At 39.7% G+C, this 144,179-nt stretch overlaps 3 protein-coding genes and 1 non-coding gene across 10 annotated transcripts; 2 read left to right on the top strand and 2 right to left on the bottom strand.

Annotated features, from left to right (window-relative positions):
- Positions 1 to 34,483: 34,483 nt before the first annotated feature.
- On the top strand, positions 34,484 to 34,556 carry trnag-ccc. Its single transcript has one exon. It is a non-coding gene; the product is annotated as a tRNA-Gly (tRNA).
- A 5,242-nt stretch (positions 34,557 to 39,798) lies between these two features.
- slc28a1 (solute carrier family 28 member 1) lies at positions 39,799 to 52,845 on the bottom strand. Of its 2 annotated transcripts, XM_046865259.1 has the most exons (18): positions 52,799 to 52,845; positions 52,549 to 52,628; positions 52,380 to 52,447; positions 52,129 to 52,220; positions 51,844 to 52,033; positions 51,483 to 51,624; positions 51,000 to 51,113; positions 50,710 to 50,787; positions 50,555 to 50,635; positions 50,398 to 50,478; positions 49,897 to 50,022; positions 47,212 to 47,342; positions 46,948 to 47,116; positions 46,659 to 46,844; positions 46,207 to 46,288; positions 43,245 to 43,343; positions 40,546 to 40,651; positions 39,799 to 40,442 (listed from the first exon to the last, which is right to left on the bottom strand). In XM_046865259.1, the coding sequence occupies exons 1-18, from the start codon at positions 52,800 to 52,802 to the stop codon at positions 40,328 to 40,330; spliced, it is 1,944 nt and encodes a 647-aa protein (XP_046721215.1). In that variant the 5' UTR covers positions 52,803 to 52,845; the 3' UTR covers positions 39,799 to 40,327. The 2 variants fall into 2 exon arrangements, with proteins under 2 accessions (XP_046721215.1, XP_046721216.1); XM_046865260.1 differs by lacking the exon at positions 49,897 to 50,022.
- A 12,451-nt stretch (positions 52,846 to 65,296) lies between these two features.
- LOC124395472 (FERM domain-containing protein 5) lies at positions 65,297 to 70,687 on the top strand. Its single transcript, XM_046863971.1, has 2 exons — positions 65,297 to 65,528; positions 69,336 to 70,687. Exons 1-2 carry the CDS (start codon positions 65,297 to 65,299, stop codon positions 69,899 to 69,901), a joined length of 798 nt encoding a protein of 265 aa, XP_046719927.1. The 3' UTR covers positions 69,902 to 70,687.
- Positions 70,688 to 77,717: 7,030 nt separating this feature from the next.
- On the bottom strand, positions 77,718 to 116,696 carry blm (BLM RecQ like helicase). 6 transcript variants are annotated; one of them, XM_046864493.1, is made up of 22 exons: positions 116,284 to 116,696; positions 104,154 to 104,241; positions 103,997 to 104,050; positions 103,783 to 103,900; positions 103,548 to 103,688; positions 93,532 to 93,652; positions 92,805 to 93,424; positions 92,492 to 92,698; positions 92,150 to 92,268; positions 91,924 to 92,037; positions 91,633 to 91,731; positions 91,302 to 91,450; positions 90,655 to 90,761; positions 90,397 to 90,557; positions 88,726 to 88,921; positions 82,851 to 83,041; positions 82,451 to 82,595; positions 82,177 to 82,376; positions 81,740 to 81,935; positions 80,261 to 80,383; positions 78,366 to 78,528; positions 77,720 to 78,061 (listed from the first exon to the last, which is right to left on the bottom strand). In XM_046864493.1, exons 1-22 carry the CDS (start codon positions 116,448 to 116,450, stop codon positions 77,908 to 77,910), a joined length of 3,633 nt encoding a protein of 1,210 aa, XP_046720449.1. In that variant the 5' UTR covers positions 116,451 to 116,696; the 3' UTR covers positions 77,720 to 77,907. The 6 variants fall into 6 exon arrangements, with proteins under 6 accessions (XP_046720447.1, XP_046720449.1, XP_046720450.1 ...); XM_046864494.1 differs by having other exon boundaries at positions 104,178 to 104,241; XM_046864491.1 differs by having other exon boundaries at positions 77,718 to 78,061; positions 92,492 to 92,695; positions 103,783 to 104,050.
- Between the last annotated feature and the right edge of the window lie 27,483 nt (positions 116,697 to 144,179).

Below are 144,179 nucleotides of genomic sequence, written 5' to 3'. Positions count from 1 at the left end.
AGAAATAACTGATCTCCCCTTCAGCTACTGCTTGCAACCTTGGGGTAACAATGGGGAATCGACTGTTTTTTTTTTTCCTTAAATGTTGCTAATGTGACTAATTTTTTTCAGTTTCATCTCTACAACATAAGAACACTTGCCCCTTTCTCCTGCCTCACCTGCTCAGTCCAGCTCCCTTTTTTCCCCCTGCCCCAAGAACATGCTGCTCTGCCTTTCTTCCTCCGAGGAGAAGAAAGGGGAGTTCCTTGTGAACCCAGAAGCAAGGAGCTCCTAGAGTTTGTGACACATACCGTTCAGAAGCTGGATATAGCTTGGCCGGTCAGTGAGCATAAAGCCCCTCCCTCGGGCAAGGTCGATAAACGTTTTTTTGCTCCCGGTGTCACTGCCTGGGCTTGCCATTTTTCCTGACCAGCACACAGAGTAACATACCGAATAACATACTCCATGTGCATAAGCAGAATCAATATAGATGTTGGCTAGTTTTCCCTTTGCCAACTGACATGCTGTAGCAAGAGCTTTTAGCTAATTTTAGTTAGTATGATGAACAAGGTGGAGGACAATGTTGTGAAACAATAGTGTCAAACTGATCACCATCTTTTCTTACAAATGAATAGCCTGCATGCAAATCGAAATTATCTCTGATTGCTGCGTTTTGTCTTTCCATTCTCTTTTTTTATAGCCTTTGTCTACAACAAATTACACACAAATAACTTGTGTTTTTGAATGTGATTTACTGTGGCTTTACTATGTTTGAATTAGGGGCGTAGATTACACGGGGGACACTTTTTATAAAAAGTAAATTCGTCCCCCTCACTTTTTTAGTGGAGAGTTGTGTTCACGACATGTTGAGGTTTTAATGGAGCATTGTATATAAATGCAGAGTGATTTAAAATTCAAAGAGCCCTAGTACTGTAGCTCGAGTCGCATCCGACATTCGGTTGCGATGACCCTAAAGCGACAAAAACTGATTCACTTCTTTTTTACAAAAAAGTCAAGCAGTGTAAGTTGGCATATGGTATCTGAATTGTGTTGCACAATGTTTAGTAACTCTGCCTGTTGCTCTTGTTAAATAATTAGCAAGTTTTAAAGGTTTTAAAGGATTATAAGGAAAAATAGCTGCTTGGACAAACGTTCACTTTTTTCTGTGTATTTTCCTTAAACTCTTTTATAACGTCTTTTGTTTTAACAAGTGTGTTATCAAAACCCTTCAAATAAGAATAAAGATAATGTTGAACTGAGATTTTACAGCATGTTTAACTCTGTGTGTCACGGTATGTACACGGAGAGACGAGGACGACGAATAGTACCATTAAAGATGTCATTTTAATAATAAGGAGCAGGTAAATCACACATACATACAATGTAGTAAAGACGATAACCGACAATGAGTGAAGACAGTGGTGATGAGTATAAATAGAGTCCGGGTGAACAGACAGGTGAAGACGGGAAACAAACATGGTGGATGACGGGGTGCAAAGGATGATGGGTAATGTAGTCCGGTGAATAAGGGTAGATGATAGGGGAAACATTACAGTATGCTGATTTTTTATGTGTCGTCAAGGATGAGCAAGAAACAGACAGCCTAGGTTTGTCAGGGCAGATTCAGTATGTTACACAAGTACCTTTACAGGTGAGAACAGATGTGGCTTTTAACACCTGGCTGCTATTGCATTTTTTTTGTTTTTATAATGTATAATCTATTTATAACCCAGCCATTAGGGAGGCACAAGCCAGTGCATTCTTAGTGCCGGTCCCAAGCCCGGGTAAATGGGGAGGGTTGCGTTAGGAAGGGCATCCAGCGTAAAACATGTGCCAAATCAAAGATGCGGATCACAAATGAGAATTCCATACCGGATCGGTCGAGGCCCGGGTTAACAACGACCGCCACAGGTATCGTTAGCCGACAGGGTACCGGTGGAAATTGGGCTACTGTTGGCCGAAGGAGGAGAAGGAGAGGAGGAAGACGTCTACAGAGACGGCAGGGAAAGGAGCAGTGTAGGAGAGTGGAGGTTAGGGTTGGTACTTTAAATGTTGGTACTATGACGGGAAAGGGAGAGAGATAGCTGATATGATGGAGAGGAGAAAGGTAGATATGCTGTGTGTTCAGGAGACCAAGTGGAAAGGGAGTAAGGCCAGGAACATTGGAGGTGGATTTAAACTGTTTTATCATGGTGTGGATGGAAGAGAAATGGTGTAGGGGTGATTCTGAAGGAAGAGTACAGTAAGAGTGTAGTGGAGGTGAAGAGAGTTTCTGATAGGGTGATGATCGTGAAGGTGGAAGTTGAAGGGATGATGATAAATGTCATCAGTGCCTATGCTCCACAAGTTGGCTGTGAGATGGAGGAGAAGGAAAGATTCTGGAGTGAATTAGATGAAGTGGTAGATGGTGTACCTAGGAAAGAACGGTTGGTGATTGGGGCAGATTTTAATGGGCATGTAGGTGAAGGGAACAGAGGTGATGAGGAGGTGATGGGTAGGTATGGTTTTAAGGAGAGGAATGTGGAAGGGCAGATGGTGGTAGATTTTGCTAAAAGGATGGAAATGGCAGTGGTGAACACTTATTTTAAGAAGAAGGAGGATCATAGGGTGGCGTATAAAAGTGGAGGAAGGTGCACACAGGTGGACTATGTGCTATGCAGGAGATGCAACCTGAAGGAGATTGGAGACTGTAAGGTGTTGGCAGGGGACAGTGTAGCTAGACAGCATCGGATGGTGGTCTGTAGGATGGTTTTGGAGGCGAAGAAGAGGAGGAGAGTGAGGACTGAAAGAAGAATAAGATGGTGGAAACTGAAGGAGGAAGAGTGTAGTGTGAGGTTCAGGGAAGAGGTCAGAGAGGCTCAGTGGTGTTAAGGAGGTGTTGGATGATTGGGCAACTACTGCAGGAGTGATGAGGGAGGCAGCTAGAAAAGTACTTGGTGTGACATCTGGAAATAGAAAGGAAGACAAGGAGACGTGGTGGTGGAATGAGGAAGTGCAGGAGAGCATAAGGAGAAAGAGGTTGGCAAAACAGAAGTGGGATAGACAGAGTGATGAGAAAAGTAGGCAGGAGTACAAGGAGATGCGGCAGCAGGTTAAGAGGATGTGGCGAAAGCCAAGGAAAAGGCATATGAGGAGCTGTATGAGAGGTTGGACACTAAGGAAGGAGAAAAGGATTTATACAGATTGGCCAGGCAGAGGGACCGAGCTGGAAAGGATGTACTGCAAGTTAGAGCAGTAAAGGATGGAGAGGAAATGTGTTGACTAGTGAGGAGAGTGTGTTGAGAAGGTGGAGGGAGTATTTTGAGCAGCTGATGAATGAGGAAAATCAGAGAGAGAGAAGGTTGGATGATGTGGAGTTGGTGAAGCAGGATGTAGATAGGATTAGTAAGGAGGAAGTGAGAGCAGCGATTAAGAGGATGAAGAGTGGAAAGTCGGTTGGACCAGATGACATACCGGTAGAAGCGTGGAGATGTTTAGGAGAGATGGCAGTGGAGTTTTTGACCAGATTGTTTAACAGGATTTTGGAAGGTGAGAAGATGCCTGAGGAATGGAGAAGAGTGTGCTGGTACCGATCTTTAAGCATAAAGGAGATGTGCAGACCTGCAGTAACTACAGGGGAATTAAGTTGATCAGTCACACCATGAAGTTATGGGAAAGAGTAGTGGAAGCCAGGTTGAGAGAAGAGGTGACCATCTGTGAGCAACAGTATGGTTTCATGCCGAGGAAGAGCACCACAGATGCCTTATTTGCTTTGAGAATGTTGATGGAGAAGTATAGAGAAGGACAGAAGGAATTGCATTGTGTATTTGTGGATTTAGAGAAAGCCTACGACAGAGTGCCAAGAGAGGAGTTGTGGTATTGTATGAGGAAGTCAGGTGTGTCAGAGAAGTATGTGAGGGTGGTGCAGGACATGTATGAGGACAGTGTGACAGCAGTGAAGTGTGCAGTAGGTACGACAGACTGGTTTAGGGTGAAGGTTGGACTGCATCAAGGATCGGCCCTGAGCCCTTTTCTGTTTGCAGTGGTGATGGACAGGTTGACGGACGAGGTCAGACAGGAGTCTCCTGGACTATGATGTTTGCGGATGATATTGTGATTTGTTGTGAGAGTAGGGAGCAGGTTGAGAAGAGCCTGGAGAGGTGGAGATATGCGCTGGAGAGAAGGGGAATGAAACTCAGTAGGAGTAAGACAGAATACATGTGTGTGAATGAGAGGGAGGGCAGTGGAGTGGTGCGGTTGCAGGGAGAAGAGCTTCAGAAGGTGGAGGAATTCAGGTACCTGGGGTCAACAGTGCAAAGTAATGGAGAGTGTGTTAGAGAAGTGAAGAAAAGAGTGCAGGCAGGGTGGAGTGGGTGGAGAAGAGTGACAGTTCATGGATGTGGTGAGGGAAGACATGCAGGTAGTTGGTGTAAAAGAGGCAGATGTAGAGGACAGGGTGGTATGGAGACGGATGATCCGCTGTGGCGACCCCTAATGGGAGCAGCCGAAAGAAGAAGAAGAAGAAGAAGAATGTATAATCTATTTATACACAAGTGTTTGTAGGATATAATTGACCAATCATAAAAAATGTAATTAGTAAAATATAGAAAGAAATATGTAACACATTAGTATGATAAACAACTGCACATTGGCTCTTTATTAGTAGGCTACTTAGAAAGCACATATTAATTCCTTATTCTTCCGCATCCCATAATCCTACCTAATACCTAAACTTAACTACAGCGACTACCTTAAAAGCTAATAAGCAGTAAATTAAGAGTTTGAGGCGAATGTCAAAGTTAATAGTGAATACGTGTTCCCCATACTTAAGTGTTAAACAATTTAGGATACAAATTATTGGTTAATGTCCAGCAGTGTACTTAATTTGTTATTTTCTTCTGTATGTCACTATTGACACAGTCCTGTCTAAACAGTGTTGCTGTGTGTCACATCCACAGTGACAAAATGGACAATATAAATAGGGAAATGATTGCTCAGCTGTTAGATGGGAAGGAAAGTCGCAGAAACACTTTTGGCAGTTTTAAGTAGCTTTATATATTGAGATATATGTTAGCTTTAACAATAAATATGCAATTATCATTAAAAACATTTAAATAAATACAATATTAATGTTTATTTAAACAAATTGCTTTTTTTACAGAAAGAAACAACCAAGCATCAGTGAATTTGTTCAAGGTCAAAATCCCCCAAGCACTCCTCAACAAGCAGCTGCTATAAGCTTTAGAAAAAAGTCAAAGTTAAAGATAGTTAAAATCAAAATGTACCATTAAATTTTTCTTTAAGTAGTGTTAGTGTTAAGATGGGCCTCACAATAGTTCTCTAAACACATACCTATGTTGTCAGTTCAGTGTCTATAGTATCTTTACGATGTGAGTATGTAAGGTATACAGAATGTCTTCGTCTGGGCTCACACATCTCTGGTTATTATGTCTTCTTACCTAAACAAGAACAGTTTTAGCTCAGGTTTTTTTCCAGTGTGTGTATATATACTTGTCTGTTATCTGCAATAAACTGAAAAACAACATTTGCCCCATTCTGTGTACTGTGTGATTCTTCCCTGATCAGAAAAGGCACCACAGGCATTGTAGATCACATGGGGAAACCTCTTCAAGAGTTTTGTTTGGGCATGATAAAAATCGAACAGTTTGGTGTCAGAAGTGAGATTTTCCAGCAGTATCAGAAGGGAAATCACGCATCAAGGTAAGTTTTAGGATACTTCCTTGCTTGCGGGGATTGTCCCTTTTGCCAGCCAAAAGGGGCTGCATGTGTGTTTGTGTCTTGGTTATGCATTTATTGTTCAATTAATGATAACAATTTTCTTTAGTGGGATGAATTCGTCACGACAAAGTTTTCCACACCTCATATGTAAGATTAGAAGACGTCTCTCTAATATAGGCAAAATTGTTTGAAGTATCCAAAAGAATCCACGATAATTTTTATATGCCTGAAGAAAAGATAAATAAATATATAAATAAATTAGAAAAAAAGGAAAATATTGGGAAGACTACAATTTTGTTTTGGCTTTATATTTTTTTTTTTCTCCTAACTTACAAAATTTGTGATCCAATTGGAGAGACTGAATTACTTTTTTTTTTGTTTGAAGACTACAATCCCCCTGGTGTCTAGTGCAGCTGTATTGTATGAGTGTTAAGTGGTGTGTATCTGTGTGAAGAAGATGGGTCATGACAACTCTTGCCTATTGCCGGAGGAAAATCCCAAAGATTGGATGTATAGGAATAGTGCCGGTTATTAGACTAATCCTTATTTTAATCATTTGGCATGATGGAGTGAAACTGTCAGATCTAGATGCTTTTTCCTAGAGATTTAGATGCTGCTAGAGGTTTCTACTCTGCTCCAGGTTTGGTTAAACCTTTATGTTCTTCACTGCAACAGGAAGCGGTGCATTCCAGCCTCAGCACAAAACTTAAGGAGGAGGTCCCAAATTATGGGGAAGTTAATTTATTAGGGAATAGATAGAGTTCCAATTTCATGTCCTGTAACTCACCCTTTGCCTATTGTGACACCTACTTGGTACAAATTTTTATCATAGCTTTACAATACAGTCAAACCCACTTATCTCAACCTCGGTTAACTCGCCAACCCTATTAAGTCGACGTTTTTGAAGTGGAACCGCCAAATGCTCGCTTTGTCTTAGCATTTTTTAATCGGTTATGTCGATTTTGTTATGTCGCCGAAACCTTATATCTCAAGCACAGGGGGGGGCAAATTTGCCACTTAACGTCGGTTATGTCAGGAATCCCCCTGCCACGCCTCCTTCGGTGGCGGCATTCCCCTAAGCACCCTGCTTCTTCTCCCGTGCGCTCCTTGCAGTCCTGCTGATCACACACACCTGACTCTTATTCACTCAATCATCCCATCTCCTATTTAAGCCCCTCACCTCCACACACTCGCGGTCCGTTATTGTTTGTGCATGATCATATGTGTTGGTTCATGGCGGTCTGTGTAATCACGTATACGTATCCCGCTGCGTACCCTTCTTCTAGGACTCCGCATTCTCTCAACGGCACCCTGGATTACCCCGATCCTGCTGTTTTCCATGTTCACGCTGTCTGCACCACGTTTATCCGTTGCTGCCCAGCGCTGCGCTTTCCATAGCACGGATCCGTGGATTCTCTACACGAACTGTCTCTGCTTTCACAGAACTTTGTGGACCGCGCTCCCGGAGCGCACCACTGGATATTACTGCTTCCCTACCAGTATTGGTGGATTATCTCCTGAGTATTCTCAATAAACTTTGTTTGCGTTTACTTCGGCTTCCGCCTCCTTATCCGCATTACAAACAAATCGCGGCAACGCTGTTGTGTAAAAAAACCTCCAAAAACACGTGCATGCACATTCTCATTTAATAATGCACATCATGTACATAAAGAAATTTCAAGCATGTAATATATTGCCACCATATTGGTTTTCGTTTGTCTTGACCATCGGTTATCTCAACGCTTTTTGGCGTCCCCCTATGCCGGCGACATAACCGGGTTCCACTGTAATTCTAAACTCACCTTTACCCCTTTTAGGAAGAGATATGACGCATAAAATGGGAATGAAGTTTCTGTTTTTTTCAACCAATGTTTCACTGTCTTTTCCTTCTGTCCTCATGCTCTCAACTAAGCCATAGCCACATCCGGAAGATTCCTTCTATTATAGTACAGAGGTCCTGCCTAATGAACTAAATTTACGTAAAGTTAACCCTAAATTAACCCTAAAACAAAGTTTTTGTTAAACAATATCCATTGTCAAAAGAGAATAATGTTGGCATTGCTCCAGTTATTGACAATTTATTGTCACAAGGTGTTTTGATCGAGACACATTCACCTTATATAACACCAATTAATCAAGTCTTGAAGGCAGATAAAACAACGACCGCCACAGGTATCGTTAACCAACAGGGTACCGGTGGAAATTGGGCTACTGTTGGCCGAAGGAGGAAAAGGAGAGGAGGAAGACGTCTACAGAGACAGCAGGAAAAGGAGAAGTGTAGGAAAGTGGAGGTTCGGGTTGGTACTTTAAATGTTGGTACTACTAACGGTCTTAAATCCCCAGAATTTACATTAGCACGTGGTACAAGACAAGGATGTCCAATGTCACCACTGCTGTTTGCGCTGGCTATTGAACCGCTAGCTGCGGCGATTAGAGATGACCCATCCATCGAAGGGCTTAGATTGGATAAGAGAACGTATAAAATCTCACTTTATGCTGATGACATTTTAATTTACCTCAACTCTCCACAACAATCAATTCCACATCTAATTGATACAATTTCCAATTTTGGCTCTTTCTCAGGGTATAAAATAAATCTTTTAAAATCAGAAGCAATGCCATTAAGTAAATTGCACTCCCACGACCCCACAATTTCTCACCCATTTAAATGGTCTCCAACGGGCTTTGTTTACTTGGGTATAAAGATTACACCAAATTTGGAAAATCTATATAAAACCAATTTTGCTCCTATTTTTAAGAAAATTAGATCAGACCTAGATAGATGGTGTAATCTTCCCGTATCCCTATTAGGCCGTGTCCACCTTGTTAAAATGAATATTCTACCTCGCCTTCTATACCCATTTCAGATGCTACCAGTTATTATTCCTAACAAAGCGCTAAAACAGCTACGTGGCTTCATTATTTCCTTTATCTGGCGAAAGAAAAGACCTAGACTAAGATATAGCCTTCTAACACTATCGAGCAGATGTGGAGGCCTAGCAGCCCCAGACATTAAACTATATCAGCTTTCTGCCCATCTTCGTTTTATACTGGAATGGCACTTAAATGATCCAGACTCAACTTGGATTAGCGCAGAAGCCATATCTCTCGGGCCAGGAACTTACTATATCTTTCTCCCAAAAAAATGAGAATTCTAACTAAAGATAATTTTATTCTTAAGAATATGACTAAAATATGGAGATTGGTCCGCAAAATAGAAGGGCTTGACTCCTACTTTTCACTTCTCACACCCTTGCATAATAACCCAGATTTCCCCCCGGGGATGAATGATGGCTTAATACATTTGAGAGACAAAGGAATACATGTTATAGGTCAGGGGTGGCCAACCCGCGGCTCGCGAGCCACATGCGGCTCTTTGGCTGGTTACATGCGGCTCTTACGTTCATATCGAAGTTTGTGTTTGTTTGTTCTTTAATGTGCGTGTTCGCTTCGCGTGAGGCCAATCATAAATTACAGGGATGCACCGAAAATTTTCGGCCGAAATACCTAAATTACCGAAACAACACGGCAGAAACACAATTGTAATAACGCAATAAAAAAGCGCAGCCAGCACACGGTTATCTGGAAAAGAGCCAACATGTCTGCGGTGTGCGCATAGCGATTTGCAAAACATGCAATGCTAAAATTTTAGGAGGGGGTGTATCTGCAAAGAGTTTCTCCAAGTCGGGTTTAATTTATAACCTGAAATCCAAACATCCAGACTGCCATTCTAAATATGAGAAGAACGCGGCGCAGAAAATTAAAGTCAATCCGAGCATGCGCACTCCGTCTGTAGCGGACGTTTTTGAAAAGGCAGGAAAGTTTTCCAGTGATGGTGCCGAGTCAAAAGGCATAACACAAAAAATTATGGATTTCATTGCCATTTGAATTTAATTTTCATTTCGGTGCATCCCTAAAATATTATCGTTGGTGTGGCCCTCTGACACAATTCAGGTTTCTCATGTGGCCCCTTGTAAAAAATTTATTGCCCACCCCTGCGGTATATTCATCTCATGCACATGCGCATTTGACGAAAATACAGTATTGAACTCAAGCGAAGGGAACACACACATTAAAAAAAAACACACACAAAGTCTGTGTTTTCTACCCTGAAACACGTGAAATTGACGCATCTGTTCTGACTGACACCCATGTGAAAGATTTGCTTTGAGTGGCAACAACGGAATAAGAGGCAGATTTGAAGGGGATTGTTCAAGGCAAGGATGCCAAAAGTCCCACTAAGTAACATGCATAGTAAAAGAAAAACGCTATTGTAAATTATTATATTTTTGTTTGTGGACTTGGTTAAACTAAGAGTTTGTGTGTGTTTATTGTTGAAAATGACTGTCCTGTGGTCTTAGAACTGTAGGAGTCAATTTCTGTCATTATGTTGGTGTGTGACATTGACTATAAATCTGGCTGAGCAGAGGTGTGTGCGTGCGCGTGTGTGTGCGCGCGTGTGTGTAAAAGGGAGGGATGGGTGATGTTTATGTGTGCCCATGTGTATGATGTGGCTCTTTGCGGTAACACAGTAAAAAAATGTGGCTCTAGGTCTCTGACTGGTTGGCCACCCCTGTTATAGGTGATCTGATAGAGAATAAGCAGTTAATGACCTTTGATCAATTCACTGCAAAATTTGAACTCAATAAGAAGTTCTTCTTGATATACCATCAGATCCGCAGCTTTATAACAAAGAATCTTAGAGCTTGTTCAAGTGGATTCTGCGTTTCCCCAATAGAGGAACAGTTGAATAAAATTACTTCACCTCGATCTGTGGCCAAAATCTTTTATAATATATTGATAAGGGCCAATATAGATAGCTCAGATAAACCTAGGGTGTTATGGGAAAAGGATTTTGGAGAAGAAATTCGGATGACTGATTGGGAAAACATATGTGAGATGCCTTCCTATCTTACCAGCAACTCTGCCTGGGAAATGCAGTATAAAATCGTTCATCGTCTGCATGTTACTCCTGTCCAAAGACATAAAGTGAATCAAAAACTCTCCAACCTCTGCAATAAATGTAAAATTCTAAAAGGAACTCTTATCCACTGTTTTTGGAGCTGCTCGAAAATACAACAATTCTGGATGGGCGTCGTAAAAGAACTTGAGAAAATTTTTCACTGCTCATTAGAAATAGGACCGAAAACTTGTTTGCTTGGCATGAACCAGGAACACTCTTCCAGATTTCAAGGGACCCATCTTCTTCAAATTTTACTCCACTGTGCCCGCAAATGCATACTTGTATGCTGGATAACAGACCAAGTCCCGTCAGTAGCACAATGGATTAACACAATCAAAGGTCTTATTCCATATGAAGCCTTTTCAACAGCATTAAAAGACAAACCTTTTAAATTCTATAAAGTATGGGACCCCTTTTTTATTTATCTTGGAGCTGGGGAGAGACATCTATTAGCACTGGGAATACGGAACTTGGCATGGAAAGAATGAATAGTAATGTAACGGTGATACAATTTTATTCATTCTTATTTTAAATTATTATTTTTTTTTTTTTTTTTTTTATTATTTACTTATTTATGTATTTTTTATTTTTCTGTAATAATGCATATTTCGTAACATTTTAAATGTGTATTTTGAAGAGAATTCAGATGAATGGCAACCTGCTTAAACTGTAAAAGCTCAGATGTGTTTATTATGTTTAAACCCTGTAAATGTCAAAAGTTTCAATAAAAAAAATTTTGGTACTATGACTGGTAAAGGGAGAGAGATAGCTGATATGATGGAGAGGAGAAAGATAGATGTGGTAGATATGTTGTGTGTTCAGGAGACCAAGTGGAAAGGGAGTAAGGCCAGGAACATTGGAGGTGGGTTTAAACTGTTCTATCATGGTGTGGATGGAAAGAGAAATTGTGTAGGGGTGATTCTGAAGGAAGAGTACAGTAAGAGTGTAGTGGAGGTGAAGAAAGTTTCTGATGGGTTATGAACGTGAAGCTGGAAGTTGAAGGGATGATGATAAATGTCATCGGTGCCTATGCTCCACAAGTCAGCTGTGAGATGGAGGAGAAGGAAAGATTCTGGAGTGAATTAGATGAAGTGGTAGATGGTGTACCTAGGAAATAACGATTGTTGAAGACGGCAGACTTTAATGGCCATGTAGGTGAAGGGAACAGAGGTGATGAGGAGGTGATGGTTTTAAGGAGAGGAATGTAGAAGGGCAGATGGTGGTAGATTTTGCTAAAGGGATGGAAATGACAGTGGTGAATATGTATTTTAGGAAGAAGGATGACCATAGGGTGACCTACAGTGCCTTGCGAAAGTATTCGGCCCCCTTGAACTTTGCGACCTTTTGCCACATTTCAGTGCCGTGCAAAATTATTCAGCCCCTTTACTTTCAGTGCAGCAAACTCTCTCCAGAAGTTCAGTGAGGATCTCTGAACGATCCAATGTTGACCTAAATGACTAATGATGATAAATAGAATCCACCTGTGTGTAATCAAGTCTCCGTAAAAATGCACCTGCACTGTGATAGTCTCAGAGGTCCGTTTAAAGCGCAGAGAGCATCATGAAGAACAAGAAACACACCAGGTAGGTCCGAGATACTGTTGTGGAGAAGTTTAAAGCCGGATTTGGATACAAAAAGATTTCCCAAGCTTTAAACATCCCAAGGAGCACTGTGCAAGCGATAATATTGAAATGTAAGGAGTATCAGACCACTGCAAATCTACCAAGACCTGGCCGTCCCTCTAAACTTTCAGCTCATACAAGGAGAAGACTGATCAGAGATGCAGCCAAGATGCCCATGATCACTCTGGATGAACTGCAGAGATCTACAGCTGAGGTGGGAGACTCTGTCCACAGGACAACAATCAGTCGTATACTGCACAAATCTGGCCTTTATGGAAGAGTGGCAAGAAGAAAGCCATTTCTTAAAGATATCCATAAAAAGTGTCGTTTAAAGTTTGCCACAAGCCACCTGGGAGACACACCAAACATGTGGAAGAAGGTGCTTTGGTCAGATGAAACCAAAATCGAACTTTTTGGCAACAATGCAAAACGTTATGTTTGGCATAAAAGCAACACAGCTCATCACCCTGAACAGACCATCCCCACTGTCAAACATGGTGGTGGCAGCATCATGGTTTGGGCCTGCTTTTCTTCAGCAGAGACAGGGAAGATGGTTAAAATTGATGGGAAGATGGATGGAGCCAAATACAGGACCATTCTGGAAGAAAACCTGATGGAGTCTGCAAAAGACCTGAGACTGGGACGGAGATTTGTCTTCCAACAAGACAATGATCCAAAACATAAAGCAAAATCTACAATGGAATGGTTCACAAATAAACATATCCAGGTGTTAGAATGGCCAAGTCAAAGACCTGAATCCAATCGAGAATCTGTGGAAAGAACTGAAAACTGCTGTTCACAAATGCTCTCCATCCAACCTCACTGAGCTCGAGCTGTTTTGCAAGGAGAAATGGGCAAAAATTTCAGTCTCTCGATGTGCAAAACTGATAGAGACATACCCCAAGCGACTTACAGCTGTAATCGCAGCAAAAGGTGGCGCTACAAAGTATTAACTTAAGGGGGCTGAATAATTTTGCACGCCCAATTTTTCAGTTTTTTATTTGTTGAAAAAGTTTGAAATATTCAATAAATTTCGTTTAACTTCATGATTGTGTCCCACTTGTTGTTGATTCTTCACAAAAAATTACAGTTTCATATCTTTATGTTTGAAGCCTGAAATGTGGCAAAAGGTCACAAAGTTCAAAGGGGCCGAATACTTTCGGAAGGCACTGTATAAGAGTCGAGGAAGGTGCACACAGGTGGACTATGTTCTATGCAGGAGATGCAACCTGAAGGAGATTGGAGACTGTAAGGTGTTGGCAGGGGACAGTGTAGCTAGACAGCATCGGATGGTGGTCTGTAGGATGGTTTTGGAGATGAAGAAGAAGAGTAGAGTGAGGACTGAAAGAAGAATAAGATGGTGAAAACTGAAGGAGGAAGATTGTAGTGTGATGTTTAGGGAAGAGGTCAGACAGGGGCTCGTGGTGGTGAAGAGGTGTTGGATGATTGGGTAACTACTGCAGGAGTGATGAGGGAGGCAGCTAGAAAAGTACCTCGTGTGACATCTGGAAATAGAAAGGAAGTATTTCAATGTAATTTCAGTAATTCAACTCAAATTGTGAAACTCGTGTATTACATAAATTCAATGCACACATACTGAAGTAGTTTAAGTCTTTGGTTCTTTTAATTATGATGATTTTGGCTCGCATTTAACAAAAAACACCAATTCACTATATAAAAAAAATTTGAATATGGTGACATGCCAATTGTCGGAACTCAGAGCCCGTCTCTGAGGCGACACATCGAGGGTGGATTTCTTTGCTCAGAGGATTCCCAATAATGCCCAGCCAATTCTAGAAAAAACACAAATATAATAGACACAAACCGCCAATGAAGGATCCTCAGTCTCGGATGAGTAAAAGCAAAACTTCTTTATTCCATGCAAGTTCCAATGAGCTCAATAGAAGTTGGGTACTTCACATCAAAATGAACAGCACATCAAAAATGATAGAGCACGCCAAAGTGAGGAAGTACACTGACTGTTGTTTCACGCTCATATTTATACCCCGTAGCCACCGTATCTTTTTATAATTTTTTTTTTATTCCTTGACCTTGAGTAATTCCCCTTATTTTCCATTTTCTGCCTTCTCTTCCATTTCTGTCTTCTTTTCCCCTTATCTTCCATTTTCTGCCTTCTCTTCCTTTCTGTCTTCTTTTCCCCTTATCTTCAATTTTCTGCCTTCTCTTCCTTTCTGTCTTCTTTTCCCCTTATCTTCCATCTTCTGCCTTCTCTTCCTTTCTGTCTTCTTTTCCTAGTTCCCCTTATCTTTGGCCTTGGCTTCTATTCTCCCAACCAACACCATATTTGGGGTTCCTGTCTTTTTCCCGTTTCCCCTTATTTACGGCCCATAACCTTATGTTAAAAAAAAAATATGAGTGAGTATAAAGCCCTTATTTTTCTCTGAATTCAACCATACATTCTTCAGTCTCTCAAGTGTGAACAACCTTTTTGCGGCCTATTTTGTCTTCCTGCATTTGCAATGGGTAAGTGTTATGCTTTATTCTTTTATAATGCTGTTTGCTATTCTACTTTCACTTATTTGAGTTATGTCATCGTCTTTGATTGCTTGTATACTGTGCTTGATTATATAATGCTTTTATTTAATACTTGCAAGCGCCTAGACTACATTTTTTAATTGTGTATTCTGAACTGATTGTTACATAGTGTATATGATTTTCTTGAGTGTTATCCTTTACTTGTGCTCAACCGTCACTATGATATTCCCTATTTTAACATCTTATCTCTGTTGGTCTCATTTGGTCTCTTTTTGCTCAGCTCCACCACGCCGATCAGCTCAACCATCCCTGCCTCCTAGAGCATCGGCTTTGGCTGTTCTTTGCAGACAGTACCACCAATTTCAGCTCTCCTCAATTGCTGCTGAGTTTACTCATTTTCTAGAACAGCTCTCCTGCCCAAGTGTCCCAGCTGATGCCTTCGTGCCTCCTCGCATTGCGCGAGGCTTTACAACGCGTGATGGGAGTACACAGACTTCCCCTGATCTCAACCGTCGTCACGAATGTTCCTGTTTTCCTGACACGACACCACAGTTTTCTCCCTATCCTTCACACTGGTCTCCCACTGATTATACCCCTACTTCTCCCGTTCCGCCAAACCAGCGTGCTCCTGTGTCTTCACCCATCCCTGGACCAAGCTACTCCTTTATGTCTCCTGCCCATGCTTCTGTGTCTTCACCTGGGCCTAGATTCAGCTACTCCTTCATGTCCCCTGCTGCTGCAGAACCCCACACACCCTGCTATTTCAATAAAGATGCTTAATCTCCCTCAAGTTTGTTTCCTGTCCTTCTTTGCCTATTCCATACACTCATATCAGTCAGATTCTATCCTACTCACACACGTAAATACCTTATTAATATTATTATTAATACTTGATGTAAATAAAGGTTTGATTAGCCTATAGTTAAAATAGGTTTTGTCAGACTACTTCTATTGTATTTAATAAGTTCTATATTTAGTTAGGTTAGTTTAGTTTGATTAATATTAGTTTGATTATAACACACGCTAGATATGGTTGATTAAAATATTTTTCTCGACATTACTCCCCCCTCTGAGACTTTATAGTCTCACATTCCGCTTATAACCACTTATAACCGTTTCTCAATCATACATGTCATGTAATACAGCAATAGAACAAGGTAAAAGTCTTTGACTTCTTTGGCATATGTAGTTTTCTTCTGACCCAGATACTTTGCGTATCGCAGGGGGTCTTGTTGGAGCCCTGGAAGAGGTTACTAGCACTTTACCAGGCACTCGTGTGTTGATAGCCACGTGAATATGTTGGTCCAAGGAAAAGGTCCATTAAGGCTGAATATCCACGGTGATCAAAATGCCAAATTGAAAATGAAAAAAATGCGAAATTAAAAGAAACAAAAGCAAAATCATACTAACATACAAAATCATACTAACATACATACTAAAGATCGACATTACTCCCACCCTCATTACTGCCAAACCACAACATCGATGAACTAGGAGTGGGCGAAAAACCCTGTAGACAATCATGCCAGGGAAAATTCCCACTCTGCCCGCCAGTGGCGCGACAGTGGAATCACCACCAAGGTCATCCTTAGTCGTGGGTGTACATGCAGTTAAATATGAGACACATGAACAAAAGGAAAATTGAAATTAAACAATGTAGTCCGCAGAAATGTGGTAGAGCTATGAAACAGGCGACAACCGCTTAATCCAATGAGGTAAGGGAGCGGATATATGGCGACCAGTCCGTAGTGCGAACCACACAGCATTGTACCATTTTAGATGGGAACGTCTACCATGCAATGAAATTACCTCTGAGTCTCTGGCACGCTTGTGATATCTGTGAAGCAGGATAGGGCGACAGTGCCAATCCCAATGTTTTGCTGGTTCCGTTGTCCATAGAACATAGCCTCCTAAGGTAATGGTGTAGTATGTTACAGTAGTGCGTTGCATAACAAAGGTGGTAAGCAGGAAACTATGGGTGTTCCGGGCTCTTGTTGAGAAGGAAAGAACCCCAAATGACTCAGCCAGGGAGATTGCGCGACGTATTGTGAAGACTCGGGTGACCATCTGGAGTCCACCAGGAAGATTATAGACAGAGTTTAGAATGGAGTCTAACCACGTTCCTTCCGGAGAAAACATGTTAGCATGGCGCAAAATGGCGGTCACTGGTCTACGCTGGTCCTCATCTGTTTCCCAAGCAAACTCATCCCTCTGCGGAGGAAAACCGAACCACTCATGGGGTCCATCATGGCACCGGTCACCCAAAGGACAGTCGTCACCGTCTTGACACCACAAGCAATGTGTCTGATGGTCATAGGTTAGGGCTGCACACGCCTCACAAGGACCCCTGAATGTGTCGAAGGCGAAGCGATATCCCTCATAACATATTTCTGCGAACGCACATACACCAGGAAACAGTCGCAGATTCGGCTGTAGCCACCTGGGTTCACCCGCGGCCATGTTCCTGCACACAACATGAAAAACTCACAACAACAACATGGTTCATACAACATAATGCGGACAAGCAACGACCTAAAGCATTCGCCATGAAAGTGGGAAATATAGAAGTAAACCTCCACGGGTATGTTATTAGCATCAAGATCAATAATCAAGCACAGATAGATAGATTGTTAGACAGATATATATCTATATACATATTAAAGGATATGTTTGGTGTACGTTATTCTTGTCCTTTGTTTAAACCCAAAAAATCTGCTTTCATGTCCACGTAGACGTTATGGTCCATAGCAGCATAGATGTGTTCTGTAGTAGATTCCTGCTCCATAACAGCCGTCAATGGGAGCTGTACATATTGTCCGAACAGTGAGTGCACAGTCTTGCTGATAAGAGCACGGAGACAGGGTATTCCGCAGCAAACAAAAAATGCCACGGCTGCAAGAATAATGGCAAGCGTAGTTCCAATACGTATTAGTCCCGCCAACCAGTTTGAAGAAAAAACCAACCTAGCCAACTGGTAAGTGCGGATTCCTTCGCATTATTGGAGACCATTTCATCACGAGCTTTCGCCATGCGGTCTAGTAGAGCGTGTAGCGGACCCGCAGAGCCAGTGTGAAGAGGAATAACCGTGCAACAGTCCTCCCCGATAAGATGGCATACACCTTGGTCTGGTCCAAGCATTTTGTCAATAGCGAATCTATTCTGCACAGCCATTAATGTAGTGGCGTGAAGTTGTTCTGATATCAGTTTCAAGGCTTCAATTGTGTGATTGATAAAACGTTGTTGGTTGTACCAAATATAATTTATCCAGGCCATATTACGATCTACTTGGATCCAAGGGAGAAACATTGTCAATGCCTTGGAGGCGCCTTTATCCAGGGCAGCAAATTCAACCGGAACACCTACTGGTGTGCCCTTCCAACTTATATAGATCTCAGGATCCGAGCCCCATGAGGGTAACTTAGATTTATTAGTGATTGTGAGATACTTGTCCTTATAATTGTTCATGATACTAGATAACAGAGTTTTTTCAATGTCATCCTGAAGAGTGCTTCGACGTCGTCTTGACCTCACCAGGTCATTTAAACAGGTCTCATTTACCGCCATGACAATGAGACGTCCTTCTAGAACTACCGGTGCACAGCGACCATGCCATAGGCTCGGTAGAACCTGCAGCACGTCATTTCCACCACAGAACCAAAATATGTCTGCCAAGGGTAGCGTGCCCCTTCTCAGGCTTGGGACATGAAATTGACTACGTGAGTCACACCTTTGTGTGGAGGAATTACAAGACTGTTTTAAGTTAAGTATGTGGAACGCTGCATCAATCTGTTGGCTACATGCCGCCTCCGGCAGTGATCCTACAGTAACTACTCCTCTTGCGCGAAGGCACAACGGGAAAGTTTGTCCCGGATGCACAACCACCCGCAAATCATCATTACTAAGCGTAGCCAGGGACTGATAATCGCACGCAGCACTACGTGAGCGCATCCAGTTGGCACCATAATCAACAGCAGCTGAACCTAATAAACATATAGCTGGGCAAAGATGAGTGGTGTTATAAGGTGCTTTGTCACATGCCTCTAGCCCTACTGTAGGCATAACACGAGGCGGACGTCGAGATCTTCTGTCACATACAATGCATGTAGAGTGGGGCACTGCTGCACGCCCTGAATCTACCAACCATTGTCTGTAAAGGTTAAGGTTTGGCTGGATGTTTGTAGTTTCAGCATATTGCTGTACTGATGTCACATTGATCCTTTCCGCACATCTGAAACAGGTCGGGGCTTTTGGATTAGAGGGATAGTTGGGGTTCTTGTATCTGAAACTAAATTGTATTCTAGGTAAGTTCATCCCTTCCTGCCAGTTAGGGACATATAATAGAATTTTTTTACAAAACATCCCCATACGCTAGAGATTCTACTGAGGTTCTTTCAAACGTGCCATGCGGGATCCCAACTTGGGGAAAACCGAAATACCATAGAAGCGTAATATCAACACAACTGCGGGTGCCTAATATGCGAGGTATAACTCTGTGGGGTACTCCTGTGACCACTATAATGTCTGTTTCTTTATCCGTGTCGATCATTCGAGCCTCAAGTCTCATCTCGTATTCAGGAGTATTATTTATCTCTGTAGAGTTGCAGGGATGAAAAAGGGATATAGTATATGTTATAAACATATGATGTGCAGTTACTGGAAAGGATGGCAGGACCTTAGTGTTATTTAAAACGCCCAATGCACACCGGAACTGTTCTGCAAGCACGTTTCTGGCCATATGTACCGAAACCTTTGCAGCCTGTTCTGAAGTGAGACTAGTTTTAGCAAGGTGACCTAGAGACCCTAGTGGTTTAGACCTTTGTATCTATTTGTGGACATTGTGCGACTTTCTGGACCTGCTGCGGGTTGGGAATAGTCATTTAGAGAAATGTTGGACAAAGGGACTGATATATCTGCTGGATGATGTAAATAACGGTTAATGAAAATGTAAGGGCAAATGAACCATACTGCTAAAGCCATAACGAGTACTGCCCAGTGTCTTTTGGTGAGAGTCTGTTTGGACTTTAGGGAATTTTTCATCATGGTTCCACAGGTAGATCGATATCTAAGTCTACTAGATCTTGTAGATTAAGAGTGCCAAACTGTTCAGGTGGAGTGACAGTGTTTTCTTCACTGCCTAGTAGTCTCTGCACAGTCTCTTCTAGTTTGTCAGAGTCTAGTGTGTCATGTGGTGGTCGTGAATCAACCTGATACGAACAACCTGGCCTCGGTTCTCCTTCAACTGGCCGTGGTTGTGTGGTTTTGGCACGTGTCCTGTATGCTGGTCCTCTGTCCTGTGCTGGGCCTGCGCCGTCGTCGTCGTCTTCAGCGTGCCAACTCAGCCCGAGATTTCCTCCACTCTGGTCCTTTCACCGCAGCTCTGCAACAATGGTTAAGATGATACCAGTATTCCTTACCTTCAACCTTGACTGCGGTAGGAGTTGCTAGTACCACCTTGAATGGGCCTTCACGGCGTGGCTCACTCCAGTGTTTCCTTTTGAACACTTTGATATACACGTAGTCACCTGGTTGCACCTGCTGTAGTGGCTCGTCAACCTGTGCTCCGTGTGTGGCTTCACGAACCTGTGAATATAAAGTTCTGTGTATTTGCGTCAGATGTTTGCAATAACTAGACATGTCTGCTTCAAGTTGTTCAAGTGAGGAGCTTGTGTAAGGTCCTTGTGTAAAAGCAACTGGCATGGGTCGTCCTGTCAGCAACTCATGTGGTGTCAGGTGTGTGTTGCGATTTGTTTGAGAGCGCATTTTCATCAATGCCAGTGGGAGAGCCTGTACCCAATTCAGATTTGTGCTAGCACATATTTTTGCTATTTTCTCCTTCAACACTCCATTTGCTCTCTCAACCATTCCTTGTGACTGTGGATGGTAAACACACCCCATTCTTTGCTTGATACACAAAGCTTCTGCAAATGCTTTGATCACATTATTTACAAAATGTGGTCCATTGTCAGAGCTCAGTTTGTCAGGTATCCCAAACCTTGGAATCACTTCCCTGATTAAAAACTTAGCTACAGTCTTTGCGTCATTCTTGGCAGTAGCTGTTGCCTCAACCCATCTGCTAAAACGATCTATTACTACCAAGATGTATCTTTTCCCTTCCTTTCTATCTGCCATGTCCACAAAGTCCATCATCAAATGTCGAAATGGTCCCCTTGGTTCAGGAATGTGACTGATTGGTGCTGTGAAATGTTTCCTGACATTTCGTGCTGCACATAGTTCACAGGACCTCAGGAATTTGTCCACCATACTGGCCAGATATGGCGACCACCAATTCCTTCGGATTGTGTCTATGGTCTCCCTACGATTACAGTGATCTACCCCATGTGCTTCAGCAATGAGCTTCGGTAAAAGAGCTAATGGTGCTACCCACACTCCATCAATACTTCTCCATAACCCTGTGTTGGGGTCTTGTACTGCCCTCGTTTCTTCCATCTCTTTCTCCTCTCCACTTGCTACATCCTGATATTCCCCAAGATCTTCCTCTGTTACCTGCCCTCGCACTTCCTCATGTTCTTCATCTTGTACCATCATCACTTTCACACAGTCTTTTTCTACTGCTGCACTTTTAGCTGCCTCATCTGCTGCCGCATTACCTCTACTGACCGTATCTCCATCAGATTTGTGGGCTTTACACTTCACAATGGCTAATGCCTTTGGAAGCATCATGGCTTTGAGCAAATCAGAAATTGCAGGACCATGTAAAATGGATGATCCATCAGCTCTCTGGAAACCCCTTTGTTCCCAGATGGGTCCAAATGTGTGACATACCCCATGTGCATATGCTGAATCAGTGTAAATAGTACACCTTCTCCCTGCTCCCAACCTACATGCTGCTGTTAACGCTTTTATTTCTGCCAATTGGGCAGAACAAGGTTGTGGTACGCTTACACTAGTTAGTACTCGAAACGAGTCATCTTCCTCATCGTGCATGACTACAGCATATCCTGCTTTATTGCCATCGTTAGCACGATAGCAAGAACCGTCCACAAACAAGACAATTTGGGCATCTTGTAGAGGTTGGCTCTCTAGGTCATCTCTAGCCTTTAGAAATTTCTCTGCTTCTGTAGTGCACTCATGGGGAATTCCCTCATCTGATAAGACCACTCGATCAGCTGGATTGATTGTGAGGCACCTCTCAATTGTTAGTTCTGGTGCAGACAGGATGACATCATACCCTGTCTTTCGTGCATTCGTGATCACAAACTTTTGACTTGTCAGCAGAGCATGTAATGCATGAGAAGTGTACAGGGTCACTGGATGACCCATCGTGATTGTTGATGCTTTTTGATAGGCAAATGCTGCCGCTGCCAATCCTCTGTAACAAGGTGGCATGCCTTTTTCCACATTGTCAAGAGCTGTACTATAGTATGCAATTGGCTTCTTTCCCATGCTCTGTTGCTGTTGTGCTAAAATGGCTGATGCAAAACCTCGTCTTTCTGACACATAGAGGTGAAATGGTTTTGTGTAGTCTGGACAGGCTAGTGCAGGAGCAGATTTTAGATCACTTTTGATAGTTTCAAAAGCCTTTTTTCCTTCCTCTGTCCAGATTAAACGTGCGTTAGATTTTGTCTGATCAGCTGCTTTCATCATGTCTCTGAGAGGTTGTTTTTAATGCAAAATCACAAATCCATGGTCTGCTAAAACCTGCTAAACCCAGGAATGACAACATATGTTGCACTGTTTGAGGTTGTGGTGTCTTCTGAATTGCCTCTACATGAGAGGGCGAGATCTTTCGTGTAGTGCCTTCGAGCACTCTACCCAAATATTCTACCTTTTGTCGGCAGAATTGTCCTTACTGACCTTGTGTCCATTATGAGCTAGGGTTTCCAGGACCTTTAACGAGTCCTTCATGCACTGTTCTTTGGTTTGACTACAAATCAGTAGGTCGTCCACATATTGAAGCAAACTGCTTTGAATGTCTAGGTCTGCCAGATCTCGTGCTAACACCTGGTTAAAAATTGACGGGCTTTCACAATACCCTTGTGGCAAACGTGTGTAGGTGTATTGTTTTCCCCCGTATGTAAATGCAAACAGAAACTGAGACTCAGAATGCAGAGGTACACTAAAAAATGCTGAGCACAAATCAATTACAGTGTACCATTTAGTCCCTTCAGGGATGTTTGTTAACAGTGTGTGTGGATCAGGTACTACAGGATTTTCTGCTACCACCACACGATTTATTGGTCTTAGATCATGGACCAATCTCCACTTGTCTGAATTTGGTTTTCTGACCGGAAAAATGGGGGTGTTGCAAGGGCTGTTTGTTGGGATTAACACTCCTGCTTCAACTAGTCCCTCAATGGTGGGTCTTATCCCCTCTATCGCCTGTTGCGACAATTGGTATTGTTTCTGGTACGGTAATTGCACATTGGGTTTTAATTGAATTTTCGCCAACCCTGATGACTTAACCAACCCTACATCTGTCTGATGTTTAGTCCATAGCTTTTCCGGAATTTGTTTCAGCACCTGTTCTTCTTCTAGTTCAGCTTGTTCTTCCTTCTGTTGCCATTGTCCTACCTGCCCTACTTGTGTTCTCACTTGCATCTGTCTGTTGATCAAAATAGTGTGAGCTACCGCACTGTCTTCAGCTGTTAGTTTTATTCTGAGATATTTCCTGTCTGATGTCATGCTCATATCTTTGTCCACCGGTATCCATTCAGTTATCTGACTTGCTTCTCTGACCATTGGCCCTAAGTCTTTTGATTTAAGATTTTGCCCGATCATTAGGGAGACATGTGGAACAGAGTCTTTGACTGAATACCACTGTGCAATGTGGTCTGGTAGTTGTACTGTTGCAGCTATCCCTTGGGGACCAATGATCACGTTTTCTGCTTTGAGGCTGTACTGGTTTCCTTCTACATGTTCTCCCCACAAAGTCTCATATTCTTCATCTTGTCCCCCCTCATCATACCTTATTGTGCAGTGCCATGGTTTCCTGGTTTCCTTACAGTCTGGACGCATGTTTGTAAACCATGTTTTCAAGTGGTCATACAGCTTGTGAATTTCTGAAGATGTCACGTCGAGTTCCAGCCAATAGACTTTATCCAGTGTCTGTTGTTCTATTTTTCTTTCTACCATCACACACTGTTGAGCTAGGATTTCTGGAAGTTCGACCCACACTCCTGTAGGTCCACAGAAGATTTTTGCTCCTAGCTTACACAGTACATCTCTGCCTAATAGATTTGCTGGGGTATCGGGGGAATACAACAATGGTGCTTGTATTGTGATTCCTTCTACTGTTATGTCTTGTGGCTCTGTGAAATGCAAAGTTTGAGTTTTACCCGAGAAGCCTACTGTCTTTACTGCTTTGCGTGAGAGAGGGAGCTTAGAGCCTTCTTTTCCAATGCTTATAAATGTTGCTCCTGTGTCAATCAAAACGATGTCTGGAGCTGGTTACTCACATCCACCATTATGGTTGGTTCTTGTGCAGGGTACAGTGAGGTGGGGCACTGTACCAGCTCCCCCTCTGGCTTCTCTGGGCATCTTCACATGTTACCTTGAGGTGGTCCCGGAGGGCCACCTCTAAAGTTTGCCTGAGTTTGTTGATTCTGCTGATTCTGGCCCATCCATGGTCCCGCCCAATTTCCGGGGTCTTGCCAGCTTTGATTTTGTTGCTGGTTTCCTTGCTGTTGTCTTATTGGATAGGGCAGTTTCTCATCATGTGATTGGGATCTTGACAGTTCCAGCATCTTCCTCCTCTCGATGGTTGATAATTTCTTGGTTGAAACATTCCTCCTCTTCCTCTGCCTCTTCCTTGCCCCCACCCTCTGTTTTGTGGTGGATATTGTTGATACGGTGGATAGGTCATTATTGGTTGTCCCACAGGCATTAGTTGCTGATTTCCTTGATCTGGTATGGTTTGACTAGCTGGATCCTGCTGTGCATTTGTTGGTATCATCATGACTGCTGCTTGTTTAGCTGAACTTCTCTCTTCTTTGCGTTTTCTTGACTTTCTTGTTTGCTCGTGCTATCTCTCCGAGCTGTGCTTTGTGCAGCAATGTTATTAAATCTTCTGCTGCTTGTTTGCTTGCTTCTTTCTTTTTCCTGTGCATTTCCACAGCATGTGTGACATTTGCCTGGAAAGCTGCCCAGGGCAGTGCATTAAGTCCCACGACTGATTCAAGCTGTTCTTGTACTTCACTTGGAAGCGCTCTCTTCAACATTATTTTGAACAATGTGATGTTAGCCGTTGTCTCATCCCATGCTGACCCCATCTCTTCAGCCCATGCTTTCTGTAATTTAAGGATGAAAGCCGCAGCTCCTTCTTTTTCGTCCATTTTCAGGTTTTCCACCTTGGTTAGATCAGATTGAGTGGGGTATGCAGATCGAAGTGCATTCCATACGTCGTTTCTTTTCACTCCAAACGTCCAGCGATCATACTTTTGATCCTTTCCCACGTCTCCTAGATGTGCCTGATCCAATATTTCTATCATTTTAGCTTTTCCCAATGACTGTGTCAGGATCGCCTTGATATCTCCCATAGCCAGCATCTGGCCCATGGTTTGTTCTTCAAAGCGTGTTATCCATCTTTGTGCTCCCTCACATATGTTAGGCAGTCGGCTTATTAGTCCCGTAAGATCCATAAATGACCATGGTGTGTATACTGGTTCTGTGCCTTTTATAATGACAGGCATCTGTAGAGATCTTTGGTAATTGGGACTTATCCATTCTCCTTCTTCTATGTCTTCTTCTTCATCATTGCGATCTCTTCTATGCCCTTGTGACCTAGTCATCCTTCGTTCATGTGGAAGATCCATTATGGCTTCTCTTGTTTTTTTCTGCTTTTCCTTTCTTCCAGCCTTTACATTGGGTTTTGGCTGATTCATGGATAGTTGAGATTCTAGCTCATCAATATACTGTCGGCACTGTTCCATTCTTTCTGCGCTTTTCTGTTCTGCCCTCTGTATCTCTGCATCAAGCTGGGCATGTTCATGTTGATATAGCTTCACCTGTAATTGACGATTTTCACCTGTCACTTTCGTTATGATCTCTCTTGTCTGGTCCATTTCTCTTCGAGTGTCTTTTAGAATTTCCTCCATTTTCTCCATCCTCTTTTGGGTTTCTGCCAGTTCTTGTCTGTTTGTTGCGTTTTCTTCTTCCTGAAGTGTCATTTCTTCTTTCAGAGCTTTCATCTCTGTTCGCAGTGGATCACTTTTCGGTGGCATTTTTGGTGTCATTTCCAATATTCCATGGACATGCACCTTTTCCCCTCTTTCTGGGTTCAGGACGACAAAATCTTCTTCATCCTTACATTCCTCTGAGTTTGAATCTTCCTTCCTTTCCTCCTTGTTTCTAACATCTGGGAGAGATGTGGCTTTGCTTAATCTTTTTTGTACCTTAGGGGTGCTTTCACACCTTCCTTGCCTTTGTTTTTGCTTTTTCTGGCGATGTCTTTGATTCTGGTCATGCTCAGGTGGTTCTAGTTCCTCTCGCTCTCTCTCCCAGTCTTCAGGTGGGATATCTAAATCATAATCATGTTCATAATCATATCTCCCTTCGCTGCCGCTTTCTTCATCATCTCCCTCTTCTGCTTCAAGATTCTGAAATAACACTCTGTTTGTTTGTCTTGCACTTCCTTTGTTTATCTTGTTGTCTGAAGCTGGGAGTTCCATTCTCCCTTTAATGCGTCCTCCCGTTATGTCTAGTTGTATGTCATGATATTCTTTCTTTTCCTCTATTACTGGGTAGAAACTAATTACCTTATGCTTTTTTACTTCAGCATATGGTGGTGGTTTCTTCTGTTCCTCATACTCCTCTAATGGTGGGGCTGAAGCCTTTTCTGACCCTTTTCCCTCCTTACTTCCTGTTACCTTTTCTGTCTTTTCTTTGTGTGCTTTCAGCATTTCTCCCTCATGTTCAAACCACTCAATGATGTCTAATTTCCGTTTTGTCTTTTCCTTCTTTTCTTTTTTTATTTCTCCCCAATGTTTTCATTACATCACACTTTTCTTTGTTAAATGTTCCCTCTTCTGGCCATTGCAAATCCCCAGCTGTCAGGTCTTTCCATTTTTTCATGTATTTTTTAATCTCCTTTTCAGCCCCTTTATGCCTTATAATTATCACATCCACAGGTGTGATTGGGGATTCCTCCGCACTCATGATGCACCCCTGTCTCGCCCTGTGTGCTTTTCTACGGTGGCCCGGGTTTCTATTTTGAGCAGACCACTTTAAATAGACGTTTATCCGTCTCACTGTCTTACAAGGTCGTGTTGGATTTTTCCGGCTTTGTCCACTTAATACGTTGATTTTATCGATTAGAATCGAGGTGGCTGCCCCTCTTTCCCACACCACCTCTTTAGGTTCCACTACAACAGTTGCTGTCAGTCCCGAGCAATAATTAGATTGTTCAGGTACTTCTGCATTTAATTCTATCAATGGTTCCTCGTCTTCGTTGTGTGGGTCTGCTATGAAGTCAAACAGATGTATCACGGCTTTACCAGGTGTAGGGGCTTCCACCAGTACTGGGCTTAACAATTGAGGTTTCCAGATGCTTTTTATTTTTTCATACCAGTCTTCCTCTGGGAATATCTGGTGTAACACCTCTATGCCATGTAATCGTGTAATAGCCCACAATTTGTCTTGTATCTGCTTTTCTGTCTGCCTCCTCTCTATACCGTTTCTATCTTTGTATGTCCTTTCGTCCCAGAAATGAGTTCTAAGTCCGTTCGTTTCTATCTCTATGTCTATCAAATCCATACATTTATCTTGCTATATTTTCTCTATTTTATTTACTCGTTTATTTGCACTGTGTGTGTCCGAGTGTATGCATGTATGTGTGTGTGTGTCAGCGAGCGAACACTATGTGTGTGTGCTATACTCCGTACGCCTATGCGCATGCGCACCCCCCTTCGTGCACTCCGTGTCTATACGCGCGTGCCCGCGCCCCCTCCTTTTCTGCTCCGTCTCTCGTCCACGCACAGCTCTCCTGTGCTTCTAATGTGTGCGCGTATATACCATGCTATTTTATCAATAGTACAGATATGCAAATAATATGAGTATACTCACAAACTCAGCATCATCCCAAGCAGCGTAAGCAAACAGCAAGCAACAATACAAACACAGGCATACATATAAATTCATAGACAAAACATCAACATACAGAAAACACAACTATAAATCCGGTTTTTACAAAAACACGCTTTTCACGAACAATATGACAACAACACTTACACAACTGCAGTTACAACGTTTCTCTTTTTACCGTACATGTACACATGGCCATCACTTCATCTCAATATCCTCGGGTCCCACCCCGTACTCGTAACGGTGACTCTCCGAGCCTGACAACTCACGACCTTTTAAATGTACCCTTTCCACCCCAGGTTACGAACCTGGATCCCCTAGTAAAGACCTATGGTATCTTTCCTGTTTTAGACTATATGAGAAGTGTTACCTTCTCACATCGGGACTTGCACCCGAATCACCAAGATCTCACTTTTGGGTTTACACGTTCTCGGTCTGCTTAGTCTGCAACCTAATTAGACCATATGGAAAGTCCGACAGACTAAGGTACAAACAATTAGCCGTAGTTTCACGTGGGTCCCACCCTGCGTCTCTGTACGCAGTGACTCTCCACCTCACAACTTTATTCACGTGGGTCCCACCCTGCATCTCTATACGCAGTGACTCTCCACCTCACAACTTTATTCACGTGGGTCCCACCCTGCGTCTCTATACGCAGTGACTCTCCACTCACAACTTATGTCTTTACTTTTGCTTATACTCATCCAACACTAATTTTCCACCCGATAGTTCTTTGGCCCTAGGCCAGCAGTCTATACCCTCCCCGGGGCCGACAACCTCATAGGCATACAGTTACTAATCACAGACTTTGAGTATAACAGGTGTCTGCTTACCTTTTTCTCTGAATTTTTGTTTCCAGCGGCTGTAGCCCACAGGATGCTCGGTCCCCTGTTCAGGTTTTCGACCTTAGTGCTGACCTTCAGGGCCCCACGTTGGGCGCCAATAAATATGTCGGAACTCAGAGCCCGTCTCTGAGGCGACACATCGAGTGGATTTCTTTGCTCAGAGGATTCCCAATAATGCCCAGCCAATTCTAGAAAAAACACAAATATAATAGACACAAACCGCCAATGAAGGATCCTCAGTCCCGGATGAGTAAAAGCAAAACTTCTTTATTCCATGCAAGTTCCAATGAGCTCAATAGAAGTTGGGTACTTCACATCAAAATGAACAGCACATCAAAAATGATAGAGCACGCCAAAGTGAGGAAGTACACTGACTGTTGTTTCACGCTCATATTTATACCCCGTAGCCACCGTATCTTTTTATTATTTTTTTATTCCTTGACCTTGAGTAATTCCCCTTATTTTCCATTTTCTGCCTTCTCTTCCATTTCTGTCTTCTTTTCCCCCTTATCTTCCATTTTCTGCCTTCTCTTCCCTTTCTGTCTTCTTTTCCCCCTTATCTTCCATCTTCTGCCTTCTCTTCCCTTTCTGTCTTCTTTTCCTAGTTCCCCTTATCTTTGGCCTTGGCTTCTATTCTCCCAACCAACACCATATTTGGGGTTCCTATCTTTTTCCCGTTTCCCCTTATTTACGGCCCATAACCTTATGTTAAAAAAAAAATATGAGTGAGTATAAAGCCCTTATTTTTCTCTGAATTCAACCATACATTCTTCAGTCTCTCAAGTGTGAACAACCTTTTTGCGGCCTATTTTGTCTTCCTGCATTTGCAATGGGTAAGTGTTATGCTTTATTCTTTTATAATGCTGTTTGCTATTCTACTTTCACTTATTTGAGTTATGTCATCGTCTTTGATTGCTTGTATACTGTGCTTGATTATATAATGCTTTTATTTAATACTTGCAAGCGCCTAGACTACATTTTTTAATTGTGTATTCTGAACTGATTGTTACATAGTGTATATGATTTTTCTTGAGTGTTATCCTTTGCTTGTGCTCAACCGTCACTATGATATTCCCTATTTTAACACCTTATCTCTGTTGGTCTCTCATTTGGTCTCTTTTTGCTCAGCTCCACCACGCCGATCAGCTCAACCATCCCTGCCTCCTAGAGCATCGGCCTTGGCTGTTCTTCGCAGACAGTACCGCCAATTTCAGCTCTCCTCTTGCTGCTGAGTTTACTCATTTTCTAGAACAGCTCTCCGCCCAAGTGTCCCAGCTGATGCCTTCGTGCCTCCTCGCATTGCGCGGGCTTTACAACGCGTGATGGGAGGACACAGACTTCCCCTGATCTCAACCGTCGTCACGAATGTTCCTGTTTTCCTGACACAGTACCACAGTTCTCTCCCTATCCTTCACACTGGTCTCCCACTGATTATACCCCTACTTCTCCCGTTCCGCCAAACCAGCGTGCTCCTGTGTCTTCACCCATCCCTGGACCAAGCTACTCCTTTATGTCTCCTGCCCATGCTTCTGTGTCTTCACCTGGGCCTAGATTCAGCTACTCCTTCATGTCCCCTGCTGCTGCAGAACCCCACACACCCTGCTATTTCAATAAAGATGCTTAATCTCCCTCAAGTTTGTTTCCTGTCCTTCTTTGCCTATTCCATACACTCATATCAGTCAGATTCTTATCCTACTCACACACGTAAATACCTTATTAATATTATTATTAATACTTGATTTAAATAAAGGTTTGATTAGCCTATAGTTAAAATAGGTTTTGTCAGACTACTTCTATTGTATTTAATAAGTTCTATATTTAGTTAGGTTAGTTTAGTTTGATTAATATTAGTTTGATTATAACACACGCTAGATATGGTTGATTAAAATATTTTTCTCGACACAATCAACTAAACTACTTAAAATACCTGCAAAGGTTTCCTGAGCCTTCAAAATTGTCACTCAGTTTGGTTCACCAGACTACACAATCAGGAAAAGACAGTTGTCCAGAAGACAATCATTGACACCCTTCACAAGGAGGGTAAGCCACAAACATTAATTGCCAAAGAAGCTGCTGTTCACAAGCATGTTAACAGAAAGTTGAGTGGAAGGAAAAAGTGTGGAAGAAAAAGATGCACGACCAACCGAGAGACCTGCAGCCTTGAGAGGCTTGTCAAGCAAAATCAATTCATGAATTTTGTGAACTTCAGAAGGAATGGACTGAGGCTGGGGTCAAGACATCAAGAGCCACCACACAGTCCTCTTGTAAAGCCACTACTGATCCACAGACAATGTCAGAGGTGTCTTACCTGGGCTAAAGAGATGAAGAACTGGACTGTTGCCCAGTGGTCCAAAGTCCTCTTTTCAGATGAGAGCAAGTTCTGTATTGCACTTGAAAACCAAGGTCCTAGAGTCTGGAATAAGGGTGGAGAAGCTCATAGCCCAAGTTGCTTGAAGTCCAGTATTAAGTTTCCACAGTCTGTGATGATTTAGGTTGCAATGTCATCTGCTGGTGTTGGTCCACTGTGTTTTTTGAAAACCAAAGTCACTGTACCCGTTTACCAAGAAATTTTAGAGCACTTCATGCTTCCTTTTGATGACCAGCTTTTTAAAGATGCTTATTTCATTTTCCAGCAGGATTTGGCACCTACCCACACCGCCAAAAGCACCAAAAGTTGGTTAAATGACCATGGTGTTGATGTGCTTGACTGGCCAGCAAACTCACCAGACCTGAACCCTATAGAGAATCTATGGGTATTGTGAAGAGGAAAATGAAAAACAAGAGACCAAAAAAACTGCAGATTAGCTGAAGGCCACTGTCAAAGAAACCTGGACTTCCATACCACCTCAGCAGTGCCACAGAGTGATCAACCATACCATGCCAAATTGAGGCAGTAGTTAAAGCAGAAGGAGCCTTGACCAAGTACTGAGAACATATACAATAAATGAACATACTTTCCAGAAGGCCAACAATTCACAAAAAAAAAATTCTATTGGTCTTTTTTGATATAGTGAATTGGTGGGTTTTTGTTACATGTAAGCCAAAATCATCACTTAAAGTATTAAAGTAACCAAAGACTATAACTATTCAGTCTGTGTGTATTGAATTTATTTAATAGATGAGTTTCACAATTTGAGTTACATTACTGAAATAAATAAACTTTTCCATGATATTTAATTGAGATGCACCTGTATATCTGTTAGGGATCCACCTGCCACGCCCCCTCTGGTGGCTCTCTATGCCTCCGCTCTCCCTAGAGATCCAGGTTTAACCACGCACACCTGGGGCTCATCATCAATCATGCCTCCACTCTCTCTGGAGCTCCAGGCTTAATCATGCTCACCTGGGGCTCATCATCACTCCACCCCGCTCCTACATAAACCCCTCATTCACACCATCTCCCTGTTCGTTATTGAATGTGTTGGACGCTACATACTGTGTGAATGGGTTCTTTGTTTTGTGCGATATTCTGTGTTTACCGTTTCGTTCGGACTCCACTATCCGGTACCGGCTGCGCTTCTTCTCCCCGTGCATTCCGGATCAGCCACACTTCTCCCCAAGCACACCTCGGATTTTTGCAAGGACTTGCAAGTGTGTGTGTGTGTGTGTGTGTGTGTGTGTGTGTGTGTGTGTGTGTGTGTGTGTGTGTGTGTGTGTGTGTGTGTGTGTGTGTGTGTGTGTGTGTGTGTATCTCTCCCTCACTCTTGTTAATAAAAGCTGAGCGAGCTGTACTCCGGCTTCTGCCTCCCGTTTCACTCACACCCTACCAATATCATAGCCTTATCAACCTATACATATGTAAATATTTTTTACTGCTACCAATGCACTTCTGGTTAGATGTTAATTGCATTTCATTGCCTTGTACCATAACTTTTGAACTGACAAAGTTGAATCTAATTGTAAGATATCCGTGATCACTAGTCCTAGATTAGGTTGACCCAGAACACTCAGTTCTTGTCTTTATCCTCTCTTTATACGCTTATGCTGTGAGAATACCCAAACTGTCGCATTTTGGTATGGCTAATCCTTGCTTTGTTGCTTCTGCTAAACGAATAACATGACCAGATGTGGAGTTATTATCGTTAACCGTTTTTATGTTCTCACTATGGTAATATGTATCTTGTTGCCATTAGTAGTTATTGTAATTCTGCTGTATGCTTCTAGAATAACCTTTTTGTATGCTTCTGTTGTCCAAACCCAGAACTATCTTTTGATAGTGAATTTGAAGACTTGCAAAATTCATATGTAACAGAATAAATCAGTGATGACTTGGTCATCATATTCATATGTAAGAATAAATCAGTAATGACTTGAGGTCATCATATTCATATGTAACAGAATAAATCAGTGATGACTTGGTCATCATATTCATATGTAAGAATAAATCAGTGATGACTTGAGGTCATCATATTCATATGTAACAGAATAAATCAGTGATGACTTGAGGTCATCATATTCATGTGTAACAAAATAAATCAGTGATGACTTGAGGTCATCATATTCATGTGTAACAAAATAAATCAGTGATGACTTGAGGTCATCATTCATATGTAACAGAACAAATCAGTGATGACTTGAGGTCATCATATTCATATGGAACAGAATAAATCAGTGATGACTTGAGGTCATCATATTCATATGGAACAGAATAAATTATCTGTTTCAATTGGTTCTACCTGGATCTCACAGCGGATCGCAGTAGGGTCTTAGATTCTGTCTGATGATGGTCAGAGCTGAATGATCCGTGCGGTGCTCAAACTAACGCTGCTTTGTTGCGCATTTCGTTCGTCTTTAAATGCAACTATTTAATCGCATCTCTTTAACAGCTATCAACAGTCGTTATTAGTCTGTTATAACTGGTGCTAGAAAGTTAACGGTAACCTACATCAGTGAAAGGCTAATGTGGTTAACTTGGCAATTCAAACTAATATTATAATTTCTGCTGTGAAATCCCCACAAATCTAAAAAGAAATATGAAGCTTGCTATCATTAATATACTTCCGTAAAATGATACCATAAGAAAAATGAAGGCACGCCTTTTTGCTGGTGGCACATCCTGATTTTGCCACTGGTGCGGTGCAGGTGCAAACCATTGTTTATTTTGTATTTTAGCGGACTCTGCAAAATGGTGATAGTAATTGGGTCGCGCATATTGATGACGTCATAAACGCTGATTGGCTGAGGAAGTTTTTGTCCCAGGGTCATCATAAAAAAATATTGGTCTCAGGGCATCAAGGACTTGGCAAAATCAGGACGTGCCGTACGGCACGTGAATTACAACTAAACGCACACACAGTGGTTTCCTGTATTTCTGTTTTAGGCTTATCTTTTGCAGGCTCAACATGACCTTGTGGAGTTGTCTCTCCTAACTTTCTCTACTGTTCTCACACAGACACACACAGACACACACACACACACACACACACACATACACCTGGCAGCCCACACCCTTTCTCTCCTTCACTTTGGAAGTATATCTTCATGTCTGAGACAATAAACTTTGGAACTTCTCTCTGAAAGCTGACTCGTGTGTTTCATTGAGACTTCCCCGTATACGTAGGAGAGCAGAGATCGAGAGGAAAGGCTGAATTCAGATGTATCCTGTCCAGGGGACAGAAGGCAATCCTGCCCAAGCAGCAGAGGATAACTAATCTAACCTAATAAAATTAAGTTTTGTATTAAATAGATTTTATAGGTTGGAAAATCTCTTTTAGAAGAATAGAACTAAGGAATAGAAGGAAGAATAGAACTAATGAAAGGTAAAATAGATTACCGATGATATCATACAGTTAGTTATGGTATATTATAGTGTATTTGATGGGTCCCCTGGTGGTCTAGTGGTTAAGACGCAGCGCTCCCACCGCTGTGACCCGGGTTCGATTCCCGGTCAGGGAACCATCCCCAGCCACTCTCAGTGCCGGTCCCAAGCCCGGATAAATGGGGAGGGTTGCGTTAGGAAGGGCATCCAGCGTAAAAACATGTGCCAAATCAAACATGCGGAGGATCCGCTGTGGCGGCCCCTAACGGGAGAAGCCGAAAGAAAGTTTTTTTTTTTTTATAGTGTGTTTGATTTATAGTTGTAAAGAGTGATTATTTTAGTTATGCTATCCTTCCTGCCAGCTCAAATCATATTTTTTAAATAATTCAAATCAGTTTTTGGCCATTCAACCCCCATAACTGTTGCTCACATTTTAATGTGAACATTAATGAAACTCCCGACCTTGTGCATGAACATATCGTTAAGCTGCTGCCAGATGATTGGCATTGATTAAATAACTGCATGAATGTGCATGTATACAGGTGTTCCTGTATACATGCACAATATATTTACATTACGCATAAAAGACTTATATTCAAAAAAAATTTAATTAATTTTTATTTGTATAGCGCTTTTAACAATTAACATTGTCTCAAAGCAGCTTTACACAGATAATGTGGTGATTAAAAGTAAATATGTTCTTTGTAAGTAAGTTTGTCCCTGATGAGCAACTGTGGCAAGGAAAAACTCCCCAAGATTGCATAAGGAAGAAACCTTGAGAGGAACCAGACTCAAGAGGGAACCCATCCTCATCTGGGTTGCACCGAATGTCCATTTGAAGCAGATATACAATGTTGCGGGGTACAGTGATGGTGATCAGAAGCAAACTGTAGTCCTGAGTCAGTGTACGAGACTGTTGACATTAACTACAGTCCAATCCATCCTCAAAGCGCCCGTTCTTACTCCGGAATTTCGTGGAACCACCCAAGGCGTTGACCGTCCCAAGCTGCACAGAGTGGCCTCCAGTCAAAGAGAACACTATCCAGAGGCAGGCCTGGACGAAGTGGGAAGATCCATGAAGGGGAGAGGGGCAGGAACAGTGGTCACTGGAGCCTCAGGAGCAAGTTTAACTCGATCGAGAGAGAGAGAGAAAGAGAGAGAGAGAGCGAGAGAGTGAGAGAGAGAGAATGAGAGGGAGAGAAGAGGGTGACAGGAAGAAAAGGATATGGATTATTAAGTGTCCTTATTGTTGTATGAAAGTTAATGTCACTGTGCAGTTTGGACTCTGGCAAGACTCTCTATGGCAGCATAACTAAAAGGGAGAACCAGAAGGTAATACAGACATGAGAGATCTCTGGGATAAGAGAAGACTCACCACACCACCGTCAACAAACCTGAGTGAACGTGTGAATGTGAGGGGACGACAGCATACAAATATCCCAGTTCACCAAACACTCTATATCCATGTTCCCTCCAGATCTGAGCCTTTACCTAAGAAAAAAAATCTACCGATCAAAGGCTTGACTGAATAAATATGTTTTTAACCTCAACTTGAACACAGAGACTGTGTCTGAGTCCCGAACACTGATTGAAAGGCTGTTCCATAACTGTGGGGCTTTATAAGAGAAAGATCTTATACTTTACCTGTAGAATGTGGTTATAATGTATTATACTCTAGCTATTTTGTTGTTTGTAATGTATTATTTCATACTTATTATCTAGGTCCTAGACCTAGATTCTAGGACACACTGTGCATATATGCATAAAGCGAACACAGGTACCGTATTTTTCGGACTATAAGCCGCTACTTTTTTCCCACGTTTTGAACCCCGCGGCTTAAACAACGGAGCGGCTAATTTATGGATTGTTCCTGGGTTTTTCCCGGTTTCACAAACTTCAAGCCAAAAAACTGAACCCCATAACATTAGACCAATGAAATTTCCAAACGGAAACAAAAAAACGCACCTCATCTGTGTTCTGAGCTGCACGGCTTCGGGAGAAAAACTTCCACGGGTGTTGATTTTTAAACGCACAACGATGCCAAAAGATAAACTCCCGAGAGAAATACAGTAGTTGTGAAAGGAAGGAGGAAGACAGTGAACAATGACTTTTTTGGTCGGCTACTGTTTAGATACAAGCCGTTGTAGCGCATTGAGTCTGGGTGAAGGGATAGCTCGCTAACTCCAGTTGCAAATGACAGGTTGACAGTTTCAACCTGTCTCTTGCCCAAGCAGCTGTTCCAACTTGCTTTAAATGTACCTCCATTGTGCCAGTGCCTAAACACTCTAACCCAACGTGCCTGAACGACTACCGCCCTGTAGCACTAACACCCATTGTCATGAAGTGCTTTAAGCGGCTGGTCCTGGCACACCTGAAGGACTCTCTGCCAACCACATTTGACTCCCACCAGTTTGCCTACCGAAGCAATAGAAGCACAGAAGATGCAGTTTCCATGGCATTGCACTCTGTGCTCACACACTTGGACAATAAGAACACCTATGCACATATGCTGTTTGTTGACTTCAGCTCAGCATTCAATACCATCATTCCATCCAAGTTAATATGCAAACTTCTAGATCTGGGCATTAACACCTCCACCTGCAACTGGGTCATGGACTTTCTGACCAAAAGACCCCAGCAGGTTCGATCTGGCTCCATTTGCTCCAACACCATCACACTCAACACTGGTGTACCACAGGGCTGTGTGCTGAGCCCCTTCCTCTACTCCCTCTTCACCTCCGACTGCAGGCCTGTGAATGGATCTAACTCCATCATCAAGTTTGCAGATGACACTACCGTGATTGGTCTCATCACCAACAATGATGAGACTGCCTACAGGGAGGAGATCCAGCACCTAGCCACATGGTGCAACAACAACAACCTGCTCCTTAACACCTCCAAGACAAAGGAGCTTATTGTGGACTTCAGGAAGGAGGCAAGAGGCACACGACACCACCCACATCAACGGGATGGCTGTTGAGCGTGTCTCCAGTTTCAAGTTCCTGGGGATCCACATCTCGGCAGACCTGTCTTGGAACATCAACACCTCCAGCCTGGTCAAGAAGGCTCACCAGCGCCTCTTTTTCCTGAGGACACTTAAAAAAAATCAGCTCTCCTCGGATATCCTGGTGAACTTCTACCGCTGCACAGTAGAAAGCATCCTGACCAGCTGTGTCACAGTCTGGTATGGGAGCTACTCTGCTGCAGAGCGTAAGGCACTGCAGCGGGTGGTGAAAACTGCCCAGCGCATCACAGGGACTCCACTCCCAGCCATGAAGGACATCCAAAGAAACGCTGTCTGCGCCGAGCTCGCAGCATTCTTAAGGACTCCTCTCATCCCGCCCACAGACTGTTCACTCTTCTGCCCTCTGGCAGGCGTTTCAGGTGCCTCCGGACCAGGACCAGCAGACTAAAGAACAGCTTTTTTCCTAGAGCTGTCTCTTTAGTGAACTCTGACACTCACTGATACACTACTACATTCCCCCCACACCTCACACTCTTTGCTAATGGTCTCTCTGAACAAAAGCTTATGCTCACCAAGACACTGATCATTTCTCACCTCACACTTTGTTGTTGCACGGACTGTTTACACAAACCTTGCTCATTTGCACACTGCTCTTTTTTTTTTTATTGCTGCTCACCATAAACTTATCACCACTGTACATATACCCGTTCTCTGTTTATAGCTATAGCAATATTATTATGTTCACCGCTCACATCTTTCTGTAAATCTCTGTGTATAGTAATAGGCATCTGTATAGCATGTTCATAATACATATATATATATATTCATCAGTATATTATTGTTCATAGTACATATATATATTCATCTGTAATTATATTTATATTTATAGTACATATATATATATATATATATATATATATATATATATATATATATATATATATATATATATATATATACACTACTCTGTATATTGTGTTTTACATATATAACATATATTCATCTGTATACTACATTTATAGTACATATTCATCTTTAAATTACTGTTTATAGTCTTTATTTTATTTAACTATGTAAATTCATGTTAAATCTATATATCCTGCACTTGCTGTTATTGCACTCTGGTTAGACCCAAACTGCATTTCGTTGCCTTGTACTTGTACATGTGTAATGACAATAAAGTTGAATCGAATCGAATCGAATCGAATCGAAATGAAATCATATAAGCACAGACAGGTTTCCAAAACGTGTGCTTTTTTTATTTTTCTTGGCAACAGCGTTATGGGTTAATCAAAGAAACTTAGAAATGAGCATCAGAAAATAAGGAGCACATAATCCACAGTCGTACACACACACACACACACACACACACACACACACACACACACACACACACACACACACGCAGTAATACCGGAAGAATGCAGTGACGTGCTGCTCTTAAAGGAGCCACAACATATTTCACCCGTTACACCGTGTAACAGACACTCTCTTTCGGTAAAGCCTGTGTAAAGTTAATTAGTTTCAGTGTAGACTTATACACAAGGTGCGGCTTATTTATGTTCAAAATAAAAATATTTGTAAAATTCAGTGGGTGCAGCTTATACAAGTGTGCGCTTTATAGTCCGGAAATTATGGTATATATTTCATAGTTTTAATAATAACATGGTTAAAAATTTGAGCTAACTTGACCAATAATTAAATGTGCCACGCCGTATTTAAAAGGCTTAACTTGCACGCCTTGCATTATTAGATTTTATTCTTAAAATTCCTGGTGTGACATTTTCCCTATATATGCGATCATCTTCATCACTTCATTACCATAAACTGTTTACTGTAAACTGTTTTTGCACATCTTTCCTGGATTGCTGCGATTTGCTCTTTCGCACAATATTTTGTTTACAATATTTTGTAAAATTTTTGCTACTCTTCACTGTCTCGTTACAACACTTTTACTGGCGAAGCTATTTTCTGTTCTGTGTATTGTCTTGTGTTGTCTTTGCACTGTTTGCACCAGGTTGCACACATGCACTTTATGTGGCGAGGACACGTACTAGTCCTTGGCCCTGCGTTTTTCTGTTTTTGTGATTGTTGTTTTATGTTGTTTTATGTAGCATCAGGGTTCTGGAGGAACGTTGTTTCATTTCACTGTGTACTGTGTCAGCTATATATGGTTGAAATGACAATAAAAAGCTTCTTGACTTGATCCGTTATCCTAATTTTTCTTTTTTTTTAACTTAATTTTCCCCTAAATGGGTCATTTGTCTGATTCAGCTACCATATAAAGTGAACGGTATAAGCTAGCATATGCTTCAATATATGTAAAACCAATCACAGAATCTTTCCAATCTGCTGCATTTAAACACACATGTTAGAAGTGTTCTAACATACAAACCACCAATAAAAAGCCTGAGTGATTTGGCTATTTTTACTTCAAAAATTCTCAGGACAAGAAATGGCCATGCTGAATAAAATAAGAGTGAATTGTCAATGCAACAGGTCTCTCACACAGAACTGCCTTGACAACGTTATTTATTTATTTTCAGTAAATGCTTTATACTGTTTCCTGTCACTACAGAGTATCAAATCACTTAACTGTAATTTTACTGTTATAACTAGTATCTATTGTCTTGATGGCAATAAATATGCCATGTTGAGAAAAAAAAAATTTATAATCAGTGTAAAATAATTTAATAATAAATCATTTAAGTTTAAGAATAGTACCAGCTCTAAAACTTTCTTGTAAATCTTACTGATTACATAACAATACTACAATACAAAACACACTTTAACTGCTATCATTCAAACAACATAAATGCTTTACACTGATGTACATATTATATGTTATTGAATATGATCCCACTCAAACTGAAAATTGCAACAAAATGTACTATGTAAAACAGTACAGTACATTCAATGCATTTTTTTTACTTTTTAACATTTCTAAATGCAAACAGTTTCATTATAAAGATGACAGCACTCTGTGAAATAAAGTGTAGCATTTTTCACCATGCTCCAAGAACCCTCGAAAGAAATCACTGTTTCATTCTTCACAGTACTGTAACACAAAAATTACATGGTAATATTTAAGGCATCTGGACAAATATATCATTCACTATTCAAATTATTTTGAATGATAATATTTGCCCCTTTGATCTTACCTTTCAAAGAGGTCAGAACAACAAGTTTGGATTTTAATTTCAGTGGTGTTGAAGACAGCATTTTTAAAAACATCTATACAATCTATCTCAGGAAGAACAAGAAGGCCTGAAAGTGGACAGGAATGTAAAATTGTGATGTTAAAATCCATGAAGATAGATACATTGTTTTCCTCCAGACCTCAAAGGATCTGCAAGGAATATCTAAAAGAGTAAATTAATAAATAAAATGAACAGACATGATTCTGTAATGAAAATCATCGCATGGGCTCAGAAACACCTTCACAAATCAATGTCATCCATAAATTGAGGTTAAAGATATATTATGCAAAGACAAACTGGTATGTGACCATGATCCAGAAACACTGCCTCATTAAATTTTAAATGAGCTTAGGCTCAGAGAAGATGGCAAAGTGGAAAATTGTTTGTGGTTAGATGAATTTAATTATATATTTTTTTCCATCAATGCTGAAAGGTATATACACTGTGACCCCTGGACTAAAGAGTAGAAGAACCATCTGGCTTGTTATCAGTGCTCAGTTCAAAAGCACATCTGGATAGAAATCAATAATACTGCGAGGTTTATACATTATGTACATGTGTGTATCATTTAAACAGGACTGATGGTATTCCTAGTTTGTGACCTAATGAACTATTCAGTATTTACTATTTCAGTACAGTAATTCATTGCTAAATTCTGCAAATCCTAAAACCTAATGGGTATAAACAGCACAATTGAAAGTTAGATTAATAGAAATCACAGTTATCTGGATGTATTTCTTTATTAATGAGGGCAAATTAAGGACAGTAGACGCAGTCCAAATGCAGACAAAGCATATTATTTTAGTGGCCCATATTGAAATAATACTGTAGTAGAGCTTTCCTATATAGCAAAATAATTAGTTAAAATAATAGAATAGTATTTCAATTATTAGTTTTCTAAGCTTGAACTAATGCAGATTATATAGCACATTCTCTATTTGGGTTAAACATGCACATGTAAATTAACATAAGTCAGATCATTAGAACAGAGATTCTTTACAGGTCTTGAATCATTCAGGAAGGCAAGGATTTTCCAGCTGTTTTTGTTTTTATGCCATTTACCTTATCTGATCTGATAGCAAAATAAAAGCCAACCAGAAAGTTTAAATTAAAGAGATTTGAAAGAGATTATTTTCTGCTTTTAGTTCATAACCCAGCACCACCATATAACTAATCACTAATATTTAAGTATTAAAAGCCACTATCGATGCTTATCTTGTCTTATCTTGTGCTTTGCTTATCTTGTAAGCAATTCATCTTATTTAGCTGGACCTTCTCACGTTTTGTTTACATAAATGTATTACAACATGATTTGTACTGTGTACTGTGATAACACATTCAAGATAAAACTTAGCAAAGAGTTTATGTCTTGCAGTAAACTTGTGTGAAAATGTACTTTGAGGTAAGTTTTCTTTAACAAGGAATCAGTTGTTCTATTTACTGGCCTTACCAAATAATCTTAAAAACCAAAATAAAAAATTGTCTTTTAAAAATAGTGTTTACATTCTAACCAGATTGTCCATTTTTAATTCCACAATGAAGTCATTAAAGCATACTCAATTTACAAATCTACAAAAATGCATGCGTGTTTGTAAGTGTATTTTATGGCCACTATATAAAATCACAAATAAATAAGCAAATTTAATATAAAGTTCTGTGATGCCATAGTTGTTTCAATTTATAAATACTTTTATACATATACATTCAGCACCATGTATCATTATTGATGAGTTTCATAAAACTTGTACTTATATTTAGTATGAAATACATATTACTGATTCATCCCTATTGAGTATGCTTGCTAGATTTTTTATATGATAACATGCTTACTAGGCATTTTAAGCACTTGTAAGCTGCTGTATCTTGCTGCTTTTTTTTATCCTGGAAATCAGTTCAATGCAGATTGAATCCCAACTGCTAAATTGAGAAAAGGAGAGTGCACCTACATAGAGAAATTTGGTACAGAGGAATAGTCTTAGATGCCTTGACAACCTTATCAGGCATTATATGAAATGACTAAGCTGTTATCTTGGCAAAGAGAGATAGCACAAAGTATTCACTTGGATGCTATTAATTGTTGTATATGTATATTTTTAAAATATATTTTTCTTTTATAAAAGTGTGTTTTGTCTGAATTGTTGTATAACCATGAGAGTATTTCTTTATTTTTAATAAAAAATAAACAATTATTTAACAATAAAGACAATTGTCACATTTATTTATTAATGAAAGGTGCAAATATTAGTGGAGGGCATTGTGTATTAAGTATTAATCTGTCTTCTGTTATTTTCTTAAAATAGTAAAAAAAAATGTAAAGGGGATTTTAGCTCCAAAATATAACTATGTCTAATTGGTGTGGTCTAACATACTTAAATTTCATTCACTCCCAAAAATTTTCCAGACAGGCATAAATGTCTAAAGAATATCTGTATAAAGTGAAAAAAACATGCTTAAAGAAAACAAAATAGAGCCAGCTATGTTACTATGGGGTATATACAAAGCTTAGTAACTAAAGTATGATTAAAACCAATAATGACACAACACGGTGACTGCAAAGAAGAAAAGTGATGAGGAAATCAGATTTCTCATTACTCATAATATATAACACAAAATGGAGATATGGCTGCGTGTAATTTATAGTGTTTGTGTGTGTTACTTACCAGCAATGGAAGCATTAACCAGGGACACACAAGTGGCTGTAAGTAAAGCTCTTAGCACTATAGCAGAAATGTCACTTTTTCTTGAAGGACAAATGGATGCTGTGACAACAAATAATTAACATGGACATTATTAACACACAATTCTCATTAGTCTCCCACATCAGTACATTTTGTTACATACAATAAATATTTACCACCATGCCCTGTAGATTCTTAAAAACTCTTAGGCTCATACATGTCTAATAGACATATGTGAGGGATCCCCCTGCCACGCCCCCCTGGGTAGCTGTCAGGGGTCACGCTGCCTCGTTAGGCCGTGCCGGCCTTGACTGCCGACAGCTGAAACTCGTTAAGGATAGACTATATAAACTCACGTTCTCGAGTCACAGGCTGTCGGTTCTTGAACGTCATGCTGGTGATCTCATGGTTCCGCGACCACCAGCATTTCCCACTGTTTCTGTCTCCTGACTCTGTCTCTGAGGATTACTCGTTTGTGTTGGTAATTTACTTTTACTTTTGTGTTGGTAATTTAACTTTTTATCTCGTTTCTGGATATTGCCTTTTGTTGTGGATTACTCGTCCCGAGCGGATATCCTTTCTGTTGATGACTCCTCGCGTTGTGTGTGTATTTTGAGTTAAAATAAAGATATGATTGAGTTATTGAGATTCAGCGTCATCACCCTGACAGAAGAACCGACCGAAACCAAAAGCGGATTCGCCCTACCGCGATCTCAACCGCGATGGATCGGCTGCTGAACCCTGCTTCCAATTTCCCGCGGAAGCTCCATGCTACTCCTCGCGGTTCAGACTCACCAAAGCTGGATCATGCGCCACGCCCCCCACCCGACAGCATGAGGGGATTCCCGGCTCGTTTCTCCGGTGAGAGAATTGAATTGGGTGGATTTCTGCGGAGCATCTGTGAGTATGTGGAGGTAAATCTTTCCCAGTTCTCCTCCGAACGAGCCAAGATCGGCATATGCATTTCCCTCCTGTCTGGTGATGCTCTCTCCAAAGCCAGCACGCTATGGAGCGCCAAAGGAGGCGATTTTGGCTCATACACCAGCTTCATCTGGCTTCTTTTGGGGATGTTTGAGATGGATTTGGCGGATCTCCACGAAAGCCCCTTTGAGTATGAGAGCGCTCCGTCCCAGAGTTTCCATGAGCACGCGGCTCTGCCCCAGGGTTCTTCAGAAGGCACAGCTCAGTTCCAGGGTACGTCAGTGCACGCGTCTCCGTTCCAGACCTTCGACAAGTGCGTGTCTCCGTTCCAGAGCTTCGACGAGCGCGCTGCTCTGTTCTGGGGGTCCCGTGGGCACGGCGCTCCATCTCAGAGCATCTACGAGCGTGCCACACCGTCTCCGAGTTCCCGCGGGCACTCCGCTCCACTCCAGAGTTTTCACGAGCGCTTTGCTCCACTCCAGAGTTTCGTTTGGCCTCCGATCTCCGCCAAGGACATCCCCCAACCTCCGGTCTTCGTCATGGACGTCGGCCAGTTCCAGTTTCCCACCGTGGGCGTCGCTCGGCCTCTGAACTCTGCCGAGGACGACGCTCCGCCTCTGATCTCCGCCAGGGACTCCGCTCAGCCTCCGGTCTTCTCTAAAGGCGTTGCTCCGTTCCAGATCTCCGTGAATGGCGTCACTCCGTTCCGGACCTCCACAGAGGACGCCGCTTCGCCTTGGGCTCCTCCTGGTTTCCCCTGTCCCATTTTGATGCTAACCAGGCCTCCTTTGACCCTGGGCGTTTGGAGAGGCCTTCCTCAGAGTGCCCTGGCCCACCTGCCGTAGGTTGGTTTTGGGGCATCGGGTGTCGCCCCTGGAGGGGGGGGGGGTATAGGGTACTCTCAGGAAACCCCCTGCCATGCCTCCCTCGGTAGCTGTCAGGGATCCCCCTGCCACGCCCCCCTCGGTAGCAGTCACGCTGCCTCGTTTGGCCGCCCTGGCCTTGATTGTCGACAGCTGAGACTCGTTAAGGATAGACTATATAAACTCACGTTCTCGAGTCCGGGCTGTCGGTTCTTGAACGTCATGCTGGTGATCTCATGGTTCCGCGACCGCCAGCATTCCCCGCTGTTTCTGTCTCCTGACTCTGTTTTCGAGGATTACTTGTTTGTGTTGGTAATCTACTTTCATTTCTGGATATTGCCTTTTGTTGTGGATTACAAGGGAGATGTGCAGACCTGCAGTAACTACAGAGGAGGGACATGGGGTATATCCCACTACATGTGTGGAGTTTTGACATTGGACCTCCTGGAGTGTTTAAAGGCTCTGGCATGGAGAAGCTGGTGCTGATCTGTGATGATCACAAATGTTGAGATCAGTAGCTCCTAGATTTATAACCATAAAGACTGTATAAGACTGTAGAAAGTACATTACTTATAATCTTATACTCCAGTACTCTTGTTAGTTCTCACTCTCTAGTGTTCTGTATTGTTGAAAATTTATTATAAATTTATAACTCTTGATGTCAACCAAATGAGGATGGTTCTCCTTTTGAGTCTGGTTCCTCTCAAGGTTTCTTCCTCATAACATCTAAGTGAGTTTTTCCTTGCAAAAGTCACCACGGCTTGCTCATCAGGGATAAATGCACACCATTCACCTCGACTGTTGATTTCTGTAAAGCTGCTTTGAGACAACGTCTGTTGTGAAACGCGCTATAGAAATAAACTTGACTTCACTTGACTATATTGATAGGAGAATGCTGAAGATGGAGCTGCCAGGAAGGAAGAAAAGAGGAAGGCCAAGGAGGAGGTTTATGGATGTGGTGAAGGAAGATATGCAGGTAGTTGGTTTTGAAAAAGGCAGATGTAGAGGACAGAGGGTATAAAGATGGATTATCCGCTGTGGCAACCTCTAATTGGAGAAGTCGAAAGAAGAAGAAGAAGAAGATTTTTTTTCAGCCATGTTAAAGGTTTTTTGTTGTTGTTTTTTTCAGCTTGTGTATTTACATGCAAGTAGATACTCACACATGCCTCCAATCACAATTCCAAGTGAACTGAAGTTGGCAAAGCCACACAAGGCATAGGTGCTGATGATTTCGGATCTGACCTTAAATGACAAAGATTATGTCCTTACAGAGAAATTGGGCAATCACATAATCAAACGTAATATTTTTACCGTTTGTTTCAATACTTGAATTTCTAAATCATAATATGTTTGATATTAATCTTAAAATTATTTTTAAGCTATCAATAACTGAATGATACAGAATACAGAAATATTTAGAATAATTTTTTTTACAACCAGTATGTTACAAGACAAAATTAATTCAGAATGTATTCCAATACAATATTCTATACTTACATTGGAAACAAAACATACTTCGTTTAGAATACAATGTGTTTCAGATTCTCGGCTTTAGAAAAACTGAATAGAATTTTAGATTCTTGGCTTTAGAAAACTGAATAGAGCAACTTACTGAAATGTATTTTCCCACTTCATTGATGCCGTTTAATCGATTGTTTATCAATTTTGAAAGCTTCTCATAAGCTATAAATTCATTGAGGAACAGTTTTGTGCCAATAAGTTCAGCCACAATGAAGCACTCATTAAATGGTATGCCCATCATGAAGGCTACTGGCATGAATACGTAGGAGCAGATGAGCTAAAGTGTTGGGGACAAAAGTCACTTATATAAGTAACATATATATAACAATACATTTAGACCAATTAAAATAAAAGACATAGTGGGTTTAATCATACTGGACCTCAAATGTGATCTCTGGATATCCCACCATTCCCCCTAGCCAGCTTAAAGCTGCATTGATGAAAGCCAAAATGGCAAGAAATCCAATTAGGTTGGTAGCTATGTTAGCCACAAGCCCAACAGATGCAGATGCTCCACTAGAAGCAGCCTCGAGTATATTCTGTTCACCACTTATTGAAAAGAATGAATAAATACACTGACAAATAAATCGAGCCTTTTGAAAAATTTCACATATTATGAACATTATCATATGATGGAAATTTACCCGCCATGTACTTTGATGCTATCTTCAGATGTAAACTTGCTCTCTTCTGTTTCTGGATATGAGAGCTTGGACAGGGCTAATGCACATGGAGCAGCCATTACAGAGGCAGCTATCAAAGATGAGGCATCAATCTGTGAAGATTAAAATTTAAATCAGCACAAAATATTATGCAGTTTTTAAACACTGGAACCTCTTTCACGATATATACATTTATGACACTTGGCACCTCATTTTAAATTTGAGTGGTTCTAATATATTACATACCGCCACCATTAATAGGAACACCTGTATGTTTAGTCTTTGCCCTTGATAGACTCAGATTCTTGTTCTTACATTTCCACTAACTATAAATGCTTCCACCAATAGAATGTTTTTTTTTGTTGTTGTTGTTTATTTATTGTATTTTTTCAGGGGTGGGGGGGATAGAGAATTTTAAGATCAGTTGTTTCTGAAATATTCAAACTAGCAATTTTACACAGTTCCACAGTATCTGAGTGGACACTTGATCTGCCATGCCTACTTCAGTCAAAAGGTGCAGGCTATTTGTTGGTACCTCAAATTTTTAAGACTAAATCAGGGGGCAGACATTCTGTTACAAAGCCCCACAGTTATAGAACAACCTTCCAATTAGTGTTCTGAACTCAGTGTTTATATCTAGGCTGAAAAGTATGTTGTACCAGGCAGTCTCTTATCCCAGAGATCACTGTGTTACCTTTTGGATCTCTATTTTAGTTATGCTGTCATATCTATTCTTGCCAGAGTCGCTTATTACACCACGACTACACTGTACAGTGATTAACTTTTATATAACACTAAGGAAAATTAATATTCCTTATTTCTCTCTCCCTGTCACCCCTACTCTCGCTCTCTCTTTCTCACTTTCTCTCTGTCAAGTTAAACATGCTCATTACACACAGACTGATATATTTCAAGTGTTTATTTCTTTTAATTTTGATGATTATGGTTTACAGCTAATGAAAACCCAAAATGTTGTATCTCAGAAAACTAGAATATTGTGAAATATTGTAGACTCGTGGTGTCACACTCTAATCAGCTAATTAAATCCAAACAACTGCAAAGGTACCCTGAGCCTTTAAATGTTGTCTCAGTCTGGTTCAGGCTGCACAATCATGGGGAAAGACTGCTAACTTGTCCAGAAGACGATCATTGACACCCTGCACGTGACACAAAAAGGTCATCACTAAAGAAGCTGGCTGTTCACAGAGTGCTGTATCCAAGCACATTAATGGAAAGCTGAATGGAAGGAAAAAATGTGGTAGAAAAAGGGGAAACAAAGTCCATTCAAGAATCTGGGGGAGATGGAATAGTGGACTGCAGCTGGAGTCAGTACCTCAAGAGCAACCACTCACAGACGTATCCATGGGCTACAATTGATGCAATCCTTGTGTCAAGCCACTCTTAAACCAGAGAAAACATCAGAGGTGTCTTACCTGGGCAAAGGAAAAAAGGACTGGACTGTTGCTCACTGGGCCAAAGTCTTCTTTTCAGATAAAAGGAAAGAAAATTTTGCATTTAATTTGAAAATCAAGGTACCAGAGTCTGAAAGAAGAGAGGAGAGGATCTAAAGGCCACTGTCAAAGAAACACTGTCATACCACCTCAGCTGTGCCACAGACTGATCTCCTCCATGCCATGTAAAATTGAAGCAGTAATTAAAGCAAAAGGAGCCCCTACTAAGTACTTTCTACTTCTGGAAAGTATTTTCATTTACTATATATGTACTTAATGTACATATATATAGTAAATGAAAATACTTTCCAGCAGGCCAATAATTCACTAAAAAGGAAGTATTATAGATAATGAATTGGTGGGTTTTGTTAAATGTGAGCCGAAATCATAAATATTAAAAGAAATAAACATTTGTATATCAGTCTGTGTGTGATGAATCTATATAATTGTCAGAGAACCACCAGCCATGCCCCCCTCTAGGGCTCAAGAATCCTGCTCAGCCGCTCCCTCCTACTAATTACCTACACCTGTTTCCCCTTAATTAAGCACCCTTTAAAAGATCTCTCTCCACTTCACTCGCCGTCCGATCTACAGTATACATACCTCAGATCACTTGGACTTCCCACGGATCCCGTGTTCCTTGCTACCCTTCTCGAGAACCTTACTTCAGCTAAGTTCATTATTTCCAGCACTCCCTTCTCTAATACTTCTTATCAGCTCTGTTAAGATCAATAAACTTCACCTTGCTTTACTCCCGGTGTCTGATGCCTGGTATTCCATGACAATAATATTTCACTTTTTGTATTGAATTACTAAAATAAATCAACATTTTAATGATATTCTAATTTATTGAGATGCACCTGTATATGCACTGAACTTATACACTCCAACTTATTAACCTCTTTATCTCTGTAAAGCTGCTCTGGGACAATGTATATTAATAAAAGCGCTATACAATAAAGCCTATATTAAAACAAAATGGAATGAATTGAAGTGAAGTGAATTCTGGTATTAACAACCATGTCATTATTAAAAATACTTTTTTATTTTTCATATTTGTTGTGGACATTAATTAAAGCTAATTTGGCTGTGCAAATAGCTGGGTGTACAGGTGGTATAATATAAATTTAAAAAAATGATATTTTTCTGTAATAAAATGCCTGATCTTTTCACAGAAAAACTGCTTAAGATCCTTAAGTGTGACAATCTCTCTCACCCCAAATGAAATAAAAGCTCCCATAACACTGCCTGCAATTGTAGCAAAACCGCCAACAATGACAGCATGAATCTCAGACTTGGTCATATCTTTTAAATAGGGACGAATCAGCAATGGTGCTTCTGTCTGATACAAAAAGAAAGTAAGGATGTTACCACCACAGTTTGGATGTCACTAGATCAAAACTTAACAGTGCTCAACATTAGGTAAAATTTTAGCATTGCTGAATGAAAAAAAAAGGGATTATACCAAATTTGATTTTATCGCGCTCAGCTGAGCTTTGTAATTAGAATGAATATATGCATTTTTTTTATGTTTCTAAAACATAATACAAAATATTATAATATTTATAGTTATAATTATATTATCATATAGTTATAATATTTCTCAAACTAAGGCTTTTGATTTAGTGCATATAGGGATCATCTTAAATACTAAAATAAATTATTATAAAAATAATATTACAAATTAATAAATAACAATAAAGATTTTTTATTTTACCTGTCCCACAAATATATTCCCTGCAACACTCAGTGATTCTGTAGGAGAGGTTCCCATTGTTATCTGCATTATCCAGGAAATCTATGGAAACAAAAAATGTTCATTAATACACTCACCACAAAGATATTACATGCTTCAAGGTTTGAATCATTCTTACCTTAATGATAATCCATTGCATCACACCAAGGAAGTAGAGTACTGACATAATACTGCTGAAAAATATCACTATAGGCAAAGCCTACAAGAACATAAAAAGAATCAAGCCTCAGTTGTTTTGAAGACAAAAGCAGTGGGTATTCTGTAGAAACTGACCTGAAATGCAAAGATGCCTGATTCTACCAGACTGCCAAACACAAAAGATGAACCAGCATGGGTATAGTTTAAAAATGTCTGAAATAAAAAATGTATACAATTATCAAAATAAGATGTCAAATGTAGGCAAGAAGTATGTTAAATGCATACCTTTATCTCATACAATTTAATTAAATTATATTTATTTAAATCTTAATTTGATACATTTGTAAACAGCAAAACTAAAGCCCCATCCCATTTGAATCAGTCACCAATAAGACCTTAATTATCTGTAAAATTATCAGTTAAACCTGAATTTGTGCTCCGAGCCATTTAAAAGCTATGAAACCAGGCTTAGTCCTTATGACAAACAGGCCCATGATGAATTGTAAACCAAGCCCCCAGAAGATTGTCCTCCAGCACACCTGAGGATAAATATTAAAATTTATTTAAAGTTTTACGAAGAGCTCTTATATAAAATCAGTTTGATATGACTCAAGAAAATGTAAGATGTAACATTTACAATGTTATTGTCTGCAAAAAAATTACCTACTTATTCATAAATTATATAGAATAAAACTTGCTTGTATTTCTTTACTTAAATTGAATCATTTTGCACATTCTTTACTTTTGAATTTGTCTTATTAAATCATCACTTTATCACTTGAAATTTTACATTAACCTCTAGTCGGCTTTCAGATACTGTAATACTTGTGTACGACTTTTGTTGTGTGTTTATTCTGCCATATGCAAAAATGTGTATAATTATATGAATGCCTGATATTAATGCTCACTGCATATCTTTTTGCAGAGAAGATAAACAAGCCAAGGACAAAGAGGCAGACACCACCAAATGAAATGAGCTGTTCAGGGTTATGCCTTGTGTCAACTGTAATCCAGGCCACCAACAGACCTAGCACTACTAATATAAAACACCTGTAACATATCAAGAAAAGAAAAGTTATGTTAACTGTCTCTGCCCAAAAAAAAGCAATATGTCAAAGTTTAACTATTTATTGAAAGATGATGGGAAAATAAAACAAGACTGAGTGCTAAATTAAGAAAGGTTGAGAATTATTGTCTAGTTTAAAGGTAAACTGTGTGTTGCTACTTTAGGTTTCAAAGCAGAAATCAAGTACAAAGTGCAGTGCTCACCATTTTATCCACCTTAAGTTGGTTTTGAAGCAGCTAACAGCAGGTTTTAAGAAGTGTTTTATAGTCTCTCCTTTAGACCTTTTTATGAATTCATACAATGTGAAAAACACTCCCATGCTGGTAAGGACTACAAGAGCAATGGCATTCTGGAAGTTCATCCAGCAAGCAGCAACAAAGTATGCCACATAGCCTATGTTGTTAAAAAAAAAAAAAAAAAAAAAAAGTACTCTTAGAATGACAAGAATCCAGTATTATTACTATGGTGAAATTATTTGCAATTTATACCTGCAGTAAGTATCCCCAGGGCAATGTATTTGAAGATTCGGGAGTGAGCCTTCAAGCAGTTTTCAGTAGCCACGATGGGTTTGAATATTTTACTACATTGTCCACAAACAATATATAATTATGTGATTTATGTATGTATTGATTTTTTTGTATTACTTTTGAATTCCAAAGTTTGTGGCAATTTCAAAGGGTGTAACATTGGTTTCTATAGAGTGAACAATTATATATTGATCTGTGCTATCCAGACAAACCTTGCAAATGATTTTGACTTTTTTTCTGATTCATTCACTCTCTCACTATTGTGATCTGATGTTTCCTCCTAGAAACCCAGAAAAGCTTACATTACATTCTTTAGTAAATAAGCAAAGTACACAGTCTAATCACAATTTTGGTAAATGGAAAATTCCCTAAAGCACTTACCTCAGCCTCAAATCCAGCATTGTCCACTCCTTGTCCATTACTTTGAAAGGCATTTTTCAACTCTATGTCATCAAAATGCGCTACAGGAAAAAGCTTAATTTTAAAATTTATGACCCATAACCAGCAAATAGAAAATTTGACAGTGTAATTAAGAAATAATGTGCAATTTCTTAACACTCAATATTTCTCATTGTGAATTCTCTTTTTAAAGCAAGAAAGCAATTCAGCAGAGAAAGGAGTAATAGCTTACTCATTCTGCTTCCTCTTCGAATGACTTACAAATGCGTAGTTGTAAAACATTTATTAGCAAGAATAGTCAGAGCTTTTAGTAGGATCTTATTACTAATTAACTGCAGGGTTGTGATGTCATGTTCTATCGCTCTAATCTTATCATATTTTCTGGAAGTTTAACTCATATGCTTAGGGAGGGGTTAAGATAAAAAGAAATTAATTTAATAAGATGTACCTATTATATGAACAGTAAATCCTGACAACTTGTCAGTCTTTAATATGTGTTTTATCGTGTGTTGTAGTGTTTCTGGTTGTGTTGTTTGATAAATCTTAATTTACTTACTTTTCAACATAGAGAAGCCAGGACCAAATGTAGGGTTCTGAGTCTCAAAAAAAAATCTAGCCTGGACATTAATTGTACTACAATAATTACCATATCACTTAACCTGTCACAACAAAAAAGCAAATATATCCCTGACATGATTATCAAATGACAAGCTTTTATAACCTCGAGCCAGCCTCTTGCTTCTTTTTTACTACAACCCGATTCCAAAAAAGTTGTGACACTGTACAAATTGTGAATAAAAACAGAATGCAATGATGTGGAAGTTTAAGATTTTTATTATTTTATTCAGAATACAATATAGATGACATATCAAATGTTTAAACTGAAAAAATGTATAATTTTAATGGAAAAATAAGTTGATTTTAAATTGCATGGCAACAACACATCTCGAAAAAGTTTAGACAAGGCCATGTTTCCCACTGTGTGGCATCTCCTCTTCTTTTTATAACTGTCTGCAAACGTCTGGGGACTGAGGAGACAAGTTGATCAAGTTTGGGAATAGGAATGTTGTCCCATTCTTGTCTAATACAGGCTTCTAGTTGCTCAACGTCGCAGGTCTTCTTTGTCGCATCTTCCACTTTATGATGCGCCAAATGTTTTCTATGGGTTAAAGATCTGGGCTGCAGGCTGGCCATTTCAGTACCCGGATCCTTCTTCTATGCAGCCATGATGTTGTAATTGATGCAGTATGTGGTCTGGTATTGTCATGTTGGAAAATGCAAGGTCTTCCCTGAAAAAGACGAGGTCTGGATGGAAGCATATGTTGTTCTAGAACTTGGATATACCTTTAGCATTGATGGTGCCTTTCCAGATGTGTATGGAAACACGCCACATGCACTCATGCAATCCCATACCATCATAGATGCAGGCTTCTGAAGTGAGCGCTGATAACAACTTGGGTTGTCCTTATCCTCTTTAGTCCGGATGACATGGCGTCCCAGTTTTCCAAAAAGAACTTCAAATTTTTAATAGTCTGACTACAGAAAAGTTTTTCACTTTGCCACAGTCTATTTTAAATTAGCCCTGGCCCAAAGAAAAAGTCTGCGCTTTTGGATCATGTTTAGATATATCTTCTCTTTTTGACCTATAGACTTTTAGCCGGCAACGGCGAATGGCACGGTGGATTGTGTTCACCGACAATGTTTTCCAAAACTACAAAGTATTCCTGAGCCCATGTTGTGTTTTCCACTACAGTAGCATTCCTGTATGTGATGCAGTGCCGTCTAAGGGCCTGAAGATCACACGCATCCAGTATGGCTTTCCAGCCTTGACCCTTACGCACATAGATTGTTTCAATTTCTCTGAATCTTTGGATGATAGTATGCAGGGTAGATGATGATAACTTTAAACTCTTTGCAATTTTTCTCTGTGAAACTCCTTTCTGATATTGCTCCACTATTTTTCGCAGAAGCATTGGGGGAATTGGTGATCCTCTGCCCATCTTGACTTCTGAGCGACACTGCCACTCAAAGAGGCTCTTTTTATACCCAATCATGATGCCAATTGACCTAATAAGTTGCAAATGGGTCCTCCAGCTGTTCCTTATATGTACATTTAACTTTTCCAGCCTCTTATTGCTACCTGTTCCAACTTTTTTGGAATGTGTAGCTCTCATGGAATACAAAATGTGCCAATATTTGGCATGACATTTCAAAATGTCTCACTTTCAACATCTGATATTGTGAATAAAATATAAGTTTATGAAATTTGTAAATTATTGCATTTCTTTTTTTATTTACAATTTATACTATACAATTTTATATATATCTAGTTTTGTCAATGTTAGCATTGATTGCCATTTGCAGTAATTTGTTTCTGTAAAAAATAAAATTAAACAAATAAAAATTCAGTTATCACAATTTCCAATAAGTCGCACATAACTATGCTAATTACTAATACTATTACTAATACTATTACCTTACTATTGCTGTGAACCCACAATATGTGGTCTCCATGCAAGGAGCTCTACATACAAGTGAACAGGCTTCAAAAACAAAACAAATCCATTAGAGATATACCAGGAACAGTGACCCAAAACATTCTGCAAATGTTAGCAAAAGTACGCAAGAAAACTTAAAGGTAAAGAAGTGGAATGTTCTGCAAAGGATGAGTCAATCACATAGACAAAAGAACCCATGAATGAACTACGGGCAGTTGCAGTGAAGGCCTAGCAAAGCATAACAAAGGAGGGAACCGAGTCACTGGTGGTCCACCTGTCTGATGTAAAAAGAGATATGACTCATGTGTACATTCCACGAAATTGTCCTGTATCTGTCCCTTGACATAATTGTCATAATTTTTGGAGCAGGTGCTTGATCACATCTGTTTATGAAACACACACACATACACACATCACTAATTGTGTCATTGGTAAAGTTGTTTGCATATGTCATACAATGCAATAATGATTCAAACTAAATATAATTTAAGAAAATATAAAATATGTACTTACTCAGGATGATTCTCAGTCGAACTCAAAATGGAGCAACGCCTGCGTGGCCTGGAGTTTTCAGTGAAGGCAGGGGTGATGCAGCCACATTTCTAAAAATAGAATCAAACAATATATTTTAGGATGATGAATAAACTTGAACAATATATATTTGTTAGCGTGCATTGTACAGCCTATAGGGCTATTTTTTGATGGGCAATAGATTTTTACATTTACAATTACATTTGCTGCATTTAGCAGGCGCCCTTATCCAGAGCGACGTACAAAAGTGCTTTAAATCTCTAGTAATGAATAAATCTACACTGGTACGCAAGATTACAAACTTAATATAAATATAACTCGAATTCTACAGACTTGGAAAGTGCTAATTTAGGTATTTCAGGAAGAGGTAGGTCTTCAGTCATTGCTTAAAGATAATCAGGGACTCTGCTGTACGGACATCTAGGGGAAATTCATTCCACCACCTCGGTGCCAGAACAGAGAAGAGCCTTGAAGTGTACTTACCTCTCATTCTGAGAGAAGGTGGTACCAGTCGAGCAGTGCTGGAGGATCTCAGACAGCGTGGTGCAGTGCGAGATGTGATGAGGTCACTGAGGTAAGATGGTGCTGGTCCATTTTTGGCCTTGTAGGCAAGGATCAGTGTTTTGAATCTGATACGTGCAGCTACTGGAAGCCAGTGAAGGGAGCGCAGCAGTGGGGTGGTGTGGGAAAACTTGGGCTGATTGAACACAAGTCGTGCCGCTGCGTTTTGGATCATTTGCAGTGGACGAATAGCGTTCAGGGGGAGACCTGCCAGCAGAGAGTTGCAGTAGTCAAGTCTTGAAATGACAAGAGACTGAACAAGCACCTGGGCAGCCTGTATGGACAGAAATGGTCAAATCCTTCGGATGTTATAGAGAAGAAATCGACAAGAACGAGCAACATTAGCGACATGTGGGAAAAAAGACAGTTCATTGTCCATAGTTACCCCAAGGTTACGAGCAGTGGCTGAAGGGGAGAGCAGAGAGTCATGAAGTGTTATTTGGAGATCTTGACCTGGGGATGAATCACCTGGGATGACCAGCAGTTCTGTTTTGCTGGGGTTGAGTTTAAGTTGGTGAGCACTCATCCATAAAGATATGTCTGACAAGCATGCTGAGATCTGAGCGGAAGCTGTGGTATCTGATGGAGGGAAAGAAAAGATGAGTTGAGTGTCATCTGCATAGCAGTGATAAGAAAACCCATGTGAGGATATGACTTCACCAATGGAGTGGGTATAGAGGGAGAAAAGGAGGGGACCAAGTACAGAGCCTTGTGGGACACCAGTGGTGAGTCTGCATGGGGCAGATGTGGATCCCCTCCATGTTACCTGGTATGAGCGACCTTCCAGGTAGGAAGCAAACCATTCCCATGCTGTTCCGCAGATAACAAGGCTCTTGAGGGTTGACAAAAGTGTCTTGTGGTTGACTGTGTCAAATGCTGCTGAAAGGTCCAGAAAGATAAGTACAGATGACAGCTTGGCTGACCGAGCAGCATGTAGTTTCTCAGAAACAGCCAAAAGGGCCGTCTCTGTGGAATGTGCCACTTTGAACCCAGACTGGTTCGGATCATGGAGGTTGTTCTGTGAGAGATAGACAGACAATAGGACAGATAAATGTTTGTTAATGGGCCATAGACCATAATGCATCTCAGACATTTACACTATCACCATTTACAGCTGAGCAAATAATATTGTCATTGATAAAGTTGTTTGCATATGACATATAATAATATAATAATGATTCAAACTAAATATAATTTAAGAAAATATAAAATATGTACTTACTCAGGATGATTCTCGGTCGAACTCAAAATGGAGAGACACCTGCGTGGCCTGGTGTGAGTTTCCAGTGAAGGCAGGGGTGATGCAGCCACATTCCTAAAAATAACCAAACAATATATTTTTCAGTATTTTTGATGAATACACTTGAACAATATATATTTGTTAGCATGCATTGTGCATATAGCATTTACACCTCAGCATTCCGGAACATCTCTGCTAGCTAACACTACATAACAGCCTTTCAAGATAATAAGTGACACTAACCAAAACTGAACTGAGGCTAAAATATAACTTTATATAACGTCAACAATATTTAGGGCATACAATTACAAACAGTTCATGTTACAAGTAAGCAGATATTGGCGTATATTTGTTGTAACATTAAAAGGCAATGCTGACAAAAGTGAGGCAGAGATGTCTACAAACAATATGAGTTTTATATGATCAGAATGTAAGACTAAATAACTTACTCATCGTAGCAACTTGCTGGAAAGTCCTCGCTCTTCAAAATACAAACACTCCTCGTCGGAATCACAATCTTCTTCAGATGAAAAGGTAAATTCTCTGGCATTGTTTTATGCCACTGTCCGGGGGGCGTGTGTGTGTGTGTGTGTGTGACTCAACGTGTGAACTGTTTTACCTGTGAATAGCGGGGGGGCGTGTCCGCTCGCAGCTCATTATCAGATAATGAGCTGCGGTGGAAAATCTGTGCCTCTACTTGGTTTCACATGATTTATATTCATTGGAAACATATGTTTTTTATTTCACAGACTTATTCTGAAACTACACACTTTAAGCTGTCTAAAGATATATTTTTTATTTCCGTGTGTGCATACACAAATGAAAGTAGACCCTTTACAGATTTAAATGATGTATTACTTTGACATGTTTGATCAAATATGACCGAGCAGTTTAAGCTCTTTTTGCTGGCATCTGAAAAAAAAGCATGTTTGGGCGCCGGCGGCAATTCAGACTCCAGAGGGTTAAAACAACTGAACTTGGATAATAATTTTGAGACTGAATATAGTCATGTCTCTATTTACATCAAACAGGTGGTCTTTTTAATAGGACACCATTATTATTAGCATAATCACTAACTAGTTACGAGCAGTTTGCTAGTGTCAACCAACATTAGCAATGACATGCACCAATCTAGAGACCTGTATGGGACGGATCTTTCGGATACGGATATGTTATTTTTACCCGCTTCTGCCCACAATGTCCCACTGTCCCACTCCCGTCCGCAGGTAGAGACCTGCGTGGGATTTATCCTACTTTTGCAAAAATATTTTATTTTCTCCCACCTGCAATATTTAAGTTTTATCCCGCTCTCGCCCGCAAAAGCCAGCAGGTAAAATGTATAGTAGTTTTGTAAGTTAAAAGTAGTAATGTAAGTAGTTTTGTTTTTTATGCACTGACTGCTTCATTCAGCTAATCTGCTTTTTTTGTTTGTTTCACTTGCTTACCTTTTGAATATGTATAAAAAATAAGCAGAAAATTGACAAATGTTTAGTTTAGAGTTTGACTTTTGTGGAAATGATGAACATGGACTTTAAAAAGGAACTTTTCAGAACATAGAACATCAACTGAAACGCTAAAAGACCCAAAATAAACAGGCCAGGTTTTTCTTGTATTGTATGTTCATGGGAAGCCATCTTCAGAAGCAACAAATAGTGTCTAGATAAAAAGAACTCCATCCAGAGGGTATGCATCAGGATAGGCATCAGTGAGGTCTAGAAAGAAGAAAGTATACATAATAGTTGCATAATAGCAAAAAGACAATGCTGTATGCTATGTCAAGGTGCAGGTAAGGACTCGAAACTAGTTATGACAAGAAATAGGTTGATGGGCTGAAAATGGCAAACAATGAGGAGAAAAATATTGCCTCATAAACATGTTCATTTAGCCCCATAACTTTAGAGTATAAAGCTGGTTTGGGGATAAAGGGGTGGGCTGAAAAAGGCTTTGCCCAGGACCTAGACACCTCAGTGTGCAGGTCTGGAAAGAACGGTAGACCCCTACATGGAGATTGTGTTGCAGAAATCTAGACTCCTCAACTTCGATTCAAAGGATGAGAGGCGGAGCTGCGTGATCACAGGGGAAATAATCCACTGAAAGGCGTGCTTCCAAAGCCTGGGAACAAGTGCTGGACCAGGCAGGTAAGGTAAGGGAAAGGGACAAGCATGTCTTGAACCATCTTGTCTATCTGCAAATCCCAGGAATTAGCACACCGCCCTGCCTCAGCAAAAGAGCCAGAACCACGAGGAGTGAGGGCACCCTCCTCGAAGAGTGCCCATCAGGAATCCGTGTGGCGCAGAGAAAACGCTTCGGGAGCGGGTCTCTGCCCCATGAATGCCCCGACACGGGGGCGTGATAAGCCAAAACGGAGAACGTGTAGACTTTGATGGTGGATGGAGCCAGCCCTTTTACGGACTGCTCCTGCAGAAACTCCAGCACTGAACCAACTGGCCAGTGGACTGGGTCCAAACGGTGCCTGGGCGCACCACGAAGTGAACATGTCAGCCCGCTTGAGCACTTCAGGCATTACCGAGGCAATCACTGAGGAAACGCCCCCTCCCAACCAGCTGTTTTGTTTGTTCTTTTGTTTCTGACCTGACCATTCTGTCCTCCGGTTTCCGGCTCGGCTCGGCACGGCTCGCTCTAAACGCGCTCCGGTTTCCGGCTCGGCTCTGCTCGCGCTGAACGCGCTCCGGTTTCCGGCTCGGCTCTGCTCGCGCTAAACGTGTGTTTCCGTTTCCGTTTCCGGCTCACGCTGAATGCGCCCCGACTTCCGGCTCGGCATCCTCATCCTCCGCGCACATCGGCTACCTGAATCAGCTCCCCGAATCGGCTCCCCGAATCGGCTCCCTGAATCGGTTCCCTGAATCAGCTTCCCGATTCAGCTCTGCACAGCTTTTCTCCCCTGCTTTTTTTGCATCTGCCTTGGATCCTATAACCTTAACTTTCGGACAGAACAATCTGGCCATACTTGGATCCCGTGGATGTACCTGCCTCTAGTGCCACTTTAACAGCCTTGTCTCGCCGACAAGCGGCGCAGGAGCAACAAATCCAAAACCTCTCTACAGGCGTGCAGGAAATCATGGGATTTTTGCGCACACGTTTTGGTGACCGACTCACCACAGGTGCTCCGCCGTCATCATCCCCTGCTCCACCTACTGCCCCTTCAGCTATGCGTGAGCCTCAGCTCGCGCAGCCAGCCAGGTTTTCAGGCGACCCTGACTCCTGCCGCTCGTTTATTATGCAGTGCGACCGGATTTTTAGGATGCAGCCCTCCCAATTCGGTACAGAGCCTCCAAGGTGGCCTACGTCATTTCCCTCCTGTCAGGCCAAGCCCTAAGGTGGGCCACTGCGGAGTGGGAAAGTCAATCAGCCGACTGCAGATCGTTCACCGCCTTTTCTGCCGAACTCGGAAAGGTCTTCGGCACATCTACGCCACGCCAAGATGCCGCCCGCTCCCTGGTCTTGGCCGCACAGGGGCATCGCTCGGTTGCAGAGTTCCAGAATGGGATCGCATTGCACTTTACGATACTTTCCTCCAGGGCCTCTCCTCTGCCGTTAAGGACGAACTTCCCGCTCGTGATCCACCCCAGGATCTGTATTCACTGATCTCGTTGGCTACACGCATCGATCGGCGCATAAAGGAACGCCGCCGGGAGCGTGGTTACCTCGCTCAGAGCCTAGATCCTCACAGTCCTTTAACTGCGAGCAGTTCCCCACCTCGTGTTTCGGGTTCTGGCACCCGTTCTTTCTCTCCGCCGCAAGCCATGGAGATAGGACACCACCACCTGACCCCCGCTGAGAAGGAGAAACGTCGGTCTCTAGGTCTATGCCTCTGCAGTAGAGGCATACCAGCAGTTGCTGGGTTTCCATGGAACCCCTACCTGAAGCTCTGCTGATCAGAGCCCTGGACTGCAGCCTTTTAGGCCAGGCCACGCACCACACTAAGCCTCTACTCATGTCAGTGGGGGAACGACATCAGAAGTGGCTTTCCTTTCTGGTCTCCCCAAGCCCCCATTATGCTCAGATTCCCTTGGCTTCAGAAACACAACCCACGTGTTGATTGGATGACAGGGCATATTCTGGATTGGGGTGTGCATTGCTTCAGCCACTGCCTTGCTCTCCCTCCACCCAAACCACTGCCGGCTGTCACTCCTGAGCACTCCGATTTAGCATCGGTTTCTGAGATCTATCATGGCCTTGCGCGCGTGTTCAGTAAGGCCTTGGCTACCTCCCTGCCTCCCCACCGGCACTTCGACTGTGCCATCAAACTGCTCCCCGGAGCCAGTCCCCCTAGGGGGCGCCTGTATCAGTTATCCGCCCCAGAGAAGACTGCCATGAACCAGTATATCCAGGGGCTATCCTGGTCTTCTTTGTCGAAAAGAAGGATAAGTCCCTACGCCCATGTATTGACTACCGGGGTCTTAATGCGATCACTGTCCGGAACTGTTACCCCTTGCCGCTTATGGCCTCGGCGTTCGAGCTCCTGCATGGTGCCACGATCTTCACTAAGCTGGATCTACGCAACTCATACCACCTGGTGCGTATCAGGGAGGGGGATGAATGGAAGACCGCCTTCAATACCCCAGCCGGTCATTACGAGTACCTCGTCATGCCGTTCGGCCTAACCAACGCCCCGGCCGTCTTTCAGGCTCTAGTCAACGAGGTCCTCCGTGACATGCTCAAACGCCCGTGGTTGCACATCGCCATGGACTTTGTTACCGGGCTGCCCGTTTCCAATGGCAACATGGTCGTCATGACAGTCATTGATCGGTTTTCTAAGATGGGCCACTTCATCGCTCTACCCAAGCTGCCATCTGCCAAGGCCCTCCAGCACATATTTCGCCTCCATGGTTTTCCCAGAGATATCGTCTCGGACCGCGGACCCCAATTCTCTGCTCAGTTTTGGAGGGAGTTCTGCCGCCTCCTGGGCATCTTGACCAGCCTCTCATCTGGGTTTCACCCCCAGACGAACGGACAGACCGAGAGACTCAACCAGGATCTTGAAACTGGTCTCCGCCTCCTTTGCAGTCGGGAACCCTCCTCCTGGTCTGACAAACTTTTGTGGATTGAGTATGCCCATAACACACTTCCCACTGCTGCCACAGGACTTGCGCCCTTCAAGATGGTACACGGTTTGCCAGGGGGCCAACCGTAAGCGGCGCCTAGCCCCCCACTACCGTGCCGGGCAACGTGTATGGCTCTCTACTCGAGACCTTCCTCTTAGCGCCACCTGTCGGAAGCTCGCCCCACGCTTCATCAGCCCCTTCCCCATTTCCAAGGTCGTCAATCCCGTGGCCCTCCGACTCAGGCTCCCCAGGGCGCTCTGGGTCCACCCTACATTTCATGTGTCTAGGGTTCGACCCGTTCGGGCCTGCTCCCTGGTGCCCTCCGCCAGACCCCCTCCATCCGCCCGGGTCATTGATGGGGGTCCTGCCTACACCGTGCGCTGCCTGCTCCGCTCCCGTCGTCGTGGTAGGGGCCTTCAGTACCTTGTGGATTGGGAGGGCTATGGTCCTAAGGAACGCTCCTGGGTCCCCTCACGCTTTATCCTGGACCCTGACCTGATTGCTGGCTTTCATTGGGCCCACCCAGGGCAGCCTGTTGGGGCGCCCGGGGCGCCCTGGACGGGGGGGTACTGTCAGTCTGCTTGAGCACTTCAGGCATTACCGCCTCAATCACCGAGGAAACGCCCCCTCCCACCCAGCTGCACGGAAATGGTGTCTAATTTTCGGGCACTTATAAGGACGCCTGAATCCTCCAGACAGTGCCAGATTGTCTTTAGGCTTGCCCTGATCACTCTCCAGCGTATCTCTGTTTTGTTTGTTCTTTTGTTTCTGACCTGACCATTCTGTCCTCCGGTTTCCGGCTCGGCTCGGCTCACGCTGAACGCGCTCCAGTTTCCGGCTCGGCTCTGCTCTGCTCGCGCTGAATGCGCTCCGGTTTCTGGCTCGGCTCTGCTCGTGCTGAACGTGCGTTTCGGTTTCCGGCTCGCGCCGAACACGCTCCGGTTTCCGGCTCGGCTCTGCTCGTGCTGAACGCGTCCCTAATTTCCGGCTCGGCATCCTCACCCTCCACGCACATCGGCTCCCTGAATCCGCTCCCTGAATCCGCTTCCCGATTCAGCTCTGCACAGCTTTTCTCCCCTGCTCTTTTTGCATCTGCCTTGGATCCTATTCCCTGAACTTTCTGACAGAACAGGTGCCATCTCGTGGCATATGACCTACTCGTGGAGGGAGCTTTGGACTGCAGAATGCTACCAAGTTTTCTATGTCTTATTGTGAAAAAAATATGGGTTTATATTGATTTGCAAATCATTGCTTTGTTTTTATTTAAATTTTTTCAAACTTTTTTAAATTGAGGGTATATTTTTTGTATTTAATTTACTGACAACTGTATAATATTTACCTTTAAACATGATCGTAAATGTGATTGTTCAGTCCAGCAATAATCCAACAACTACATTATAGACAATAGTAACAGCTATTGTAAACATTTACCTTACTTAGATAAGTGGATGAATTTGACTTATCATTTCGCTTAAATAGCAATTGTGGTAATTTTGATAAATTGACAAGATCGAGTTGACGCTATGGAGAAGATAAAAAAATTTGAAATATATTGTTGGATGGAACAAATAGTTAACACCAATAGCTTTACTCTTAGAGGTATTGTGTGTGTGATGAAAGCACAGAATAGCAAAAGTGGCTTTGTTCATTAAATTAGCTGGCAAGCTACATTTTTAGGCAAACACATACACATAAATAGCAAAGGTCTGGCAATTAGCAACATCAATATGTGAATGAGATAATGAAAGCACAATCAAAACACCAGGACACAATGAACATAATAATAAGACAGCGACAGAGAAGCACTTTTGTACGTCACTCTGAATAAGGGCGTCTGCTTAATGCCGCAAATGTAAATGTAAATGGTGCAGCCATTATGTGCTATATGCTTGCTTTGTGCTACCACAAACGAAGGGAAGGATCTTTAACAGTTAGTAAAAAACATATGCTTGATTCTCTATTGTTTACTCTCTGGTGACTATTTACTAAAATCTATTCAAATAATTGCAATGTAATAGCACCAATTTATCGCTGTGTATGTTTCAGAACAGACAGAACTCCAGACTTAACAGCCTGTACCTATGAAAAATTAACCACCATTTTTAGCCATTTAGTTAGTAGATGCATACATGTAAATATCTATGAAAGCTTTAAATTGTCACTTGTCATAATACATTTTACACACACACACACACACACACACACACACACACACACACACACACACACACACACAAAGAAATAAACAACAAACAAAAAACACACAGGCAAGATGTAATTTGAGCTTTGTCCTCGAGAAACAGATGTTTGTGTCATTCAGTGCCAAGGACCATTCTACTAAGTGCTAACATACATAAGCTACTCCTGAATCTTCCTGGTCCTGGGCCTAAACAACAGATACCTGCATAACCAGAACTTGTCTCAGGTTCTGTTTTGTTGAACCAAAATATCCACAAAAGTAATGCAAAGCTCATGTGAAGTTAAGAATAAGTGAAGAGGGAACAGCATATATCGAATATGTGCTGACTCCTTACCTTCCTGGTGTATTAATACCAAGCTGTCTGAAAATAGCCATAGACTCATTCTCCATTTAAGTCATCGGCTATGAGGAAAAAAAGAGCCCAGATCATGTGTGAGTACCCTTCTTTGCCTCCTCTCACTTAGCTAAGAAGTCAAGACTACAGGCAGACCTACAGGCACCAGTAACAGTGTTGGAACTCTCGCTCTCTCTCTTTTATATATATATATATATATATATATATATATATATATATATATATATATATATATATCACAGACACTACATACCAACAAAATTTTTCTTCTGTGGTATTATGGTTAAGTGCCTAATCCGAATCAATACCAGGGTTAATGTGCACCTGCGCATGATTAACCACTGCTACCGGGATGTGAAAGTGCGCGTACTCAGTCTGGGGCCACGACTGTTGGGAAAGGCCCTGGGAGTGCTGCCTCTTTACCCAGCCATTACCAGTCAGCAAGAGCCTCTGCAGACATTTCCTCTGTCTGCAACACCACAGCTGCATGTATTTTCCAGCACAAGCTCAGGTGCAGTGCTTGATTTTTTTTTTTTCAAAATTGTTTCAAGTACATTCGGGCTGTGTATTTAAAAGCACACAGCAATGTAAGATTTTACTGTCATTAAATATGTGGCTTGAAATTAATTATTTGTAGAGTTAAATACGTTGATGTTTGTATACAAAGGTAAGAATGGGTAGTAGATTTTGTTTGGTTTAGTAATAATACATGATATAGAAGAAAGTACCATCTTGTAGTTTAATTATGTTTTCTTGTAGGAAGTAATATAACCCATTACAGAATAAATTTGTTTAATTAAACTCTTACTGCTTTGAGGCAATGTCCAGTGATAAAGCACTATACAAATTGAACTAAACCGATTCATTGAGTGTAACTTGCGTTCCTTATGTTCTAACCAAAAAATATCCCTAGAAGTAGAATGAGAACAAATCATTTCACACAATTTAGATTTTTTTCCCCGCAATGACTGTGTTGCCACTTTGAACAGTTAAATGTTTAAATGGATAGTTCATATAAACTGTTGCTTAAGCAACCATCCATCAACCAATCCTCTATTAATCTTTTTTTTTGGTCGGGGGATTAAATGTAAAACCAGAATGTCTCTGAGGCCATGTAATGACTAAGTGCAGTAGAATGTTAAACCCCAGCTAATCCCATACAAACAAATTGATCATAAGCCAAATTTTGATTTAAAGTTTGAGCACCACAAAATAATTTTAGGAATAGTGCCCTGTTTTGTTTCTTTCAAATAAAATGTTTTCTAGGATTGATTTGTTAATAATTTAAAGAATATTGTTGATTTGATCAGGTGTCAAATGCATCAGAAGCTCTTGAGTTCTCTAGCACAGCCTTCAGCTATAATTTAACAAACCCTCATCTTATAGTTAATTTCATTTCTTGCATGTTGCTTGATGCCTAAGCTTGTTATATTAGTATAAAAAAAATAATAAAACATGATTGAAAGAAGTGATATCATAAACCAGGGCATCTGACAGTAGCTACATTTCATAACAGTTTATGATTTGCTATATGACCAAAGTGAAAACTTTTTCCTTTTTAAGCAACTGCACTGACAGAATAAGTCAAGCATAAAATAACATTCCCATTCAGATGGGCAAAATAATGTGTGCATGAAGATAAAAAACACTGGAAAAAATGTTTTCCTTTAAAATAGCTTATATTGAAATCTTACAGCAAATTTTTATTTTAAAAATATATTCTTTATTTTTAATTACAATTATAATACAGTAAGATAACTTTGATGTACCATATCAAGTATTGGGTAAAGTTCTCAATGTGAATATATATTAATTAATCGATTAAAATATTTAAACCTGATTAATCGCATGATTGTCATGAGTTAATTGCAACTTAATTGCAAATCAGTTGTAAATTTTCTGTTTGAATTGTACCTTAAATTAATACATTTTAAGTTTCAATACTCTAATCAATATGGGCATGTGTAGCTGGTCTGCTGCTAACCGGTGCTACTCTCGTCTGCATTATGTTCAAAAAAGGCTCAGGACACTTTCATTCAGTTCACCAGAGAAGGTTTATTAGCAGTCTCGCCCACCAATCAACACTCCTCGTCTCTCTCCTGTGGATTAATGTCAATAAGGAGATAAATCACTCGTGGGCACCTTGTGACAATGCATTCCTCTCTCCAGCATATGCAATGCAAACTCCATTATATGCAACAATTGAACAAAATACATTAACATTTAAATACTAAATATACAAAAGACAATAGAGAAATAAGAGCTCAAGAAAGAAATGCCTGTGGATTAATGTCAATAAGGAGATAAATCACTCGTGGGCACCTTGTGACAATGCATTCCTGTATAAACTCAGGGAGTTTTTCTTTGCCACAGTCGCCCCCGGCTTGCTCATCAGTGACAAACTTACTTATAAAGAACATTCACTTTTAATCACCACATTATCTGTGTAAAGCTGCTTTGAGACAATGTTCATTGTTAAAAGCGCTATACAAATAAAAATGAATTGAATTGAATAATACAACACTTGTTAGCTGGCTAACAACTCAGAAGCACATTAACACTAAATACATACGGCCCACATGATAAATCCTCACATTCTAAATCCACTTGCACATAAAACAGAACATATCAGTCTCAGAACTGTTCACAAAGTGAAATCAAATCTCTTTTTAATTCTCTGATTAATTGAAGAGCTCACACAAATGCCTACCTCCCTCCAGCATGTTCAATGCAAACTTTAGTGATGTCCGGTTCGTGAACGAATCGTTCATTTGAACTGGTTCTTTTTAGTGAACCGGTCGAACCAGTTCACCAAATCGGACTGAATCGTTCAAAACAGTTTGCGTCTCAAATCAGCACTAATCAACAAAATTACTCAAGTTACTCACTTTTGAATGTGTATGACCGTCTATCCGACTCAAAATAAATCGATATCCCTAAAAATGGGGTTCTTCTCTAGTTTCTCCAACAGTACACACATTAAACTGAAACACGCTGCTGAACAAGTGATCATTATTGAGCATGCGCATACCTGCCGATTTCCAGCAACACACATACTGCTGTTCTCGAGTCACCAGTACTGTATCAAGAACCGTTTCTTTTGGACACGTCCGACATACTACTGATACCAACGAATTGTTGATACTGAGCATGCGCAACCTACCGAGCAGTACGCGTCCTACTGTATCAAGAACCGTTTCTTTCGGACACGTCCGACATACTACTGATACCAACGAATTGTTGATACTGAGCATGCGCAACCTACCGAGCAGTACGCGTGCTGTCTGACATTAATATTAATACACACACACACACACACACACACACACACACACACACACACTTTTTGGACTCCGAATCAGATGCGTTCGACATACTGTAAAGGCTGGTTCTGCGTTGCTGATATATGAGCACAGGTGAACTGAGGACTTAAGTGAAAAGTAAGTTTATTTACTAACAACTTAAAACATAAACATCAGTGCCTGTATTGGGTGATTTAGTGCAAAACGAAATGTAAGGAACAGTTATAAGATTTAATTTAAACAGATAAGCTATATGCCCTCATGCAATAGACATGACTTTATTTTAATGTGTTTAGTGTGTATGTTCATCCACCGAGATGATATTTGGATATGCATGACGTCATGAGGTAAAAGAACTGGTGAACTGTTTTTTTGAACCGGTTCTTTGAAACGAACTGTCCGAAAGAACTGATTCGCAAAAAAGAATCGGACTTTCCATCACTAGCAAACTGACGAGGCACGTGTGCTCAATTGAAAATGACGTCCGCATAACACCAAAAGTGAATCTCAAAATAAAAGTCTCTTACAGCAAAATGAACACTTAATACTCAAAGAAAAAAACTTTATTTCGGCTTCTCCCATTAGGGGTCGCCACAGCGTATCATCCGTATTCATGATCCGCATGTTTGATTTGGCACAGGTCTTTACGCTGGATGCCCTTCCTAACGAAACCCTCCCTATTTATCCGGGCTTGGTAAAAAAGAAAATGATTCTATTTATATTGCACTCATAACTCGTTATACATGGACAAATATGAATGCTACAAGTTATGTTCATTATTAGTGAAACCAAACTCAACATAGAGCGTAAAGACAAAATATTCTAGTAAATGTTTTATAGTAATTATGGTGTTTAAAATTACATAAATCATCAGGAAACCAAACAGAATCTTTGCTACTGTTTTTCTGGTTTTACTGTTTTTAGTAAAATCAGTAAAGTGTTTTAGTGAATAAAAAAATTTTTTCACTGGAGTTTTAAAACTATTTGTCCATTTTTTCCTTTGTTTTTTATCACAGGTCTCGAATCACTGAGGGATAGTTCACACTCCACACCTGTGCGGTCCATCTCACATAGTGATTCATTTATTCGTCATTCCCATAGCCAGGTGAATGAGTCCGGCAATGTCGCAGAGGTAATTGCTGATGACATCTATAGCCCATCAGACAGTGTTCTACCTACAACACTTAACAAGCTTACCTTAGAGCCAGACATTCTGACCACACGTCATACTAATGAAACTTCCTGCAGTACTGAGGAGAAACAGGAGGATGAGCAAAGCTCAACAATTGTAAGAGAACCAGGTGAACCAGAAACAACAGAAAGCACTCTTCTGGTGGTGCCTGACCCTACAGAGGTGGAAGGCATAAACAGATTTGTCCTAAGTATCCTCTGTTTGCTCCTCATAACCATTGTACTCCTGCTCCTCCTTATTCTTACAGAGTCTGATCTGGACATGGCCTTTTTAAATAATATCCGTCAAACACCTGAGTTTAAGCAATTTCATTATGAATACTTTTGTCCTCTTCGACGGTGCTTTGCCTGTAAACTGCACTGGGTGGGAGACTTGCTCATTAGCAAATAAGAATAAATAAAAGTGCAAAAATGTGTCAATCAATTGAAATATGCATGAAAGAATAAGAAAGAGAAAAGGGTAAAAAGAGAGAGACAGACGGACAGTAAGCTTGAGTTTATTTCTTTTAATTTAACCTTTTAATGTTACTTTCTGGAACATGTAATAACCTGAGGTTATTTAAATAAAACAGATTTTTTTTATTATTTACATTACTATTTATTAGTAATTCATGGTAAATCTTTTAAAAGATGACACAAGAAGCTCCAAACCCATGAGTAAGGTTGAAAAAAAGAAAATTGTGAAATAGATTTGATTATCTTGAAGCAATCCCAGAATTTTCTCTCGAATGCTGTTTCATAATAACTTATTATAAGGTGTTATATCCTAAAGAAAACCACTTTAGGTGGAGCGATTGATATACAATATATTGCATTGGTACAATAACAGAAGTATTTATAAGATGATATTGTAAGCAATATCTTATGATATATGAAGATGAAAGATTAAAGGATTGAAGTAAGATGAAAAGGAAATGTTACATATAGAATACCGAGCCCAATCAAACAGGCCAAAGCTGTTGGAGATAGAGACCACATTTTTTCTAAGGTGAAACATAAGAGATTAAAAGTGTAAGAGTTTGTCAGGGAGTTTGTCAGGGAGTGCTGAGTGAATATCTTCAATCTTTGGAAATATGGAAAAATTAGTTTGAGTCTTTTAAAATAATTTATGTTCAGATTGGTTAAAAACAAATGTAAAGGTTTCTTGTATGATTTGTTATTTGAATATTATTTCACTTGTATTTTCAATTTATGTAAACATAAAAGCTTTAAACAACTGTGTGTGTGTGTGTGTGTGTGTGTATACATTATATATATATATATATATATATATATATATATATATATATATATATATATATATATGTGTACATATATAAGCAATGAAAATTTTATTTAAGTGCAATTTTTCAGTTTTAATTCAAGGTGTTGAACAAAGATGTGGAATATTTAGGAATTGCAACTATTTTTATACACAGCCCCCCTCTCACAAATGTAATTGACTGAATCTGTCGAGATCTTTCTATGCCAAATCTTCCCAGTCATTAGTTAAAGGCTGGGATAAGTGTATAAATGTAGCATTTATATAGCAGGGGTATATATTGAAAAATAAATGCAGTTCCCCTCCTTGAAGTTTGTTCTTTCCTTTAATAAAAAGGACTTGTTTGACTTGTGCCCCTTGACTTGTGTGTGTGTGTGTGTGTGTGTGTGTGTGTGTGTGTGTGGTACCAGTTAAAAGTTTGGACATATATTCCTGTAGTTTGCATTAACCTTCTAATTCTCTGTAATATGCTTTTTCATCTGATACAACTGGACAGCAAGCAAAGTACACAGCTAAATAAACACTGATAATCACGTCATTTACATTTACAGCATTTAGCACACGCCCTTATCCAGAGCGACTTACAACTGAGCAGTTGAGAATTCAGGGCCTTGCTCAAGGACCCAGCAGTAGCAGCTTGATGGTGCTGGGATTTAAACCTATGACCTTACGATCCAGAAGCCAATGCCTTAACCATTGAGATTCCTATATAAAGTAATATGTTTTGTTAGCAGAGATATTACTTGTTTTCTTCTGTTTGTTGGGCTCATAGATGTTTACTCTTATTAATGCTTATTTACATGTTGACTGCATGCAAATAGTAATAATAAAACCTTAATTTAATTTGTCTGGGTCATTCGTATAGCCCATCATTTTACAAGCTGTTTTCTTACAAAAGATATTATTAAAGTATGATCAGAATTATACCCATTTGTCACATGAATTGCAAAAATAGTGCAGTAACTGTAGGAAATCATATTGCCTCAATTTCTCAGGCTCAAAAGTAATTAGACAAACTAAGATTATTATTATTATTATTATTATTTTAAATACTTTGATGCATATATTATTCAGTCAGTGGAATAACTAAATGCTGAGTTTGCTTCATCGAGATGCTTTCTCAAGCTTTTTTTTTTTTTCACAGCCACCTTGAGTTGCTGCTTTTTTATATAGTTTTCTGATTTCAGTTTTGTCATTTAACTGCATCTGAACATAAAGTATAGCTGTATACATCATAATTAATCCTACTGATTCTATAAAATGTCTGCTCCATAAAGATTGTGTGCCCTAATAAGAGTCAAAAAAGAAATACTCAAAATATAATCCTTCATTTAATAATTGAATTTGTACATTGTCCCAAAGCAGAATTAAAGTAATACATAGATTACAAATATAAATGTAAAATGTATAAATCAGGTTATATAAGTTTATTCCTTATAGGTGTGTCCTTAATTAGCAAACCAGTGGCAACAGTGGCAAAAAAAAAAACTTCCCAAGAAAACCCATCTTAATGTGAACAAATATATGTTCATTATACAATAGTTCCATCTGTAATGATGACATCCCTAGGAAACTTTAATAATTAACTCAACCGTTAATTATTTACAAATATTATCTAGTGCCAGGCAGGATTATTCTCCCAAGCTAAAGATGTTTTGTTATCCAGACAGCTAAAAGGTAGATAGGAAGGTACAAAGGTAAAACTAGATGATCATTTCATAGCAACAAAAAGCAGTTAAGCATCTACCAGAAAAGCAAATAGCAGCGTTGTGCAAATATATGTACATATATTTTATATACATGTAAATATATTTATGTTTTTATATAAAATTAGATTTGACTATTATGTGTGGAAGGCACCATATACAGTGCATCCAGAAAGTATTCACAGCGCTTCAATTTTTCCACATTTCATGTTTCACATCCTTATTGTAAAATGGATGAATTATTATTATAATTTTTTTTTTTTTTTACATATTTGCAAATTTCTTTCTTTGCTGCTGTAACAGAAATTTCCCCACTGTGGGCCGAATAAAGGTATATCTTATCTTATCCAATAAACTGAATGTACCACATGTGGACTCCAATCAACTTGTAGAAACAGTGGGGATTTAGGCCACATAATAGCACAGAGACAGTGCTGGTTAAAATGGTAAATGACCTGCTATTAGCCTCTAATCAGGGCTGTCTCCTTGCTTGTTTTTGGTGCAACTTTGGACACCATTGATCATAATATTCTCCTTGCTGGACTAGATATTGTTGGAATAAAAAAAGCTCTCTCCTGGCTCATATCCTATTTGACTTATTAGTTTGTTGATATAAATGTCTGCTTTACACTCACTGAGAAAATGTTTGATGTTTAGCAAGGCCCACTGCTTCTTTCGTTATATATATCTACCTGTTAGAGAAATTTTTTTGTGAACATGGAAAGCTTCCATTGCATTACTGAAGATACACAGTATACAGATACACAGCAAAGCCAGATGAGAGACATCAGCTTAACATGTTGACGAAAGTGAAAAGGACCACATGCCGCTAAAAGTAAACTTTTAGATTAGGTAGCATCTCTGGATGGCCTTTTCTGTCTCAGTGTCTAAAAGACTTTGGCGTGATTATTGACACTGTCCTTTTCTTTGAAGCTTATGTGGATAACATTGCAGAATAGCTTTATTATATATCTTAAAAACATTGCTAAAATGAGAAATATGTTACAGGACAACGAAAAACTAGTTCATGCTTTTGTTACATCTACAGTGGTGTTAAAAAAAATTATTTCTTATTTCAGATAAAAGTTATCGCAAACGCTTAATTGCAGTTGTTGCTGCTAAGGGCGGCCCAACAAGTTATTAGGTTTAGGGGGCAAACACTTTTTCACACAGGGCCATGCAGTTTTGGATTTTGTTTTCCCTCAATAATAAAAACCTTTATTTAAAAACTCCATGTTGTGTTTACTTTTTATCTTTTACTAATATTTTAATTAGTTTGATGATCTAAAACATAAACGTGTGAAAAACATGAAAAATTAAGAAATCTTTTTCACACCACTGTAGATTAGACTACTGTAATGCTTTATTGTCTGGATGTTCTATTAATAAATAAGCTTCTGTAAGTCCAGAATACAGCACCAAGAGTCCTTACCAGAAACAGAAATTATGACCACATCACCCTAGCCTTAATCAGCCACCTACAGGTGGTCACCTCTCATCTCAGCCTAGCTTCCTCTATTCTTTCAAAAAACTTCATGGTGTGACTGATGAACTTTTTTCCTGTCTTATTTCCATCTGTATCCTTAATTGCCCTTACTTGCCCCAAAATCTTTCAAATCCTTTTCTCTTCCTTAATGTCCAACTTCTTATACAGCTCATCATATGCCTTTTCCTTGGCTTTTTCTACATTCTTCTTCATTCGTTTCTGTATTTCCTGGTACTCTTGTTGCCTACATTTATCATCTCACTGCCTATTCATATACTGTTTCACCAACCTCTTTCATCCAGTTGTGATTTTTTTCAACTAAATATAGCTTAGTTGTGTTATATATATATATATATATATATATATATATATATATATATATATATATAGATGGATTCTGGACTTTCTCACCAACAGACCTCAATCTGTCAGGTTGGGAAACCAGGTATCCTCAACCCTAATTCTGAACACTGGCATACCGCAGGGCTGTGTTCTGAGCCCACTGCTCTACTCCCTGTTCACCCACGATTGTGCTCCTCTGTATAACTCCAACATCTTCATCAAGTATGCAGATGACACCACCGTGGTCGGCCAGATCGACAACAACGACGAATCGGCCTACAGGAAGAGATCCGTAATCTGGCAGCATGGTGTGCCACCAACAACCTGACTCTCAACGCCACAAAGACCAAAGAGCTCATTGTGGACTTCCGAAATCCAACAGCAGGAGACATCTACCAGTCAACATCAATGGAACCGAGGTAGAGCGAGTCTCCAGCTTTAAGTTCCTGGGAGTTCACATCTCTGAGGATCTGTCCTGGCAGCAGAACACGTCAGCTCTGGTTAAAAAAGCACAACAACGCCTGTACTTCTTGAGAAGTCTCAAGAAATCTCATCTGTCCCCGGGGATTTTAACGAGCTTCTACCGCTGCATCATTGAGAGCATCCTGACCAACTCCATCACTGTATGGTACGGAGGCTCCACTGTGTGTGAACGTAAAGCACTGCAAAGGGTGGTCAAAACCGCCCAACGCATCACTGGCACTCCACTACCTGCCATTGAACACCTTCACCACAGCAGATGTCTGCGCAGAGCTCACAGCATCATCAAGGACTCTTCACATCCCAGTCATAAACTGTTTAACCTCCTTCCATCAAGAAGGAGATACAGGAACTTACGTACCAGAACCAGCAGGTTCAGGGACAGTTTTTTTCCATCCACCATCACACTACTGAACTCAACACTACACCGCTAAATCACTACAAAACAAACATAAACAAAAGACTGTATATAACCTCTGTACAATACATGTACATACTTCATATTATATCTTTTCACTCCTCATTACATCTGCACTTTTTATATCTGTATGTATACTTATCATCACTGTACATTCTGCCCAACATTTCACATTAATCTGTGTACATAATGTATATATATATATATAATGTATATATATATATATATATATATATATATATATATATATATATATATATATATATATATATATATAATTTTATATATAGTAGACTGTTTATTCAGCTTGCTACGCCTTACTGCCATAATCCTGTGATCTGTAACCTTCATAGCCTTTATATTTATTCACTGTATATACTTCATATGTATACCACTGCTGTAAATATGCCAGATAGTTATCTGCACTGTAAATATGCTAGATATTTATCTGCACTTTTGCACAACTGCTACATTTTGCACTTCTGGTAGATGCCAAACTGCATTTCGTTGCTGTGTACCTGTACAATGCAATGACAATAAAGTTGTATCTATCTATCTATCTATCTATCTATCTATCTATCTATCTATTTATATATATATATATATATATATATATATATATATATATATATATATATATACACACATATACACATACACACACATACACTTTATTCTATATAGTTATTTATACCAAATTTTGAATGAAAAAAAAAAAATATATATATATATATATATATATATATATATATATATATATATATATATATACACACACACACACACACACACACACATATATATATGTATATATATACATACATATATATACATACATATATACAGTACAGTACAGACCAAAAGTTTGGACACACCTTCTCATTCAAAGAGTTTTCTTTATTTTCATGACTATGAAAATTATAGATTCACACTGAAGGCATCAAAACTATGAATTAACACATGTGGAATTATATACATAACAAAAAAGTGTGAAACAACTGAAAATATGTCATATTGTAGGTTCTTCAAAGTAGCCACCTTTTGCTTTGATTACTGCTTTGCACACTCTTGGCATTCTCTTGAAGAGCTTCAAGAGGTAGTCACCTGAAATGGTCTTCCAACAGTCTTGAAGGAGTTCCCAGAGATGCTTAGCACCTTTTGCCTTCACTCTGCGGTCCAGCTCACCCCAAACCATCTCGATTGGTTTCAGGTCCGGTGACTGTGGAGGCCAGGTCATCTGGTGCAGCACCCCATCACTCTCCTTCTTGGTCAAATAGCCCTTACACAGCCTGGAGGTGTGTTTGGGGTCATTGTCCTGTTGAAAAATAAATGATGGTCCAACTAAACGCAAACCGGATGGAATAGCATGCCGCTGCAAGATGCTGTGGTAGCCATGCTGGTTCAGTATGCCTTCAATTTTGAATAAATCCCCAACAGTGTCACCAGCAAAGCACCCCCACAACATCACACCTCCTCCTCCATGCTTCACGGTGGGAACCAACCATGTAGAGTCCATCCGTTCACCTTTTCTGCGTCGCACAAAGACATGGTGGTTGGAACCAAAGATCTCAAATTTGGACTCATCAGACCAAAGCACAGATTTCCACTGGTCTAATGTCCATTCCTTGTGTTCTTTAGCCCAAACAAGTCTCTTCTGCTTGTTGCCTTTCTTTAGCAGTGGTTTCCTAGCAGATATTCTACCATGAAGGCCTGATTCACACAGTCTCCTCTTAACAGTTGTTGTAGAGATGTGTCTGCTGCTAGAACTCTGTGTGCCATTGACCTGGTCTCTAATCTGAGCTGCTGTTAACCTGCGATTTCTGAGGCTGGTGACTCGGATGAACTTATCCTCCGCAGCAGAGGTGACTCTTGGTCTTCCTTTCCTGGGGCGGTCCGCATGTGAGCCAGTTTCTTTGTAGCGCTTGATGGTTTTTGTGACTGCACTTGGGGACACTTTCAAAGTTTTCCCAATTTTTCGGACTGACTGACCTTCATTTCTTAAAGTAATGATGGCCACTCGTTTTTCTGTACTTAGCTGCTTTTTTCTTGCCATAATACAAATTCTAACAGTCCATTCAGTAGGACTATCAGCTGTGTATCCACCTGACTTCTGCACAACACAATTGATGGTCCCAACCCCATTTATAAGGCAAGAAATCACACTTATTAAACCTGACAGGGCACACCTGTGAAGTAAAAACCATTTCAGGTGACTACTTCTTGAAGCTCATCAAGAGAATGCCAAGAGTGTGCAAAGCAGTAATCAAAGCAAAAGGTGGCTACTTTGAAGAACCTACAATATGACATATTTTCAGTTGTTTCACACTTTTTTGTTATGTATATAATTCCACGTGTTAATTCATAGTTTTGATGCCTTCAGTGTGACTCTACAATTTTCATAGGTCATGAAAATAAAGAAAACTCTTTGAATAAGGTGTGTCCAAACTTTTGGTCTGTACTGTATATTCATTCAAAATTTGGTATAAATAACTATATAGAATAAAGTGATCTATTCAGAATAAAATGACAAATTCTAAAACTAATGTAAAAACAATATAAAACATCTGTTTATTGAACTATACAATATAAAAACAAAACATACATACAAATATGGGCTTAATATATATTACATAAAATTCAGGCAAAAAAGCAGAATACATAGGTGTGACTCAAAGAGGAGAATAAAAACTGCATGTGGTCTCAGTTAAGAGAAGACTGGTTTGAGGAATGTCTGCTCAGCACTCAGAGGGATGGGCAGGGTCATAAAGCCAGGTTTCCCAGTTTGTAGAGCTGAAGGAGCGTGTTTAGAGACTCTATCTACACGCATGTGTCTTCTTTTAGATGAAGACCAGTTTCCACTGCAAAATTAAACCGAAATGTAACACATTAGTTTCTATATTATTCTGTAAATGGATGTCTTACAATAGTTCAAGCAATTAATTATTAAAAGCATTATGGTAATTAAAAGTCTTTTGTTTGTATTTAATAACCTTAAATGAAAGTAAATTTCCCCATTTGGATTAATAAAATCATCCATCTATCCATCTATCCATCCATCCAAAACTGGGATCAGTTAATCATTTGCTTTGTGATAGCTGCGGTCAAGCTGTGTGAGTGGTATATATATATAAACTGTTCTAAATAAAAAATATATATACAGACCCTTTAAAGGAGTTCAGGGTGTTGCAACCCTTGCGCTTTTTGGAGTTCTTTAATAAAGGTGTTTTTTTTCTCTTTTCTCCTTGAACATTGCTCTTGAAGTAGGCAGACATGCTGGCATCATCATTATCATCAATAGAATGAGATCTCTCAGTCTTCTCTTCAACTTCATGGGGAAAGAAAACATTTCAGCATATGAACAGTTAGATGTTTGTGTCTGTGTATTCATATTTACAAATATAAAGCAACAGAATCCCGCCAATAAAAATACCCAAAATAAAAATTCCATTTTACTACCTTAATTCCTTGAATTTAAATCTAGATGTATTCAAATCTTGTATAACACCCCATATTTTCAGTGAACAAAAATATTAAAAGCATTCTGGTGACTGGAGTTTTTTGCTGCAATGCAACCAAATATTAAGTGTTACTCTAATTTATTTTACTTTTTAATACTTTTCTTTACTGAAATATCTGGATAATCTCACACCAAAATTGCCATGTTTAGGCTGTTTAACAAAAAAAAGATGTGAATAAAACTAAATACATCGTCTCAATAATCCTTTTTAAGTCCTTTTATAAACCCATCTGAACTGTAAAGCAGAATTAAAACACTTGGCCCTACTGTTCCAATCCTTTTAAAGATGTGTGTATGTATGTACAGTATCTCACACAAGTTAGAACATCCCACACCTTTCAGCAACGATTATAGTATATCTTGGAAAGATAGTACTATAATCGTTGCTGAAAGGTGAGGGATGTTCTAACTTTTCAACATGTTCACTTTGGGTGAACATATGCCTTTCAGAATCTGCAAAATGTTAATAATAAAATAAAATCTTAAAAATTGCATTTTGTTTTGTACTGCTCTAAATAATTTAATTTATAAAAAAAAAAGGGGTTTACAAGTCAGTGCCCCAAGCCCAGATAAATGGAAATGGTTGTGTGAGGACAGGAGCAATAGGAATGACAGACTGGTTCAATGTGGAGGTGGGACTAAATCAAGGATCAGCTCCAAGACTTTTCCTGTTTGCAGTGGTCATCGACCGATTGAGATAGAGTTTAGTGGTGCAGTTGCAAGGAGTTGAAATGTAAAGTTGGAATATTTAAATATATGGGGTCTACTGTGCAAATTATTGGAGAGTGTGTTAGAGAAGTGAAGAAAAGAGTGCAGGCAGGGTGGAGTGGGTGGAGAAGATTAATAGCAGGAGTGATTTGTGATAAAAGAGTATCTGTGAAAGTGAAAGGAGTGAAATATATGTTTTAAGATGAACATGCTGTTTAACTTCTCAGAATAAATAAGGGATTCAGGAACAAAATCTAAGAACAGGTCTTCCAGGTAACAATACACAGTATTCAAGAATATTTAAGCTTTTTAACTGGTTAGCTTGGGTAAATTCTTTTTTTTTTTCGTGTGGACTACAAGTAAACATCGGCTAATTGAAATGCTTATTCGGGCATTTTAATCATCCCAAATTTTTTATTTTATTTTATTATTACCACTTTGCAAAAACTGCAAGGCTAATGTAAAACTGTTGTTTTCAAGAATTGCATAGAACAATAAAACAAACAGAGATGAGTAATATATTAGATTCTTAAGAATAGATCATGGTCAATATTGTAAAGTGTTAATTGCAACCTGATCAGATAATAGTAGCCGATTTAGAAGTAGTCTATAAGTCTATAGTCTATAAGCAGAAGAAAAGAAGAATCCCAATGAAAATAATTTGGCTCTCATTGTGCTTGGCCCCATAATAAAATGAAACAAAACAAATAAATACAGATAAGATACATGTAAGCAAATAGATGCAGATAAACAAACAGTAACAGATTGCTAGACTCTGTCAATTAAATAAGCAATCTGGTAAACTTTTCTTTTCTTTTTTTTAAATACCTACCTGACAGCTGCCATTGTGAATATTTCTGCAACAGCTCAATGAGTTTAGCTCCATACTTCTCCAGTTTGTCTTCAGTCACACCATCAATCTGCAACAGCACCTGAGGGTCTGCAGACAAAGTTTCTGCACAACACATCAATTTAAATAATTACTCAATGCAGGAGACAACTAATAGAGATGTTAAAATTTGTCTGTTGATACTGGAAGCAATACAAATAGAGACACATACCAGCAATATAGGTGCTTTATTGTTATATTGCTTTATTGTAATTAATCAATCTCAAAATATGTCTAATTAAGTGTTAATTGTTTCAGAATATTCTATTTTAGTTTAGAATCTTCATTCAAAATTGAAGCTGCAAACAGCATTTTTGGAGGATGAAACAATTTAAACAATTGTTGGCTAATCAAGCACAGAAAACCAGAGCCGTAACTTTGATTTGTATTAAATTGTAGTTTTACTAATTACATGTTTTGACCACAGACAGTGGTAGTATATTCTAAATATAAAAGATAAAAGTCTAAATAAACAAATGCGCAGCAGTTTGTCAAGATTATATTAGTTAAATATGGTGAAGATTAGACAGATTTGGAGTCACAGTATTAGCAGTAGAATGTTAGTTTAAGCTTTAAACAGCCTCATGTCCTGTTTGCCATCTTTGCTGTCTAATACTTTGACCCATTACAGGCAAACATTTTGGAAAACTCAAAATTCTTACTCTAAAGATGAGGTCATCTCATATCATCTCATATTGTGGCAATTGGGTAAAATTAGTAGCAGAACGGCTTTTAAGAGCTGAAAACTAAAAACTATTTAAGAATAGTTGCAGAAAACACAGACACTAAAGACAGCTTTAGATAAGTCAATGTAGATTTTCTTTTGTTTGATAGAATAGAGAATAAAGATGGTCATATAAGGACCTTCTAGTAATTATTCCTTTTATTAACTCCTGTGCATCAGCAGAGTTCATGGCACTATATATGACCCTATATATAGCCATATAGGACCTTAAAATAACTGGATTTTAAACAATATTGCAGGCTTTTTAAAGTAGCCGGCAGAACATAATTTTGTTAAGGTATGGTTATGCCACTGCCTTAATATAGTAATTTTAAATAAATATCTTTAGCTCTTAAAGTGCTAACATAGAAGAGCTAAAAGGAAAAAAACTACAACCCTTTTTTCAATTTTGTACGTGTGGAAAATAGTTCAAATCCAAGCTCAGTCAGGAACATACAAGTTTGTTTAGTCTCTGCCTTGTACTTTGAGCACATGTTAAGTAGATCAAATCTTTAGAAAATTAAATATTAAATGTAAAACATATCTGTATTACCTAAACGCTGTCCAAAAAAATGTAAACTATTTTATATTTTCATTTATTTAACTGATTTAATTTGTGGCAATTTAATTAATTACTCAATTTAATCAATTATAATAAAAAGTGTATTGCATTCATTTTTTTTCATTTATAAACTCACCAGCAATCTTTTTTAATGTGACTGTTGAGAAGATGTTATAGTAATGGAGACCAAACACTTTTCCAAGCTTTTTGCACAGCTCATTAAGTTCTTTCAGACACTTCTTCACCATTTCATCCCTTTCAGAAACAGCCCTGGTCACACTGGCTTTGTGCTTTCTAATGCTAGAGGCACTCTCAGTTTCATGGAAATTCACCTGCAATGAAAACATTTTTAAAAATATATTTAAAAAAAAAAAAAAAAAAAAAAAAAACATGGGACTGATTAGTATAATATAATTGTGACCATGGAAACAAACTTGATATTGCTTAAATTAAGGATTTTTAGTGAATTAAGAAATACTGGCCTCACTTGCAGTGCACACACAGAAAAAATAGTGGTTACTAAGTTTTACTTTAAAGAAAAGAAAAAAGGATGAAGTATAACATAGTCCCAACCTGCAAGATGCCTCTGAGGACATCTATGGCTTTAAGGCCAACTGATATATAGGCTACAGCTTGTCCATTATTAGTAATGTACAGGTCCTCCATGAGAATGTGGTCCAGCACTAGTTTCTTAAAAAGCCTTTCTGCATTGTGTTTGGAGTACAATGATCCAATCCCATATATGCCTGATTTGATTCTGGCATTTTTCGAGCCTGTGGAGATTTCTTCAGGTGAAGATCGATAAAATTTCACTGAATTTAAAAACATTGATTGTTCACACGCTTACCAAGAAAAATGTCGACCAACATGTTCAGAGTTAATCTGTTTTGCTGGTAAGATCTGGCACATCTACCACCAACCTTCTGACAGTTTTCCTGTACAAACCGCACAATCTTCTTCACATCCTCGGTCACATTTCTTGCATTGTATTGCTAAAAGAGCAGAATTTCCCTATTATTTAAATTGTACCTGTACATCAACTTCAGTTTTATACCAACAACACACTTAGTAATATATATTTAAGAAAAGTGAACAAAATAATTTAGAAAGCCATATAAATTATTTTCCCCCTTTCAGGTTCTGACTATCAATGTCAGCAGTACTAGTATAGGCAGGAAACAAAAAAAAAGGAAGTGCAAAATATAGTAAAACACTAAACTACTTGCAAGATGACATATGGATCTTACGTGTGGTCGCGCACAGTTGTCACACATGACCTCTGCGTGTTGCTTGCAAAAATCTGTATTAAATGTGCGCTCTCCAAAGTATGCAAGAAGCTGGACCCTCCTACATTCTGTTACATTTTCACAGAAATGTACCATGCTGTGCAGGTTGTTTATGTGAGTAGCTTTGGACTGATGGTTACCTTCTTTGTCCACTGAAATGAGATGAAGCAATTATTACCTTACAATTACAACTGGTTATAATAAATTACCTGCCAGTAAAAAAAAAAATACATGGTAAATTAGACCACAGCACAGTTAAATTATTGAATCTGTTCTGTAATTTGGTGTAGATGTATTATATTTAAGAGTGAATGCTGTTACAAGTGATAAATCTATGACTGCAACTAACAATTTTTTGATAATAATGTGGGTTTTCTCCTCTAAACAAATTCTCTCATGCTAGGTTGTTTCTTTCTGTAAGAAAAGAATAAAAAAGCATTTAAATATGAAAGGTGAAGTAATTTGTGTAAATCAACATTTATATTGTATTTTGCAAATGGCAAGTTAACAACTATGCTTAAAAAAATCTATATAAAATATAATACAACATTGTTTTGACAATGTTTGTTTAAAAAACACAGACATTTAGTTAATTTGTGAAGATAAGCATCTAGAATATATAATTAATAAAATATTTTATAACAATTAAATTATATGTCTAAATTAAATATACAAACACAAAACAAGCATTTGAACATAGTAAACGCAGTAAACCACATTTGAAAACAGAAGTTACTGTTGTAGTAGACAAATGCGATAAAAAGAGAATAGAATGGAGAAATGCAGCAAGCTAACAAGCTTAAAAAAAAAAAAGAAAAAATATGCATTGGTGTACAAATGCATATTTGCTGAAAACTACAACAGTGACTGAAAATGTAATAATTTACTGCTTCAGTTATTTGCTGCTTTTAGATTTAGTGTTTGACAGAGTCATGACAGAACAGAATAGTGCAACTTTCCCGAAGTTAGTAAACTGTTTACACAATAGCACTTTAATAAACTGTACTATTTTTACATGGTAATAAGACAGCTTTTCCTTACCATGCTAATGTTTTGCTTTCATTCGTGACACCTGTGTTTTCTTTTCACATGCTTGTGCATCAATGTGGTAGTTCCATGCCACACAAGCTCTTCTTTGCATAGCTTGCAAGTTACAGTCTTTCTTTAGTTTAATATAAAATGCTCCCATGCCTTGGATGAAATTGGATGCACACTTTTATCTGCTGCAGATTAACCTGTACTTTGCGCCATTTCACACGTCTGTGTTAGCTAACAGTCACGTTAACCTGTAACTTGAGCAGCCCAACCAATCGATAACAGCATATATTGACAATGAATTTCATCATCAATTAGTTGTTGCAGCACTAGATAGATCAATAAATTATTGTTAGTTTATTTAATCAATTACTTAATTTAATCGATATAATCAAAAGTGTATTGCAGTCATTTTATTAATTATATTGTATTTTATAAGTTGTATAAAATTATAATAAAATATTATTTTACATATTATTTAACCAAGCAGGCATTTTATTTAAAATTGTTTTAAAAATCTAAAATGTTCAAAAATAAACTGTGTTAATAAAAAAAAACGACTAGAAATGTCATAATTTCTTCCCCCGACTTAAAATCCGAGGTATATACAGAACCGCGAAGTTTGTTTACCCGTACACATTTCTAATATATATATATATATATATATATATATATATATATATATATATATATATATACATACACACACATACATACACATATATACATACATACAGTGAGGAAAATAAGTATTTGAACACCCTGCTATTTTGCAAGTTCTCCCACTTAGAAATCATGGAGGGGTCTGAAATTGTCATCGTAGGTGCATGTCCACTGTGAGAGACATAATAGAAATAAAAAAAAAAATCCAGAAATCACAATATATGATTTTTAACTATTTATTTGTATGATACAGCTGCAAATAAGTATTTGAACACCTGTCTATTAGCTAGAATTCTGACCCTCAAAGACCTGTTAGTCTGCCTTTAAGATGTCCACCTCACTACATTTATTATCCTAAATTAGATGCACCTGTTTGAGGTCATTAGCTGCATAAAGACACCTGTCCACCCCATACAATCAGTAAGAATCCAACTACTAACATGGCCAAGACCAAAGAGCTGTCCAAAGACACTAGAGACAAAATTGTACACCTCCACAAGCCTGGAAAGGGCTACGGGGAAATTGCCAAGCAGCTTGGTAAAAAAAAAAGGTCCACTGTTTGGAGCAATCATTAGAAAATGGAAGAAGCTAAACATGACTGTCAATCTCCCTCGGACTGGGGCTCCATGCAAGATCTCACCTCGTGGGGTCTCAATGATCCTAAGGAAGGTGAGAAATCCAATGACCATTTGGATGATCCAGAGAAGTCATGGGAGAAAGTCATGTGGTCAGATGAGACTAAAATAGAACTTTTGGGTCATAATTCCACTAAATGTGTTTGGAGGAAGAAGAATGATGAGTACCATCCCAAGAACACCATCCCTACTGTGAAGAATGGGGGTGGTAGCATCATGCTTTGGGGGTGTTTTTCTGCACATGGGACAGGGCGACTGCACTGTATTAAGGAGAGGATGACCGGGGCCATGTATTGCGAGATTTTGGGGAACAACCTCCTTCCCTCAGTTAGAGCATTGAAGATGACCCGAAGCACACAGCCAGGATAACCAAGGAGTGGCTCTGTAAGAAGCATATCAAGGTTCTGGCGTGGCCTAGCCAGTCTCCAGACCTAAACCCAACAGAGAATCTTTGGACGGAGCTCAAACTCCATGTTTCTCAGCGACTGGCCAGAAACCTGACTGATCTAGAGAAGATCTGTGTGGAGGAGTGGACCAAAACCCCTCCTGCAGTGTGTGCAAACCTGGTGAAAAACTACAGGAAACGTTTGACCTCTGTAATTGCAAACATAGGCTACTGTACCAAATATTAACATTGACTTTCTCAGGTGTTCAAATACTTATTTGCAGCTGTATTATACAAATAAATAGTTAAAAAAAATCATACATTGTGATTTCTGAATTTTTTTTTTAGATTATGTCTCTCACAGTGGACATGCACCTACGATGACAATTTCAGACCCCTCCATGATTTCTAAGTGGGAGAACTTGCAAAATAGCAGGGTGTTCAAATACTTATTTTCCTCACTATATATATATATATATATATATATATATATATATATATATATATATATATATATATATATATAAATAAAACACACACATACACAGTCATGGTCAAAATTGTTGGCACCCCTGACATTTTTTCAGAAAATAAAATATTTCTCACAGAAAAGTATTGCATTAACACATGTTTTGCTATACACATGTTTATTTCCTTTCTGTGTATTGGAACAAAAAAAAGGGAGGGAAAAAAAAGCTAATTTGACAATGTCACACAAAAAAATGGGCTGGACAAAATTATTGACACCCTTAACTTAATATTTGGTGTCACACCCTTTGGAAAAAAATAACTGAAATCAGTCGCTGCCTATAACCATCAATAAGTTTCTTACACCTCTCACCCAGAATTTTGAACCACTCTTCCTTTGCAAACTGCTCCATGTCTCTCATATTGGAATATTGGCCTTTTCCCAACAACAATTTTAAGATCTCTCCACAGGTGTTCAATGGGATTTAGATCTGGACTCATTGCTGGCCACTTCAGAACTCTCCAGCGCTTTGTTGCCATCCATTTCTGGGTGCTATTTTGAAGTATGTTTGGGGTCATTGTCCTGCTGGAAGACCCAAGATCTCGGACGCAAACCCAGCTTTCTGACACTGGGCCCTACACTGCGCCCCAAAATCCTTCAGTAACCCTCAGATTTCATGATCCCTTGCACACACTCAAGGCACCCAGTGCCAGATGCAGCAAAACAACCCCAAAACATATTTAAACCTCCACCATATTTGACTGTAGGTACTGTGTTTTTTTCTTTTTCTTTCAGTAAACAGTAGAATGATGTGCTTTACCAAAAAGCTCTTTCTATCTTGGTCTCATCTGTCCACAAGATGTTAACCCAGAAGGATTTTGGCTTACTTAAGTATATTTAGGCAAACTGTAGTTTTGCTTTTTTATGTCTCGGTGTCAGCAGTGGGGTCCTCCTGGGTCTCCTGCCATAGCGTTTTTCATTTCATTTAAATGTCGATGGATAGTTCGCGCTGACACTGATGCTCCCTAAAGGCAAAAAGGCAAATCTAGAAAGCAAATCTAAATCTCTGGAAATGGACTTGTAACCTTGAGATTGTTGATATTTTCCACAATTTTGGTTCTCAAGTCCTCACAGTTCTCTTCTGCTCTTTCTGTTGTCCATGCTTAGTGTGGCACAAACAATGCAAAGACTAAGTGAACTTCTCTCCCTTTTATCTGCTTGCCCACACCTGTTACTTGCCCCAGGTGAGTTTAAAGGAGCATCACATGCTTGAAACAATCTTACTTATCCACAATTTTGAAAGGCCCATTTTGTCCAGCCCATTTTTGAAGTTTTGTGTGACATTGTCAAATTTGCTTTTTTCCCCTCCAAAATGTTGTGACCTGTGACATGAATAACACTCATCTCTGATCTCTCTCTTCATCACCTGTTACTGTTTGGAATATATTATGCAGCAAGTGAACCCCAATGATGATGTGTTAGAAGCAGGAAAAATGGGCATGCATGAGGATTTGAGCGAGTTTGACAAGGGCAAATTGTGATGGCTAGACGACTGGGTCAGAGAATCACCAAAATTGCAGCTCTTATGGGGTATTCCCAGTCTGCAGTGGTCAGTGTCTATAGAAAGTGGTCCAAGGAGGAACAGTGGTGAACCAGGAACATTGCCATGGTAGGCCAAGGCACATTGATGCACTTGGGGAGTGAAGGCTGGCCCGCGTGGTCCAATCCAACAAACGAGCTACTGTAGCTCAAATTGCTGAAGAAGTTAATGCTGTTTATGCTCAACGGGTCATGACTGTTTTGGCAGCAAAAGGGCTGGTGGTCATAAATGTTATGCATGTATGCACACACATTAGAGCATGCAAAATTCTACTTGTATAAGACTTTTTGTTTGTTTGTTTTCTTCAAGCTGACACGAAGACTAGAATAACAAATACTCATCCAAGAACAAACATCTTACAGCAAAGTTACAGTGGGCACAGCTACTGTAGCATTAAATTCCTGTTATTTGAGTTATCATTGTCTTCCTGCCAAACCAGCTTATTAAACTAGTCTGATCATTCTCCTCTCAGAAGCTGTTTACACTCAGAGAATTGTACGTTTTTTGTTTTTCACAAGATTAAGTTTAAACTCTAGCCCAGTGGTCCCCAAACTTTTTTGCGCCACGGACTGGTTTAATGTAAGACAATATTTTCACGGACCGGCCTTTAAGGTGTGCCGGATAAATACAACTAAATAAAATGATACGACCGGCATAAAAACTGGTATTTTCTGAATACAATTATAAACGTAAATCAACTGTGTTGTTTTTTGTTCATTTTGCTCGCTTGGGGGTTTGAATTTAGCGGTAATGTATTATCTGTTGGCAGCCGGGGCCCCTTTAAGAAGGCCCTGGGGTCGGCCCTGGGGTTGGGGACCACTGCTCTGGAGGCGGTGTGAAAGTCCCAGGAGATGAGCAGCTTCTTAAATATTATAACTAGGCTATTGGACCCAACAATCCTGACACCCAGTTAAATCACATTTTCCATACATAAAAAAGGTTGTGTAGACACAAGGCCCCATCGATATGCTTGACATACTTTAAGTAGAAAAATAAAACTTAATTAACAAAAAGATGAGTTCAACTGTCTGGAATGTGGGGGTACATACTGGCTATTAATCTTTTAATGCGAATGACATCTGTGTAAGAATAGAAGAGAATGCAGTGGGAGATTTCGCCATCCCGGCCAGCTCTGCCAGATTCTTGGTAGTAGCCTTCCATTGACTTGGGCAGGCTGGCATGGATCACATAACGCACATCAGGCTTGTCAATGCCCATTCCAAATGCTACTGTAGCACATATGACCTAGACAGGATAAATATTAATAAATCAAATAATTAAAGGAGTTTATACTGCATTCACTAGATTTGCATGTCTGCTTACTAGATACTAGGTACTTTAGACTTACATTAGACATGTAAGATGTAATTTGCATGTCAATAAACAATTTGTGTACACAAAAATGGATCTGAAATATGCGTATGCCACCTCCAGAAAGTGGGAGTACAAAGACAAAACATTATAGATATATAAGCATATAATTGCAGTTAGGATCGTTACACATCCTAACGAATTATGCAGCTCCATTATTATGCAGCACTTGGGCATGAGAAAATGTAAAGAACAACAGTATTTAATGAGTTTATTTGTATACTAGCATAACCTGGTTAGTTAGCCATTTCTATGTTAATAATATATTGATTATCTATGAAAGCGCATTGCATTCACAAAAAGAAAAAATTACAGAAAGGATCTCACATGACTTACTATCTCATAATTATGACTTACTATCTCATACTATCTCATATGACTTACTATCTCACTATCTCTTACTATTATGACATACTATCTCAAATCTTACTGCATTTTTTGCTCGGAAGCACCTCATTGCGCAACCATGGAGATGTACAGCTATCATATGGTTTAGCTTGATGACTGTATATTAGTTTAATAAGCTACTGGACATTTCCTCAATGACCTGCCCCTCCTGCTAATTAATTTAGTTATGCTAAATCATAATATTTTAACATTGACTACTAATATGTGTTACACGTTCTAACTGTCCACTTGATAAGAGTTTGTTTTATCAAGTGGACAGTCAGAACGTGTAACATATTAGTAGTCAATGTTAAAATATAATAACAATTAAAATAATAATAGTTAATGCCCCGTATCTATAAACTGAAGCAAGACTTACCGTAAGTAAATTAATTAGCAGGAGGGGCAGGTCAGTGAAGAAATGTGCAGTAGCTACGTCAGATTAGATGTCATGCGCTAAAATGCTCCCCACAGACTGCTCCCCCACAGACTGCCCCAACTTCTCATAATTATGAGATACTAAGTCATAATTATGGGATCGGGATACTAAGTCATAATTATGAGATCAGGATCTCATAATTATGAGATATTAAGTCATAATTAATATTAATGTAATACTAATAAATAATAATAATGTAATACTAAGTCATAATTATGAGATAGTAAGTCATAATTGAGATATTAGGTTATAATTATGAGATCCTTTCTGTGATTTTTTTTTCCCTATGTGTGAATGCAATGCGCTTCCGTAATGATCGATATTTTTGATAAAATTATCACATTTTAATTGATCATCTTCATAATGATAATAGGAAGCACTAGCTCAGTGGGCAAAAGCCTTAAATAGAGGTAACTGTGTCTTTAGTCTCAATCTCTAACCCCAACAAATAATAAAAAAATTATAGTATTTCAGAAATGGTAAGTAACATTGTGGAAGAAATTTGGAGAGTAAAGCCTATTACCTGGCATCCATCCTGGTTGATCCATTTGTTTTGCACATACTCTCGGTCACTGTCATTTATCCCAGCATGGTATGATAGTGCTGCAATACCAGCCCTTTGAAGAGACTCTGCCATGCAGTCACAGTCATTCCGTGAGAGACAGTACACAATTCCTGAGTCATCTGTGTGTAAAGAAGTCACCTTGATTAGTGGTACAAGATAAATACATTGAAAAAGTCATGTTACTTGACTACTATGCTTTAAATGATTAACACTCACATGGATGGTGTTTTTTTATCCAGTTAATGCAGTCCTCTTCAACTTTCTTGGGTTTTTTAGGTAACAAAGAATACTTTAGATTTTGCCTGTTAAAGCTCATTGAAAAACTAGGATAAGAGAAAACATTATGACTGAGATAAATCAAGTCTCTATGTGCATACACTGTGTTAAAATTACTCCAAGCTGGCTGTTTGAATCAGGTGCTACCTTTAAAACTTGACTACAGCCCTACTGCTCTACCAAGCACTGTCTCTGTCTACTATTATTTCTAATAAATTATTGCCTTGTTTTCTTTTTATATTCTACTACCAAACCAGATTTGTCATGATGGTACTCAAAGTCCCTGATCAAGCATAAGGATGTTTTATAAAAATAAATAAAAAAGAAAAATTCCACAGTGTGAATGGAGCATGATCATATGACTAAGTTACAAAACATCTAGGTTCACAAAAAAAAAATACAACCCACTAAAAATCTGGTCCTAATGAGTTAATATTATTGCTTTTCAGGTGTGAGTGGTCTACAGCAAAAACAAATTTATTACAAGCATTTCCTGTTAAAGTAAACAATTAGAATTTGGGCTACATCACAATTTCCTTAAAAAGGTACTATATGCCAATTTCTAGTGTTAAAAAAAAAATACTCACATTTGTGGTCGAGTCATAGCCAACTGGTTAAGGATGTCTTTCTGGACCCGAGGTGTGGCTGTGGCAGTCAATGCCATAATAGGAACTTTGGGGAACTTCTGCCGCAGTTCATGCATCCGCTTATAATCTGGCCTGAAGTCATGTCCCCACTAAACAGCATAGTATTAAACATGAACACTATCATTAACCATAAAGCTTAGAGCGCAAAAAATTGTATTAGGCAATGTTGCTTTATAAGCATAAACACATTTAAAATAACGTGAAGCAAATACACAAAATAAAAAAACAAACCAAAACATGAAAAAGAAAGTGAACTGTGCATCTTGCCTACCTGGCTCACACAGTGTGCCTCATCGATGACAAAGCGAGCAAGTAAGCCTCGCTCATACAGATTCTGCAGAGCACTGACCATCCTCCCACTTGCACAAATCTTAGGGCATGCATGCAAACATATGCAGACAAGTTGAAGCATAAAATAAGAGTAAAAGAAATATGCTTCAATGTGTTCAAAAGCAGCATGTAATGACTAAGACTAGTAACACAAGATAAGTACAATCTGGTCTCTACTAAATTCTTTTGTTTGTAGTATCTAACAATTTTGGTATAAGTACACTTTTTTAACCTTTTCAGGAGTGGCATACAGCAGTTTGATAACTGGATCATTTTTAGAAAGCTGCATGTAGATTCGCCCAGCTTCATGGTCACTTTTTTCCCCAGACAAGCTAATGGCAGGGACCTAAAAAAATAAAATAAAACAAAATAAAATAAAGGTCTTCTGCAATCACAACACATATTAAACTATGGGCAATGTTGTATTTATTAGTAGGCATAATAAAAGAGAAGTTTACATCTAAAGTTGTAAGCTTCTGGACTTGATCCACTATAAGGGAACGAAGTGGCGATATTACCACAGTCACTCCGGCAGAGACACAGGCAGGCAGCTGATAGCAAAGGCTTTTACCCCCTCCTGAAAAATGAGATTTTATTGTGAAATAAGTAAGAAATTAGTACCTGTTTAAAGGCTATGCATGCTAAGATGTAATTTACAGTACATTAGTCACATCTATGTTGTTTTCTTATTTAAAAAAAAAAATTCTGCCAGGGGCACAATTTAGCAAAGACAGCTATGTCTGAGCAGTGTCTTATGTCTCTCATTACATGATACTACCAGCTCACAGTAAGATGCAAACCTGTAGGCATTAGGACAAATGTGTCCTCTCTCAGCAGAGTAGCATTGATGGCTTCAAGTTGATTGAATCTGAACTGATGAAGACCAAACTTCTTATGAAAAATCTTCATCATCTCCGGGGAATGGGGAAAGTTGAAGCCCCGGAAGCGGTCATGGGCAGGATTTCTGGATGTAACCTCTTCAGAGACGCGTTGAATTTTACTGACTACTGACAATTAGAACCGAGTAAGCAGATTAATAAATATAACAAAGTATAATGTAACAAAAAGTGTCTATTGGTGTTAATAAAATATGTTAAGCTTATCATTACATACCAGGGAAACCTAGTTTAGTAGACTTTTTAACAGCAGCAACGGTGGCAACATTCTTTTGATCACAGGAGAGTCCTCCTTCACAAAATGGCTGTGGTAGTTCATTGGAACTCAATAGCAGAGATAAAGCTGCAGGTTTCTCACAATAATCAGGTATATCATTTTCACTGAAGTCATCAATGTCAAAATCACCTGTGCAGAAGTAACCCATGTCATCTGGTTCTTTGTAATCTTCTAAGCCAGACCCACCAACTAATGCTTTGCTGTCCACATTCTTTCTCTGTGCCACCACAGTATTCTTAAAAGTGTTTCCATTTCCATTGTTCAGCCCAGAGATTATTTCTGTGTGTTGAATCAGAGCCTGTGCTGTGGAAGGATTTAGACTGCGGGTGTCCCCTTTAAGCAGATCATTATTAATGCAGTCTGAATCCTTAATTATACTTTTGTTGTAATCCAGGGACAAAGCAGAAGCATTGGATTTACAGAATTTAATGGGTGTAGAAGAAATGTCGCCTTTGTTTGTGACAGCTGAACTTGTTTTGGGAAGTGATTCGAAATGAGTGTTGGTTCTGTTGTTTGACTGCTGCTTTTCCAACAATGCTGCATCAGCAATAATCCTCTTCCTAGGGAAACCATCACATATTTGGTGCGATTACAAACTGTGTTCAATCACATTGATTTGTATAGGTTATATAAGGCTGCTAGCTTTAAAACTAGTGCTTGATCTTACCTGTGAGCTCTCAGTAAAAGCAATTCTGTGCCACAAGTAAGAGATATAAGCTCCTGTTCAGGGATTGTGTCAACCAGACAACAAATAGACTTCATGACACTGAAGAGAGTATCATCAACCACTAAACAGATCAAAAGATTTAGTCACAAAGATATTGGCACTGTGTACATGCATATAAAGAAAATTAAGAGTATAAACTAATGTAGAAGGTTAAAGTTCATTGATGAATTTTGATTCAATATTATTGCATTAGTCTTTCATCACACTGCTCTTTTTGTTTAACTGACTCATTCATGCAAATGCTGAAGACCTACTGTTTTGCACTTCACTGTGCAACGAAGTTTGGAGAATTATGACCTGCAAACATTTATCATGTATCAAGATGTGTCACCAAGAGAAGACTGATGCATCATGACCTGACCTCTTAGTAAAATAAGAGATTAAGAAAGCACTGACTATATATACTGTTATAATGTGGTGCTGCACTCTTTCATTTTATAAAACACAGCTTTAAAAATAATGTAAAATGCGCGAAATGCAGCATTGCGTACACAAAACAAAATATTTTTAATAGTCATATCTGGTTGCCGCCCATATTCACAAAATCTTGTAAGCCAGACCCACACAGCAGGTACAGTGCATCCGGAAAGTATTCACAGCGCTTTACTTTTTCCACACTTTATTTTACAGCCTTAATCCAAAATGGATTAAATTAATTATTTTCCTCAAATTTTTATAAACAATACCCTATAATGACAACATGAAAGAAGTTTGTTTGAACTGATCAGCCTACAACTTGACTACACTTAACCTGTGGTAAATTCAGTTGATTAGACATGATTTGAAAAAGCTTGTCTATACAAGGTCCCACAATTAACAGTGCATGTCAGAGCACAAACCAAGCCATGAAGTCCAAAGAATTGTCTTTAAATCTCTGAGACAGAATTGTATCGAGGCACAGATCTGGAAATGGGTACAGAAAAATTTCTGCAGCATTGAAGGTCACAATAAGCATAGTGGGCTCCTTCACCTGTAAATGGACGAAGTTTGGAACCACCTGGACTCTTCCTAGAACTGTCCGCCCAAACTGAGCGATCATGGGAGAAGCCTTAGTCAGGGATGTGACTAAGAACCCTATAGTCACTCTGAAACAGCTCCAGCTTCTCTGTGAAGAGAAGATAACCTTCCAGAACAACAACCATCTCTGCAGCATTCCACCAATCAGGCCTGTTTGGTAGAGTGGCCAGACGGTAGCCACTCCTCAGTGAAAAGCCCATGACAGCCCACCTAGAGAACCAGGCACCGCTCATCACCTGGCCAACACTATCGCTACAAGCATGGTGGTGGCAGAATCATGCTGTGGGGATGCGTGTAGAGACTAGTCAGGATCGAAGGAATGATGAATGCAGCAATGTACAGATACATCCTTGAAAACCTGATCCAGACTGCTCTGGACCTCAGACTGGGGTGACTGTTCATCTTCCAACAGGACAACAACTCTAAGGAGTGGCTACGGGACAACTCTGTGAATGTCTTTGAGTGGCCAAGCCAGAGCCCAGACTTGAACCCGATTGAACATTTCTGGATAGATCTGAAAAAGTCTGTGCACCAATGTTTCCTATTTAACCTGATGGAGCTTGAGATGTTCTGCAAAGAAAAATGGGAGAAACCGCACAAAATAGGTGTGCCATGCATTATTTAGTTGTTATAAATTTGCAAAGATTTCAAATAAACTTCTTTCACATTGTCATTATTGGGTATTGTTTGTAGAATCCTGAGGAAAATTATAAAATTAATCAATTTTGTAATAGTCCCTGGTAGTCTAGTGGTTAGGATGCGGCGCTCTCACCGCTGCGGCCCGGTCTCGATCCCCGGTCAGGGAACCAACCCCAGCCACTCTTAGTGCCGGTCCTAAGCCCGGATAAATGGGGAGGGTTGCGTTAGAAAGGGGATCCAGCTTAAAAACGTGCCAAATCAAACATGCGGATGATTCGCTGTGGCGACCCCTAATGGGAGAAGCCGAAAGAAAGTTTAATCAATTTTGTAATAAGGCTGTAACATAAAATGTAAAAAAAAAGTAAAAGTAATTATCTTCCAGATGCACTTTATATGAAAAAATAATTGTCAGTTGCTTCAAATTGGTTACTATCAGTTAAATTTGTAAAGGTAACAATGCAATATTACCTCATTTAAATGTTGCTAGCATATTCAAGTTGGTGTTCTGAAATTCCAATTGGCATGTACTACAGCGCCTGATAAAAGTTTGTAAGAGGCAAAAACACTTGGACACAATTGGACAGTAAATGAATGGAATAAAGGTTTGTGCATAAATAAGTATCACTGTAGCACTTTTGGCTCTAACAAAAGAACTTAAGTAAAACAGAGAACAGTGTTGCTTCCCCACTAAACTGATGGTCATACTCCTTGACTGATGTTTTGCAAAAACCCATTACATGTGCAACATGCCTGCAGTCACACCCACACACATAGAAGATTGAAAGCATTTTATATCACATTTGTATTTGTTGGCAAAAAAACTAATTCTCTCAAAGCCACCTCAAACACAAAAATAATTATTATTTACAAAGCCTTTTAGGTCAATAGTGATTCATCCACAATCCTGCCAAATCAAATGATTTCAAATTATATTACAGTTGAACCTGGTTATGTCGCCGGCCTAGGGGGGTTGCCAAAAAGCGTCAAGATAACCGATGCTCGAGATAAACGAAAACCAATATGACGGCAATATATTAACGTGCTTGAAATTTTTTTGATTTACATGATGTGCGTTAATAAATGAGAATGTACATGCACATGTTTTTGGAGTTTTTCTTTTACACAACAGCGCTGCCGCGATTTGTTTGATGTAGCGATCGGCATGCTATAAAAATTTACATACATGTTTGCTAACAAAAGGCATATGTGCACCAACTAAAAGCAGAGATTTACCAGTATACAATACAAACCTTTATTATATTCTCCAACATTGCAAACACAAAAATCGCTCACAAAAATCACAAAAAACGTAGTTCGTTTTTACAAAAAGCTAACCAGTGTCAAAATTAAATTCGCGAGTCATTTTACTCCGACACAGCTCTGAAAAGTATCCTACACGCGGTTACTATGGTTACCACGTCTAAAATGGTTTGTGCAGATGTGCTTGCCTGTGCTGTCTGCACACTTGATACAATGTCTTCATCGGTGATCACGCCATCAGTAACAACGTCTTTGTCGATTTCTATGTAATTTCGGAATTCCTGGACAGTAACTCCTGTGCCTCCTGTTCCAAGATAGCATCTGTAAGGCTTGATTTTTCCGCCACTTCCGCAAGTTCTTCTGCGGCTGCACGGCACTGTGCCTGAAAATCACGCCCACTAATATAAGACGCACCCTGGATGAGGGGTACGTAAAACTTTGTATAAGTATTATATACGCGAAAATACGGTAGCGATATGGTGAAGTGGCATCGATAACTAACATTGCACATGGCAAATTTGGCCCTCTTTTGTGCTCGAGATATTAGGGTTCGGCGACATAAAAGAATCGACATAACCGATGAGAAAATGCTAGGACAGAGAGAATTTGCCGGTTCCACTTCAAAAACGTCAACTTAAAAGGTTTGGCGAGTTAACCGAGGTCGAGATAACTGGGTTCGACTGGATTAAAGCAATACAAAATCTTTTTTATAAAATAGATAGTCAAAGAATAAGGAAAAAGCAAAGGGGGAAAATAAATAAATAAATAAATAAACTATAATTTCTATTTTAACTAGTAACTAGAAGCTTCCAATAAAATAGCCATTTCAACTCAAGGCTTACTTAAGAATTTTGGACTCAATCTTTCCAAAATATGTGTCAACAAAATTAACCTGCTTTCTCCTCACAAGTCCCCCTGAATCATCAGCAGTTTCAATTATCCATAAACATTTATATAACCTATAAACATAAAGGCTACTTCTGCCCAGGTAGATCATTGTCCTTGATGATCACTATATCCACTGCTAACAGATTTCTCCTAGTGATGTGTCAGTACTGGCTAACAGTGATATTGGAGAGATACTCCATATGATAATTCCAACAAAAATATTTTTTACAAAATGCTGTATATGGCACCACCTTTTTCTGGCATATATGTCCTCGTTGACCATCCCCTTTGCCTGCAGGAAGTAAAATGATGGTGGATTTCATAGATAGAAAATGATTTTGCATCTTTTCTTTCCAAAGCAATCGGAAATGTAGCGTAATGAACACTTCTCGTGGTTCTGACACTCCCATATACTGTACCACCTGTATGACACTCACATGAAGTGTTCACAAGGAACTCACAACGATTCTTAGCCAATAAGTTATTCATCTTATCTGCATCAAATTAATTGAGGGCTTCAGACAACTCACCCACAATGTTGCTCACTTGATCAGATTTAATCTGTCCAACTGCTCCATATATGGCAATAAAATTAAGAAATCCATTGACATACTACAGCAACTTAAGAATCTCAACATAAATAGCACAAAAAAGAAACAAGTAAAGATTAATAAATATAAGTTAAGATCCATATCTTTTATGCACCGGTCATACTTATTTACCAAAAAATGGGCAAAAACAATCCATACCACACTAAGTAAAAGGCTACAGATACTTGTAGAATCATAAAATGCTATATAAGCTCAGGGCCATATATTTGTGACCAAATATATTTCTTTGCGAGTGAAATTTCTGCCAAGGTCGCCATTGGCGACAATCCAAATTTTCACATCCAAATGATTGCATTATATGTGCATGTTTTGTAACCAGTAGCCTTTCTAACCAGTATCTTATTTGATTCATCTTTCCGCGTCAGTCAATGAACACCGTGCCAAAAGACATTTCAAGAAAGCAGGTTTAAAATAATGAGAGACAACTCACAGCACAAAAACACGGCACTTTTAACATGACTCTTGGACAACTACAATTTTGTAGAAAAAAATTAAATTGACACTGCTAAAATGGTATCAAGACAGCTTGCTGAAAAACGGATGTGACATCAGTGCTGTACAGGCAGAAAGAAGATTGCTGAAAAGCCTTGTAAAACAGTTTTTTGATTAATCCTATTGCAGCTTGTGGGAAGCCCTACTAATAAAAGAGCCCTACTGCACAGATTTCCAGAATGTTTTGCATCTAGTTGAGAATTCTTGTCCTATCAATTTCAGTGTCATTGTGGCTTTTCAGCTCAAGATAGGATCAAATCATCTTCTTTCGGCTCCTCCCATTAAGGGTCGCCATAGCAGATCATCCGTCTCCATACCCCCCTGTCCTCTACATCTGCCCCTTTTAACCCAACTACCTGCATGTCTTCCCTCACCACATCCATAAACCGCCTTCTATGCCTTCCTCTTTTCCTCCTTCCTGGTGTCTCCATCCTCAGCATTCTCCCACCGATATACCCCATATTGGTACATGCACATGTCCAAACCATCTCAATCTCACCCCCCTCAAACTATCTCAATCCCTCACCTTGTCTCCAAAACATCCTACATGCGCGGTCCCTCTAATAAACTCGTTTTTAATCCTGTCTATCATCGTCACTCCCAACGAAAACCTGAACATCTTCAGCTCTGCTACCTCCAGCTCCACCTCCTGTCTTTTACTCAATGCCACGGTATCTAAACCATTCAACATCGCAGGTCTCACCACAGTCCTATAAACTTTCCCTATCAGTCTCACAGATATTCTTCTATCACAAATCACTTCTCCACCCTGCCTGCACTCTTTTCTTCTCTAACACACTCTCCATTACTTTGCACTGTTGACCCCAGATACCTGAACTCCTCCACCTTCACCACCTCTTCGCCCTGCAACAGCAACACTCCACTGCCCTCCCTCTCATTCACACACGTACTCGGTCTTACTCCTACTGACTTTCATTCCCCTTCTCTCCAGCGTGTACCTCCACCTCTCCAGGCTCTTCTCAACCTGCTCCCTACTCTCACCATAAATCATATAATTCACAAACATCATAGTTCACGGAGACTCCTGTCTGACCTCGTGAACCTGTTTATCACCACTGCAAACAAGAAAGGGCTCAGAGCAGATCCTTGATGCAGTCCAACCTCCACCTTAAACCAGTCTGTTGTTCCTACTGCACACGTCACTGCTGTCACACTGTCCTCATACATGTCCTGCACCACCCTCACATACTTCTCTGACACACCTGACTTCCTCATACAATACCACAACTCCTCTCTCCACTCTGTAGTATGCTTTCTCTAAATCCACAAACACACAATGCAACTCCTTCTGACCTTTTCTATACTTCTCTTGGCTCTTAAATTTATTTGGTGCCTGTATTGATCTTTTTGTCCGGAGCCCTGTAAGGTGTTACAACATGATTAATATAGGGATTAATTAAACTGCTCAATGAATTTCATTGATGGTAATACCTTAGAATTGTTGTTTAACTCTTTCATGGATGTCAGCTATGATCAATTTTATAATGTGATGGTCCTTGGGAATAATTGTAAGATGTCTGAATAGACTACAAAGAGACTAGTTGTTTAGTCTTTGTTTATACATGGAGAAAATTCTTCTTTCCTTCTTTTGAATAGCCTTTCTTTGTAGCGCAATTATTGTTGCTTAAACAAACAATGTTGAGGACCCTGAGGTTCCCCTACAGCTCTGTGGATGTTTCTCGTTATCACAACTTAATTTTCCAAAAATGTTTTACTAGAGTAAGCATCATCATAGCATCATGAAAATTAACCATTAACCACTGCGATCACACTGTCCTCATACATGTCTCACATACTTCTCTAACACACCTGACTTCCTCATACAGTACCACAACTCCTCTCTCCATCCTGTCGTATGCTTTTTCTAAATCCACAAACACACAATGCAACTCCTTCTGATCTTCTCTATACTTCATCAACATTCTCAAAGCAAATAAGGCATCTGTGGTGCTCTTCCTCAGCATGAAACCATACTGTTGCTTACAGATGGTCACCTCTTCTCTCAGCCTGGCTTCCACTACTCTTTCCCATAACTTCATGGTGTGTCTGATCAACTTTATTCCCCTGTAGTTACTGCAGGTCTGCACACAAGATCACGAGAAAGTAAGTTGTGATAACGAGAAACCATTTTTTGTTATGTCGAGATCACGAGAAAATTTAGTCACGATAACAAGAAAACCTATGTTAAGATCACAAGAATTAACACAAGAATTAACAAACATGAGAAATCAAGAAAGAAAAAAATATTATAAAGCATGGCCTCTTAGGGCTTTCATATAAAACAACTTTTGTTAACAAAACCTTTTAGCTTCATATGTTTAGCAACAACATGTTGAGGGTTAAATGTCATCTGAAGAACACCACAGTCTTAACTGTTTGTTCTTTGCTGTTATTCCTCTACTTTAACCATAGAGGATTGACCCACTGCTAATGAATGCTCATTTACTGAAGACCTGTCAGTATGACAAGTCATTAATGCAGTGGTCGTGAAAGAATGAATAGTCAATCTCTTACTGTTGCTACCTAATTAAATTTATGGTTGTACTTCTTGACTGTTTTGCAAAAATGTTTAATATGATGGCACTCTGTAAAATGTTATTAATATTTTATAACCTTTTTCATTGGAATGTACAATACCAGTTAGATGTGCAATCTGCATCTCTCAAGAAAAGATTGCAAACACACACCGGAAATTGGAGGCGTTTACTAATATCAGACATGAATATAAATTGTCAAAATGAGAGGCTTTAAAAAACACTCGAAGAATGGGTGAATTGAATGAATGGGTAATTGTAAGTCATCTAAAAATAGAAGCGATGTTTTCCAGATTGCCTCACACCCACAGTCAAACATGGAAGTAGAATCTTAATGGTTGAAAATCCTTCTGGACTCTGGCTAATCTGAACCAACTTTACCATACAACAAGACAATTCCCCAGAGCACATGGTCAAGCTTTGAGCATTATTTAAAAAGCAAACAGGCAGCTGGAGTGTTATGTATCATGGAATGGTCTGCCCACTCACCAGACCTAAATTTAATTGCTCTGGTATAAACTGGACTGCAAGTTCAGAAAGAAATATATGACAGGCACCTTTGGCAAGTTATAGAGGAGGAAGGCAAAGTTTTTTACATTGAATTTTTGGAGAAGCTTACTGTCCGGATGCAAAGAGTGTCTAAATCTAGGTTGAGGGAGGTTTTTTCAATTAAAATAAAAGTACAACATCTGCGCATTTATATATTTTTGATCAAAGTAAATCTTCTAAATATTCTAAACCATGAGTAAATATGAGCTTTGTGATTTCAAACAAATGCTCAAAACATAAAAATTGTTGACTGATTTGGTGCAAAATACAGTGGAACCCACTTATCTCGACCTCGGTTAACTCGACAACCCTATTAAGTCGACGTTTTTGAAGTGGAACCGCCAAATTCTCGCTTTGTCTTAGCATTTTTTAATCGGTTATGTCGATTTTTTTTTTATGTCACCGAACCCTAATATCTCGAGCACAAGGGGGGAAATGTGCCGTTTAACGTCAGTTATCTCGATCAGCACTGTGCAGCCGCAGAAGAACTCGCGAAAGTGGCGGAAAAATCAAGCCTTACAGCTGCTACAGGTGTTGTATTGTATACTGGTAAATCTCTGCTGTTAGTAAGTGCACATATGCCTTTTGTTGTTAAATGTTATGCGATGAACGGGAGGCGAAAGCCGCGCTTGGTAGGAGCGCTGCACGGAACGTGGGATGAGCAGCAAAAGCATAGAATGATCCCCGGCAGGATCGGGGGGAATCCGTGATGAGCTTTGGGAAGAAAAGCGCAGCCGGTGAGAGAGTGCCGGTGGGAAGGCACGGATACGCATGCGCGATAACAACGACCACCGTGAACCAACATATACCAACAATAACGAACGGTGAGAGTGTGGAAGTTTAAATAGGAGCTGGTGGTGATGATAAACGAGCACCACATGTGCGCGATTGAAGCCGGGAGCTTCAGAGAAAGCGTCCGAGAAAGCACCTGACACGCTGAAGGGGGCCGAAGGGGGCATGGCAGGTGGATTCCTGACAGTTAACAAACATGTATGTACATTTTCATAGCATGCCTTCATCAAACAAATCGCGGCAACGCTGTTGTGTAAAAAACTCTCCAAAAACATGTGCATGCACACTCTCATTTATTAATGCACATCATGTACATGAAGAAATTTCAAGCACGTTAATATATTACCGCCATATTGATTTTCGTTTATCTCGATCATCGGTTATCTCGATGCTTTTTGGCGCCCCCCTAGGACATCGACATAACCTGGTTCCACTGTAATTGTTAAATTGAATGCGATTTGTTTGTGGTCACACAACAATTGGTTAAAGTGACAGATTTTGACTTAGACGGAATGGGACTCTCTCTAATAATAAACTGCAATTCTAATAAATAAGGGGTTTAGACAAAAAATATATTCTAATAACTAGAGTGGTGGGGAAAAAGGCTAAAAAGATGTAAGATCTGTATGTAATTTATCATGTCAGATTTCTGGTTATTTTGAACCATGTAAATTTTCAATTAAATCAATTAAAAAAACTAACTGTAAGCAAACTAACTGACTCTCACCTACAACATATCCTGTCTTTGTCCAAAAATTAAAAGAAGTCATGAAGCCTTTATTTAATGTGCGCTGCAACCCAGTTGAAAAAAACCTTTTAAAAAATAAGGACCAGCTTCATGTCTCTTATTAGAGGTCATTGATGTTAAAAACTGATATTAGTAATTTAATTCTATAGTACTATAAACAAGATTGTTTGTGTTTTCATTGTACTCTATATTTCACTGAAAAAACATAGAAAACTGAATAAAACTGAATTTGTAAAGCATATTACACAGTAATGTTCTCTATTTAGTAAATTTATCATAATTGGAAAATCAAAGAAATATGCATTTTTCACACTTACTTAATTAATGCTTAACTTTTATTACTCACAATGATAAAAACATACATTGAACAAATCCAACTCAAGATGAATAAAGAGAAACACTGACCTGTTAAACAGTTGAAATTCCCCTTAACTTTAGGCTCCATGCGAGTGGCATTGCTCTTGACTTGTTCAACTGAAATTAGGCATTTTGTTGTACACAAAAGGGATTCACTTTTGACACCACCCTGATCAACAGCATGAACTTCTGTTGAAAAAAAGGCAAACTCTGTCTGACACTCCAAAATATCCTACTAATAGAAAATCTTTATTGTTAGTGTTTCACATCTGAGCTCTAGCACCTTTAGGTGACAGGTCTTTGTGTGGTCCTGCCGATTTTCCTTTGACTGTAGTTTCAAACTCATCAGAGTGGTCCCATTTGTTCAAGGGAATTGCAGATGAAATGTATTCCTCAGCAAACTGTATAGTTTCAACACCACTGGTGCTTGTGGGTCTGTTTTTTTGTAATTTATGCACTTTGATAATGGACGGCTCAGTAAGGGTATGTTTACTTACTGTAAATGGATTAGCCACTGGGTTTAAAGTCTGTGTCTTGACCTCTTCCCAAAGCTAGAAGAAATTAAAGAACAAAATATTGTTGGATTATATCCTCTGTCTTTTTGTAAATGACAAGAGTAGGTTTTGTTACTGTACAGCTGTGAGAAACACACACTTGAGTTTGTAAATACACATGCACCTTTTGAGGCATTTCAGCTTTTTTGTCACTGCCTAGGGTAGACTTCCTTTTGAAACAAAACATCCTGCAAATATAAGAATATACAAACATAAGTTTATTAAGATTCCTTTCATTATCCAATATCAGAAAATTATCTCTAGAATGTACACAGAACAGTGCAAAAAAAAAAAAATCCTGTAAGGGTCTGCAGGCTCAAACACATTGATTAGCAAGATCAGAGAAGAATGACTAAGCTTGCTTATTATAACTATATAAAACCCTAATTCAGGGTATTTATGTATAAAAGCGTACTTTAAAAAAAAAAATGCCAAATATGCAATGGAGGTTATTTAGTTTAACTATCTTTAATTTTGACATTTTATGGCTTATAGTGGCTGCTTGTTGAGGAGTGCATGGTTGGGTAGTTTATTTCTGTAAACAAACAAAAAATAAACAAACATTTGGAGTATGCAAGGTGTAAATTGTGCAAATCGAGAATTGTATTGTTTTCAATTATTATTGCAGTTGGCAACCATGCTTTAAAGAACTACACAGACGTTTTGTTTAGATGTGAAGATATAGGCATCTAGAATATAATTAATTTAATTGTGTATAATAATTAAATGATATATGCATAAATTAAATATACAAACATTCAATACAAGCATTTAAACATAGTAAAGCCGTAGTAAATCAAGTTTGAAAACAGATATGTTAGCTGTTATAGCAGACAAATGCTATGAAAAGAGAATTAAATGGAAACGGAGACACAGAAAGCTAACAGGCTTAAAAAATGAATAGAAAATTAGCTGTTTGTTCGCACCTTTTTAATTGAATCCATCTCTATGTTGCAAGCGTGCCGATTGCACAACCTGATGCTTTGAGTCACGACAGAACAGATCAAGTGTTTCCTTTATATATATATATATATATATATATATATATATATATATATATATATATATATATATATATATATATATATATACACATATACACACACACACACACACACACACACACACACACACACACATATATATATATATATATGCATAAAGACACCTTTCCACCCCATACAATCAGTAAGAATCCAACTACTAACATGGCCAAGACCAAAGAGCTGTCCAAAGACACTAGAGACAAAATTGTACACCTCCACAAGCCTGGAAAGGGCTACGGGGAAATTGCCAAGCAGCTTGGTGAAAAAAGGTCCACTGTTTGGAGCAATCATTAGAAAATGGAAGAAGCTAAACATGACTGTTAATCTCCCTCGAACTGGGGCTCCATGCAAGATCTTACCTCGTGGGGTCTCAATGATCCTAAGGAAGGTGGGAAATCAGCCCAGAACTACACGGAAGGAGCTGGTCCCACCGTTTCCAAGGTTACTGTTGGTAATACACTAAGACGTCATGGTTTGAAATCATGCACGGAAGGTTCCCCTGCTTAAACCAGCACATGTCCAGGCACATCTTAAGTTCGCCAATGACCATTTGGATGATCCAGAGGAGTCATGGGAGAAAGTCATGTCAGATGAGACCAAAATAGAAATTTTGGGTCATAATTCCACTAAATGTGTTTGGAGGAAGAAGAATGATGAGTACCATCCCAAAAACACCATCCCTACTGTGAAGCATGCGGGTGGTAGCATCATGCTTTGGGGGTGTTTTTCTGCACATGGGACAGGGCGACTGCACTGTATTAAGGAGAGGATGACCGGGGCCATGTATTACGAGATTTTGGGGAACAACCTCCTTCCCTCAGTTAGAGTATTGAAGATGGGTCGAGGCTGGGTCTTCCAACATGACAATGACCTGAAGCACACAGCCAGGATAACCAAGGAGTGGCTCTGTAAGAAGCATATCAAGGTTCTGGCGTGGCCTAGCCAGTCTCCAGACCTAAACCCAATAGAGAATCTTTGGAGGGAGCTCAAACTCCGTGTATCTCAGTGACAGGCCAGAAACCTGACTGATCTAGAGAAGATCTGTGTGGAGGAGTGGGCCAAAATCCCTCCTTCAGTGTGTGCAAACCTGGTGAAAAACTACAGGAAACGTTTGACCTCTGTAATTACAAACAAAGGCTACTGTACCAAATATTAACATTGACTTTCTCAGGTGTTCAAATACTTATTTGCAGCTGTATCATACAAATAAATAGTTAAAAAATCATACATTGTGATTTCTGGAATTTTTTTTAGATTATGTCTCTCACAGTGGACATGCACCTACGATGACAATTTTAAAACCCTCCATGATTTCTAAGTGGGAAAACTTGCAAAATGGCAGGGTGTTCAAATACTTATTTTCCTCACTGTATACACACACACACACACACACACACACACACACACACACATATATATATAGGGGTTGAATAATTGTGACATGGCGATCTTAACAAAATATACTGTTACACACAAATACTACATCATACATTTTCTGTGTTGATTTTATGTATCACTAAACTCATTAAGAAGCCCTTTGAAAAGATCTGCACTTTGAAAAGATTTTTATTTATAAATCCTTAAAACTCTTTAGGGGTTGAATATTTCTGATTGCAAGAGTGTGTGTGTGTATATATATATATATATATATATATATATATATATATATATATATATATATATATATATATATACACACACACATACATTATATATATATTATATATATATATACATATACATATATATATACACACATATATACATATATATATATATATATATATATATATATATATACATATATATATATACATATACATATATATATATATATATATATATATATATATACGTATATGTGTATATGTATGTATATATATATATATATATATATATATATATATATATATATATATTATATATATATACACATACATATACACATATATATATATATATATATATATATATATATATATATATATATATATATATATATATATATATATATATAGCATGCAATAGCATGCAATAGCATGCACTGCATTCTCCCGGTATTACTGCGTGTGTGTGCGCGTGTGAGACTGAGGATTATGTCCTTATTATTTTCTAAAGCTCATTTCTAAGTTTCTTTGACTAACCCATAACGCTGTTGCCAAGAAAAATAAAAAGGCACGAGTTTTGGAAACCTGTCTGTGCTTATATGATTTCTGATGCAACTGGAGTTTTAGTGAGCTCTCCCTTCACCCAGACTCAACGCGTTATACCGGCTTGTATCTAAACAGTAGCCGACCAAGTAAGTCATTGTTCACTGTCTTCCTCCTTCCTTTCACAACTACAGTGGTACCTTGACCTAGGAGTGCATTAATGTACGAGTTTTCCGAGTTACGAGCGGTCACTCTGTCAATTTTTTTGCTTTGTTACGCGAGCAAAAAATTGAGGTACGAGCTCGAGACGCCACTGCTAGATGGCGAAGCGAAGCCAGAAAGCGAAGATTGTGACGAAAATTAAGATAAGCAAAGAAGAAAAAGTGAAAATTGTAAAGTTTAGGCATACGTAGTATACAGGAGTGATAGTAAAAAGCGAGTTTTCCCTCAGCCTCTACCCCCCTCTACCCCCACTCCACACACACACACACACACACACACCCACCCACCCACACACCCACACACCCCCAACCGGCGTTTTCGTTAGCTCAAGTCGTCTCATCTCCAATAAAAAAAATACACTGAATAAAACCTTATTATATCTTTACATACTCTTTCTATTATGTTTTGATACAAGATTTGTTATTTAGAAATGTATTTTCCAATTTAATAACATAAAACATAAAAACGGGGTGTCATTTTGAGGGTTGGAACGGATTAATGCCATTTTAAGTATTTTCAATATGGAAAACTGATTTGATGTGCAAGCAAATTGAGATACGAGCTCGTCCATGGAACGAATTAAACTCGTAGGTCAAGGTACCACTATATTTCTCTCGGGAGTTTATCTTTGGTCATCGTCGTGCACCACCGGTGGAAGTTTTTCTACCGAAGCCATGCAGCTCAGAACACAGCTGAGGTGTGTTTTTTCGTTTCCGTTCGGAAATTTCATTGGTCTAATGTTACGGGGTTCAGTTTTTTAGCGAGCCTTTAAAAGGAGTTTCTCAAAGCGCTTGACATATAAGATAAAATTAAAAGATACACATAATAATGCAAACACTAAAACTAACTATACAAAAAATAAAAACCCAATAAATAAAAAGTAGTCACATAAAAGCTACCCTAAAAAGTATGTTTTAAGATGGGATTTAAAAACACCCAGGGATTCTGCATTCCTGATCTCTGAGGGCAGGAAATTCCACAGTTTGGGAGCCAAAGAAGAAAAAGCCCGATCACCCACAGTTTTTAGCCGTGTTTTTTTGGGCAGTGAGAAGACCAGCTTCAGAGGACCGTAGAGCACGTGAAGGTGTGTAGGGGGTTAACAGCTCACATAGATATTGAGGGGCCAGATTATTCAAGGCCTTATAGGTGAGCATGAGAATTTTAAACTCAATACGAAAACTAACAGGAAGCCAGTGCAATTTTTCCAGGATAGGTGTGATGTGTTCCCTTGCACTGGTCCCAGTCAGAATTCTAGCCGCTGAATTTTGTACCAACTGTAATTTACTTAGGGTAGCTTTAGGAACTCCAGCCAGCAAAGCATTACAGTAGTCTAAACGTGAAAATACAAATGTGTTGATCAACTTTTCAGCAACAGAGAAAGTCAGCATGGGACGTAATTTGCCAATGTTTCTGAGATGAAAAAATGACGGTTTGACAGTGCTACGAACATGATGGTCAAATGTTAAATTGGCGTCAAATATCACCCCTAAATTTTTTAGTTTAGTTTGGAATTGTAAAGCAGGGCCATCCAAACTTAAGGTTATGGACTCTGCTTTACACAGCTTATGAGGTGAACCAATAAGCATCACTTTGGTCTTGTCACTGTTCAGACAAAGATAATTTTCTTACATCCATTTCTTAATCTCAGTAAAACATTGAGAGAGAAAAGACACAGGCATATTGACATCAGGTTTAGAATGTGTATATAGATCTGAGTGTCATCGGCATAAAAGTGATAGTTAAGACCAAGTGATCTTAAAAGCTGGCCAAATGGATAAATGTAAATACTAAAAAGTAATGGGGCCCAAAACCGATTCCTGAGGAACACCAGATTGCACCACACCAACCTTAGACTTGCAATCACCCATCACAACAAACTGCTTACGGTCAGAAAGGTAGGACTTAAACCATTCTAATGCAGATTCAGAAACCCCAAAGATAGTCTCTAAGCGCATAATCAAAATTGCGTGATCTATAGTGTCAAAAGCGGCAGTAAGATGCAGAAGAATCAGTATAGATAGACGGCCGGAATCAGAACCCATTAACTAATCATTAGTGACCTTAACTAATGCCGTTTCAGTGCTGTGGAGTTTACGGAAGCCAGACTGAAGTCGCTCAAAAAGATCATTAGTAGAGAGATGCGAAAGTAGTTGAGAAGCCACTGATGGTTCTAAAATTTTGGCGAGGAATGGAAGATTAGAGATGGGACGAAAATTGTTTGGATTATCAAAGTTCATGTTGTTAGTTTTTGGTACTGGGGTGACAGCAGCAGTTTTAAGTGCTGCTGGCACAACACCGGTATACAGAGAGTTATTGATAATTCTCAAATAACCATGTTGCGTAATGACTGGGAGTCATGAACAGCAAAGTTAGAGAGACAGATACCAGAAAATGCAGACACACTTAAGGATGAGGTAGTGTTAACAATGTGATTACGTATATTTACAATTTTGGTGCTAAAAAACTAGAAAAACATTACTTAGGTGAGTTGAAGCTGGAACATTAGAGAGGCTGTGATTTTTAAGCAGCTTATTGATTATGTGAAACAGTTGTTTAGGGTTTTTTGATGTTTCTGATTATTGACAGTTATCTGGGAAAAATACACAGATCTTGCTGAACCCATTTCAGCCTTATATTCAAGTAGGCTGACTTTCCAGGCCTGGTGATGAACCTTTAAACCTGAAATGCGCCATCTACGCTCCATTTTGCGACACAAAGCCTTCATTGTACACAAATCATCATTGCACCACGGAGCAGAGCGTGCAAAAGAAACAGATCGTGACTTTAAGGGAGCCAATGTGTCCAGCCCAGACAGGAGGACGGAGTTCAGCATTAGGGCTGTGTATTGGCAAGAATCTGGCGATACGATACGTATCACGATACAGGGTTGCGATACGATATGTTGCGATACATTGCGATATTGTAAGCAAGGCGATATATTGGGATATTTCTTATTTTAGTTATAGGATAAAGTTTTAAGGAAGCTGTCAAGAACACCACCATATGCAAACCTTAGCAAAAAAAATTATTTTATTTAACCAGAACACAGTGGGAATTGCATTTGCATTAATTAGCCCCTGTAACATTCAATATGATTAAACCACTTTATGTGCAGTATGAATAAAGGGGGAAAAATAAAGTGCTGCTCAGATGGCTGGTTGTTGTTCTAAAAATCTATCTATCATGTCATAAGAGCTATTTCACCTCGTGACAACATCTGTAATTAACCTGTGTTTTGGTAGCTGGAGCAGGTCTTGCTTTTGTTTTAGCTGGTGGCTGGCTATGGCGCTGCGTCTGAAAAAGCTTGTAACACGATTAATCCTGCCTAGGAGTCGCTCCACTGCTGGCAACCTTAGCGCTTTCTGTGAGGCGAGATTCAGGCTGTGTGCAAAACATCGGATGTGGGTCATGTCTGCGAGTCCAGCCGCGACATTCATATTGGATGCATTGTCTGTTACAATCACTGGATGTTTCTCTTCCAAACCCCATTCAGTGACGGCCTCCTTTAGCAATTCTGCAATGTTATTCCCTGTGTGACTGTCATGCATCGTTCTTGTCTGTAGTACATACGAGACCAGATTCCACTCAGTCGTTATGTAGTGCGCTGTTATCGTTACGAATGATTCAGTGGCCCGGGATGTCCAAGCATCACATGTCAACGCGACTCGCTCAGCTAAGCTAAGAGATTGTAGTACGCTAATTTTTACCTCATTGTACAAGTTGGGCACATCGATGTCCGTAATGTGCTGGCGGGAGGGTATTGTGTAGCGAGGCTCCAAAGTTTTCAGCATATGACGGAAGCCTTCGTTCTCTACGACACTGAGAGGGCGCATATCTTTGCAAATAAAATAAAGTACTGACTGAGTTATTTTGGTTGCACGCGTTGAGGTTGGTGGTAATTTTGATCTGTGAACTTGCTCCAGGGTGAGTTGACGGGGAGCCTCTCTTTTAACGTTAGCCATTTGCTGCCGTTCTGTTATCCGTGCATCCGCATGGTGCCTCGTTATGTGCGCTCTCAGATTTGTAGTGTAGTGAATATTTGACGTTGGCATTGCACATTTTACAAACAGCAATACTTTTGTCCATCTCTTTCGTGCCTGGTCTGTGACGAAAGCCGAAATGACGCCACACATCGGCTTTGTACACTGAAGCGGGAGCTGGAAATATTCTTTCATCCTCCATTACTAGCAGCGAACTATTTTAACGTTAACATTAGTAGCGCGCCGTTATGCTAGTACTTCCTGTCACTGTTAAGGTTCAGAGATAAGAAGACTGCGATCTAGCGGTTGGGATATAAACGGAACAAAATTAAACTGCCATGAATCTGTATAATTATTATTTTTTTAAATAAATAGATATTTTGTTTTTGAGAATCGATAAAGTATCGCCAAACAAAATATCGCGACACTCACGTGTATCGATATTTTCTTACGCCCCTATTCAGCATAGAAACGTTATCAATCAGATCGTCAGATAGAGAATCACAACTCAAAGAAGAGTCAATAAAGTCTGAAAAATCAGTGGGCTCAATAGATCTCCACTTGCGATAATTAATGATGCGAGAAGAGGTAGTGTTCATGACAGGTAACTCTATTTTAAAAAAGACAGCCGGTGATCAGACAGACCTAAATCAGAGGTTGACAAATGAGACACAAATGAACCGTTGGAAATCACAAAGTCTAAAGTATGGCCTTTGTCATGCGTAGGACAGTCCACGAGTTGGTCTAATTCAAAGCACTCCAATATGGACAAAAAATCTTTAGTGATTGTGGAGTCTTTTACATCCATATGGATGTTGAAATCACCCAGGAGAAGAATTCTTTCAACTCTGAGGCAGAGAAAAGACAACATATCTGATAATTCAGATCTTTTTTTGACTTAGGAGGTCTGTAGACTGTAGCCACTGCAGTAGAAATGGGGGCAGAAACACTCAAAACAAGGCTCTCAAATGAGTCAAATTTGGGAGCAGCCACCAGATGCATGTTGAGCTGTTGATTGTGTAACACAATGATACCCCCAACTCTCCCAGAAAAATGCGGAAGGTCAAATAATCCATAGCCAGCAGGTGTTAGTTCATTAAAAAGAAGACCATCAGATTCTTTGTGCCATGTCTCAGTTAAACAGACAAGGTCCAGCTTTTGTTCTAAAATAATGTCAGATAAAATGACAGCTTTGTTGTTGACAGAGCGTGCATTAAACAGTACTGATTTCAGCAGACACGAGGGAGGAGATGAATCCGATGCAACCTCCCCACGCCTGAGAGCTGATAAATTATTAAAATTAACCCCTGAAGGTCTAAACAGCAGTCTATGGGGTTTGCGCAGAAATCTCGGATAAGCGACAGGTTTAGATGTTGAACACTCACAGATCCGCCTTGACGAGCGATGTATGTAACGATTAGGTCGCAATATTCCAACATGACTCCAGAGAGCACGTACATCTTTCGCCAAATCGAAATGTCTGTTCAGGTTCAACAACTGGTATGCAGTGTACCTGAGAGCCATTCGGGGAGGGTCCACACCAACAGCAGCCTCACAGCGGTATAAGCAGTGTACGTCCTGGACCAGGCAGCAAAACAGTCAAATCCAGTAAACAGCACTCAGAGAAAAAAGCAGTAATCCAACATGTGAAGCATGACTCCACATCACGAAAAAAAAGACGCAAATTGTGCGACCAAAAACTACTAAAATTAAAATAAACGGGGGAGAAGGAGCGGTAGCCAAAACGCGTCAGCGTGCCCTTTCCATATATATTATATATTGATTCGTCTGACCACAGAACAGTTTTCCACTTTGCCACAGTCTATTTTAAATTAGCCTTGGCCCAGAGAAAATACCTGCGCTTTTGGATCATGTTTAGATATGGCTTCTTTTTTGACCTATAGAGTTTTAGCCGGCAACGGCGAATGGCACAGTGGATTGTGTTCACCGACAATGTTTTCTGGAAGTATTCCTGAGCCCATGTTGTAATTTCCACTACAGTAGCATTCCTCTATGTGATGCAGTGCCATCTAAGGGCCCAAAGATCACAGGCATCCAGTATGGTTTTCCAGCCTTGACCCTTACACACACAGATTGTTCCAGATTCTCTGAATCCTTGGATGATATTATGCACTGTAGATGATAACTTCAAACTATTTGCAAATTTTCTCTGAGAAACTCCTTTCTGATATTGCTCCACTATTTTTTGCCACAGCATTGGGGGAATTTGTGATCCTCTGCACATCTTGACTTCTGAGCGACACTGCCACGCTGAGAGGCTCTTTTTATACCCAATCATGTTGCCAATTGCCCTAATAAGTTGCAAATTGGTCCTCCAGCTGTTCCTTATATGTACATTCCACTTTTCCGGCCTCTTATTGCTACCTGTCCTAACTTTTTTGGAATGTGTAGCGCTCATGAAATCCAAAATGAGCCAACATTTGGCATGACCTTTCAAAATGTCTCACTTTCAGCATTTAATATGTTATCTATATTCTATTGTGAATAAATTATAAGTTTGAGATTTGAAAATTATTGCATTCCATTTTTATTTACAATTTGTACAGTTCCCCAAACCTTTTTGGAATCGGGTATACACACGCACATTATATATGTATGTATGCACACACATGTATATGTATGTATACACACACACACACACACACACACACACACACACACACACACACATATACACACACACACACACACACACACACATACACACATACACATATATATATATATATATATATATATATTCTAGGTTCTTCAAGGTAGCCACCTTTTGCTTGATTACTGCTTTGCACACTCTTGGCATTCTCTTGATGAGCTTCCAAAAGGTAGTCACCTGAAATGGTCTTCCAACAGTCTTGAAGGAGTTGCCAGAGATGCTTAGCACTTGTTGGTCCTTTTGCCTTCACTTTGCGGTCCAGCTCACCCCAAACCATCTCGATTGGGTTCAGGTCCGGTGACTGTGGAGGCCAGGTCATCTGGTGCAGCACCCCATCACTCTCCTTCTTGGTCAAATAGCCCTTACACAGCCTGGAGGTGTGTTTGGGGTCATTGTCCTGTTGAAAAATAAATGATGGTCCAACTAAACGCAAACCGGATGGAATAGCATGCCGCTGCAAGATGCTGTGGTAGCCATGCTGGTTCAGTATGCCTTCAATTTTGAATAAATCCCCAACAGTGTCACCAGCAAAGCACCCCCACAACATCACACCTCCTCCTCCATGCTTCACGGTGGGAACCAACCATGTAGAGTCCATCCGTTCACCTTTTCTGCGTCGCACAAAGACATGGTGGTTGGAACCAAAGATCTCAAATTTGGACTCATCAGACCAAAGCACAGATTTCCACTGGTCTAATGTCCATTCCTTGTGTTCTTTAGCCCAAACAAGTCTCTTCTGCTTGTTGCCTTTCTTTAGCAGTGGTTTCCTAGCAGATATTCTACCATGAAGGCCTGATTCACACAGTCTCCTCTTAACAGTTGTTGTAGAGATGTGTCTGCTGCTAGAACTCTGTGTGCCATTGACCTGGTCTCTAATCTGAGCTGCTGTTAACCTGCGATTTCTGAGGCTGGTGACTCGGATGAACTTATCCTCCGCAGCAGAGGTGACTCTTGGTCTTCCTTTCCTGGGGCGGTCCGCATGTGAGCCAGTTTCTTTGTAGCGCTTGATGGTTTTGTGACTGCACTTGGGGACACTTTCAAAGTTTTCCCAATTTTTCGGACTGACTGACCTTCATTTCTTAAAGTAATGATGGCCACTCGTTTTTCTGTACTTAGCTGCTTTTTTCTTGTCATAATACAAATTCTAACAGTCTATTCAGTAGGACTATCAGCTGTGTATCCACCTGACTTCTGCACAACACAACTGATGGTCCCAACCCCATTTATAAGGCAAGAAATCACACTTATTAAACCTGACAGGGCACACCTGTGAAGTGAAAACCATTTCAGGTGACTACCTCTTGAAGCTCATCAAGAGAATGCCAAGAGTGTGCAAAGCAGTAATCAAAGCAAAAGGTGGCTACTTTGAAGAACCTAGAATATGACATATTTTCAGTTGTTTCACACTTTTTTGTTATGTATATAATTCCACATGTGTTAATTCATAGTTTTGATGCCTTCAGTGTGACTAAAATTTTCATATAGTCATGAAAATAAAGAAAACTCTTTGAATGAGAAGGTGTGTCCAAACTTTTGGTCTGTATTAATATATATATTATATATGTAGAAGAGAGATTATATATATATATATATATATATATATATATATATATATATATATATATACACATACACATATACATATACACACACACATACACACACACACACACACACACACACACACACACACACACACAAACTATTTGTGTTTAAGCCCACTACATGTGCATTTATTCCTGAACTCCTTATAAAATGTGGGCTTCCGTAGTTGGCCCATGGTGATCTTTGATATGGCCCAACATGCCATGGATAGAAGATGGAGAGGGGAAAAGGCCATTTGAAAAAAATTGCAAACAATAAGGACTGAGCTAGAACGTATGTTTCACTGAACTAGACCTATGAAAATAAAATATTTTAGTTAAGTAGATTACAGTGTTTAATCTAGAGAATGTTCTCTATTTGTTTATGTCTAAATCTTATGATATCGTAAATAACAGGATGGGAACTTACATTTTACTATATTGTTTGGTATAATGCAACATTCATTGTCGACACATGGCCCTCAGTCAAGTTTGATTTTTAGCCCTTCATAGAAACAAGTTTGGGTATCACTGGTTTAAACCTAACAAAATAAGGTAACTAAATTAAAACTTACCCTGGCTTTGATTTGGCTGAAGACTTGCTTCGTGCGGCTGCGCTGCTGAACCGCTTAAGCTGCTCTTTTAAATTGTTTTGAGGAAGTGTAGACATTGCGTAAAAATAATTGGGTTGCACGGTAACTATGTAATCAAAAAATAAATGTAGAAGAGAAAGATGTTGCATACTACTTGACAAGTGGCTAACTACATAGCTAATCCAAATGCCATTTTTGAATTAGTGCTCTCAGGCTAAAGTATAACCGGCTACCGTTGAAACTTTGTTCCACTTTTCCCAAACATAAGAATCACTCACGAAGAGTAAAATAATATAATATACGGAAAAGAGTGACAGAATGCATCTGTTACAAAACAAACGCGGTTATCCGAGTTTCCTGCCCGGTTTACATCGCTAGCCAATCCGCTGCACATGCGCAGATACATTTCATGAGAGTACCACAGGGACGAATCTCACACAATATAGGCCGTGAGGCGAAGCCGTTTTTCGTTTCATCCCGTTCCCATATATGGGGCACTAAATTATTTTCATTCCAATAAAAAGAGCTATTGGTTTTGAGCAAGAAAATAAAAGTTCTCCATGTATAATCCTGCAGTTTATTTTTTTTATTAGTGTTTAAAGTCAGCAATAGTTCCTTCATCGCGTAATCATATTTTGATCATGAGTGATTCGGCTTCACGTCACGTGTTTCCTACTAATAAGCTGGCCGCTTTTGGAACGATGAATCCAAGATGTCTGCGCCCTTGTTGTCGACATCGAGTAGCGATGAAGAGGAAAATTACGGTCAACTCTCATTCTAAACTCCGTAAAAAGGATTATAAACAATGCTATATGCATCTCGCGTCCATAAAGAAAGAAGAAACGAAAGATTTTACACACACACGCTATTCACACCGTTTATAGCGTCAAACGGTGGCTTGGTTTGTATGGCGAGAATCAGAGAATAGCAGAAACATACAAACATTGTCTAAAAATTAAATATGAAAATGTTCCCGAAGACGCTGGGTTTAATTCCACTTGCTACAAACTACTGGCAGGCCCGTCATGGACCTAAGTTTCTTTTTAGGACATTCAGTTGTTGATGTACTACTACTCGATGACACAGACCTGAATGCATTTACAGATCTGGGTAAAAGTTTTAACCTGGCCCAGTCTGCCTTTGACATACTTTGCAAATATGTGTGCCACCTCTATGGCTAGTCATCTCCTGAAAATGTGAATGATGCTAGATACAAAGCATTCTGCATGGCATCATCGGCTTTGCCAGAACTATCCATGCTCCCGACAAGTGATGTCCTGCACCAACACTGCAAAAGGGCAAACTACCAAGCAGCCATAATGAGACATTCTCTGAAAGGTATAATGTGTGCCCCTTCACCCATTGGCAATGGATGGCACCTCGAGGATGGGGAGTAAACAGTGACCTGGATGACTAGAAATCCTGCACTTGAAAGTGTTTTGCAGGTAGTCCACTGCAGTTGGAAGCAAGGCAAATGTGAGACTGGAAGATGTTCCTGTATGTACTCATTTTTGTCGGTTCCAAAATTGTGCCAATGTTTCAAAGGAAACAGAGGAAAGAGCTAAATGGGATGATGGCTCTGATGATGATACTTATGAGTAAAGATGTGCTGTGCATTATCTTAAGCTAATTTTTAGTTGTAATGAATCTGTTGTGGAATTGTTCATTTTTGGCATTATTAATCATTAATGGGAGGAGGGGGGTCGCATTTTGAGTGATTTCAGAAAACTCGGGACAAGGTGTGCTGCTTGTTTAGGTTTCTGTGATTACACAGTGCCTGCTGAAAAATGTGATGTATAATACATCACAGTTTTGCTAAAATTGCAATGTGTATGTTTAATTTTGCTTGGTGCCAATCCATGAAGTTAAAGCATATTTCCTACAAATTTGCCATATTTTATGGTCTACATTCACACTTGAGTGTTTAATGCACCAATACCGTTCTCAAATGTTTAGGTACATGTAAAGGTCAATTTGAGAGAGATGTTATGTTGCTAAAATGAAAATAAATAAAGTTATAAACAAAGTCAGCAGCATAAGATTTTCGTTTTTTTAAATTCACAATTATACACATTTATGGATCGTGACAAAAAACAGCAGGTTTTTTTGTGGAGAACTTTTAACAAAGTCCAAAAGGGTGTTGTCTATGCAAAAAAGCATTTAAAAAAATCTCGGTAGTTAAAAAGTTAGACTATTTCAAAATGTATTTTAATAAGGAATCGTGGAAGCTCACATTTATGTATATTTTTGGCTTTTGATCTTATTAATACTTGTGTAAAAGCCACAATAATGCGATAGATAGATAGATAGATAGATAGATAGATAGATAGATAGATAGATAGATAGATAGATAGATAGATAGATAGATATTCCAAAAAAAGACAGCAACAAAGATATCTGATAGATTTATGATAATGCAAATGCATGTGTGATATGGTACAACAACAGTGCATCAAATATATATTTGTAAATAGTATAATGTAAGCTGTAATATAAAATAATATAAGTACAAAAGTATAACTATGTGAATAACTGTACATAACCGTCAATAAAATAAATACACTAAATAATAAGTATTGAACAGTGCAATAATTATAACAGCTTAATAATAGATTGATAACAGCATAATATATGATATAGTATTGCATATAGCATGTATGTATAATACTGTGGTTAGAGTATGTACAATTATTATTATTATATAAAATAAAAATATAAAAAATATAAATAGATTGATGCAGGGGCGTAGATTACATGGGGGACGCGAGGGACATGCCCCCCGCAAAAACCGATTCACTCCTTTTTTTTTACAAAAAAGTCAAGCAGTGTAAGTTGGCATATGGTATCTGAATTGTGTTGCACAATGTTTAGTAACTCTGCCTGTTGCTCTTGTTGAATAATTAGCAAGTTTTAAGTTTTCTGTGTATTTTCCATAAACTCTTTTATAACGTCTTTTGTTTTAACAAGTGTGTTATCAAAACTCTTCAAATAAGAATAAAGATAATGTTGAACTGAGATTTTACAGCATGTTTAACTCTGTGTGTCACGGTATGTACACGGAGAGACGAGGGCGACGAATAGTACCATTAAAGATGTCATTTTAATAATAAGGAGCAGGTAAATCACACATACATACAACGTAGTAAAGACGATAACCGACAATGAGTGAAGACAGTGGTGATGAGTATAAATAGAGTCCGGGTGAACAGACAGGTGAAGACGGGAAACAAACATGGTGGATCACAGGGTGCAAAGGATGATGGGTAATGTAGTCCGGTGAATGAGGGTAGATGACATGAGAAACGTTACAGTATGCTGATAGGAACAATCTTTATTTTATGGGGTGCTCTTTGATCATTGCACTAATTTGACGTTTTTATGTGTTGTCAAGAATGAGCAAGAAACAGACAGCCTAGGTTTGTCAGGGCAGATTCAGTATGTTACACAAGAAACTTTACAGGTAAGAACAGATGTGGCTTTTATACACCTGGCTGCGTTTGCAGTTTTTTGTTTTTGTTTACATTTTATAATGTATCATCTATTTATACACAAGTGTTTGTAGGATTATATATGGACCAATTATAAAAAAATGTAATTAGTAAAATATAGAAAAAAATATGTAACACATTAGTATGATGAACAACTGCACATTGGCTGTTTATTAGTAGGCTACTTAGAAAGCACATATTAATTCCTTATTCTTTATGACCATATTCTGCATCCCATAATCCTACCTAATACCTAAACCTAACTACAACACTACTAAAAGCTAATAAGCAGTAAATTAAGAGTTTGAGGCGAATGTCAAAGTTAATAGTGAATACGTGTTCCCCATACTTAAGTGTTAAACAATTTAGGATACAAATTATTGGTTAATGTCCAGCAGTGTACTTAATTTGTTATTTTCCTCTGTATGTCACTATTGACACAGTCCTGTCTAAACAGTGTTGCTGTGTGTCACATCTACGGTGACAAAATTGACAATATAAATAGGGAAATGATTGCTCAGCTGTTAGATGGGAAGGAACGTCGCAGAAACACTTTTGGCAGTTTTAAGTAGCTTTATATATTGAGATATATGTTAGCTTTAACACTGTGTAAAAAGCTACTACTTTTAAACAAACCAGCCAGGAAGCTTAAAAGAAGTGACACTAAATGTTTATTTCATCTCATTGTATAATTGATATCGGGTCTTGACATGTTTGTCAGTTGAGTTCAATACATATTTTCTTTCAGTAGTTTGTTTTGAATTACTTGTTTCATTCCTGAAACATGGACTAGAACAAAATGAGGTATTATTTGAATGTGCAAGTATCCATTACTGTGTGCCATGTACTGTGCATACACAAAATACAATTTGAAATATGTAAACAATATACTCTTAGTACCATTATAAGGACATCTTTGTACTTTATATTTAAAAAGCTACACATTACTACCTTAGAGTACCAATGTGTACCCTAATGTACAACTATAAATCTTTGGGGTAAATAAGGTACAAAGATGTCCTTTTAAGGGTACTGTCCCAGTGGCAAGCTGTTGTATTTCTTTCTTTCTTTCTTTCTTTCTTTCTTTCTTTCTTTCTTTCTGTCTTTCTTTCTGTCTTTCTTTCTGTCTTTCTTTCTTTCTTTCTTTCTCTTTTATAATCATATATAATCATAAAGCATATAAAGCAAAAAAATATGATAAAAAAAAATAATAATAAAAAAACCTGTCAATTACACAACGGTTAGGGGAGTGGAGGTTCAGGTTGGTACTTTAAATGTTGTACTATGACTGGAAAAGGGAGAGAGGGAGCTGATATGATGGAGAGGAGAAAGGTAGATATGTTGTGTGTTTAGGAGACCAAGTGGAAAGGGAGTAAGACCAGGAACATTGGAGGTGTTTAAACTGTTCTATCATGGTGTGGATGGAAAGAGAAATGGTGTAGGGGTGATTATGAAGGAAGAGTACAGTAAGAGTGTAGTGGTGGTGAAGAGAGTTTCTGAAGAAGCTGGAAGTTGAAGGGGTGATGATAAATGGCATCAGTGCTTATGCCCCACAAGTGGGCTGTGAGATGGAGGAGAAGGAAAAATTCTGGAGTGAGTTAAATATAGTTAAACACTTATTTTAAGAAGAAGGAGGATCATAGGGTGACGTATAAAAGTGGAGGAAGGTGCACACAGGTGGACTATGTTCTATGTAGGAGATGCAACCTGAAGGAGATTGGAGACTGTAAGGTTTTGGCAGGGGACAGTGTAGCTAGACAGCATCGGATGGTGGTTTGTAGGATGGCTTTGGAGGTGAAGAAGAAGAAGAGGAGAGTGTGGACTGAAAGAAGAATAAGATGGTGGAAACTGAAGGAGGAAGACTGTAGTGTGAGATTTAGGGACGAGGTCAGACAGGGGCTCGGTGGTGGTGAAGAGGTGCTGGGTGGTTGGGCAACTACTGCAGAAGTGATGAGGGAGACAGCTAGAAAGGTACTTGGTGTGACATCTGAAAATAGAAAGGAAGACAAAGAGATGTGGTGCTGGAACGAGGTAGTACAGGAGAGCATAAGGAGCACAGCAGGTGAAGAGGGATGTAGCAAAAGTAGCCAAGTAAAAAAAAATTAGGAGCTGTATGAGAAGTTGGACACTAAGGAAGAAGAAAAGGATTTGTAGCGATTGGCCAGGCAGAGGAACCATGCTGGGAAGGATGTGCTGCAAGTTAAAGCAATAAAGGATGGAGATTTAAATGTGTTGACTAGCGAGGAGAGTGTGTTTAGAAGATGAAAGGAGTATTTTAAGCAGCTGATGAATGAGGAAAATGAAAGAGAGAGAAGGTTGGATGATGTGGAGATGGTGGAGCAGGAGATAGATAGAATTAGTAAAAAGTAAATGAGAGCAGCAAAAAAGAGGTTGAAGAGTGGAAAGTCGGTAGGACCAGATGACATGAAAGCTTTGAAAATGTTGATAGAGAAGGTCAGAAGGAGTTGCATTGTGTGTTTGTGGATTTAGAGAAAGCATACAACAGAGTGGAGAGAGGAGTTGTGGTGTGGTATGAAAAAGTCAGGGTGGTGCAGGATATATTGGCTCTGAGCCCTTTCCTGTTTGCAGTGGTGATGGACAGGTTGACTGATGACATCAGACAGGAGTCTCCGTGGACTATAATGTTTGTGAATGATATTGTGATTTGTGGTGAGAGTAGGGAGCAGGTTGAGAAGAGCCTGGAGAGGTGGAGATATGCGCTAGAGAGAAGAGAATACAAGTCAGTAGAAGTAAGACAGAGTACATGTGTGTAAATAAGAGGGAGGGCAGTGGAGTGGTGCGATTGCAGGGAGAAGGGGTGGAGAAGGTGAAGGAGTTCAAGTACCTGGGGTCAACAGTGCAAAGTAATGGAGAGTGTGTTAGAGAAGTGAAGAAAAGAGTGCAAGCAGGGTGGAGTGGGTGGACAAGTGTGATAGCAGGAGTGCTTTGTGATAGAAGAGTATATGTGAGAGTGAAAGGGAAAGTTTATAGGACTGTGGTGAGACCTGAGATGTTGTATGGTTTAGAGACAGTGGCATTGTGGCATTGAGGAAAAGACAGAAGGTGGAGCTGGAGGTAGCAGAGCTGAAGATGTTGAGATTTTCATTTGGAGTGATGATGATAGAAAGGATTAGTAACTAGTTTATTAGCGGGCATGTAGGACATTTTGGAGACAAATTGAGAGAGATTGAGATGGTTTAAACATGTGCAGACAAGGGACATGGGGTATATCGGTAGGAGAATGCTGAGGATGGAGCCACAAGGAAGGAGGAAAAGAGGAAGACCAAAGAGGAGGTTTATGGATGTGGTGAGGGAAGACATGCAGGTAGTTGGTTTGAAAGAGGCAAATGTAGATGATAGGGGGGTATGGAGATGGATGATCTGCTGTGGTGACCCCTAATGTGAGAAGCCAAAAGAAAAAGAAGTATAACTAAAGAACAATGCACCGAGTATATCCACTCAAGGTCAGTAGTTTCTTTCCCAATCTTATAAGGAGTACCGCTTCCACACAGTGAGTTTTGGCCAGTACAGGTCTGATTATTAAAAAAATAAAGAAAAAAAAAAGGCCTCTGAAACCATTAGATCTTAGAAGGAGTAAATACTGTATATTTTGGAAATAATGGTGGCAGATGATGTACCTGTTGTCAAATAAAAAATTGGGGATGAGATAACTATTGACCAATAAGAATAACGGTTGTTATTTAGGTTGTGAAAAGATTATAAAAAAGCTGTGTTTGTGCTGTAACATTGAACACTTCCATCGAACGATTTGACTTTGTTCTCTGCAAGAATAAAGCCTTAAGCTTTGACATCACAACCCTTGATTCTCTACCTAGTTTTCTGTTTCTGTTTGGAGTTGTTTTTCTCTAACTGAATTTGTTTCTTCTTCTCTCAGTTAGTCATGCCATATTTCATTGGCATTGTCGACAGGATAGGCAAGGACCCAGGGCCTGCCGTAGGCCCCGGTCCATTCACTGTCACACAAGGACACCTTGGTTTCCCGAAGCAGCAGCCACTAAAAGGTAGGCATATTTGCTTTGGTATAATTGGTGCTTGTGGGAATGATTGGGGGTCTGTCTGTGGTAGTAAAAACACCTGTAAGGTGTCTCCTAAACAAAGAACACAATTAATATAAATTTTAAAGAACATAAGCAGTCAACAGGCGTTTCATCTCAAAGCTATAGTACGTACTCTTCTTTGGTATAAGTGAGCCTTAATAGATAACAGTATAAGTTAGTTGAAGTAAGCAGCTGTACAAGAAGTGCTGCACACCAAATCCTGTGAATACCGCCTTGTAGGCAGAGAAGGCAGAGAATTCCAGGTCACCCCAAAAAGGGGGTGCAGGCACCTTAGAAGCAGGTGAAAGGTTTATGTGTTGTATTTCTTGTTTTGTTTTGAGGCTTTAAAGTTAACACTTTAAAAAAACTTTGTGTGTGTGTGTGTGTGTGTGTGTGTGTGTGTGTGTGTGTGTGTGTGTGTGTGTGTGTTTGTGTGTGTGTGAGTGTGTGTGAACAAGTTATTTGTGGATTTGTTGAGATTTATAAATGGTTGAAATTTGTGTGTTATGAATAAAAGCTATTTTGCAGAAACTAGGGAAGCCAATAATACTCACAATATAACTAGTTATTGGTATTTTAGATTTTTTGATCAACCAGTAAATAATAATTATGGTCAGGGGAGAGAGACATTTAAGAAAAATTTTCCTACATTTTGGTCTCATCCAAATGCTTAAACAATAATTTTGTTAAAGTAAATACAAATTTTTTGAGCATTTAACAATTCTGCTTAAAATTATTGAATACATTTTTGGGGTTAAAGTATTTTAAAGCAGCTATAGATTATAAGATAAGCAATATTTTTATTTACTAATAAAGGAAATTTATTTTGTTCTCTTTTATAATATAAAATATTTAGAGCTAAAAAGTAAAAGCAGTGGTTGATAGGTAAAAAGAATTAGCTTTGACCTTGAAGGCAATGAATCCCATCTTTTAACTGGGAGAGATTGTTCTGGACACATTAGAATAAAAAGATTGTATGGCTGTGGGTTTTCTTGATTTAATAAAGGATTACAAGGACATACTTGACCCCATTCCACATCACGAGACTTAGGGTATTGACATGCATTTTTGAAGAAAGAATTTATACAAGAACATATATGAAGTGTGTCTTGACTCTACAGAATAATTTATTTATATTTATTTATAATTTTATTTGTTGGGTAGAATCTCGATTGTAAAGGACATGCAGGAAATATTAGACGAGTGGCCTTATATAAGTTGGGTAGCTGTCATAGACAAGAAGTTGGAGTTTTAGAGAAGTACCACAAGAGGGTTGAACCCAGTAATTAAAGGGAAAGTGCAAATAGAGAGGAAAGTAACAGAAGAGCAAGGGAGAAAGGGCGGCAGAGAGGAGCCTAAAGCCTTGTTTATTATCGCCGGAGATTTCAACCATGCGAATCTCAAGACTGTGCTTCCTAAACTCCATCAGCATGTGGACTTTGCAACGAGAGGAGCGAACACGCTGGATCTTGTTTACACAAACATCCTCGGCGCGTATCGTGCGGAGCCCCGCCCCCATCTCGGATACTCAGACCACTGCTCTGTTATGCTTATTCCAGCATACAGACCGCTCATCAGACGCTCTAAACCAGTTCTGAAACAGGTGAAAACCTGGCCAGAAGGAGCTACTTCTGCTCTTCAGGACTGTTTTGAGTGCACTGACTGGGACATGTTTAGAGAGGCTGCAACCTACGGCGATTCCATCAACTTGGAGGAGTACACGTCATCAGTGACCTGCTACATCAGTAAGTGCGTTGACGATGTGACCATCTCCAAGACCATCACTACACGCTCCAACCAGAAGCCGTGGATGACTGCAAATGTGCGTGCGCTGTTGAAACAAAGAGACTCTGCCTTCAGAACAGGGGACAAGGCGGCCTTAAAAACAGCAAGGGCCAAACTGTCTCGTGCTATCAGAGAGGCAAAGCGCATGCACGCGAAGAAAATCCACGACCACTTCCAGGACAGTGGAGACACCCGGCGCATGTGGCAGGGCATCCAGGCGATCACGAATTACAAGACCACATCACCTGCTTGTGACCGTGACGCCTCCCTCCCAGATGCGCTGAACGACTTCTACGCCCGGTTTGAGGTACAGAACAATGTGGTGGCGAGGAAGACCATCCCTCCTCCCACTGACCAGGTGCTCTGTTTAACCACAGCTGAAGTGAGGAAAACTCTATGCAGAGTTAACCCACGGAAGTCTGCTGGACCTGACAACATTCCTGGCAGAGTGCTCAGGGAATGTGCAGAACAACTAGCAGATGTCTTCACTGACATCTTCAACATCTCCCTGAGCAATAACGTTGTTTCCACGTGCCTCAAGACAACGACCATCGTTCCTGTGCCAAAGAAATCCACTGTCTCCTGCCTTAATGACTATTGTCCCGTCGCGCTCACTCCCATCGTGATGAAGTGCTTCGAGAGGCTCGTCATGAGGCACATCAAGACACAGCTTCCACCCTCCCTGGACCCCATGCAGTTTGCGTATCGTCCAAACCGTTCCACGGACGATGCCATCTCCACAACCCTCCACCTGGCCCTCACCCACCTGGAAAACAAGGACTCGTATGTACGAATGCTGTTCATTGATTTTAGCTCAGCATTCAACACAATCATTCCTCAGCACCTGATCGAGAAGCTGAACCTTCTGGGCCTGAACACCTCTCTCTGCAACTGGATCCTGGATTTCCTGACTGGGAGACCTCAGGCAGTCCGTATCGGGAACAGCATCTCCAGCACCACCACACTGAGCACTGGAGCCCCTCAGGGCTGTGTGCTCAGTCCACTGCTGTTCACTCTGCTGACTCACGACTGTGCACCAACGCACAGCTCGAATCATATCATCAAGTTTGCTGATGACACGACCGTGGTGGGTCTAATCAGCAGGAACTATGAGTCAGCATATAGAGAAGAGGTGCAACGGTTAACTGCCTGGTGTGGAGCAAACAACCTGTCTCTGAACGTGGACAAAACGAAAGAGATGGTTGTGGACTTCAGGCGAGCACAGAGCGACCAATCTCCACTGATTATCGATGGATCCTCTGTGGAGATCGTCAAGAGCACCAAATTCCTTGGTGTTCATCTGGCGGACAACCTCACCTGGTCACTTAACACCAGCTCCATCACCAAGAAAGCCCAGCAGCGTCTCTACTTCCTGAGAAGGCTGAGGAAAGCCCACCTCCTCCCCCATCCTGTCCATGTTCTACAGAGGGGCCATTGAGAGCATCCTGAGCAGCTGCATCACTGCCTGGTTTGGGAATTGCACCGTCTCGGATCGCAAGACCCTACAGAGGATAGTGAGGACAGCTGAGAAGATCATCGGAGTCTCTCTCCCCTCTATCATGGACATTTACACCACACGCTGCATCCGCAAAGCACACAGCATTGTGGACAATCACACACACCCTCACACACATACTTCACCCTCCTACCATCAGGAAAACGGTTCCGAAGCATTCGGCCGTCACAACAAGACTGTGTAACAGTTTCTTCCACAAGCCATCAGGCTTCTCAACACAAAGAACTGAACAGAACTCACACACACACACACACACACACACTCACTTACACACACACACACACACACACACACACACACACACACACACTCACTGTGTGTTACTGTTACTGAACTGTACAACCTGGACTAAACACAATCATCACTCATCTCGATCCACTCCACCACCATTTATATATTTATTATTATTCATACTGCACCTTGTATTCAGTAAAATGTTTACATGCTGTTTTTGCACCTTTTATACTACAGTAAAATGTTTACATGCTGTCTTTGCACCTCCTTGCTGCTGTTTTTTTGCACTACATTGCTCTGTTCTGTTGTACTTTCTCCTGGGTATAGTTTTTACATTTCTCCTCACACAGTACTGTATATTTAAGTATACAGTAGGTTTACTAGTCGGCGCTATACTTGGTTTTTGTCTTTTGTCTTGTCTTGTGTTGTCTGTCTGCACTCTGTCTGTCTGTACTGTTCTTTTGTTTGCACTGTTTGCACCAGGCTGCACTCGATGCACTTTATGTTGGTTTGTTGTTTAGTGTAGCACCATTGTTTCGGAGGAACGTTGTTTCGTTTTTACTGTGTACTGTGTACCACTGTGTATAGTAAAAATGACAATAAAAGCCACTTGACTTGACTAAAGAGACAGAAGCAGTACAGCATAGACAGTACAGCAGCACACCCATAGATAAGGAGAGAGAGAAAGACAAAACTAAGTTGGATTGCTATCGGGAGGTTAAGGGTAGGTTACAGAAAGTAAAGGATAGAGGTTATTGTGAGGAAGAGTCACAGTCAGAAGTATTAAGTGAACATCAGGAGGAGGAGAAAAAGGAATTGGTGAGAAGTGTGAGAGAGGTATCAGAGGAGATGAAAGATACTCTTAAGCCCTTTCCGGACGGGACTAGTTTTACAGGGGGTCGTTAGAGAAATTTCTGTTTCACTGAGGTACTTTGTGGTTTTAATCCCGTCCAAATAGGGCTATAGAGCAATAGAAAGAGAAAGCAGATTTTAGAAGGATATTTGTTTTTTACAGGAGCAGGAAAGCAGTTAGATTCAATAATACTGGTCTAGAGAAGAGGGAGGAACGTTAAGAATTAGCTGGTACTTAGAACCACACATAACAACACAGGGACTGTTTACAATATTAATTAAGGTGGCAAGAGGACAATATGTTCTATGGGCATCCCAGGATCTGGATAGGCTGATCAGTTGACTTCCTGGTATCCATGAGGGGGCTGGAGCAGGGTCTTTGAAGAAGAAATCACGGGAAAGCTTCTGACATTGGATGGTATAAAGGCACTCCTGGTAAAGATCGTGGGTGCTTCAAAGATGGCAGAGATGCTCAATGACAGTGACAGGATGGTATAGGCTTTGTTCCCAGCCATCCAGCTATGTGGCAAGCTCTAAAGACACTGTTTACCTCCAGAGTTGATCCTAAAGTGTTAAAAGGTGAACAACTGGGGTAGAATGAGAATCCATTCACATATGTGCAAAAAGACAACTGTAGAGATGGAAGCAGGAAACAGAAGGAGATCCAATGATCATGTGGCTCATGCAGTGGAACATTACAGAAATAAACTTTCTTTCAGCTTCTCCCTTTCGGGGTCGCCACAGCGGACCATCCACATGTTTGATTTGGCACATGTTTTTACGCTGGATGCCCTTCCTAACGCAACCCTCCCCATTTATCCGGGCTTGGGACCAGCACTAAGGCTTGTGCAACCCTAATGGCTGGGGTTGGTTCCCTGACCAGGGATCGAACCCGGGCCACAGCGGTGAGAGCGTCGCATCCTAACCACTAGAACACCAGGGAACCTTGGAACATTACAGAAATAATGAAATAAAACTGAAAAGCCAGGAAAGTGAGATACAGAGAAAGTTGGCAAAGTTGCAGCTGTAAGAACTTTCTAACAAAAACAAGAAAAAGGTTCAAGCTCCTGTCAGAGACAAAGAGGAGACAGAGCAATCATCAGTCATGGCTCCTGTGAGTGCACTGCAGCCAGCAGTGGCATCAACACCAGTAACCTTAGTGCCTGGGTTACCAGCTATACTGTTAGCAACTTCTCCAGCAAATCCATCACAGTCAGTACCAGTCATCAATGTATATGCAAACCAGCCAAGTGTAAACAGGTGAAACAGACCCCCACATGGAGGGAGAGGGAGAGGCAGACCCTTTTATGGCCCTTTCGGGGTGTGCTGGGGTTGTTATCAGCCTGGATATACTCAACGCAATTGCCCCACCAATCCATGGCAACAGCCTACTGGGGTTGGAGGGGTTGGCAGCAGTGCTATACAAAACTGTCTCAGGTCCCAGTTCAACCTCAGGGACCAGTAAATCCTTGAGGTGGGCCCAGTCATGGGTATTAAGGGTACCCAGAGAGTTCTAGAGGGGAGGGTCAACTTCCACTTTTAACAACTAGGGCTGAACAAGAATCTATGTTGGAGGTTGATGTAGAGGGAAAAATTGTATACACGTTAGTCAACACTGGAGCAACTTCAAAATGTATAAGTCCAAATTATGCAAAACACCTCCCGCTTCCTTGAAAGTTCGTAAAGACAGTGTTATTCTTGGGAAAAACTCCAATTCCAATGACAGCTCAGTGCGTCTCAAAACTAAAAATAGAACAGTTGTATTGTCCATTCTGGTATCTAAAAACAATCCTATTGATTTAATAGGGAGAGATGCTTTTTGTAAATTACGGTTACAGATGTGTTCTCTTGATGGGTTGTATGTAGATAAAGGTGTAAAAACGTGTATTGTTGGGACAGTTACTGTGGGAGTCAGGGGCGTAGATTACACAGGGGACGCAGGGGACATGTCCCCCGCACTTTTTATAAAAAGTAAATTCGTCCCCTCACTTCATTTTCATTTCATTTTAGTGGTGAGTGTGTGTTTGCGACATGTTGAGGTTTTAATGGAGCAAACATTCGGTTGCGATGAGCTCAAAGCGGCAAAAAAAACCGCTTCACTCCTTTTTTACAAAAAAGTCAAGCAGTGTAAGTTGGCATATGGTATCCGAATTGTGTTGCACAATGTTTAGTAACTCTGCCTGTTGCTCTTGTTGAATAATTAGCAAGTTTTAAGGTTTATAAGGAAAAAAAGCTGCTTGGACAAACGTTCACTTTTTTCTGTGTATTTTTCTTAAACTATTTTATAACATCTTTTGTTTTAACAAGTGTGTTATCAAAACCATTTAAATAAGAATAAAGATAATGTTGAACTGAGATTTTACAGCATGTTTAACTCTGTGTGTCACGTTATGTACACGGAGAGACGAGGACGACAAATAGTACCATTAAAGATGTCATTTTAATAATAGGGAGCAGGTAAATCCATACATACATACAACGTAGTAAAGACGATAATCGACAATGAGTGAAGACAGTGCTGATGATTATAAATCCGGGTGATCAGACAGGTGAAGACGGGAAACAAACATGGTGGATGATGGGGTGCAAAGGATGATGGGTAAAGTAGTCCGGTGAATGAGGGTAGATGACGGGAAACGTTACAGTATGCTGATAGGAACGATCTTTATTTTATGGCGTGCTCTTTCGTTATTGCACTAATTTTACGTTTTGGCAGTTTTAAGTAGCTTTATATATTGAGATATATGTTAGCTTTAACACTGTGTACAAAGCTACTACTTTTAAACAAACCAGCCAGGAAGCTTAAAAGAAGTGACACTAAATGTTTATTTCATCACATTGTATAATTGATATCGGGTCTTGACATGTTTGTCAGTTGAGTTCAATACATATTTTCTTTCAGTAGTTTGTTTTGAATTACTTGTTTCATTCCTGAAACATGGACTGTAGAATAGAACAAAATGAAATTTTATTTGAATGTGCAAGTATCCATTACTGTGTGCCATGTACTGTGCATACACAAAATACAATTTGAAATATGTAAACAATATACTCTTAGTACCATTATGAGGACATATTTGTACTTTATACTCAAAAAGGTACACATTACTACCTTAGAGTACCAATGTGTACCTTAATGTACAACTATAAATGTTTGGGGTAAATAAGGAACAAAGATGTCCTTTTAAAGGTACTGTCCCAATGGCAAACTGTTGTATTTCTTTCTTTCTTTCTGTTTTATAATTATATATAGTCATAAAGCATATAAAGCAAATAAATTATGATTAAAAATAAAACCACGCAAGGGTTAACTAAAAAAAAAAACAGGTAACACTAGACATTTCGTCCCCCTCACTTTTGAAATGATGGCTACGCCCCTGGTGTGAGTTGATGTACAGAGCATTGTAAATAAATGGGCTAAATATATTGAAGCACAGCTACCTGAAGCTAGATTACCTAAGTCTGAATATCATTGTACTATGATCTATGATTCTACTTGTGATCCAGAACTGGAAGACGCATAGCAAACAACAAACAGAACAAACGAATGTACCATTAATGTCTCAGTATATAATCATTAGAAAACAAGTACTGTAGCAGCTATGCAAGTAGAAATGTTTTAAAAATGGTTTTAAATGCCTGACTCAGATCAGCAAGTCTCCTTGTATATAAGTAAAGGGTGGGTGGAAAGCAAAAGATCTTGGTCTAATGATGAAATCTGTACAAAATGTTTCATGGGAAGCAACAGATAATACTTTGATTTTTCAAACAAGATGTATATTTCAATTTTGTGTGGTACTCCAATGACAGGTACTGCTAGATAATTAATGCTTGTAGATGGTAAGCAGATGCAAACTTAAAAAATAGTTATTCTCTCAGCATGTCATATGATGCTATTAGCAAGGATCATTATTATGTGTAATAGGTGTGCGCAATGTAGACAGTTTCTCGTGAAAATACATATAGACAGTAAAAGTTGAGTAAGGAGTGCTGCAGAAATGGCAAGTGGAGAAGATAATGAAGGCTGCCCGGAGTTGGCGGATGTGCCCGCGTCGTTCAAGTCGTTCAGTGTGGGAACATTTTGGATTTCATGTTACTTACGATGACAACGGAAATAAAACAGTAGATAGAACTGCGACTGTGTGCAAGCATTGTGCAATATGCATTCAATATGCTAATGGCAACACTTCTAATATGACAGTTTATTTGAGAAGACATCACGCCAATGTGTCGATAAGCACAAACAGGAGAGAGAAACAACTTCTACTGTCCGCAGCATTTAAGCAACCTCTCAGTGAGAAGTCGGACAGGACAATAGCCATAACTAAAGCATTGGGGATGTTTATAGCAAAAGATATGCAACCGTGCAGCGTGAATGAGTGTGAAGGATTTCGTCAGCTGATAAATGTACTCGAGCCGCGGTTTAATATTCCCTCTCGCCGACACTTTTTTTTTTTTTTTTTGCCAAATTAACGAAAAGCATGTCATCATCAATGTCTTCTCTCTTGCTGTATCAAAATCTCACCTAGCTTTTACTCAGAGAAGGTCCCAGTAATGTGCTTAAAGTCTAAATTGTGGATAATAAATAAATTGTGTATAATTACGCTAATAAGCTATATAGCAAATGCTGAAGGAGATTTCTGGAGTGTTGAAGATAAAAATAAAAAATAACAAGAACCATACAGAACTGAAAACCGTGACCCTAAAACCGTGATACGAACCGAACTGTGGGTTTTGTGAACCGTGCCACCCCAAATATATATTATATATAAGATTTTTGAACATGCCTTAATGTTCAAAAATCTTTATTTTACACATACTGCTCATTATTGTAGCTCTGTATGATCTGTGTTTCTCAAACACATTGATTTCTACAAAGCCCCTCTCCTCAAAAAGTGCAGTGTGCTCTGATTGTCTAGTGATCCAGTGGGTTGGGATTTGTTCGAACACAAAATTGCATCATATGACCTCTTTAAATTCAGGCTTTTGGCTTGTCACCCTGATATTTGCTGTTTGCATATCATGTTTTGATAGACATCTGGTTTTCCTATGTTTTTGCAAAAGAGGTAAATATTATAAATTTAGCATGACCCATAGAGTCGAAGTAGACAGTTCAATTACGAAATTCCATATTTTGAAATAAATCAAATTACTCGATGAATCGTTACAGGCTTACTGTGAATACTTTCCAGATGCACTGTAATTTTGTAATTAACGGTATTCTAACCTTTTATCCAATGTAACATACACTGCTGGATAGTGATGGTGAACAAGAAGATAAAGATAGAAGAACAGAATTTTGAGAACAGCCTGCTGCAGGGGGCATCTCCCCGGAAAACTCATGTAGTGCTTGATGATGATGTTGTCAAAGCTTTGAAAGGTAAGTTGTTTTTGTTTGTTTTTTTGTGTTACAAAATTATTCTCTTATTTTGATTACAAAATTATTCTCTTATTTTGATTACAAAATTATTCTGCCACTCATTCTAGCTTTTGTATTGTTAATCCAACCTGTGAGTTATGTTTAATTGTAAGTAATGTTTTAAATTAAATTGCTGTTGTTCGTTAGTTAAAGCATAGGTTTACATTTTTTTTAGATTGTTCACTTGCCTACGCTTACATGGAGTAAGTCATTGGTCACTGTAAGCATTCCTTCCAAATGTAATTTTGACTTTCGTGATGGAGACAAAAATATTTAGCTGAAGCTGATATGAGGCCTCATGTAAATGCACAAAGAAACTGGTAACCTAAAAAGGTTAATTTAACAAATAATTATGTTAATAACTAAAGGTCGGCCAACAGTGGATTTTATGGATACCGATCGCTAGGTTGGATCATACTTCCGGATAGCCGATTTAGCACCGATAGTTTCGGATACTGGATAAAAAACAAACCAAAATTATCCATGTAAAATAATTGCTACTGAACTTTATTTAAAAAACGGTGCTGAAGAAAATAAATATTTTTAAATTAAATTACATTAACTTAATAATTTGTTTCTTGTAGAGCTTCCTTGGATTGTAGCATCTCTTAAAAATGTCTTAGAGGCCTGGAGTTCTGGAGAGCTATGTCTTCCTGCATCCCCAGAATTGGTAATTATTATCAAAATGTAATAGTTGCAATAATTTATTTTAGCTGTCTCATTCTGTATTTCATAACAGTCTTGATTGTTTCTTGTTCTACTCAGGTTTCCGTCGCTGATTCTGATGTTGCCGTCCCAAAGAGGATGTTCAAAAGACTCAATGAATCATGAGTTTCTCTTTTTACCCAAGACCTGCTTACATTACTTTTTGAAAAATAATTTTTAGTCAGATGCACACTCACAGGGAAATGTGGTCTTCAAACATAAAACTTCCCCTTTATTTTAATTACTTTGATCTTCTTACATGTAAAGTAATTTAACATTTAAAATTATTGTACATTATTATAAAGTAATTGTGGGCTGGGTACTTGTACTTAAGCACAGTTTATCAGCTTTGTTGTCATACTGTGAAATGTTGTGTAGACCTCATAATGGCTCACCAAGACTTAATGTTTTTGCTATTTTTAAAGAAAAAAATTATATATAAACGCCTATTCTATATTTACATGAATATTTTATGTTAGATTTAAGTATTAAAAATGTGTGCAATGTAGAACATTTCACTTTATCGTCTTGAAAAATGAGAAAATTCAGAGAAATATCATTACTTGATATTTTATTGCAATACAAAGTAAAAAAAAAATAACAGTGGTAAACTTTGCTTTTTTATTTAAAAAGTTTATTTTTATCTTTTCACAGACACTGTAATAAAAGAATTTCCAAGTACCACACTGTCTGAGGTGAGAGCCCTCATTCACAGAAAATGTAACAATGAGGCCTGCACCGAGAGGATATGGTTGATTTTTTGTTTGTTTTAAATAGTGTCCGTTCTACCACTGTTTTTGTTTTTTTGTGTTTTTATTTGCTTGTTTTTTGAAAATGCACTTTGCTTCTGCACTTAGTTTTTTAGTACATTTTAGCTGTTTGTGCAGAAGATTACTAAATTAGTAGTATTAGTAAATTAAAGTTTTTGAGTTTTTTAAGACTGTGTGCATTTGATAAAATTGAATGTTTTTTTGTACTAAAGGTGTATATTGCACTGTATTTATTTTATACAATTAAAAAAAATATAATTCTGAATGATTTATCAAATCTATTCTGCTAATACAATCCTAGTTATGATGTAAATATACTGGAAACATTAATTTGAAGCTTAAAATATATGTACTTAAAGTATAGGATTAAAGTATTTTATAAATATAATTTAAAGAAGTACACTTAAATTACACTAAATGTACATAAAGTTGTTCCATTTTAACACAACTAAGTATATTAAATTATATTGCAATTACCTTTAAATTAATCTTAATCATAGCTTAATTATCATTTAATATACTTGAAGTTACAAAATAACACATTTAATATGCACTTAGTATAGTATAATAAAAATATAATAAGCGCATCCAAAAAATTACAACTTAAGTATATTTCATTTTTACCTGGGCCATACTTAAGTGTTAAACAATTTAGGATACAAATTATTGGTTTGACACAGTCCCGTCTAAACAGTGTTGCTGTGTGTCACATCCACAGTGACAAAATTGACAATATAAATAGGGAAATGATTGCTTAGCTGTTAGATGGGAAGGAACGTCGCAGAAACACTTTTGCCGGTTTTAAGTAGCTTTATATATTGAGATATATGTTAGCTTTAACACTGTGTAAAAAGCTACTACTTTTAAACAAACCAGCCAGGAAGCTTAAAAGAAGTGACACTAAATGTTTATTTCATCTCGTTGTGTAATTGATATAGGGTCTTGACATGTTTGTCAGTTGAGTTCAATACATATTTTCTTTCAATTTCATTCCTGAAACATGGACTGTAGAATAGAACAAAATGAAGTATTATTTGAATGTGCAAGTATCCATTACTGTGTGCCATGTACTGTGCATACACAAAATACAATTTGAAATATGTAAACAATATACTCTTAGTAACATTATAAGTACATCTTTGTACTTTCTACTCAAAAAAGGTACACATTACTACCTTAGAGTACCAATGTGTACCTTAATGTACAACTATACATTTTTGGGGTAAATAAGGTACAAAGATGTTCTTTTAAGGGTACTGTCCCAGTGGCAAACTGTTGTATTTCTTTCTTTCTTTCTTTCTTTCTTTCTTTCTTTCTTTCTTTCTTTCTTTCTTTCTTTCTTTCTTTTCGTTTTATAATCATATATTCATAAAGCATATAAAGCAAAAAAAAGATAAAAAATAAAACCTGTCAATTACACAAGGGTTAACTGAAAAAAACAAACAGGTAACACTGGACATTTCATCCCCCCCATTTTTGAAATGATGGCTACGCCCCTGGTGGAATGGCCAGTGCCAGGCATGAACTTTCGGAGGGAGAAATGTCCTTTGTTCTTGCGTTTGTGGGGAGTACCTGTTTATGCTTTGTTTGGAGAACTTCTAAAGTTTTATCCAAAGTGTATTAAAACAGTACAGTACACTTCATGATCATCTAACGTGCACCTTTATTTGAGGAATAGAGAGCAGGCAATTTTGATATCAAACAGGAAAGAAAAGACAGCATTAAAACAGAGATACATTAACATACCTAGACTTAAGCCTTTAAGGTATAACTTGTGTTAACTGTTTGGGCAGTAACATGAGCAGCTTTGGGAGGCTCTGATCACTGTCTAGTTCATCTCATACCAACCTACAGGCAAAAACTGAAATCAGCTAAACCTGTACTAAGGACTGTTAAAAGATGGACTAATAAAGCTTTTAGTGTTAAGACAGATATTGCCCTGTTGCGTATCTTTTCAAATCTTTAGACAACATAGCACAAGGGTTGCCCTCGTGCTTGCGTGCAGTGGCTGCTGCGGCTCTGATGGTCCGGGATGCTAAGAAAACGTTGCTGTCACATCCTTTGATACTGTACACCTCACATCAGCTAACAGCTATTTTACACAACCTCAACACAAAACATATGACAGCACAACGTAGATCTGGTTATGAAACCACACTCTTGGCAACGAAAAACTTAACTACTATGCCATTTATCTGTAGTAGCTCTGCGTGATCTGCTAGACGATATTGACTTGAAACTGACGATATTGATGACGCACATGATTGCCTTAAACACATTGAATAAGAGACCTTTTGTAGGCCCGATCTTTTAGATACGGCCCTGGAAGAGGGGGATTGCTTATATGTAGATGGTTCATGTTCAAAACCTTCTGATGGTGTGTATTTATGTGGATATGCGGTTGTAAGATTACCTGATGTAATAGTTAAAGCTAAATCATTAGCATACACATCTGCACATAGCTGCAGAGTTGGTGGCACTTACAAGAGCATGTCAGTTGTCTGAAGGTAAAGTAGGTACTATATACACTGATTCTAAGTGTTGTGCATGATTTTGCCAGAACATGGAAGCAAAGAGACTTTAAAACAGCTGATGGAAAGCCCATAGCACATTTTAATCTCATAGACGACCTTTTAAAAGCTGTTCAACTCCCTGCCAAAGTGGCCATGGTTAAGATTGAAGGACATGCCGTAGGTGATTCAGAGGAAAATTAGGGAAACATGTTAGGGGATAAAGTAGACCTGTACTGGTGTGAGGTGATTCCAAGATGGCGCCGCTGTGTTTGACCTGCCACTTGCTCCTCTGTTTTTTCATGTTTGTTTTTGCTACCGTCTCATCGTTTATTGTGTATGATCGCACCACGCTGCTGGAATTGTGTTTTACAACCAATCGCCTCTTAAATACACAGTCATTTAGACCACCACCGCCACTGTTGACATTAATTTCTCCTTTCCTGAGACGCCCTGTCTGTCTGCTACCAGGCAGGAAGCGCCGCAGAAGACGCGGTCGGAGAGGCGGGGTACATGTCAGGCTGAGGATTTACCTGGATTCTCCGTCTCCGAGGTGTAAAGATCAACTAGGATACGGCAATGCTAGAAGATCGCGAGAATGCTACCGATGGCCGACCCTGCTTTGCTAATGACATTGTCGAAAATCTAGTAAAACATCATCCAGAAGATCTGCCCAGGCTATTGTAAAAATTATGCTTCAGAAAGCACATACAAATCTTATGGTCAGGTGTCCACAAACCTTTGTCCATATAGTGTACATTCCTTTTTGAACAACCCAAAAAAGTCTGTGTCTCACATGGATGTTGGGTTAGTGTTAGATTTCTATCATGCCCAAACGAAACTTAATTCGTGGAGAGGTTTTCCATACGATCTGCGATACCCGTAGGCCTTTCTGATCAGGGAAGAATCACACCGCACACAGCAAATGCTTCCTCTTCAGTTTATTGCAGGCGGCAGAACGTTTATATACACATACAAAGAAAAGAAACCTGACCTAGTTGTTTCCTGTTTAGACAAGAGGATATACTAGCTGGCGATGTGTGAGTCCAGATAAGGACTCCCTGTTTACCTTAAAGACTAACATCGTAAATATTCTATAGACACTGAGCAGACAAAGGAATGTGTGTGAAACAGTGTGAAAACCATCCTAACACTAACAATGGCCACTTTAAATCATTTATGATTTAGCATCACACACCAAAACATAGGATGTTCATCCGTGGAACAGAACCGGTGACACAAACTGCAAATGAAAAGACAAAGACAAACAAAAACATACTCTTAATCTTCTCAAAAAAACTTTGTTCAGCAGATGTTTCACGTTCTCCAAGACATCATGTGACATTTATTTCTCAGTGCTTGTTCAGTATGTCTATTAGCAGTATTATAAGGTATACAGGTACAATCTCTTCTCTGAATAATGTGTTCAAAGAGAATAAGGAAAATTCGGAGTCTAGTTACAACTATGCACATATTGTTTAGAATTTAGACCTAGAGCAGGTATCAGTTTAAGCTAAACAAAACAGTTAAGTGAGTCAGATCTTCACCCCGGAGGTGGCCCCCTTTCTACTATAAAGAAAGGATCTTTCCGTGGGCTCTCAACTGTTTCAGCCCTGAATACTCACTTAGGCAGGCTTCTTAGGCCAACAGACCAATTAGTGCACAGATTAAGTGGGTGCTGTTTTGATCCTGCTTGCATGTATCCACTGTGGCTGATGATCAGTCAGAACTCCAGTTTTGGTTACAGCTAGAACATTCGCTGGACCCAGATACTTCGGCTCACCGACCTTGGTAGGCTTCAGACTTCGTATCAGGACCTGCTGATTAGGCACAAAAGGGTGTGTTGGCTTATCTGTGGGCAGAGGAAGAGTTAGTGAGACATCAGCACTGATAGAATTTAATTTCTCAACCAGGGCAGAAACGTAGTCGTCCACCATCACTTCCAGGTTACCTAAGGAAGAAATGCCAGTGCGTCCCCTGACCCATGGGGTCGGGAAAGGCCGGCCCATTAGAATTTCAAAAGGTGACAGTTTGGTAGTTGAAGATGGGGTCATTCTCATTTCTGTGAGCACTGCCGGGAGAACAACAGTCCAATTTCAGCCTGTTTCAATGCAGGCTTTAGTAATACGTTCCTTAATGGTTCTGTTTGTTCTCTCTACCACTCCAGCTGACTGTGGGTGATAGGGAATATTAAAATGCCAGTCAATTGCTAAGCTTTTAGCCAAAAGTTGTGTTACCTTCGAAGCAAAAGGTGTGCCGTTATCACTTTCAATCACACTAGGAATACCAAACCTAGAGATGATCTCTTTTGTTAATATTTTGACAACCGTTTTAGCATTCTCTGTCGCACATGCAAATGCTTCTGGTCACTTACTGAATCTGTCAACTATAACCAACAGATATCTCAAATTTCCTACAGCTGGCATATGTGTAAAATCTATCTGTAGGTGTTGGAAAGGGGCTTCAGGAAAAGTAAGCGCAGTATGTTGTACAGGTCGATGTACGTTAGTTTTGGCACAAGTCAAACATGAATCCAACACTAGCTTGGTTGTTTTAGCTACATCAGCAATACAGTATAATGCATTTATAGCCTGTATGACTTTAGCTATGCTAATGTGTGACATCCCATGATAATGCTTCACCAACACTATTAAGGCTAGTTTGGGAAGAGCAATTTTGCCATCTACATCTCTAATGATACCAGCAGAATCTGATTTACATTGTTTAGAAGCCCAATACTTTATGTCCTCCTCAGTAGGCTGACTTTGAAGTATTTTTAGGTCAATGTCTGGTATATTGGAGATATGTGACATCATCGAGATCTCAGGATTTGTATGTACTGTGTCCAAATCTACTGGTTGTTTTGCTGCTTCCTTAGCTACTTTATCCGCTAACGTATTTCCCTGAATTTCCTCTGAATCACCTACGGCATGTCCTTTAACCTTCACTATGGCCACTTTGGCAGGGAGTTGAACAGCTTTTAAAAGGTCACCTATGAGATTAAAATGTGCTATGGGCTTTCCATCAGCTGTTTTAAAGTCTCTTTGCTTCCATGTTTCGGCAAAATCATGCACAACACATAAGCATACTTAGAATCAGTGTATATAGTCACTACTTTACCTTCAGACAACTGACATGCTCTTGTGAGTGCGACCAACTCTGCAGCTTGTGCAGATGTGTATGGTAATGATTTAGCTTTAACTATTACATCAGGTAATCTTACAACCGCATATCCACATAAATACACACCATCAGAAGGTTTTGAACATGAACCATCTACATATAGACAATCGCCCTTTTCCAGGGCCGTATCTAAAAGATCGGGCCTACAAGAGGTCTCTTGTTCAATGTGTTTAAGGCAATCATGTGTGTCGTCAAAACCATCTAAGTCAATATCGTCTAGCAGATCACGCAGAGCTACTACAGCTGAATGCGGCTGGGAAGAAGGCTTAATAGTTAAGTTTTCCGTTGCCAAGAGCGTGGTCTCATAACCAGATCTACGTTGTGCTGTCATATGTTGTGTAAAATAGCTGTTACCTGATGTGAGGTGTACAGTATCAAAGGATGTGACAGCACCGTTTTCTCAGCATCCCGGACCATCAGAGCCGCAGCAGCCACTGCACGCAAGCACGAGGGCAACCCTTGTGCTATGTTGTCTAAAGATTTGGAAAGATATGCAACAGGGCGATATCTGTCACCGTGTTCCTGGGCTAGGATCCCCGCAGCCGTACCACCACGTTCGTGCACATATAGATGAAAAGGCTTAGCATAATTCGGAAGACCTAGAGCTGGAGCAGACAGTATAGCCTTCTTGAGGGCAGCAAAACTGTCAGTCATTTCATAAGTCCACAGAATGAGATGTGATGGAGGAGCTTTGTGATCAATAGCACCAAGATGGCGGCGCGGCAGTAGCTCGCAGCGGCCTCTCCGGATCCAAAAATGGTGCTTTCACCATATTTAGCCCGACCTTCCACAATACATGGACACCAGAGTCAGCTGTGTTCATGTGTACGACCACCAGACACTGCTACGGTACAGGCATCATGCAACCAACAATCTGCATGATGATCTTATCAACAACCTTCGCGACCTCGGCTTGCTGCGACCTCGGCCACATAGACCAGGCCCCAGCCCTCGGTGTTACCTGATGCCGGTGGCGGAGAGGAGACCTCAGCGCTGTTCGAGGAAGCGAAGCGCGGCAAACGGGCGGGTGTCCGTGCTAGGCTAAATGTTAACCCTAGCCGGCCGGCTCTCCCGTCCATTTTCTTTCAAACGTCTGCTCCCTGGATAATAAACTGGACTACATCCGACTCCAGCAAACCACACGGCGAGAGTTTAGAGACTGTTGCGTCTTTGTTTTCACGGAGACGTGGCTCAGCGACAGAGTTCCGGACGCCGCCATCCAGCTAGACGCGCTAACCGTGTTTCGAGCCGACAGAAACACAGCTCTGTGCGGTAAGACTCGCGGTGGTGGCGTGTGTGTTTATATCAACACGGAATGGTGTAAGAACTCTGTGCTTGTTTCATGTTACTGCTCATCGCTAGTGGAGTTTGTGACTGTTAGATGCAGACCTTTTATTTACCACGGAATTCACCACAGTTTACATCGTCGGTGTACATTCCTCCCAGTGCTAATGCTAAAGAGGCACTGAGTGAACTCTACGGCGCTATTAGCGACCTGCAGAATGCTCACCCGACGGATTGTTTATTATCGCCGGAGATTTCAACCATGCGAATCTCAAGACTGTGCTTCCTAAACTCCATCAGCATGTGGACTTTGCAACGAGAGGAGCGAACACGCTGGATCTTGTTTACACAAACATCCCGGCGCGTATCGTGCGGAGCCCGCCCCATCTCGGATACTCAGACCACTGCTCTGTTATGTTGATTCCAGCATACAGACCGCTCATCAGACGCTCTAAACCGGTTCTGAAACAGGTGAAAACCTGGCCAGAAGGAGCTACTTCTGCTCTTCAGGACTGTTTTGAGTGCACTGACTGGGACATGTTTAGAGAGGCTGCAACCACGGCGATTCCATCAACTTGGAAGAGTACACATCATCAGTGACCTGCTACATCAGCAAGTGCGTTGACGATGTGACCATCTCCAAGTCCATCACTACACGCTCCAATCAGAAGCCGTGGATGACTGCAAATGTGCGTGCGCTGTTGAAACAAAGAGACTCTGCCTTCAGAACAGGGGACAAGGCGGCCTTAAAACAGCAAGGGCCAAACTGTCTCGTGCTATCAGAGAGGCAAAGCGCGCACACGCGAAGAAAATCCACGACCACTTCCAGGACAGTGGAGACACTCGGCGCATGTGGCAGGGCATCCAGGTGATCACGAATTACAAGACCACATCACCTGCTTGTGACCGTGACGCCTCCCTCCCAGATGCGCTGAACGACTTCTACGCCCGGTTTGAGGTACAGAACAACGTGGTGGCGAGGAAGACCATCCCTCCTCCCACTGACCAGGTGCTCTGTCTAACCACAGCTGAAGTGAGGAAAACTCTATGCAGAGTTAACCCACGGAAGGCTGCTGGACCTGACAACATTCCTGGCAGGGTGCTCAGAGAATGTGCAGAACAACTAGCAGATGTCTTCACTGACATCTTCAACATCTCCCTGAGCAGTAACGTTGTTCCCACGTGCCTCAAGACAACGACTATCGTTCCTGTGCCAAAGAAATCGACTGTCTCCTGCCTCAATGACTATCGTCCCGTCGCTCACTCCCATCGTGATGAAGTGCTTGAGAGGCTTGTCATGAGGCACATCAAGACACAGCTTCCACCCTCCCTGGACCCAATGCAGTTTGCGTATCGTCCAAACCGTTCCACGGACGATGCCATCTCCACAACCCTTCATCTGGCCCTCACCCACCTGGATAACAAGGACTCATATGTACGAATGCTGTTCATTGATTTCAGCTCAGCATTCAACACAATCATTCCTCAGCACCTGATCGAGAAGCTGAACCTTCTGGGCCTGAACACCTCTCTCTGCAACTGGATCCTGGATTTCCTGACTGGGAGACCTCAGGCAGTCCGGATCGGGAACAGCATCTCCAGCACCACCACACTGAGCACTGGAGCCCCTCAAGGCTGTGTGCTCAGTCCACTGCTGTTCACTCTGCTGACTCACGACTGTGCACCAACGCACAGCTCAAATCATATCATCAAGTTCGCTGATGACACGACCGTGGTGGGTCTAATCAGCAGGAACGATGAGTCAGCATATAGAGAAGAGGTGAAACGGTTAACTGCCTGGTGTGGAGCAAACAACCTGTCTCTGAACGTGGACAAAACGAAAGAGATGGTTGTGGACTTCAGGAGAGCTCAGAGCGACCAATCTCCACTGATTATCGATGGATCCTCTGTGGAGATCGTCAAGAGCACCAAATTCCTTGGTGTTCATCTGGCGGACAACCTCACCTGGTCACTTAACACCAGCTCCATCACCAAGAAAGCCCAGCAGCGTCTATACTTTCTGAGAAGGCTGAGGAAAGCCCACCTCCTCCCCCATCCTGTCCATGTTCTACAG

This window comes from Silurus meridionalis, chromosome 13, assembly GCF_014805685.1.
Source record: "Silurus meridionalis isolate SWU-2019-XX chromosome 13, ASM1480568v1, whole genome shotgun sequence".
In the NCBI taxonomy this organism is placed as follows: Eukaryota; Metazoa; Chordata; class Actinopteri; order Siluriformes; family Siluridae; genus Silurus; species Silurus meridionalis.
The sequence above is the reverse complement of the archived record's forward strand: the minus strand, read 5'-3'. Positions and strand labels throughout refer to the sequence as shown.

What these genes read in the sequence shown, in the direction of transcription:
- slc28a1 (XM_046865259.1), bottom strand. An exon ending in AACTTAAGGTGGATAAAATG is followed by an intron (nt 51,625 to 51,843) that starts GTGAGCACTGCA and finishes GATATGTTACAG; the next exon opens with GTGTTTTATATTAGTAGTGC. An exon ending in AAGTGGGAAAATACATTTCA is followed by an intron (nt 46,289 to 46,658) that starts GTAAGTTGCTCT and finishes TTGTCATTTAAG; the next exon opens with GTCAGATCCGAAATCATCAG.
- LOC124395472 (XM_046863971.1), top strand. Translation starts at nt 65,297, where the DNA reads ATGGTTAAGTGCCTAATCCGAATCAATACCAGGGTTAATGTGCACCTG. An exon ending in ATTTTCCAGCACAAGCTCAG is followed by an intron (nt 65,529 to 69,335) that starts GTGCAGTGCTTG and finishes TTTTTATCACAG; the next exon opens with GTCTCGAATCACTGAGGGAT.
- blm (XM_046864490.1), bottom strand. Translation starts at nt 116,450, where the DNA reads ATGCAACATCTTTCTCTTCTACATTTATTTTTTGATTACATAGTTACC. An exon ending in TACTAAACTAGGTTTCCCTG is followed by an intron (nt 92,699 to 92,804) that starts GTATGTAATGAT and finishes TCTAATTGTCAG; the next exon opens with TAGTCAGTAAAATTCAACGC. An exon ending in TGTATGCCACTCCTGAAAAG is followed by an intron (nt 91,732 to 91,923) that starts GTTAAAAAAGTG and finishes GCATGCCCTAAG; the next exon opens with ATTTGTGCAAGTGGGAGGAT.